The sequence below is a fragment of the Carassius gibelio genome, chromosome B8 (assembly GCF_023724105.1).
Source record: "Carassius gibelio isolate Cgi1373 ecotype wild population from Czech Republic chromosome B8, carGib1.2-hapl.c, whole genome shotgun sequence".
Taxonomy (NCBI): domain Eukaryota; kingdom Metazoa; phylum Chordata; class Actinopteri; order Cypriniformes; family Cyprinidae; genus Carassius; species Carassius gibelio.
Window position 1 is genome coordinate 3,017,850 of NC_068403.1, and position 103,741 is coordinate 3,121,590.

A 103,741-nucleotide genomic window follows, 5' to 3' on the forward strand; every position below is an offset into this window, starting at 1 on the left:
TAACCTATATAAAATGATTTTTACAGTGTATGTGCACTTGAGGAGCACCAAAAAAACTTCATTCAGTAAACAAAAATAATTTAGCCTACTTAAAAGTTGTTTCTGATAATTGCACAAGGCTTTAATCACAGAAAACAAGAAAATATTCCTGCTTCCTATTTTTTACTATTGTTTCAGCGAATGATTCAACGACTCACTCGGTTGTTTCGCTGATGCATGAAAATGTGTTTTTTGATTTAATCGATTCTGTAAATTATTTAGTGACTCGCTCACTTGTTTCGTTCATGAATGCATCAACGTTATTAAACGAATCGAGTGAATGATTCAACACAGTCAACTGCAGAAATAAGCATTCACCACTCATACACAGACTGACTGGTCTTTAAGACTGAATTTAACTTAATTTGCATAATGCAATGCTCTTTTAATGCAGATTTATTATTTTTTATTATTATTTTTTTTGTCATTAAGCCAACTATTTTAGTAGACATGCCAAATTTATTCTGAACAAGAGAAAGATATCTTCTTATGTCATACATGTCGTGCTCTTCGTGACAGTCTGTGCAGTGTTACGTGACTCAAGCATGTTTATTATGAATGTGATGTATACTAGGATTGATTTGTTTCATCAAGCATCGTGTACAAAAACAGGAAACTTGAGTGTAAACATGATGAGAGCAGCTTGGGCGTTCAGGACATCACATACGCCATCTTCATCACTTCAACATCAGCGAGTGATCTCTAGAACTTTTTAGATGTGGCAACATGTGCTTTTTCAGAGCATCTGATTAAGAAGATTTATTAATTGTTTACCTTGCTGCCATTTATTTACTATGGGACGACATGTTTCCACAGGCCACATCTGAGAGTTTCTGTATTACTCATAGCCAAAAGATCCATTAGATTCACTTTCATTCATTCATAATGACGCAGGACAGCAGGCCTATCAGTGTACTGTGGCTATTTAGGAACACAGCAGCTCTTATAAAACAAAAATGGACATTTCCGAGGAACAAATCCATTAAAGGTATTTTTATTTGGACATTTAAAAAAAAGGGTCTGTGATGTGGTGATGTTGTCTCCGGAGAGCTCTGAGACACAGTAAAATAATATTATTCCATGAATAAAAGTGTTTAACTCTCATCGTTTTCTGTTGAAGAAATGAATGCAAAGGCATTGGATCAAACACAAATACTTGACATTTTGATAAAAGTGCATTGCTCACCTTTAACTTTAAAGGCTGAGAGAGGTTATGTCTGTAAACTGTTCTTGTGGAGGGTGGCACAACGGGAAATCACTGACAACTCACTGTTTTAAGGGAAATGATCAATGCCAACAGGATGCTCAGTGATTCAGAGTGTGATCTGGAGGAGGAAATGAAAGCTATGAGCATTTATACAATGCATAACATATCTGTAGGTAATTCTAATTTACATATAGCTATCTTGCATAAAAATAGAGTAATTTAATTTTAGTGGTATTTCTCACTATTTTAATGCACATTTACTCCTTAAAGCTGCAGTCGGTAACTTTTGACGCTCTAGCGGTTAATAAACAGAACTGCTTGCGTATTGCGGAAGAACATCGTAGCCGGAACTACTTCTCTCTGTTTATGTCTATGAAGAATCACAAAGGTACTGGGTTACTCCGCCGCGGTATCCCCGAAGCAATCTAAAATAGTCAGAATATAAACACTTATTATAGGTGTACCCTAGTGATTCAGGACAAGCTAAAAACACGGTTTGGAAAATGGATTCATGGTGTACTCGCTTATTAGGCTATATACATTTTTCCAGATTTTGAACACAAACAAAGTTACGGACCGCAGCTCTGATTGGTTGTTTTTTACCGGGAGCGATGGATTTCTGCAAATGGCAATAGGACACTGGGAGGAGCCACAGGAGCTTGATTTATACACAGATTATCTGTCTCATATTCTACTGTCAGGACATAATGACAGGTTTAACAAATATGTAAAAAATATATAGTCACAAAAGTTACCTACTGCAGCTTTAAAACTAGAACATTATCATTACAAACTTTGAGAAACTGGTGTCATATTTGGAAATGATTTTAAAATCCTGAAATTAAATGATGATGTACCGTATTGTGTGTAGTATTGTGAGGACGGATATTTGTTTGCGCATCCCGCGCTTTTGTGATATTTACGGGAAAGGAAAGTTTCAGGAAGTAGAGAAACACAGAGCTCTTCTGCTTTCAAAACGCAAATCATAAAACATTCACTTAGAGATTTACCGAAGAAATCCGCGTGTGTGTAAAGATCACAGGAATAATCTGCTCGAAGACAAGTGTTTTGGTGTAAATCAGATCAAATCTGACAGGTAAAATCACATTAATGACGCTGCAATGTGTCAAACTCTGATATACTCCGAACAAACAGCGTTAAATAGCTAAACTTTGCTAGCTTTAGCTTTCTTATGATATTGCATGTTTCTGAAAGTTTGTTGAAGTGATCTGATCTTATGTAGAAGGATACCCCGATTATAAATGTGTCATAACAAAGTCATACAACATAGTCAACCCCGTTAAAAACAGAAAGTAGATCACGTTCTTGTTTTGAAGTCTCACATATACAACATATAGATAGTGTTTTTACATATGCGTGTTTGTGATCAAAATGTGTCAGATGTAGCAAAGGTTATTAAATATAATTCTGTGCATTTGCATACACATGTCCCAGTCTAAATATATATATATATATATGTGTGTGTGTGTGTGTGCTCTTGTTTTTGTGTCATATCAGGACACAACTCTGTATAATGACATGGGTATGACACAGGTATTACAAGGAGAGAGTGACTCATGAGGACATAACCCATGTCCCCATTTTTCAAAACACTTATAAATCATACAGAATGAGTTTTTTTGAGAAAGTAAAAATGCACAAAGTTTCCTGTGAGGGTTAGGGTTAGGTGTAGGGTTGGTGAAGGGCCATAGAATATAAAGTTTGTACAGAATAAAAACCATTACACCTATGGGATGAACACACTTTACACAAAAACAAGTGTGTGAGTGTGTGTTTACATTAGTTCTACAGACAGTCATCGTTCTGTTATTGTCGTCCTCTGCAGGGTTTGTATGTGAGTGATTGCGAGGGCCCCATTATGAGCCGTCCACCTTCAATGCAGCCGCAGATGTGTGGCCCCTGGGAGCTGAAGGAGCGGTTGGGTACCGGAGGATTCGGGAATGTCACTCTCTGGCAAAATAAGGTACAACACGGTTCCTTTTTTCATTGAAACTAAGATGCAGACAAGCATTTCACATTCATAAATGCTCTGCTGTGAATGGGTGCCGTCAGAATGAGAGCTGATACAAGCATCACAATAATCCACAAGCAATCCTGTCCATCAGTTAATATCTGGAGAAGACAAAAGATGTGTGTTTGGGAGAAACAAATCCATCACTGAGGCATTTTTTTATTTTAAAGTGTTGCTTCGAACTAAAATATGAATGAAAAAGGGATAAAGTCTGGTCTGAATCAGGAGAGAAATCTGCACAGATCAGTTTGCAAGCCAAGAAAGAGACTGATATTTTAGAAAGAAGCAAGGGTTAAAAGTTAAAAAACGTCTTAATGATGGATTTGTTTCAGCTTTTCACTTCTCAGGACATTAACTGATGTTTATTATTGGGATGTTTTTATCAGCTGTTTGGACTCTCATTCTGACGGCACCCATTCACTGCAGAGCATCCATTGATGAACAAATTCCTACGTTTACATGGACATCAGTGATCTAATTAAATACCAGTTTTATATGTCATAGTACATAGATCGATTAATGGCACACGTATGACTTTAGTCAGATTAAGGTAAAAATTGTCTGTTTCCATTATTGAAAGCATTGTCTTAATAGTGTTAAAAGCAGAATATTGTTGTCCATGTAAACGTACTCAGTGATGTAATGCTACATTTCTCCAAATCTGATTCATCTACATCATCGATGGCCTGGAGTTAAGGACATTTTCAGCTATTGTTTTTTATTTTCGGGATGGGTGAACTATTCCTTTAAACTAGAATATTATCCAGGATCAACATCCGTGTGGGTGCAGACGCTGGAATAATATTCATATCAGGCAGCCGGGACAGATTTATGGTTTTAACAACATTCTTATCATCTTTTCTTTTTTTAGTTATGGCATGATAAAGTTGGGAATCTTGTGTAAACAGGACTTAAGCGTTGAATTCTAGGTAAATCAGGCTCACTGGACAAACAGTAGTAGATGACCGTAAAGCCGTTCTCATGACACTCAGCATGCATCATTGTGCATTTACTTACCGCTGTGCATTAGGATAACACGGAGCAGCAGATGCATAAGCTCATTTATTGATTCCTGTTCAAATACATTTGAAAACACATGTTATTATAGTATAAATGTGGCTTCAGATGCTCAGTTTGAGTGTGGAGAAATGCACACTATTATATTAATTTATGCTAAATGATTCATGCTTCAGGAAATTGAAAATATGTTACCTGTAATCTGAAAATGAAACAAATTTTTAGCATCTTTAATTTAAAGTATAAAACATTTTATGAAAATGTAACATCCTGCTCTATTTCTATGCAAGTTTACGACTTATCGTTAATAAACATGTCCAGGTTTCGACTGAAATTTGCGAATTGCTCAGTTAAACTTTCATAAATGATGATTATAAAATGTATTTATGCATGCATTTATGTAACTATACGTGTATGCATATATATTTAAAAAAATCAAGTTTGTAGTCAGGGTTATTATTAACATAAAAAAACATAAAAATGTGATTACTTGAAACTAAATAAAATCTTAAAACAATAATACATTTAGTTCAAAACTAATTATGTTGTAGTGCTAAAACACGATGTTATAAAAAAACATGAATCTAAAATAAAATGTAAAACTGAAATCTAATTTAAAAAATTAACAAAAACTCTAATACTATATCAATGAGGTTGTAGTATATCACAGGGTTTAACTAGGATTAATAAAATGCATTTCATGAGAAAACAGGTCATCGAATCCTGGTTTAGGACAATGATACTTCAATATGAATGCAGCTATTCCAGGATCAAGAAAGGATGTTGATCTAATAGCATGTTCTGTGTAACTAAGTCACATATCATGTTCATTTGTAACTCAGTTTGGGTTCACAGTTCTTTTTTTGGTGGTCTGCCGATAAATGTCCCACCCCATCCTGGATAAAGGTATGCAAATGTCTTAAAATAAAGGCACTTCAGATTCCCATTCTTCCATTTCCACAGCACTGGGACTGTGACCATGAAAAGTTCTTCAGTAAAAGGAAATGCATGTACCTGCTGTGTCCCACTTTTCCTGTGACGGGTGACCTCATGGTCACTCACTGCCTGAAACTGGCATATATTCACACACACACACACACACACACACTCACACACACACTCTTAAAGTGGTTTACTGAACATGATGGTTGTGCCATCTTTAAGGAATGCCCGAATACATTAAACATTAACAGCTTTAATTAGTTGCGGTTTGTTTGCTAGATAAATCATCAGTGGTAGAGATACATGTCCTGGTACTTTACTAAATGAACACATGCACCATCTTCACCTGCTGGACCATAAAACAGGTGAAAAAATTCACCTGATCCAAATCTGCTGATAAGAAGAGCAGGTTTTATTGTCTGTACATCCTGTCCAGTACAGACGGAGTTGAGTCTCACACCCTTTTATGGTCAGTAGTATGACATCATGTGTTAATAATCAGGGTGTTGGTGAAGCGGATGCTGGTGGCCACTCACTGATACCAGTGTGGAAGCTCTGTGGCTTGGTGCAACCATCTGAGACCAGCTTTAATAATCAAATAATCATGATAAATGAATTGTTTTCAGATGTTTGGAGTTGTCATCGCAGTTGAAGACTCTTGATGTGATGTCATTGAGTTTATTAAATGCAGTGCATCATGTTCTCTTACTCACCTGATTGCACTGGTTGCTCTCTTTCTCCCATTTCCGCATGATGTCACCGGACGTCACAGTTCCTGGCATGAGAAATCAAGTTAAACTAAAGGAAGCGAAATAGGAAATGGGCGAGATAGGAGTCTTTTTGGTCTCCTCTCTGAATTTCACTTTTATGCGACGTAATTCTTTATATGTCACAGAGACACTCATGCATTCATCTGAGGGTCTCTTAGAGTTTAACTTTATATTGTTATGCTGTTTTGTTCATCTGCTTCTCCCATTAGCTCTTTTTACATTGACTATCATCACTCTAGATAATACGATCAGATTCAATAATAACTTTTCAAATATTTATGTCAATATACACTGATAATTATTCACTTTAATGACATGAGGGGACTGGATGCTTTCAACTGATTTCCTATTGAACTGTCTCTGACTGAACTGCAGAAATCAGACTATTTCAAATATAGTGAATTAAGCTACAAACTCGATTATAATGCAGTGTGTTTCCACCGAACATGTACTTTGAGGTGCAGCTTGTCATATTAATATGGTTTTCCCTGGAATGGAAATATGGGTATTTTATTTGTAAACATCATACTTTTCTTTACTTATTTTAGTTAATGTCATGAAACTAGCGAGCTAAGCTAGTAGCGCTATTGACAGTGTTGTCTAAACATGACTGAAAACATGAAAAGCAGAGGAACAGACAAACCAATTCATTTGAATTGAGTCATTTATGCTCGAACCGCTCCGATTGATTCAAACTCGTGACTCGTGATGAATTCATTTAGATGCTCTGAGATGTTTTGGTAAACAGGTGCAGTGACTTTGGTTTTCAATTGGACAATGGCCCAACACCAGCAGATGACATTGCACCCCAAATCATCACAGACTGTGGAAACTTAACACTGGACTTCAAACAACTTGGGCTATGAGCTTCTCCACCCTTCCTCCAGACTCTAGGACCTTGGTTCCTAAATGAAATACAAATCTTGCTCTCATCTGAAAAGAGGACTTTGGACCACTGGGCTACAGTCCAGTTCTTCGTCTCTTCTTCTTCTCCTCTGGCGTTGTCTGTGGTTCAGTAAATCTCTTGACTCGTCTGTGTGTGGTGCTCTTGATGCCTTGACCTCAGTCCATTCCTTGTGTAGTTCACTCAAATTCTTGAATTGATTTTGCTTGACAATCCTCATAAGGCTGCGGTTCTCTCGGTTGGTTGTGCATCTTTTTCTTCCACACTTTTTCCTTCTACTCAACTTTCTGTTAGCATGCTTAGATACAGCACTCTGTGAACAGCCAGTGTCTTTGGCAATGAATGTTTGCATCTTCTGGACAACTGTCAGATCAGCAGTCCTCCCCATGATTGTGTAGCCCAGTGAACCAAACTGAGAGACCATTTTAAAGGCTCAGGAAACCTTTGCAGGTGTTTTGAGTTGATTAGCTGATTGGCATGTCACCATATACTAATTTGTTTAGATCATGATTTGGTGGTTTTTGTTAAATGTGAGCCGAAATCATCACAATTAAAAGAACCAAAGACTTAAACTACTTCAGTCTGTGTGCACTGAATTTATTTAATACATGAGTTTAACAATCTGAGTTACTGAAATGAACTTTTTCAAGACATTCTGATTTATTGAAGCGCACCGGTAATTGTTCGCAAATCATTATTCAGATCAAAACTATGTTTCAGATTTCAGATTTGGACTTCGTTGCGGCTTCATGAATCTTTTATTTTTCTGATTTGTTTTATTTTTTATTAACCAGTACAAATTACATTATTAAAAACATAACAGAAAAAAAGAGAGAAAGAATACACAAATACAAATCCCTTAAGAAAGTTAACTGATTTTACTATAGTAAGTGTGTAGTAACCACAAATAACATGGTTAAACTATAGTTAGTGTAGAAAAACCATGGTTAATTTGTGGTTACCACAGTTTAACAAGTACTTGTCTAGATCAAGTTTAAATAAAGAAGAGAGAGATTTAGAGCCACTACATTTATGTTTGTGATATTTAGCCACCAGGAAACACAAATAACATTATTTAATCACCATTTCTGTGTGTACACATTGCCATCAAGTGAAACAATCTTTTTAGAAGCGTGACAAAACGGACTTAATCTGTTGTTTAAGGAGAGAGCTATAGTTTCCAAAGGCGGACCTCGCTTGTTATGATTTTCAAGGATGTAGAATGCTATGCATGTCCCTACCAATATCCAGCGTCTACTAAACTGTCCCTAGCAATAATTTTGATCAAACAGTTCAGTGCCTTTTTTCTGCCACTATCCCCTCACCAATGAAAAATTTAACCTACGCCCTTGGATCATTTCCGCTTTTCCATTTTTTTGTGGCCGCATCAGAATACCATGGAATTATTTAGTGTTGAATGTTCTATGGTGCTGTTATTGTTAACTCTGAATTAGCTTTTTGTCTGTAATGTTTTACTAACGTGTGTTGGTATATCTGTGTGTGTAGGAAAGTGCCATCCAGATCGCCATCAAACAGTGCAGACAGGAGCTCAGCGCCAAGAATAAGGACAGATGGAGTTTAGAGATCCAGATCATGAAGAGGTGTGTATATCCTGTCCGGAATCCATTTCCTGTTTTTTATGACACCTGTAGGTCACTACAGTTCACACACAGATCCGAAGAGGCATTTACATGGAAGTCTGATCAGCGTCAGAGAGGCTGGAACATGTACATTTAAAACGAACTATTACTGTTTTTGGTTTAAAAACTCGACACACTGTCGCATTAGTCTTTCCGGTGATGACACAATGAAAATAGAGTATGCTATGACCCTTAAACAGCAATTCTAGTAATAAAAACATCATTTGTTTTATTTTTGTTGACTGAATCATGTTGGTTTTCACGTCACAGCTAATGCATCTTTAAAGAGAAAGCACTATTTTCGTAGTATTTTTCCTTTTTCACCCACTGAATCTCTTCTGTTTTCCATGTTTTAATGTGCAGGCCATTAAGCAACCACGCAGTGCCTTCCGATGTTATTCGGCTATTTATATATGCTTTTATGAACAAAAGCTCTGAGCAAAACAAAAGAGGGATGAATTTATGAAGCTACAGTAGTAAAAAGTGACCGTGTCTTTCAGCAGCAGCATTGGTTTGCACCAGTTTTCCAGAACAATCTGAGTTTCATCCATACTGAAACAGTGTGTAAGTGTTAAATGGTGCACACAAACCCTCCCTAGAGCGGTTTAATATGTATTTGGATAGTTAAAGAGTGTCAGAGCGTGAGTGTTTCCGTGACGTTCTGGTGTGGTTGGCTGGATTGTGATCGTTATGTGATGAGCACGAGGGGTTCGGGACATGTTGGTTTTCTCAGATTTATAGCAGGCTGTCTCCAGACTTGGTCTGAACCACAAACCTGGACTCTAGTAGAGCTCAGTGTATAAAGCCAAACCACAACGATCACAAACACACACAGGGATGTTTGGGGGGAACACCCAGGGCAACTGTTTCTATTGTTTTTTTACACATTCAGTGATCATCAAACCTTAGTTATGATGTTGTCAGAGTTCAGTCTCAGAAATGACCTTCCGTTGAACCATTTTTTCCTGGATGGACAGGAATCCCATCATGTTTTCCAGAGTATTTGACTGGATTGGCAAAGGCTCAGAAATAAACTGACGTCAAAACAACACGCAGTCTGATTAAAGTCACCCGTTATGATCAATGAGCAGTGATTCCCCGACCGTGTTCGACTCTGACGTGTCGACTGTAACCCTGTGAGCGCTCATGTAATGATAACATACGATTTGTGATGAATCCTTGCTGTCTGTGTCATAACTCAGATTAAGATTCTTGTGATGTTTGGTCATCCTGAACACTTTGGGGAACCACACTGAAACTCTAGATGCACTGCAAAAAACGACTTCTAAGTCCATTTTTATTGACTAGTTGAAGAATCTGTAAATCTTTCAAACAAAAAGCAACGCTACATAAGAAATTGTAACAGTTTTTAAATAATGCATCTTTAATATGAGGGTATTTTGACTTACTGCAATGGAAAAGGTCACTTATTTTTAGTTTAAACAGCAAAAACATAACCAGTGCAGATGCCAAGGCAAAATACCATCTTATTGAAGATACAATAGCAGTGCTACTTTTTAAGCAAACTTATCTTGTTTTAAAGAATGTTAGATATTTTAACTGGAAAGCAAGATGAAAATAGTCATAAAGAATGATGTTTTGCAGTGTAACGCAGTTAGCTACTTTAGAGGTTTACAATACACAAACAGCTTATATTGACGCTGATAATACAGCAATATTGGGACATTCTGCCAGGATTAAAATAATCATAATTCAGAATCAGAATTATGTCTTGAATGTACAATTTGTGTTTAAAGAAATGGGTTTTAAAGTCACAATGTAACGGAGGATTTGGTTGTGTTGATCGTATAGAGGCAGATCTGAAAAGGGTGGAGTTTTAGACAACAAAATTAGAGAAAATTGTCATTTCATTGGAAGATTGAGATTCTTGATTAAAAAATAAATGCTCAAATAAAATAGCTCTATAAAATGCATTTATAAAATGGTTAGAATTCCCATTTAAACCAACTATAAAATTCATTATTACTTTTCAGAATAGGCATTAAATTTGGACTCAAGGCATCCGTGACATGCTTGATTTGTGATGCACTAATCACAGTTTTGCATTCTATAACGTTTGTGAATTGTATTTCAGTTATTGAATTGACGCAACTGGTGAACTTTCTTTTTTTCCTTTTTGAACAGTAAGAGTTAGTGTTTCGAAAGAGTTTTACTGCTGAGGATCTCAAGCACAGTAAGAGGTTTGCTCTCCAAAGCATTGGCTTATAACTGAAGGGAATTTGTTTGGATGTTTGGATGCTGAATCTTTTTACGAGATAAAGAAAAGCCAAAAAGATGCAGTATAACACCTCTTATGCAAGTCACCCGTCTTTACTCAAGACCTAATATTTGTTATCACAGCACTTATGTCAGAATGTGTGCCTGTGAAGGTTAAAACCAGCTCTTCATGTTCTCAGATGATAGTTTTAGTTGCGGTTATCCTGTTATGGTGCATGGAGTCCATCTGGTTTTACTCTTCTTTGTCCTGAGCGAGTGTTTTATAGGAGGTTCGTGCAGGGCCGGGCCGGCCAGCCGTCTGATTATTACAAGCACATTTTTAATAATGATATTATGTAACCCAGATTATGAGAGGGTTGCATGTACATTGAGTTCTGTTCTTTGCATGTTATGATGAAACGCCTCTCTTCTGGCAGGTTGAATCACATGAATGTTGTGGCAGCGAGAGATGTTCCAGAAGAGCTCCAGAAACTGGCCACAAATGACCTGCCATTGCTGGCCATGGAGTACTGCCAGGGAGGAGACCTACGCAAGGTGTGCCACTTACTGAAATGTTTTTGGGCATGTACTATGGTGAAAGCATGGGTTTTTGGGCATGTAGCGTATTAATACCATAGTATATGAATATTTGAATAATTTAGTTCAATAATCGAAATTAAACCAAATGCATTTAAATAAATATATGCACTGAATGTTTCAGAGTGAAGCATGGCACTGTGTTTATTTACACACCAGCAGCTCATTATCCACAGGTCTCTCTGTAAAATTTAGCCTTAAAATAAATTCCTTGTCTGGCTGAAATAAATTCCACCAACCGTCTTCCCAAATTTGTCATAAGAACTGCTTCTGGACAAGAAATGCTTTGAAGGTTCCCAGTGGTTTATAATCAAAATAAAAGTTTGATTGGTTTAATGTTTGAATTTGAAGAAATTAAGACAAGCATAAATAAGTATTGTAATTTTGCAGTTGTCATCTAAAATAATATAATATTATATTATTTTGTAAAATTCGATTATTGTAGTAAAATATGACAATTCTTATTTAGTTTTTATTTAACATTTGTTATATTTTTATGTAATAATGATAATAATTATGCTTTTTATTATTATTTTCAGCCATATTGATATAAACAATTCTGTTCAAAAGTTTTCACACCCCTTGCAGAATCTTAGTTTTTTAAATAATTTTAACAAAAAAAAAAAGTTTTATTTAGTATCAGGATACCCAATATTATCAAAAAGTAATTGAGATAATTTGTGAAGTGAACTTTTGCTTGAATGGTGATCAGATTCACTGTTTTGAATTGAATAAAAATCACAAACATGGCACTTGTAAATTAAATCTTTTAGATATAGATTTATTCATTACTCTGTAATATTTCTTTCAAATGGATTATTATAATTTAAATACAGGGTTTAAAGAAACAGCATCTGTCTGAAGAAAAAACAGCAGTGATTTTATTATAGTTATTTACAAAGCTTTCAACGTACTCTCATTAAAACAATTACTTTAATAATGTTTATTTCGTTCCAACTAAGATTTTGTTCCAAACTCACCGAAATGTTAAATAATCTGTTTAAAATCCCTGACTTGGCGTCGTTTCCAAGCAAATATTTATTGGCATTGGCATCAGCTGTCAGCCAAAATAAGTAAAAAAATATTGGCATATCAGCAAAAATCTTATATTGTGCATCAGTAATTAGGTACAATCCTGAATAAGTTATTTCAGCTATTAGATGTTAAAAAATACCTCTTATTTTGTTAACATTTCTATCATTTTGGGAGTTTCTGCAAGGGGTGTGTAAACTTTTGACCAAAGCTTTTTTCACTAACAAGCACAGCAAACCTGGATTTTCTTGCATTTTAAATTGCACTCGCAATAAGACAAATCACTTAAATATGCAGCTCTATTCAGTTGCATGTTTTTTTATCACAATAATCTCTGTTTTCAGTATCTGAACCTGCTTGAGAACTGCTGTGGCATGAGAGAAGCTGCTGTACTGACACTGATTCAAGATATATGTGAGTGCGCAGACACCAGCCGATGGAAATCCAATGTTATTCCCATCAGTCGCAACACAATAACACATGCAGCTGTTAAACTCAGGTTTTCCAGCACATTTTGAGTTGGCCAGCCAGACTAGATGGCCTTGTTCATGTGAGCAGGTGAACATCTATGCTAAAGCTGAGTTTGTGTAAGATCTGGTTTTTTTAAATGTCAGAATATAAACCGAGTCAAATATATGACCCACATTTGCAGCTGAAAGTGCTGGAGAGTATGAATCAGACCAATCGGATGTCTACACACCCAAACTCACAGTATTCAAGAAAAACAGTTTGACGTTATAAAGTGCAAGACGTTTTTTTAGCAAGAAAAGGAGAAACCAAACACATCAGAAATGGCGTGGGAGCCCTATTAAAACTTATAGACTTAAAATAGATATTTAATCCAGAAATGGCAATTCTGTCAACATTTATTCCCTGTCACGTCATCCCAAAACTGTATGACTTGATTTTCTATGGAGATGTTAACCAAGTTTAACCATGATTCATTTAACCATCAACTTTGCTTAAGAAATTTTCCCAGAACCCCCCAGTAGAAATAAAAACAGCCCCAAATGAGTCAATAGTTGTCATATAGTAAGAGTATAGAGATATTAAGATCATCTGATGAGCTCATATTAAGACTTTTGATTGCAGACATTGATGTTTTGGCAAATCTGAGCACAGTTTGAGATTGCCAAAAAAGTAATATATCGAAAATACTTAGTATAGTTCACCATATTTACCGACATTGCTTAAGATTTTTTAACTTTATTTGGAGTACTGCTTGTGCATAATGCTTAATATTATCTTAATATTAAGCCTAAAATGTGTTTTAATGTCACTATTGATGAGGATTGAATGCTCTTTGAGTAATATCAGTCTTGAAATGCAAGTGTATCTCTTGAGCACAATCAAATATACTTCAGTATGTTTTAAGTTGGACCTCAGCACTATGTCTGTCCAATTAAAGTACAAAATTAGAAAAGAATCAAAGATACACCTTCTTTCTTTGCGTGAACATCTGGGCGTCGTTATACAAATCCTCCCACACAGTGACATAGACATGTGGGGGCGTGTTTAAACGAGGTTGACTCTTAACTTTTATAAAGAGTATCTCTTTGGATTCGAGACTTTTGTCTTCGCAACTTTACAGATCTTCTTTATGCACCAAGAGCTTGAAACACTCCAAATAGAAAACAAAACTTTAAATTGCATCACATGACCCCTTTAACAAACCATGTGACGTTATTAGTGTTATTATGGTAACATGAGTGGCGTTTATTCTCCAATGTGAGTGGATTCACTTTGTTTACATTCAGTCCAGGACGATCAAGCTCAAAGTGGATCTGAAGAAAGGTCTTACATGCTTGTTGCACAACTCTATGTTAACATCACTCAGTGGTCCGCGGGTGATTTCACTGGTAAATCCCAATCATATGAAAACCTGGGTTTAGTCACTGGCCTCATCCTGTTTGATTTCCGCTCTTCAGCCAAAACATTGCGGTTCTGAATGATTTCTGTGAACATACTGCTTGTCTGTCAGTCGATGTGTAAGTCATGGTTCCAGTAATATTGACTGATTTTGCTATGTGACCTTATCATCTCATTTACTTGTAATTTCACTTTGGCAGTCTGTAATAGCGCTGGCTTTGGTTTAATGAACGAACAGTCCGGCCAAAATACCACTTTTGTCAATGTTTACTCCCCCTTATGTTGATCCAAACATGTATGGTTTTATTTCTTCTGTAAAACACTAAATTAATGGGAATAAAAACTAAAATCATTGTCCACAGAAGAACTAAAGTTTGACCAAATGATACAAGAATGCTCATTTCTGGGTGGATATTTTATAATTTAAAGTGAAGTGTGTTACACATCTGAATTTAAATGCAGTTACTGGTTTAACCCATTGAGCACTTTGGGGTGAAGCTGTCAGTTTGTCTTATTTTTGCACAATCCTTATCTTTTGACAAGAGTTTTGTTGACATTTTACATCAACACAGACATTTGAAGGAAACACTTTAACACACACTGTACAATCAGGACCTGCACGAGTTGAATAAGCGTTTCATGATCTCATTAAAATGCAAATCTAACTAATACATGAGCATCCGATAAGACCGTATCTGAGTTGTTAATTAAAAATCTCTCTTTAGCCTCGGCGCTGACGTACCTCCACGGGATGAGGATTATTCACAGAGACCTCAAACCAGAAAACATCGTCCTTCAACAGGGAGAGAAACGGGTGAGTGCCGAGAGAAGCCTGATTCACCAAACAATGTTTAATTACAAATGATCCTTTATTCTGCAGTAACTGTTTTTTAGATGGTTTTTTAAATGCTGAATTAAAGATACATTTCTGCATTTCTGTCTGCAGTTGGTTCATAAGATCATAGATCTGGGTTACGCTAAAGAGCTGGACCAGAGCAGCCTGTGCACATCGTTTGTTGGGACGCTGCAGTATCTGGTGGGTACTGCATTACATAGACTTCTCATCGTTCCCACTGTCATCTTTACTGATGTAAAGTCATTTGTGTGTCTCTCTCAGGCCCCTGAGCTGTTAGAACAGCAGAAGTACACTGTGGCAGTGGATTACTGGAGTTTTGGGACGCTGGTGTTCGAGTGCATCACAGGATTCAGGCCTTTTCTTCCAACCTGGCAACCCGTGCAATGGTATTTATGTCCTGTGGCTGATTAGATGTTTCTCTGTTAGATCGGTGGTTCTCACTCTCTCCATTGTCCACAACAGTCACACCATGTAGGCTAATAATAGTTTGAAATGATGTATCTGCTGTCATGTAGGTTTCAGTTTCAGTATTAAACTTTTTATTTATTATCATTACTATTTTTTCTAAATAATCGGAAACTGTAGTTTCTATGCATTAAATTCCAGTTTTCCAAAATTCTTATAAATAAGCCGAATGTTCTTCATGGTTCCCGCTCTTCTAAACCGAGGAAAAAATATTAAACATGACTTCTACATGATAAAATATTTAGAGTTTGAGCTTGAACAAAAAATTACATTCTTTATAAAATATTCGCATTTTAATAAATTCCATGACTTTTCCAAGTCTAAAAATCACACTTTTGAAATAAAGCTTCCTCATATATCCCAGTTTTTTTTTTTTTTTACTTCCATGAAATACTTGTTGAGAGGATTAATTAAGAGAAATATTTAATGCAAATGTACTGAGGCGTGAGAAGCACTGTTCTATTTTTAATAAATAAAACAGACTGGGAAAGGAAGGTTAACTAACATGCAGATATGTGGAAATTACACGATTTATAAAATAATTAATAATAATTTTATTAAATATATGCGTCCCTGGAGCACAAACGCAGTCTGAAGTCTCTGGGGTATATTTGTAGAAATAGACAACAACACATTGAATGGGTCAAAATTATAGATTTTTCTTTTATGCCAAAAATCATTAGGATATTAAGTGAAGATCATGTTCCATGAAGATATTTTGTATATTTCCTAACGTAAATACATCAAAATGTAATTTTCGATTAGTAATATGCATTGCAAAGAACTTAATTTGAACAACTTTAAAGATGATTTTCTCAATATTTTGACTTTTTTGCACCCTCAGATTCCAGATTTTCAAATAGTTGCATCTCAGACAAATATTGTCCATCAATGGAAAACGTATTTATTCAGCTTCAGATGATGTATAAATCTCAAAAAACACATACACACACACACACACACACAATAAATCAGCCTTTGCGTGATCGGTTCAATTCTGTATCTACATGAATTCATCAGCAAGACTCAAAACAAAACCCAAGCTTTCATAATTCATGCCTTCACAGCTTGAGCCAGAGTTCAGAAAGAAAGAAACCTTTCATAAATCTCCACGAAGCACAATTGTTCAAATATTGTGTTTGAGGAGAGATAATATTTCTGCTTCAACGGCTTGTTTTTCCAGAGATTTCTGTACTGTGATTGGCCGTGCTCCAGTATTGTCACCACATGGACTGTTTTTAAAACATCAAGACTGACGCCGGCGCTAAAGGATGTGTTGCTAAATAAACCCAGCTTCACGTGAACTCCCATCGCTCTCTTTCTTCTCAGGCACAACAAGCTGTTGCAGAAACAAGTGGATGATATCGTGGTGTACGAGGATCTGACGGGAGAAGTTCGATTCTCCAAACACCTCCCGAACCCTCACAACCTCAACAAGTGCGTTTTTGTATGATGCATTCGAGGGTCTGTAATGTGAGACTGAATAAACGATGGTGACATTACGTAGAATGGGATCCATCAGTATTTGTGGTTATCATAATAAAAGCGTAGTTAATCAGACTGTATCTATGTGTTTCAGACTGTTATCTGGTGAACTGGAGAGCTGGCTACAAATGATGCTGAGATGGTCACCCAAAGAGCGAGGCAAAGATTTAAGAAAGCGGAGCCAGGAGAGTCAGGACGGGGTTAAAGACTCGGAGGAGGACAGTAAAGAAAGCAGTTCAGAGGCCGGCAAAGACTCTCCGAAAGCCTCCTGTTTCTGCTTCGACGAATTGAGCCGGATTCTGAATCTAAAGGTGTGTGAATCTGTCTCTGGTCGATGTCGAGCGATCACGGTGTCGCGTGTGAAGATGTCTGATGCGATGCTCTCTGTCTCCTCAGCTGGTCCACGTGCTCAACATGAGCTCGGCTGAGATATTCAGCTACTCGGTGCAGCCGCAGGAGGACGTGGCGTCCCTGCAGGAGCGAATCGCGCAGGACGCTCGCATTCCTCCGGCCAATCAGGAGCTACTGCTGGAGGCGGGGCTTGCGCTCGAGCCAAACAACAGCGTCATGCAGTGTGCGATCGATTATAGCGTAGGTTTGGTGGAACTAGAGAAGCCAAAATGCATAAAAATTAGAATTCTGCATTTAAATAGTATCAGTATTTGAATTATATTTAAATTTAAAAGGCATGATCTCACATTAGGCCACAAGAGGGCGCATCAAGCATAATATTACTAATGCACATTTATTAAAGCAATAAAATAACATGACTATTTGTGAAAAAGTGTTCATAAACCAAATATAATTAATTAAGTTGCTTAAACAAATGCAACATTTTTTTGCATTCAAATGTGGATTTTTATTTTAAATCCGAAGCAGTTTCCTCAATTCAAGCTGATTTGATTGAGTGTTGATTCCATCCTGATGGTTTGGTGTTGTTTAGATGATGGACACCCGGCGGGCGGACGAGCCGCTGGTTTTCCTGTTTGACCGCTCCTGCTACAGCTACGAGCCTAAGTTCACGCCGCGAGTCCTTCCTGAGAACATCCGATTCGTCCGTGAGTAACTGTCTGAAGTCAGAACTGTGAGACAGAGAGTCAGTCAGAATTCCAAGTCAGAGTTTATATCTTACGATTTCAGCGTTTTCCTCAGAATTGCTTATTACTCACAATTCAAAAAAAAAAAAAAAAAAAAAAACAGAATTGTGAGATATAAACTTGTTCTTTAATGTGTGTATATATATATATATATATATATATTATATATAATTATAATTATATATTTATACAATACAATATTAAAAAAAAAAAATTCTGTGTCACAAAAAGGCTCCCATTAAAAAAATAAATAATTAAAATAAATAAATAAAAAACTATATATATATATATATATATATATATATATATATATATATATAGTTTTTTATTTATTTATTTTAATTATTTATTTTTTTAATGGGAGCCTTTTTGTGACACAGAATTTTTTTTTTTTAATATTGTATTGTATAAATATATAATTTATTAATATACATTGGATATATACTTTATAACCAATGTATAAAATAACATAGAATATAACACACAATTCTATATATATATATATATATATATATATATATATATATATATATATATATATATATATATATATATATATATATATATTATGTGGAAGAAATAAGCTTCCATTAGAAAAATGATATAAATATGAAATTATAAAACAAAAATAAAAGGTACACAATAAAATATAAAAGTACAGAATAATAGAAAAAGTTTTTAAAGGATCAAAAAAAATTCACACGTCTTACTGCTGTTTTATTCCGGATTAAAGTGTAAAAATATGTATGTAGTTAAAAAGTAGTTAAATATCTGACTTTGTTTCATAAACACCATAGTGAACACAAAAAATGTAATGGCTGTTTGAAAACATTAATATGGTCTGACTTCCTCTCTTTTCCATGACATGCGTGTCTGAAACAGAATGAAGCACAGTGTGTTTCGTTTAAAGGAGGAAGCGCATTATTTCTGCTTTTTTTCATTCAGCTGTTTTCCTACACACTCGTTCTCCTCATTGTTTACTTGACTCAGCACAACCTGATTGGTGGAAAACAAGCTTCTAATAGATCAGCAGAGTTATTATAAAGTGCCTACAATAACAATACTGTTCATTACTGCAGTATATAAGAAGAAGCAGCCTAAACTGATGTGTGTTTTGTGGTGTAGAGAACGAGCCCAAGCGCTTGCTGGCCTACAGCTCTCAGAGACGCACCTGGGGTCAAGCGTGGCACACCATCCGCTCGCTGAAGGAGGACTGGCAGAGACTGCAGCAAGGACAGAAAGTGGCCATGTAAGAGGAGAAGCGCTCTGTGAGAGCGGACGCTGATGCCAGAGGCTGTGAGTGACCCGTTCTCTCTCTCTGTTCCAGCATGAGTCTCCTCAGACACAACGGCACGCTGTCCAAGCAGAAGAACGAGATGGTGTCCATGCACCAGAGGTTAAAAGCCACGCTGGAGTTCTTCAGCACCAGTCTGCACATCGACATCGACAAATACCAGGAGCAGAGAGCGACGGGCATCGGTATCAGAGTCAAACACTAGTGTACTGACACTGTAAATGCTTACTGTTGTTTAAAAATGTGAAAGAGTATTATAAAAGTTTTGCATGACGTTGCATGTTTAATTCAGTGAGGGGCGTCGAGTTATCATCTTAGAAATGTTTTTTTTTGTTGTTGAATGTAATTTAACGTAAAAATATATTAACTTATAATTAAATAATTAGCTGGGAAGATAGACAACAGCAATTGATTAACAGTTATTAATACATTTATATCTGTTTATTTTATTATTGGTTTAAAAATCACTTTATATCCTTTTTTTCTATTAATTAATTAATTACAAAACCATTACATTATACTAGATATCCTTTAATTTTTTAAATAAGCACTTGACATTATTTCCAAATAATTATTATCATTCTTAAAAGATAAGCACTTGATATCCTTTCCAAATAATTAGTTTATTATTATTATTTTAAAATTAGCACTTGATAGCCTTTCAAATATTTAATTATTTATTTTATTTATTTTTTTGAAGTTTTTTTTTTTATTAGCACTTGACATTATCTCCAATTAATGATTAGTGATTATTATTTAAAATAAAATATTATTAGTTATTATTACTTTTAAAAAGCATGTGATGTCCTTTCCAATTAATTCATTTTAAGTATTTTATTTTTATTTTTTACAATTAGCACTTGACATTCTCCAAATAATGTATTATTATTATATAAAAAAAAAAGCATGTGATATCCTTTCCAAATAATTAATCAACACACTTCTCATAGTGTGCAAAAAGCATTATTGGCAATGTCTTCTTAAAAGGGGAACATCTCGACAAATCTGCTCATGCTGTGGATGTTTCCATGTTTTCCAGCCTCTGAAAAATTATTGAGTGTCTGGAGAGAGATGGAGCAGACCGCCCTGGACTGTGGACAGGTCAGAAGAGTGTGTGTGTGATGTCATACGGTCAGCCGTGCCAGTGAACATAGCTAATGTGATTGTAATGTGTGTGTGTGTGTGTGTGTGTGTGTCAGACAGAAGACGTGAATAAGCTGGAGGAGGAGATGATGACCCTTCAGACTGATATCGTGGACCTGCAGAGACAGCCGTGGAGGAGCGGAGAGGCTTTAGAGACGCTGTAATCAACACACACACACACACACACACAACTCAAGGTTGGTTGTGATGATGAGTGACTCACCTGTGTTGTGTTTTGCAGCGAGGTGAAGGCCATGGAGCTCTTCCGTAAACTGAGAGAGAAGCCCAGAGGTAAGACACACGTTCCTCTTCCTCTTCCTCAGGACGAGCCGATCATCACCTCGTCTCAATCTCTCTGTGTGTGTCTCCAGAGCAGCGCAGTACGGGCGACTGTCAGGAAGTGATCAAACTGGTGGTCCAGGCCGTGCAGTTCTACGAGAGGAAGCTACGGGACTTCTACACACACCTCAGGTCAGCTTCTGGGGGACTTCTCATCAGATTTCACTAAAAACATCCGCGTGTGTGTGATATATACACTGTTTCAAGCCTTGCTGTGGACAGAGGAAGCTTCTTTAATTTAATTTATTATTAATTTTCTTACAAATCCCCCGTTAAGACCACAGAATATCAGATTATATAAGCTCACAGAGTACACTTTCTTAAAAGTAAAAAAGCCTCTAACTCTAGCTTGCTCCATTCTTTTTGTGTTTTCTTTTTATTTATTATATAACAAAAAAAAACCTTTGCAATGAATTAATGAATTAATGAATGCTTTGGATAAAAGCATCTGCTAAATGACTAAATGTAAATTCTTTTATATCTGTAATATCTATTTGGTCATATGTATATCTTTTTTTTTAATAAGTATTCATTTTGTATTGAAATGCATTGAATTGCATGGTATTAATTTGCATTGAAAATAAACTAATTAGGATTAAATTTGTACCTTTAACTTGATAATTTCAACATGTTTTTGTATTTTCTTTGCTCTATCCTTTATACTGTCAAAGAATGATCAGCTCAGTGATCATGATCATTATTTTAAATGTTTAAGATGAAGTTGTGCATGTGTGTGTGTGTGTGTGTGTGTGTGTGTGTGCAGTAAGACGATGGTGTGTCGTCAGAGGGTTCTGGAGCTGCTGCCGCGTGTGGAGGGGATGGTGAGTGCGATGGCTCGCAGCGAGCAACAGCTTCAGCATCTGCAGGAGAAGAGACAGAAGGAGCTGTGGAACCTGCTCAAAGTGGCCTGTGTATGCATACTATCCATACTCCTCCTACAGCATGCGTGTGAGCACATGCACGATGCCGTGTGCTTGACTTGAGCGTGTGTGTGTTTTAGAGTAAGGTTCGTAGTCCAGTGAGCGGCAGTCCAGACGGAGGACGGACTCCACCGGCCCCTGCACACCCGCTGATGTCCCACAGAGCGTCCGACGTACCGCAGGCGTGAGTCTAGTGCATCAGACACTTTGCATTCATTTGCATGCATGTTTCCATCATGAGCGTTTCTCTCTCGTGTGTGTGTGTGTGTGTGTTTAGAGACGAGTCTCTGCTTGTGATCGAGGAGAGCAAGATGTTTGAGAGCCGCCTGCAGAGTTTAGTGCAGGACACCATTCAGGAAACAGAGAGCAGCATGCAGGTAACTCGTTTGAGAAATAGAAACGTTTGACTCGTATTTGGAGAGAGATGTAGTGAACTTCAAATTCAGCAAAAATTGATGTGCTCACTCTCAACCCATCCAAGATTAGGATGAGTTTGTGTCTTCGTCAGATTTGGAGAAATGCAGCGGTGCATCACTTTGCAATCACGTTGATCCTCTGCAGTGAATGGGTGCCGTCAGAATGACAGTCAAAACAGCTGATAAAAACATCACAATAATCCACACCACTCCTGTTCATCAGTTAATGCCTTGAGAAGCTGCGTTTGTAAGAAACAAATCTGTCCTCAATACGTTTTTAGCTTTAACCCATTGTTTTCAACAAAAACACGAGTTCATAATCCATAATAATGCTTCCTTTGGTGAAAAAGTGGTCTGGTCAGGAGAGAAATCTGCACAGATCAAGCACAGTTTACAAGCCAAAACAGCTCTATTTTAATCATTTGACTTTTAAAACGCCTTAATGATCGATTTGTCTTCTAAAGACATTAACTGATGGACTGGAGTGCTGTGGATTATTGTGATGTTTTTATCAGCTGCTTTGACTGTCATTCTGACGGCACCCATTCACTGCAGAGCATCCATTGATTAGACAGATGCAATGCTACATATCTTAAAATCTTCATCTGATGAAGAAACTAACTCATCTATATCTTGAATGACCCGAGGGTGAGCACATTGAGCAAATATACATTTTTTGAGTTTCCTAAATCCATCTACAGGAAGCATATCCATATCCAAAAAACACACAGGTCAGAGATTATACTGATCACTGACGTTTATCTCTTTTTCTGAAAGATACTGAGAGAGTGGAAGTGGCTGAACGGGGGACAGGATCTGGCTTGATCCTGAGGATACACAGGTTACCTGCACTGGAGTGTTTTGTCAGAGAATCAGACTGTTACCTCAAAATCAATCAATGTTATACTGCCCCCAACTGGAGGAACTTGATACTGCAGGCCGCCTGTGCTGACGATTCATTCCTGTCAACTCACACTTGACTCATTTACTCTATGCATTTCTTACATTTAAGCGGTTATAAAGCCTTAAATATATTTTTTTAGTCCTTTAGGTTAATTTGAAGAATTCTTGCATCAGAACACTTGACAATTTTCCCGCCTTTCTGATGTTTTCTATGCAAATTTCTCTTCACGTATTAATGTAGTGTAAATATTGTTGGCTCCATGACAAATGGCTTGTGCTGTACCTCATTTGTAAGTCACTCTGGATAAAAACATCTGCTTATTGAATTAATGAAAACATAAATCCATCCTAGTTCATTACCTCACTGAGACTAGACACTTCAGGTCTGATCTCTCAGTAGGTGTCTATGAATAAATGTGGACTTTTATTTTTGTTTTCATCCTTTATGATGCTGTTAAGATTTCATGACCAAAAGTAAAACAAAAGTTATGGAGATTATTTTTACATGCAAAAAAAAAAAAAAAAAAATAGCATCTGTGGTACACAGAAAAAAATGTGTAATAAAATGTAATATCCAAGTATTTTGTGTGTTCATGTTTTCTTTTAATGAAAACATTTCCAGTACTTAAACTTCTGAAGTATATCTAAAGTTGTGACAATTATGCAGAGAAAAATAACTTATTTTTTTGACATACAGCAGCATATTGGAAATGTTTTTTTAATATTTTGAATTGTTTATTTTTATATCCATCTTAATTTAGTTTTGTCATTTAGCAACATATTTTTTATTCTTTCTTTTTTTTCAGTTTTAGTTATTTTGGTACTTTATTTCATGTTTTTTCGATGGTTTTAGTTGACCATAATAGCACACACACACACACACACACACACACACACAAATATAAATTGTATAAAAGTATGGTTTATGTTTTTGTTTTCAAGTGTGATTTAATTTAACTTTAAACATGCATTTTTTTAAATACATGTAGTGTTTGCTTTCTAAGAGTAATAAAACCAAAATAAACTAGGTTTTATTCAGTTAACATTCCACTTTATTGAGTTCCACAACATCAGTTTCTTTTTCTAGTCCTCCACTTTTAACATAAATCACTTTTTTATGGGGATAAAGACAAAAAACAAAACTCCAGCCCACAAACACAGACAACAAACCTGTGATAAAATATTATGCATCGGGCGATGAACGTGAGGGGCTTGACATTCATCGATCATTAAACCCATGAACACATCAGATCATGTGTGACGGTTCAGAAACACAATATTTATCCAGTAAAGAAATGATATGGTGCCACGTGTGTAACATTAAAGAGGAAGCTGTTGTTGAATAGTGAGCTGGTGATGGAGGATTGGTGTGGCCAGGAATCATGTGACTGCTGATCCGGTTTCTTATTGGTTCTACAAGGGTTTTAAGGCCAGATTAGACGTGTGTTTCTGCAGGGGCTGAAGTGGTGCCGTCAGCTCCCTGTGTTTCTTTACTTCCCATCAGTGTGTGTCTGCGTCATCACACCTCCAGCTCGAAGCCCATGCCCACCTTATGTCCTCCAGCATTGAAGTTCTTGGCATCGATCAGAGCGGACAGAGTGAGTTTCACACCTGCGGAAGATACTGCATTTATTATGCTTCACTAGTACTTCTTATATTGTCTTCTGTATCTCCTTCTAGAGAGATGGAGCTACAGCCACCAGACTCCACTCAGACCTAAAGGCTGTTCAGTCTTCAAGAACCAGATGATCAAAACTGTTAAAAATCCCACAAGCTTTCACTGAGCGGGTTAAAACCGCTGTATCACACGTTAAAGTATGCTAGCAATGTGTTAAAACAGGTTAGCAACATCTTCAATCATATTGCAATATAACATAATATCAACATGTTAAAATATACTAACATGCTATCATGTTAAATTGTGCTAACAATATGCTAAAACATACTGGCAACATGCTAAACCAGGTTATCGACATGTTAAAACAAAATATTGCTAGTAACATTTTAAAACATGCTAAAACAAAAAATATTGCTAAAAACAAGTTAAAACATAAAATATTGCTAAAAACATGTTAAAACATTCACTAGCCACATGGTAAAACGTGCTACAGTGTGTTCAATATTGTTAGCAGATTCCTAAAACATACTAAGTAACATGCTTTCAACATGTCAAATATTGATTAAAACATGCTAGCAACATGGTAAAACAGGTAACCAACGTAAAAAAAAAAAAAAAAAAAAAGTTAAAACATGTTAAATAATGCTAGCGACATGTTAAAAAAGTTTAGCAACATGCTAAAACATAGTAAGCAACATGCCAAGATGCTATCAACGTTAAATATTGCTAACATGCTAAAACATGCTTGCAGGTTAACATGTTAAAACATGCTGAAAATTTCAGAAACGTGTTAAAACATGCTACATTATGCTTGCAACAAGTTAGCATTGTGCTACATGCAAACAATGTGCTAGGTTGTACTAGCAACATGTTAAAATGTACTAGAAACATGTTAAAACAAGTTACCAACATGTTAAATATTGCTAATAACATGATAAAACATGTTAACAACATGCTTAAACAAGTTAACATGTTAAAACATACTGATAACATGTAAAAACATGCTGAACATTTTAGAAACATGTTCAATTATGCTTGCTACAAGTTAGCAATGTGCTAAAACATGCCAATTATGTGCTAGATTGTACTAGCAACATGCTAAATCATGTTAACAACTTGCTTTTTATCAATAAGAACATGTTAATGATATTTTGCTTTGAGTGAAATCTTGAAACATTAAGATTTTTTTAAGCCAGCAAACTTTAACTCCTCTCGCTAAAGAAAGCATGTCTGATTTTTAATGAGATGAAGGTGTTTGTTCACCTGGACGGAGGCTCTGTGTGTATCCCACTCCGACCAGACTAGCGTTGTTGACTTTGGCCTGAAGAGAGACACAGGGTTATTCATCATCCTCAGTCAGTGACAGCGGTCAGCTGTTATATGTGGATGTATGGTCTGTGCTCACAGAGATGGAGGAGTCTTTATCTAGCAGGTATTTAGCAGCGATGCCAAAGCGTGTGTTGTTACTCCCTGCGGTCCAGGCCAGATTCACCGCCGTCTCCAGCTGACCGTTCACCTTCTGATAGATGGAGCCGCCGAACTCTGTGCCATCATTACTGCAGCACACAACACCATCGACTTCACAACACTACACTAACAGTCAAAGGAACTGTAGCTGTTTATTTAAAGTCACCAAACATGCATTTATGTGATCCAAAGTACAACAGTAAAAATAATTGTTTAGGTTGAAATGTAATTTATTTCTGTGTATTCAGTCTTCAGTGTCACATGATCTTCAGAAATCATTCTAATATGATGATTTACTGCTCAAGAAACATTTCTGATTATTAGCAATGTTGACACTAAGTCACTACAATTTATTTTTTTTGGGGGGAGGGTGGGGGGGGGTGAATTCAGCTGATTTCAACATAATAATTATAATAAATGTTTTTGAGCAGCAAATCAGATTATTAGAATGATTTCTGTAGGATCATGTGACTGCAGTTTTGATGCCAAAAATTCAGCTTTGAAATCACAGGAATAAATGACATTTTAAAATGCATTCAAATAGATTTGAATAGACAACATCTTTCTGAATTTGACTGTACTCTGAGTCAAATAAACGCAGGTTTGGTGAGCAGAACTGAACTGAAATGAAAATCTAAATGTATATATGAGTGGTATTATTAGTGTGAATGTTGCCGGAGTGTTTCCTCACACATTGGTGTGTAGCTGGAAGTCTCCTGCCTTGTAGCCCAAAGCGAAGTTGTTCTGGGCCAGTTTGGACTTGGCCACGTCGAAGGCCATCTGATACCCGGCCAGCCAGCCTTCATAACCCAGAACGGCTGCGGCGTGAACCGTCGGTCCGGACAGATCGAAGGCTATATCACAGCCCACATTCATGTAATCACGCTTATAACCCGTCTTCAGCTTCCCGCTCTTCTTCCTGAAGAGAGCAGAGAGAGGAAGTGACAATAACTGACAATAAAAAATTATTGATGTTTTAAAATTGATTTTCATATATATTATACACACACACACACACACTTTAATTATATTTTAGTAATATTGTTTTTTAAATTTTATTAATATCTTATTTTTATTGTAAAAAAAAAAATAATTAATTAAAAATAATCATTCATATTTTATCCTAATTTAATATTCAATACAGAAAACATGGTGACAAGTCACATTTAAAAAAAAACAATACAAATCAACAAAATAAAACTTTTATTAAAAGATAGTTACTTATTTTTAGTAAGACATTTATTTTATTATTTCTTTATTTATTTGTAAGATTATAATTTTTTTCATCAATGCATTTTATTACTTATTATTTTTTTAATATTAATTTCAATTAAATAATAATATCCATGTTCATTATGTTATTTCTTTATTAATAATTGTATAGTTTTATTTCTATTAATATTTAAATATTACTTTTTATTTAAACTAATAATTTAATATTCAATAGAGCAAAACATAGCAACAACTCACAATGGTCACATTTCAAAATACATAATCCTGGATTAACAAAATATTACTTCATAACGAAAAAAGTAACTTTATCATTAAGATGTATTTTATTGTTTTTCAGTTTTATTAAGATTTTTATTATTTTATTTGTATTAATATATTTTATTCTTTTTTTTTATTAAAGAATAATATCATCCATGTTCATAATCTTAATTTAATATTCAATATATCAAAACATGGCGACAATTCATAACTATCACATTTCAAAATGCAAAGAAGTGATTTTTTTTATTTCAATAACAAAACTGAATCTTTTGTCCAGTTCAAGTGTTGACATACCCAGTGTTGGGCACGACTGAAGTGTCCAGTCCCAGCTTCAGACCTTTGGCCAGCTACACAGAAACAAGACAATACAGTGCATTATTTATCCATTTAAACACTTTCTGCATTAGGTTAGGATTGGTGACCTGGACTCACCTGATCTTCCAGAGTCACTTCAGTGGTCAGAACATTATCTGTGTTCCACTTCTGGTTCAAAGTCAAGCCCAGATCCTTCACCTTGTACTTGGTCTCCAGGTTTCCAGACGCTTTTCCGGTGTCTGTGTTACTGGAGCCGCCGGCGGTGAAATCCTGAGAAACGAGAGAGAAACAGAGTGATTAATTGTATATATTAATTAAATTAATTATATATATTTAATTGAATAACATTTTTAATGAAATACATCTGCATATAATCCAGAAGGGGTAAAAAAAACACACTGAAACCAGAACATAACCTATAAACCAGATAGCTATATTGAGGCCAGTGTGTATTTGGGTTTAAGCTGAATTATGGGAACATCATTCTCACGCAGCGACGCCAGACATGAAACCTCAATGTCACTGCTAAAACTCACATTCTCATGTAAAACATTTCAGTCTTACCATCTGACATCCACGTCCAATAAAGAACGCAAGAAAGGCAGAAAGAAACGAGTTAGAAAAGAGATACACAATACAGACATTCAGATTCATTCTGAACCGGGGTACTATCATTACCTTCAACTAAAACCAAAATCATGGAGAAATTCTATACTTGAAATGAAGAAGTTATCTAAAATAAAAAGAATCAGTTTGCACTAAGTTTAATATTAAGTATTAAAATAAATAAAACTAAACATGAAATAAAAACATTAAAATGACAAAACCATGCAACAAAATTACTTAAACTTTCAAATTAAAGTGGGAGTTATAAAATTTGTAACGTAAAATTATTCTAAAAACAAAATACAGAAATTATAAAAAATTATTACATTTAATACATTAAAAAAAAATCTAAATATTAATATAAATTACAATTGTATATTAATAATACTTAAATAACACCGTCTGGAACAGGACTGTTCTGACCCAGATACAGACGAGAGCAGCACTGGAGAACATCAATCACAAACACACACACACACGACACAAAAAATGAGACACACACACACACATGGACACACACACAAGACACCGACACACATACACACACACACACAGAGACAGACAGACACACAAATGAGACACCGACACACACACAGAGACACAGACACACACACACACACACACACACACACACACGACACAGATATTACTATGGTACTGGCTGATAAGTATTGTGGTACTTGTTGGCACTCGGTGAAGAAACAGAGAGCAAAAGATCAACTCACAACTCCGCTCTGAGACTTGGTCTTCAGGTCCAACTTAACAGCTCCGAAGCCTGAGAAAACAGAAAGAGCTTGTCATAAATGTTGAATTAACATGATAACTTTCATTTTGTGAGGCTCTGGGAAGAAAAACAAATGCCTTTTTCTTCTAGAACTCTTCTCTGTCATGTAACCTTTGACCTGAACCCATAATCCATCTGTCAGAAGGTCAGTGTTGATTCTCTTGAAATGAAATGACACTGAATAGATCATGTTTGTAACAGTTTTACAGTAATGTGAAGTCACTCACCGTATCCTTTGCTGAAGATATCTTTGGCAGATTTGCCGAGGTCAGCGTACGCAGGAGGGACGGCCATGTTTGCTGGATAAAAAAGACACAAGGAGACATGTTAGAGACGCTTGATGCTCATCGGTCGTACATGTAAAGATTTGCAGCATGTTTACAACAGTCTACAAATATCCGCAGCACACGCCTTGTGACAGTCCAGTGGCAGCTAAAGCCAGCCAGCTATCTATCCATCCATCCATCCATCCATCCATCCATCTATCCATCTATCTATCTGTGTGAGGTTGTTGTTGGTCCGTTTCTCTCTGTCTGTCACTCACCGCATGTCTTTGGCGTGCAGTGATGGCAGCTCGCACTGCTTCCTTTCTGCTTCTGTCCTTTCTCAGACATGATCTGGGGTCAGAGATCACAATCAAACACACACCATCAGTCTACCTGTATAACACAGTGATGTCGATGAGCATCACCAGGTGTGTGAGATCAGACGGAGGCGGTCGCCATGGCAACCTCTGCCCTCGTTCCCAGGTGATGATGGGAGCGCATCCGCCTCCCTCCGATCCACAGACACACACAAGCTAAAAATAGATTTAACTGACACTGTGAGGCGTTACGAAATAGGACATGTTTTCCTAGACACTGAACACTTTGACACCGGCATGCATCCACATGTAGCTTCATTCTTAAGAAATGCATTGTGCATGCATGCATGAGATGAGGACTCTATCGGTCTTCTAAAAAAAAGCTACGTTTTATTCTAGATCGCCATATTGAGATCATGTGACCAGCTCTACATTACCAGCTTTAAAAGCCTATATAAAATCAACCTGCTCTTTATCACCATTTACTGCAGCACGGCTCTCACAGACTCAGTCTGGTGCCAGATGCTCATCCATCGTGAACAAATCACTGCACTTTAGTGAACGTCTGTGTTAGACACGAGGGCCATTAGTGAGTGGAGCTCGTGGGAAGAACACACAATCACAAAACATTTGTGGTAAGAGCTTACTGCCTTTATAATGCAACCTCATCCTGACTATATTGTGGATTTTAAGTTATCTATAAGTTATGCTTTTTTTGGTTGTTATGCTCTAGAGGCCCACCAGATGGTGCCATTTATTAGTAGAATCTAAAAAGATATATATATTATCACCTTTCCAATAATTCCGTAATAAACCTCCCAATCACAAATGCATGCATAATACACTGTTATACATCACTGCATATGGCATTATGACTCTTTATGAATGTAAAAAAATTAAATAAAGCTGCTTCAGTTTCAGTTATGGCTTCACATTCAGTTCTGCTTGAGTTTCAGCTTTTTTTTTTTCAAACCAAAGAAGAAACTAATTAGCTAATGGTTTAGTAAGCTACTGTGACTTAATTGTTTAATTCAACAATTGATTACTGATATATTACATATTTGAAACAAATCGCTAAAAACGTTACCAACTCCTAACAATGTAACAAAATAACATGTTTATAATGTACAGGAAAACAATGAGAGATCAGAGAACAATGGCAGACGTCACAATGAGCTCCATATGCGCCTGATATAACAAACACCACATACATGGACAAACATGAACATTCAGATCATGTTTTAGCGGATTTTATCATGTTTTTGGATCATTCCCAACACGGACCCACACAAAGAGAGAAATAAAGTCGCTCAAGGCTCACAGCATCGCGTGTGGCTGACGTGACGTTACGCACGCACAACGCCCAGATAGCGTCTAACGGTCAGTTTGATCCCTTCAAGATCAATTATCAGTATCAATTAGAGTGACGTTATTAGCTTCATTTGCGCGGGTTTATGGGTTTATTTCGCGCCGTTAACAGTTACCTCAGAGACGGGACGCAGTCCGTTATTCTGCTAATAATATAACGATCACAGAAACCGTGTTACATTGTAACAAGCAGATCAGTGAAACTCTAATCTTATCAAGTTTCACATTCAACCCGTTGAAATCAAAGTTACACGAGCATACGGAGAGAGAATCAGTGTCCTTGATGAAACACTGACATGTTGTGTGTCAAAACACAGATTAGCCGCATAACGCACTAGCATGAGAATCAAAACGCGTGGTCTTCTGAATAAAATGTAATTGTGTGTGATAGTGATTTAATAATCAATCGGTTTGATGCCGTTATAACGACTCTGCGGCCCTGAATGTGAACTGTCGGAATAACTAACGTTAACGTTACCGCTCCAGCATAACAGCAGCGCTCATTATCTCTCAGCAAAATGCAGCTGAATCTTTGTACGCTTGTGTATTTCTGGTGTATTTAGTCATGTTTCGGTGCAGCATGCTTTGAGGATGAATCTCTAAAGGCTTACCGTGTTTGCCGTGTGTCAATGTTCCTGACAGGATTTCTGTGCAGCGCGAAAGGACAGACTGAAGGGGAACGGACGCGCACCGCGCACGCGCAATCTGCAGATTTTTCTAACGGACGCGCACCGCGCACGCGCAATCTGCAGACTTTTCTAACGGATGCGAACCGCGCATGCGCAATCTGCAGCCTTCTCCTTTATTATATTATATTATATTATATTATATTATATTATATTATATTATATTATATTATATTATATTATATTATATTATATTATATTATATTATATTAATGCTGAATATTGAGAGCGATTTGGTCTGAATATAAAGTATATAGATATATACTATAAAACAAATAAAATATAATAATTATATTAACTTCTGAAATATTAAATTATAGTAAATTACATTAACTCTGAATATTAACAGCATTATGATCTGAATGTAAAATAATTAATATTGACCTTATAAATATATATAATAAAATACAACTATATTTACTCATAAATAAAACGTAGTAATTCTTTTAACTTTTAAAATATTCAATTATATTAACCCCAAAAATGACACATTATTATTATTTAAAATAACTGATTGCTTTGTGAATACATGGTAAATGATCATTTATTTCTGTGATGCGTAGCTGAATTTTCTGCATAATTCCTCCAGTTTTCAGTGTCACATGATCTTCAGAAATCATTCTAATATACTGATTTGCCGCTCCAGAAACATTTCTGATTATTATCAATGTTGAAATCTGTTTTGCTGTATCATATATTTTTTTTGTGGAAACTGTGAAAAGATGTTGAAAAGAACAGCATTTATTTCAAATAGAACTCTAACATTACAAATGTCTCTGTATTTAAATTGAATACATGCTTTCTGAATAAAATAATATATTTTTTTCTTTCTTAAGGACTTTTGAGTGTTATATGTAATATTAAAGTTTGTTTGTGTTTTATTAATTACTCTCATTACTCTAATGATGCACTTTGAATCTTTGTTTATTAAAATAAGCATAAATTAAAGACAGCCAGACATTCAGATTAGTTCTGTTTTAGACACGTGTTCCCCATATATTCATACTTTGCATCATTGCATCATTTTGGATTAAACTGAGCTGCTGTCTCTCCCCGTCAAAACCAACACCATGAGCATTTGCTCTCGAGGAGGCCATCAGAAACATCTCAAGGGATAAAGTCAACTCTTGAGAAAACATACTCATATCAAGATGTTTCTTTTATATTTATCTGTTTATTAGTTATAGGAGCAGGTGCTTTTTCATTTCCTGAGTTCACTGCATTTGAACGCTTCACACTATAAAGAGATTTGTGACTAAATATGACACATATTAGTGGCAGAAATCATACATTTAATTTTTGCTAATCGTATGCTTTGGTTAGATCATTATTAGATTCAACAGCCATAATTATGACTAAAAAAGTCATAATTATGAGATGAAAAGTCAAATATTATGAGAAAACGTCAACATGATTACATGCTAAATCATAATTATGTTAGAAATGTTTAAATCATGACAAAGAAGTTGACATTTTTGTTAAAATTTTGACTGTTTGTCAAAAGTTTTTTTTTTTCACAATGAGTGTGTAATGATTCTGACTTAATCTCATAATTATTTATTTATTTCATAAATTACTTTTGTCTCACCATTATGGCTTAGTATGTGAACATTTTGACTTTATCTCATTATTATGACCTTTTATTTCCTAATTGTGAAATGTTATGTCATTTTCTCTTTTGTAGCTGAAATTGGTTTCCATATAGGATTTTTTGGATTTGTTTAAAAGTTCAGAACCGTCTGTAAATGATGGAATATTTAATTCTAGATTTTGTAATCAAAAGTATTTCTGCTGCCATGTAGTAACAACTGTTGAGTATCTAGCCTACTATAACAAGGTGCTGATCATAATGCTGTCATTGAGATATTAGCAAACCTTTATATTTAATAGTTTTGATGTGTAGTTGCAGTACTAAGAAGTGGTGCTTTTACATCTTACACGGCTGTTCTGCTTTGATCAGATCTACATCAACCACAAAAACGAAAAAAAGAGTGTTTGTTTTATCATGTCAGTTAAATTCTATAAAGTACCCCAAAATATCCGCATCACACCTACTAGCTGAATGCTACTGCTTTATTACGATACATAAAAGTAAAAACAGTTTTGTCATTTGTTGTCATTTAATCAACTGGTGTCATATATATCAACAAAACATTCATAAAACTCCAAACGTACTTTTTGTAGCGGCTTATTTATCAGTGACGGGGCGTGTTCGTAAATATAAATATTAAATAGATGCCTCTCATTGGTCGGCGGAAGCGTAGTAGGCGTGGTCTTCAAGCCCCGCCCCCGCCGTATTGCGTGGCTACAGTGCTAATGCTAAGGCTTTGTCCTGTAGCTTTGGGCAGTGGTCTCGAATGACAGAAAGTACAAATAAACCCATTTATCCACACATATTTTAAATAACTCCCAACTATGAGTAAAAGAAAAGCGCCGCAGGAAACTCTGAACGAAGGAATCACAGATTTTCTCATCGGTGAGTTTTGCTGATGACGTTAGCATGCGGCTAAGCTAACCGGACCTTTAAACGCCGAATGAATAGAAATAGATCGCTTTTGCAATCAAAACATCTGTTTCAAACAAGAAACTTCACTATAGTGGGATATTAGAGCTATCTCTACACACGATTGGAAATTATACAGCAACGATGAGCAGTTTTAATGCATGCTTTCAGAGTACAGTTTCAATATTAGTTCTCCGTCTACAAAATAAAAGTTCGCAGTTTTAATTTATAAACAAATCATTAATATTTAACAATTATTTCCTACTAAATATTTGTATTTATTTGTAAATGTTTTGCAGCCCAGCTTGTTTGGCAGCATTTTATAGTAATATTTTTCAGCTAAGCATATGTAAACTATTAGTCTTAATGGTCTTTCTCGTTTCAGAATTGGCAAATTATGAAAGAAATGTCAACAGAGCAATCCATAAATACAATGCTTACAGGTAAGCCTTATCTAATGTTTAATAATACAAGATATAATATCATAACTAGATTTACGTACTCATGTTTATACACTCTCTGGTGTTTTCTGTGCAGAAAAGCAGCGTCTGTGATCGCCAAATACCCCCAGAAGATCAAAAGTGGGGCAGAAGCAAAGAAACTGGTACAGATTTTTAGCTTTTACTCGTATTCATGTCCTTAAATGTGAGTAATACTTGCTTGTTGATTTATTTAAGTACTACTTTATTAATAAAGAATGACTTTTTCCTCTCAGGATGGAGTTGGTGCAAAGATAGCGGAGAAAATCGACGAGTTTTTAACAACAGGAAAACTGCGCAAGCTGGAAAAGGTCTTTGAGTGTGTTAGAAATGCATGCTTTATATCTGATTTTACCTTTGACAAGCAAATGAAAGGATTAACTTATGCACATGCATATGAGAAACTAGATTGGGACATGTTTGTGGTCTGTAGATTCGCAATGACGACACAAGCTCCTCCATCAACTTCTTAACCCGAGTGACTGGGATCGGGTACGACGCTCTTGATTTCAAGACAACAATAACAATAGTGTTGTGAAACTCATTTCACATCCATTCTCTTGTTTTTTAGTCCTGCTGCAGCCAGGAAGTTTTATGATGAAGGTGTCAGGAACTTAGAAGGTGTGTACAGTTATTATTATTTATTATTTGTTGTCACATGCATGTGTTTTAATTTTGACCTGATGTTTTAGATCTGAAGAAGATCGAGCACAAACTCAACCATCATCAGCAGATCGGGTTAAAGTAAGTCTGGATTCGAACAGATGAATTAGTGAATTGTTTTACGGCAACAGTTATGATCATTTCATTATTAATATTTAATCTAGAGCAATCTTTTAGATTTTACAGGTCCCCAAATATGATTATCCTCCTGTGAGGGACCTCCATAATTAAATTTAAAAGGCAGATATATATTTTAATGTATTAAAACATTAATATTATAAATATGTTTCAGCTGGGTTCTGCTATATGATTCTGTTAAATTAAAGTTTTATAAATATGTGTAAAATAATATTTAAAACATGTTTAGCTTGTATTTTTAGCGGTTCTATTGTTAAAAAAAATTCTGTTTATATATTATCTAATATTTAAATATTTGTTAATTATTTATTTCAATTAATTTTTTATTTATTTAATATATTTTAGTCGTTTTAAAAATAAATTTGAAATTGATTGCAGTTTAATTATTTATTTAGTATTTATTAAACTAAAAAAAATACATATATATATATATATATATATATATATATATATATATATATATATATATATATATATATATATATATATATATATATATATACATATATAATTTTTATTTATTTTTTGGTTTATTTTTATGTTTTTCTCTAAACATTTTCCATGCATTAGCACTCTCAGTAAAAAAAAAAAAAAAAAACTGGTCTATTGGACATCTATTTGATTTGTGAATTATATGTATTTCTAAAGAATGCATTCTGCTCTTTATAGATGATGTTGTTCATTTTTATGCTCCTGTCTTCCTCTATTAAAGGTACTTTGAAGAGTTTGAGAAGAGAATCCCTCGTGCAGAAATGCAGAAGATGGAGGTTGGAGTTTCGTTCAGAGATCTTAATGAATGAATTCTACAGATTTGTGAAGTCTCACTGTGTTTTCCTGATGTTTGCAGGCTCTGATACTGAAGGAGCTGGATGTGGTGGACCCCGAGTACATCGGCACCATCTGCGGCAGCTACAGACGAGGTTATCGATCCTTCTGATCCAGATATTTGACGTCAGTTATCACTCGTATGATCTAACCGTGCTGTGATTGCATGTGTTAATGTTCAGGAGCAGAGTCGAGTGGTGATATTGATATACTCCTGACCCATCCGGACTTCACCTCTCAGTCTGAGAAACAGGTGGATGTTCAGTTTTAAAGGCTGGATGATTTAATGCATGCATGTTTTTTTTCCTCTCATAACTCCTTCTGTGATTCCTGTCCTACAGCCCAAACTCCTTCATGCCGTCGTGGATCATCTGGAGTCCGTCGGCTTCATTACCGACACGCTTTCTAAAGGAGACACTAAGTTTATGGTGGGTCTCTGTCCGTGTGACTGTCAAATAATAATAAATGTAGTAACGAGTAATAAATAAGGCATGTTTTTCCTCAGGGTGTGTGTCAGCTGCAGAAAGAAGAGGAAGATGAAGAAGAGTGTTTTCACCGCCGTATTGACATCAGGTTCAACTGATTATTTCTTTTCTAGTGATCATCGTTGATATACTATTATAGGTTTTATGAAAACTTTAAATTAGTTTTAGTTTTTATATTTTATTTTAATTTTGTATATAGTTTTTTTATATATAATTTTTAGTTTTTATATTTTTATATAGGTTTCATCAGTTTGTTTGGATATTTTAATACTTCAATTTAAACTAAACATAAATGAGAAAAGTTGGCAAATAAAATAAGTTTGAACTATTATTTTATTTAACATGGGTATTTCAAATAACACTTTTTTAGTGGTTTTAGTAAACAATAATAACCCTGTTTTATCTTCTAAACAGATTAGGGATATTCTGATGTGACTATTTTGATATTTTTTTTATTAAATCGGTTATTATGCATACAGTTTTTTCCCATGACAGTCCCATATCTCAGCTCTATTTTTAGTTTCTCGACATGTTTTATCCTGTATTTCCATATTTCTTGGTGATCAGAGCGAGTAGCAGTCATGCTCTGTCACACAAAAACAGCTTTATCAGAGGTAACCCAGTCCGTCATTGTACAAAATTACCATCTAATCACAATTCGTTATCAATTAACTGCACCTGAATTGTCAAATACACACACAGCAGTCAAAATATCCACTGTGTGGAGTATCTCACATAAAACAGTCGGTAATGGCTTAAGTGAACTTAAACAGGTGTGTGAAAACTGGATATGTGTCAGTATATTATATTCATTCGGTCTTAAAGTGACAGCAGCCTAATAATCACTACTAAATAGATGTATTTTATGCCAAAAATCATTAGGATATTAAATAAAGATCATGTTCCATTCATATATTTTGTAAAATTCCTACAGTTAATATATTAAAACTTATTTTTTGATTAGTAATATGCATTGCTAAGAACTTCATTTGAACAACTTTAAAGATGATTTTCTCAATATTTAGTTTTTGTTGCACCCTCAGATTCCAGATTTTCAAATAGTTCATCTCTGCCAAATAATGTCCTCCTAATAAACCATACATCAATAGAAAGTGTATTTATTCATCTTTCAGATGATGTATAAATCTCAGTTTTGACAAATTTAACCATATGAGCGGTTTTGTGCTCCAGGACCACATTAGTGGTATTTCCAGCATATTGCTCATGTATTTCTCTCTCTCTGGATCTCCAGGCTCATCCCGAAGGATCAGTATTACTGCGGTGTGCTGTACTTCACCGGCAGTGACATATTTAACAAGAACATGAGGACTCATGCGCTGGAGAAGGGCTTCACGCTCAACGAATACACCATCCGTCCACTCGGTGTCACTGGTGAGACTCACGGTTATACATCACAGCACAGAAGAAGTGCTGGACATCTGTGTTTGTCAGCGTAATTTTCAGTAATAACTGTTTTTGCATTATTTTAGGGGTGTGTTTAGGGTAGGGGTAGGTGTAATTTATTGTTCGCTTCCAGTTTAGCTGTATCCCCTCTAGCCACAACCGGAAAATGTACTTTCTGTCCTTGCTAAAGTCTAGTTTCATGTGTGATTACTGTGTCTGGTCCAGGTGTAGCCGGAGAGCCTCTGCTGGTGGACAGTGAGAAGGACATCTTCGACTACATCCAGTGGAAATACAGAGAACCAAAGGAGCGCAGCGAGTGAAAACAATTCAACCTCAAACTGATGCTCATTTAGCTCATATTAGTGCATTCTAATAGTAGAAGAGACATTTAGGGAGAGATGTGTTTGTGTTTAAAGTTTTAAAGCAGCTACATAATGTAGCTGTTGGTGCTTTTTTAATAATTGTAATAATAGTATCCATGCATAAGTGAGAAATGATGTCACAGGCACGCAGTGTGACAATAGATGTTACATGTTTGTGAGGAAGTAAGTAAGATGAAAAAATGTAATGGATGGTGATGTTTATGATTATGTTACGATTATGTTATGAAACACTGTTACTTTAAAAGCCATGACATTTTTGTGAAGATGCTTGAAGCTTTAAAACAATTTGTATTTTCAGGGGTTTTTTTGTTTTGTTTTTACCCCCCCCCCCCAAGTTAATGTCCATTGGATTAATGTGTTTGAAGGAATTACATTGTTAAATCATTTCTTTCTATTTTGTGACGAAAGATTAAACAAACACTGAATCAATCAAAACTCAAACACAAAATGTGCTTCGTGTCTGAGATGATTAAAATCACAGATTCCCTGGAACTGCACTGTATTCACACAGACAGCATATTTTCAGTGACTCATTCTGTGTGTATGAGATCTTCTCATTCACCAGGTGTTGATGTGAGGGTTCAGAAATCTAGTCCTGCTTGTCCTACAAACCACAAAAATGGTTTTAGTTTCATGTATGCAGAAATGTTGTCAAGTGAGAGGGTGGAAGGAGGTTGGTTTGTGATGTATAGGTAAGAACAGGCGGTCACCTTTACACATTTACAGACACTGAGTGAATAATCACTTCATCATTCTGTTCAGAGACTGAATAAGGTCAGACAATATGAAAGTTTACATATATATATATATATATATATATATATATATATATATATATATATATATACACACACACACATACACATACACACGTGTGAATTGAATTATTTTATTCAATAGGGGTACATTTAATTTACTGAAAGTAACAGGAAAGACATTTTTGATGTTACAAAATATTTTTATTGCAAATAATTGCTGTTCTTTTGAACTTTCAATTCATCAAAGAATCATAAAAAAATTAAATCTATAAAAATATTGGGTTTTCAACATAATCAGAAATTAACACAGCAATCAAATACATTTTACTCTGTATTCAAATAGAAAACAGTTATTTTAAATTGAAATAATATTTGGTTGCACTTTATTTTAAAGTACGTGTACTTACATGTACTTATAGTGTACTTACAGTGTATTTATCTAAGAAAGTTCTGGTAACACAAGGTAACTACATGGGGTAGGGTTAGGTTTAGGGGTAGGTTCAGGGGTAGTACCTAGTTATTACATAGTTATTGTAATTATTATAATAAGTACATAGTATGTACATAAGGAACAGGACTGTAAATAATATTACTGTTACTGATTTATTATTTTTTACCAGATGAATACAACCTCAATGAGCAGAAAAGGCTCAAAAACTAAATACTGATTTCCTGTTTGACTACTTTTTTCAATTCAAGTTTATTTGTATAGCGCTTTTTTTACAATACGATTCGTTACAAAACAACTTGGTAAAGTTTGTTTGCTGCATTTTGGCCAACATTTCCTGGTCATTGGCAGCAGGTTATTCTCAGTGCTGAGTAATATCTGAGGTTATTTCCGTTGTTAGATCATTACAAAACTAAAAAAGTGGTAATCTCCAGATTTGGAGATTTAATTAATTTCATACTTGTTCATTTATATAAAATCTGTGTTTGTGACTGCAGATTCACCATGGCGAAAACATCAATTAATATAAGAAAAGCAGATATGAGTGATGAGATGCAGCGGGATGCTCTTCAGTGTGCTCTTCTGGCTGTGAATATGTATGGAAAGGGAATTGGCATTGCGAAATACATGAAGAAGGTTAATACTAGACTTCCTTGATTTACTGAGAGAATGGAATTTCTTGATGATTGATGACGTGAAAATGTGCTGTGGTTTCTGTCAGGATCTGATGGTGGAGGTTGAGAGTTTTTGTTAATGTAAGTTCAGAGAAATATTAATATTAATATTGTGTCTTTCTTTACAGGAATTTGACAGAAAGCATCAGCCCTACTGGAATTGCATTGTGGGGAGCTTTGGTTACTACGTGTCGTATCACAACAACTGTTATATATACTTCAAAGTTGGCAACAAAAATATTTTGCTTTTCAAGGGACGCTGAGTGACAGTAACAGATAAAAACATATTTTATGAAAAGATGCTAGGGTGTAAGAGACTCAGGGTCTGCTATTTTGTGCTGGCATAGATATGGTTGTTTAATTAAACATTTTTATGACTTTATCATTCGCTGTGTGATTATTTGAGTCAAAGCAGGGTTCTAACCACTGATCTATTCTATATAAAGATAAGTGGTTTTAACTGACTGTTGTCAGACATTAAATATTAACCTGTATCATAATTTATAGGCCTCTAAACATGATCAAATCTTTGTTTAAAAAAAACTTTTGCACAACCTGCCTTCTGTCGTCTAAATGATAGTATTCGAGTCCAGTATCAGACTTGGTCATTGGACTAACAATATTAATACATGAAATGTAAATTAATAAATTAATAAGCACTAAGAAGAAAGAAGAAAAAACAAACAATCAAACCAAAAAAACCTAATTAAAAATAAATAAAAAATTCCCTGACAGCAATTCAGTAAACTACATACTGACACATTATCTGCATGGTTTAAACATTAATATATAAGAGCGATTTCCTTCAATCAAATATGTTTCAATAAGAGCCCACTTCTGTTGAAAAAAGTTATTTTAACTGCAAGTCTGCGATAATTTTCTCAAATATATATATCTGTTTTAGTCATTGTTTCCATTCTGTCACAGTAGGTTCGTGCTCATTCATCCAGTAATAATATATGTAATACAAATAAGTGAGATTTACTGAACTGATCCGAGGGGGAACCATCTAGCAAAAATAAATACTGGGTGCAAGTATATAGATGCTGGGCATATAATTAGAATATCATAAAAAAGTTGATTTATTTCACTAATTCCATTCAAAAAGTTAAACTTTTTTTATTATATTCATTCATTACACACAGACTGATATATTTCAAATGTTTATTTCTTTAATTTTGATGATTATAAATAACAACTAAGGAAAATCCCAAATTCATTATCTCAGAGAATTTGAATATAACTTAAGACCAATACAAAGAAAATGATTTTTAGAAATCTTGGCCAACTGAAAAGTATGAGCATGTACAGCACTCAATACTTAGTTGTGGCTCCTTTTGACTGAATGACTGCAGCAATGCGGCGTGGCATGGAGTGGATCAGTCTGTGGCACTGCTCCGGTGTTATGAGAGACCAGGTTACTCTGATAGTGGCCTTCAGCTCTTCTGCATTCTTGGGTCTGGTATATCCCATCTTCCTCTTCACAATACCAAATAAGAACAGGGATACCATTGTCCTTAAACCAGGTACTGGTAGCTTTGGGACTGTGTGCAGGTGCCAAGTCCTGTTGGAAAATGAAATCTTCCTGGTATGCGGCTGTGTTGAACTTGGACCTCAGAAAACACAGTGGACCAACAGCAGCAGATGACATGGCACCACAAACCATCACTGACTGTGGAAACTTTACACTGGACCTCAAGCAAAGAGGATTGTGTGCCTCTCCTCTCTTCCTCCAGACTCTGGGACCCTGATTTCCAAAGGAAATGCATAATTTTCTTTCATCAGAGAACATAACTGTGGTCCACTCAGCAGCAGTCCAGTCCTTTTTGAAGCGAGACGCTTCTGACGCTGTCTGTTGTTCAAGAGTGGCTTGACACAAGGAGTGCGAAGCTGAAACCCATGTCTTGCAGACGTCTGTGTGTAGTGATTCTTGAAGCACTGACTCCAGCTGCAGTCCACTCTTTGTGAATCTCCCCCACATTTTTGAATGGGTTGTGTTTCAAAATCCTCTCCAGGGTGCAGTTATCCCTATTGCTTGTACACTTTTTTTCTATCACATCTTTCCCTTCCCTTCGCCTCTCTATCAATGTGCTTGGACACAGAGGTCTGTGAACAGCCAGCCTCTTTTACAGTGACCTTTTGAGTCTTGCCCTCCTTGTGTTAGAGGTCAATGGTCGTCTTTCGGACAACTGTCAAGTCAGCAGTCTTCCCCATGATTGTGTAGCCTACAGAACTAAACTGAGAGACCATTGAAAGGCTTTGCAGGTGTTTTGAGTTAATTATCTGATTAAGTGTGGCACCAGGTGTCTTCAATATTGAACCTTTTCACACATTTTTCTGAGATACTGAATTTGGGATTATAATCACCAAAATGCAAAAAAAATAAACATTTGAAATATATCAGTCTGTGTGTAATGGATGAATATAATATACAAGTTTCACTTTTTCAATGGCATTATTGAAATAAATCAACTTTTTGATGATATTCTAATTATTTGACCAGCACCTTCACAGCTTTTTGCTTTGTAAACTGTATCATTTTTACATTGATACATTTATCATTGTACCATTGATATATGCAATAAATCCTACAAAACATGCTGTTTTGTTTGTGTTTAGGTGCTTCTCAATAAATTTTAATGTCGTAGAAAAGTTTATTTCAGTAATTCAACTCAAATTGTGAACCTCGTGTATTAAATAAATTCAGTGCACACAGACTGAAGTAGTTTAAGTCTTTGTTTCTTTTAACTGTGATGATTTTGGCTCACATTTAACAAAAACCCACCAATTCATGATCTCAACAAATTAGAGTACTTCATAAGACCAATAGAAAATGTGTGAATTGTTGTCCTTCTGGAAAGTATGTTCATTTACTGTACATGTTCTCAATACTTGTTAGGGTTCCTTTTGCTTTAATTACTGCCTCAATTCAGCGTGGCATGGAGGTGATCAGCACTGCTGAGGTGGTCTGGAAGCCCAGGTTTCTTTGACAGTGACCTTCAGCTCATCTGCATTGTTTGGTCTCGTTTCTCATCTTCTTCTTGACAATAGCCCATAGATTCTCTCTAAGGTTTGGTGAGTTTGCTGGCCAATCAAGCTCACGAACACCATGCTCATTTAACCAACTTTTGGTGCTTTTGGCAGCGTGGGCAGGTCAAGGTCAAGATTTCATATTACAAATCTAAATGCTAAAATTAACAATCAATCTTGTCTGTAGAATGAAGCTTCCGGTTTAATTGTTCTGCTGGTGGACAGTGAGAAGGACATCTTTGACTACATTCAGAGGAAATACAGAGAACCAAAGGAGCGCAGCGAGTGAAATAAAGGCAGAATTCAACCTCAAACTGCCTGTGTTTCTCATTAAGCTCATATTAGTGTATTTTCCGTCCTTCGGATGAGACGTTAAACCGAGGTCCTGACTCTCTGTGGTCATTAAAAATCCCAGGATGTCTTTCGAAAAGAGTAGAGGTGTGACCTCGGCATCCTGGCTAAATTCGCCCATTGGCCTCCGACCATCATGGCCTCCTAACAATCCCCATGTCTACTGATCGGCTTCATCACTCTGTCTCCTCTCCACCAGTAAGCTGGTGTGTGGTGGGCGTTCTGGCGCAATATGGCTGCCGTCGCATCATCCAGGTGGATGCTGCACACTGGTGGTGGATGAGGAGATACCCCCTGACAATGTAAGCACTTTGAGTGTCTAGAAAAGCGCTATATAAATGTAAAGAATTATTAATTATTATTATTATTATTTTCATAGCAGAAGAGACATTTAATGAGAGGTGCATATGTATAAAAGTTTTAAAGTTGTGAACGCTGCAATGTAATTGTTGTTGATGGTGACTTTTAATAATAGATGAAGTGTAATCAAGTCCCCGGGCAACAAAATGTCTTTCCTAATATTTCCATTAAGTTATAAAAATGCTATTTAGGAAAGTTTTGAAAATATATTTTCTCTTGGTTATGTAGGGAACATTTAATTTTATAATTTTGCTGATGTTGTGGGAATGTAACTCTTGAATCTTATCGCAATGTTCTGAAGCAAATTATAAGTTAATTAGTCCAGTTTGTAAAAATAAATGGATATATATATATATCTTTGTTTTGTTTTTCAAGATTGCATCACATTTTGTTCACCTGTGTCTTGTTAGTTTACTTGTTAGTCCCTCCTTTTTATTTTACTAGTTTACTTGTTAGTCCCCCCCCCACCCCAAGTTAATGTCCATTGGATTAATGTGTTTGAAGGAATTACATTGTTAAATCATTTCTTTCTATTTTGTGACGAAAGATTAAACAAACACTGAATCAATCAAAACTCAAACACAAAATGTGCTTCGTGTCTGAGATGATTAAAATCACAGATTCCCTGGAACTGCACTGTATTCACACAGACAGCATATTTTCAGTGACTCATTCTGTGTGTATGAGATCTTCTCATTCACCAGGTGTTGATGTGAGGGTTCAAAAATCTAGTCCTGCTTGTCCTACAAACCACAAAAATGGTTTTAGTTTCATGTATGCAGAAATGTTGTCAAGTGAGAGAGTGGAAGGAGGTTGGTTTGTGATGTAGGTAAGAACAGGCGGTCACCTTTACACATTTACAGACACTGAGTGAATAATCACTTCATCATTCTGTTCAGAGACTGAATAAGGTCAGACAATATTAAAAGTTTCCATATATATATATATATATATATATATATATATATATATAGACACACACACACACGTGTGAATTGAATTATTTTATTCAACAGGGATACATTTAATTTACTGAAAGTGACAGCAAAGACATTTTTGATAATTGCTGTTCTTTTTAACTTTCAATTCATCAAAGAATCATAAAAAAATAAAATCTATAAAAATATTGGGTTTTCAACATAGTCAGAAATTAACACCGCAATCAAATACATTTTACTATGTATTCAAATAGAAAACAGTTATTTTAAATTGAAATAATATTTGGTTGCATTTTATTTTACAGTACGTGTACTAGAATGTACTTATAGTGTACTTGCAGTGTATTTATCTAAGAAAGTTCTGGTGATACAAGGTAATGAGCAGAAAAGGCTCAAAAACTAAATACTGATTTCCTGTTTGACTACTTGGTAAAGTTTGTTTGCTGCATTTTGGCCAACATTTCCTGGTCATTGGCAGCAGGTTATTCTCAGTGCTGAGTAATATCTGAGGTTATTTCAGTTGTTAGATCATTACAAAACTAAAAAAGTGGTAATCTCCAGATTTGGAGATTTAATTAATTTCATACTTGTTCATTTATATAAAATCTGTGTTTGTGACTGCAGATTAACCATGCCGAAAACATCAATTAATATAAAAAAAGCAGTCATGAGTGATGGGATGCAGCGGGATGCTCTTCAGTGTGCTCTTCTGGCTGTGAATATGTATGGAAAGGAAATTGACATCGCGAAGTACATCCGAACGGTTAATACTAGACTTCCTTGACTTACTGAGAGAATGGAATTTCTTGATGATTGATGAAGTGTGAAAATGTGCTGTGGTTTCTGTCAGGATCTGATGGTGGAGATTGAGAGTTTTTGTTAATGTAAGTTCAAAGAAATATTAATATTAATATTGTGTCTTTCTTTACAGGAATTTGACAGAAAGCATCAGCCCTACTGGAATTGCATTGTGGGGAGCTTTGGTTACTCTGTGTCGTATCACAACAACTGTTATATATATTTCAATGTTGGCAAAAAATATATTCTGCTTTTCAAGGGACGCTGAGTGACAGTAACAGATAAAAACATATTTTATGAAAAGATGCTGGGGTGTAAGAGACTCAGGGTCTGCTATTTTGTGCTGGCATAGATCTGGTTGTTTAATTAAACATTTTTCTGACTTTATCATTTGCTGTGTGATTATTTGAGTCAAAGCAGGGTTCTAACCACTGATCTATTCTATATTATAGATCAGTGCTTCTAACTGACTGTTTTCAGACATTAAATATTAACCTGTATCATTATTTATAGGCCTCTAAACATGATCAAATCTTTGTTTAAAAAAATTTTTTGCACAACCTGCCTTCTGTCGTCTGATTGATAATATTCGAGTCAGGTATCAGGTATGGTATGGTCATTGGACTAACAATATTAATACATGAAATGTAAATTAATAAATGAATAAGCACTAAGAAAAAAGAAGAAAAAATAAACAATCAAACCAAAAAAACCTAATTAAAAATAAATAAAAAAATTCCCTGACAGCAATTCAGTAAACTACATACCGACACATTATCTGCATGGTTTAAACATTAATATATAAGAGCGATTTCCTTCAATCAAATATGTTTCAATAAGAGCCCACTTCTGTTGAAAAAAGTTATTTTAACTGCAAGTCTGCGATCATTTTCTCAAATATATATATCTGTTTTAGTCATTGTTTCCATTCTGTCACAGTAGGTTCGTGCTCATTCATCCAGTAATAATATATGTAATACAAATAAGTGAGATTTACTGAACTGATCCGAGGGGAAACCATCTAGCAAAAATAAATACTGGGTGCAAGTATATAGATGCTGGTCATATAATTAGAATATCATAAAAAAAAGTTGATTTATTTCACTAATTCCATTCAAAAAGTTAAACTTGTATATTATATTCATTCATTACACACAGACTGATATATTTCAAATGTTTATTTCTTTAATTTTGATGATTTTAAATAACAACTAAGGAAAATCCCAAAGTCAATATCTCAGAAAATTAGAATATAACTTAAGACCAATACAAAGAAAAGGATTTTTAGAAATCTTGGCCAACTGAAAAGTCTAAAAATGAAAAGTCAATACTGAGTTGTGGCTCCTTTTGCCTGAATTACTGCAGCAATGTGGCGTGGCATGGAGTGGATCAGTCTGTGGCACTGCTCAGGTGTTATGAGAGACCAGGTGTCTCTGATAGTGGCCTTCAGCTCTTCTGCATTCTTGGGTCTGGCATATCACATCTTCCTCTTCACAATACCGATTAAGAACAGGGATACTGTGGTCCTTAAACCAGGTACTGGTAGCTTTGGGACTGTGTGCAGGTGCCAAGTCCTGTTGGAAAATGAAATCTTTAGTTTTAGATGACATGGCACCACAAACTATCACTGACTGTGGAAACTTTACACTGGACCTCAAGCAACGTGGATTGTGTGCCTCCTCCAGACTCTGGGACCCTGATTTACAAAGGAAATGCTCAATTTACTTTCATCAGAGAACATAACTTCGAACCACTCAGCAGCAGTCCAGTCCTTTCTGAAGCGAGACGCTTCTGACGCTGTCTGTTGTTCAAGAGTGGCTTGACGGAATGCGAAGCTGAAACCCATGTCTTGCATACGTCTGTGTGTAGTGGTTCTTGAAGCACTGGCTCCAGCTGCAGTCCACTCTTTGTGAATCTCCCCCACATTTTTGAATGGGTTTTGTTTCACAATCCTCTCCAGGGTGCGGTTATCCCTATTGTTTGTACACTTTTTTCTACCACATCTTTTCCTTCCCTTGCCTCTCTATTAATGTGCTTGGAGACAGAGCTCTGTGAACAGCCAGCCTCTTCTGCAGTGACCTTTTGTGTCTTGCTCTCCTTGTGCAAGGTGTCAGTGGTCGTCTTTTGGACAACTGTCAAGTCAGCAGTCTTCCCCATGATTGTGTAGCCTACAGAACTAGACTGAGAGAGTTGCAGGTGTTTTGAGTTAATTATCTGATTAAGTGTGGCACCAGGTGTCTTCAATATTGAACCTTTTCACAATATTTTTCTGAGATACTGAATTTGGGATTATAATCACCAAAATGCAAAAAAATAAACATTTGAAATATATCAGTCTGTGTAATGGATGAATATAATATATAAGTTTCACTTTTTCAATGGCATTATTGAAATAAATCAACTTTTTGATGATATTCTAATTATTTGACCAGCACCTTCACAGCTTTTTGCTTTGTAAACTGTATCATTTTTACATTGATACATTTATCATTGTACCATTGATATATCCAACAAATCCTACAAAACACCATTCTTAATCAATGTCCCACATGCTTTTGTTTTGTTTGTGTTCAGGTGCTTCTCAATAAATTTTAATGTCGTAGAAAAGTTAATTTATTTCAGTAATTCAACTCAGATGTGTATTAAATAAATTCAGTGCACACAGACTAAAGTAGTTTAAGTCTTTGTTTCTTTTAACTGTGATGATTTTGGCTCTAATTTAACAAAAACCCACCAATTTATGATCTCAACAAATTAGAGTACTTAATAAGACCAATAAAAAAATAAGTGAATTGTTGTCCTTCTGGAAAGTATGTTCATTTACTGTACATGTACTCAATACTTGGAAGAGGCTTCTTCTGCTTTAATTACTGTCTCATTTCAGCGTGGCATGGAGGGGATCAGTTTGTGGCACTGCTGAGGTGGCGTGGAAGCCCAGGTTTCTTTGACAGTAGCCTTCAGCTCATCTGCAATGTTTGGTCTCTTGTTTCTCATTTTCCTCTTGACAATAACCCATAGATTCTGTCTGGGGTTCAGGTCTGGTGAGTTTGCTGGCCAGTCAAGCACACCAACACCATAGTCATTTAACCAACTTTTGGTGCTTTTGTCAGTGTAAACAAGTGCCAAATCCTCCTTGGACTATGAGCTTCTCCACCCTTCCTCCAGACTCTTGGACCTTGGTTTCAAAAGGAAATACAAAACTTGCTCTCATCTGAAAGAAGTCCAGTTCTTCTTCTCATTATCTCTGGTAAGACACCTCTGACATTGTCTGTTCAAATTCTTTGACACGTCTGTGTGTGGTGGCTCTTGATGCCTTGACCCCAGCCTCAGTCCATTCCTCGTGAAGTTCTCTAAATTTCTTAAATCCAGTTTCTTAGCCTCAGAAGGCTGTGGTTCTCTCAGTTGGTTGTGCATCTTTTCCTTCCGCTCCTAAGCATTTAAAGATCATCTTACCAAGGCACATTATAAGAGAGCGACAGCTGATATCATTTCTAGGTCTCATTGATTTACATTAAAAGCTATCAAAATTGAATCATATTTTTTGAGTACACCAGTATCATCTACAGAAGAGGTTATTGATAAATCTGATTCAGATAATTATCATACATTTTCCCGTGCATTAACAAATTATGGCAAATTTATGCAATATAAGTTGTACTGCATAAATGTGGCATAATTTGTTAATATTCAGGAGCGGACTCAACCCTCTCAGTCTATGAAACAGGTAAAAATTTGAAAGACTTCAAGATTTCATATTACAAATCTAAATGCTAAAATTAACAATCAATCTTGTCTGTAGAATGAAGCTTCCGGTTTAATTGTTCTGCTGGTGGACAGTGAGAAGGACATCTTTGACTACATTCAGAGGAAATACAGAGAACCAAAGTAGCACAGCAAGTGAAATAAAGGCAGAATTCAACCTCAAACTGTCTGTGTTTCTCATTAAGCTCATATTAGTGTATTTTCATAGCAGAAGAGACATTTAGTGAGAGGTGCATATGTATAAAAGTTTTAAAGTTGTGAAAGCTGCAATGTAATTGTTGTTGATGGTGACTTTTAATAATAGATGAAGTGTAATCAAGTCCCCGGGCAACAAAATGTCCTTCCTAATATTTCCATTAAATTATGAAAATGCTATTTAGGAAAGTTTTGAAAATATATTTTCTCTTGGTTATGTAGGGAACATTTAATTTTATAATTTTGCAGATGTTGTGGGAATGTAACTCTTGAATCTTATCGCAATGTTCTGAAGCAAATTATAAGTTAATTAGTCCAGTATGTAAAAATAAATGGATATATATATATATATATATATATCTTTGTTTTGTTTTTCAAGATTGCATCACATTTTGTTCACCTGTGTCTTGTTAGTTTACTTGTTAGTCCCTCCTTAGATAGAGGCTTTTGAATCTGAACTTGTTTTAGAATTCTTCATAACTTATTGAATAGCTTTATTATTCAATGAGGAAGTATCAAATCAATGAAGCAGGTCAGAATCTGGAGATTATCAGCGACTGTGTGATGATTCACTTAAAGTGTCTGTGATGCTCAAGCTGTGTTCAACCCAATTTAAAGTAAATCTGCAACTGACTCCACATGTCCTCATATCGAATGTAGCGGTCTATAATCCACTGATTAATTCTCCTCGTTACAGATTAAAGAAAATAACAGGATCTCATCTTTGATAGTTGTGTGGTCCTTGTGTGTGAGGGTGTCCAGTTCAGACAGGCTACACAATTAATACAAAACCCAGGTCAGTGTAAATGTGCCACATGCCATTTGTTTTGTTTGTGTTTTTGGATGTTTAGGAACCATGAAATAATGCGGAAATGATCATCTCTGCAATGTAAAGCATGTTGCAGGGTATTTCAAACGAAGGAATGCTGTCAGATAAGAGGTGAGAGGGATGTACTGTATAAGAACAGGTGGAGCCAGCTACACGTTACATTACTTTTGGTTTAACAGCTGGTCCGTCACACACACATATAAACAAGGTAAGACAAAGTAAAAGTGTATTTGAGTATGTTTCATATATATTAGTTTGGTTTTTCACCTGATAATACCATTATGGGTCAACAATTCCTGTCATAAATGGGAGCAAGGCAGTCTCCATGCTTAATAGTGAACCATAATCTAGTGCTTTAATTTCATATTTTCTCATTAAAACAGATTATTTTCTTGCAGCTATACAGAGCAACCATGTCGAAAAAATCATACGAGGTTAGTAATGCAAGGATGAGTGATGAGATGCAGCGGGACGCTCTTCAGTGTGTGCTTATGGCTGAGCATATGTACACAAACTACAACGACATTGCTACATACATTGCAAAGGTTGTTATGAGCTCCTTGATTCACTGAGTGATTGAAATGTCTTGATAAGCTTCGGGTCGTTCAGTATTGTGAAAATTGTTGGAATCATGGAATTTTAGACAAGGGTCCCTCTTGAAATGTTACTGTGTGTTTCTATTATAGGAATTTGACAGAAAGCATCAGCCCGCCTGGTCCTGCATTGTGGGGAACTTTGGTTCCTACATTCCATGCGATTCTTATGTCTGCTTCTATGATGGTGACAAATATATCATGCTCTTAAAGCCTTAGCTGAGCGACAGCAATAGTTCAGACAAATTTTATAATAAAGTGCCACTGCAATGTAAGAAACTCAAGGTCAGCTGAATAAATCCGTAGTACTATGGCTGTTTGAATAAACTTTTTATGAACTAATCATTGTCTGTGGGATTATTTGCTTTCTAAATTGAAATCCTACAATGATCTATTTACTGATGGCCCCTTATGCCAGTCTGTGATAGCATTGGTTTCATAGACTTAAAGACTTGTTTTTGCAGTTTCGGTTGTCTTCTGTAAAAGACAAAGACTTTCCACTTTAACGCTGGAAAAACATAAATAATTTCTACTTTGGTTAAACTAAGCATCGCCACCTACCCTGTATCTGTCGTTAGTTTACTTGTTAGTCCCTTGTTTGGTTGAATATTTATAGTCTTTCCACAGTTTCTTTGTCCTGTCTCACATAGTGTCAAGAGGAAGTGTTTGTCTATTTGCCCTTGAGGATTTATTAAAGACTGTGTTTGTTTGAATGCCTCCTATTTACTAATTCGAGCTCCTTTCAAACAGCGACACGTGTTTTACGTGTGCAGTTTACTTTAATAATCTGTGTGCAAACACTTCCAAAAGGAGTTTAACAGATTGTTTTAAGGGATTTGATACAATAAAAATATGTCTTTAATAATTGTCCCACATGCTTTTGTTTCATTTGAATTTCTATAGAAATAGCTGATGAGCAGAAATGATACAAGGCATTAGACATGCAGGAATGTTTTCCAGTGAAGTTATTTCATGCTGAGAGGTGTAAGATTTGGGTTAGAACAGGTGGAGTCAGTTAGTTTCGGTCAAACACAAAAAAATAAGATAATTTTACAAAGATTTCTATTTCAAATAAATGCTGTACTTTTGAACTTTTTCTATTTATGTGTGAATCCTGAAAAAAAAAGGTGTCACAGCTTACACAAAAATAATCACAGATGTTTCTTGAGCAGCAATCATTTACATTTATGAGACGCTTTTATCCAAAGTGACTTGCAGTTCATTTTTCGCTGCTAATGCATTGTTCTACCACTGAGTTCACAGGGAATGATTTCTTAAGGAATGATTTCTGAAGATCATGAGACACTGAAGACTGCAGTAATGATGCTGAAAATACAGCTATGCATCACAGAAATAAGTTACATTTTACAATGCATTCACATAGACAAAAGTTGTTTTAAATTGTAATAATAATGTTTTTACTGTATTCTTTTTTTTTTTTTTTAATAAATGCAGCCTTGGTGAACATAGGAAACAACATTAACACTGCTATTTTCCAGTTAATTAAAGTGAAGCTAATTTTAAACACTCTGTATTGCATAAAGCAGCAGACATATAAATTATTTCTTTTAAAAGCATAAAAAAAAACGTACATTTCATTGATACTTGACCTCTTGGTTCTAGATCTTGGTTGCATTTGTACGATAACAATGTCAACATAACAATAGTTGTTTTATCGGGATCATGACTTTATTTTTGTCGCGATTAGTTTGGTTTCACTTACAATTAGAGATGCACCAATGGTAAATTTCTCAGCCGATACGATAGTCAATTGTTTAGAGTGCTATCAGCCGATACCGATAACCGATAGTTTGGTGGTTCTGCATTTTGTATGTTCTTTTAAATTAATACTAATCCATAATAATTCCATAATTCTGAACACAATGCATATAAAACTTTAATATCTCCATTTGTTTCAAAGTGACTAGTCTCATTAACTGAAAACACAAAGCTCACGTTAACACAACAAACTAAATTTCAACATTTTGACACTTAACCTTCGAAGCTCCGAGTGCTTAAAGTGGCCTACATTCTTTCGGCACATACTGACCAATTCTGTCACACTTAATATGCCTTTGTTGATACCCAGCGGTGTGCACACTTCATCTGAAATTCCATTACTTTCTGAGTAATTTCACAAGCTTTCGTGCTCTCAGATTTGAATTTTCTGGTGCTGTCAAACATTTGCGCAATAGAGGGAGTCATGCTAGCCTTTGTTTGCCATTTAACTTTTATAGCTAAAGCAGCCTCCACTTTTGTTTTGACGAACTTTTCATATTCCTTGGCATGTCAAAGTGTGTAATCAAATTAGTTGTGTTAAAATGTTTAACTGAAGTTCCACCTTGCGAAATTTTGGCTGTTCATAGCTTACAAACAGCAGTTTTGTCATCATTGTTGCCCACTTTTAATTAATTCCACACAAGAGACATCTTTACACACAGCACGTATTCGATGCGCATTCCCACCTATTTTGATCAACAGGATATTGGCACTGATCATCTGATGTTTTTAAACAATCGGCCGATGGCCAGTGGGACGAGAAATTGCTTCTATTGTCTAAAGCATAGAATACTTACAATACCATTATGAGTCAACAATTCCTGAAAAGTGAACCATAATCTACAGATTCAGTGCTGTTTAATTTAATATTTTCTCATTAAAACAGATTATTTACTTGCGGCAAAAGAGCAACCATGCCAAAAAAATCATATGAGGTCAAATATGCAAAGATGAGTGATGAGATGCAGCGGGACGCTCTTCAGTGTGTGCTTATGGCTGAACATATGTACACAAACTACAACGACATTGCTACATACATTGCAAAGGTTGTTATGCGTCCTTGATTTACTGCATGAATGAAATCTCTTGATAAGCTTCAGTTTATTCAGGATTGTGAAAATTGTTGGAATCGTGGAATTTTAGACAAGGGTCCTTCTTGGAAATTTGTGTGTTTTTAAAGGAATTTGACAGAAAGTATCAGCCCACCTGGTTCTGCATTGTGGGGAGTTTTGGCCACCGCACTAGTCTTTAAACTATGTCTATGGTTGTTACATACTTTTCTCAATATTTATGAACGAGACAACACAATCAGAAGTATAAAGGGTGAGTATGGGGGTATTTGATTTCAATTCAACTTCAAAAAAACACATAAAAGACATGCTATGAGAACCTTGGACTTGCGTTGTAGTTCACAATTCATCAACAAAGGATAATCTATTGTTCTTTCTACATATTCAAAACACTTTTAGACCATTTTTTTCCTCAAAAAATAAAATGGATGCTATCTTTTAAACATTATCCCTGAAAATGAATAAAGATTTTTATTGTTTTTTCATGATTTCACTCTCTGACTCTGATGAGAACTATTTTTGTACATTAATAAATTACAGTTGCTCTGTAAAATATTTAAAAAAATCAGTCACCAAATACCATAACTACAGTCTTTAAGCGTTCCAATGATATATAGTTTATCAAGATTACTTTGGGTTCAGACTAAGATATTACAGTTTAAAACATTATCAAATTGGCCCACTCTTTGTTGCTACGGAAACCTGTGAAGCGTCTTAGACGCAAAGCATGCCGGTCTGAAATAAAATGCAGAGATAGAATGCAGCGAGACTCTTGCACAGCCGACCAATCGCAGAGCCTGGTATGGCAGCGACAGCCAATAGGAAGCGAGGGCGGGAGGAGCCAACGGCAGCTGCACAGCAGCTACATTACTTTTGATCAAGCACTCAGCAGCAGTCGCTTTTCTCTCGGTCTCAAGAAATCTACACAGAAATAAGGTAAAAATTGTACTTTCATCGATTTATAACAGTTTACAATGTATATTAGTCTGTTGCACATTATATCAGCTTTTGTTTCTGGCTCAGAGTAAGCGATGTTGTAACTAACGCGAGTTAACCATGCTTCAGCAACTTAAAATCTTAAATACAAATTAAATCAATTATTAATGATAGGATTTTATTTAGAATATAAACAAAAATACACGAAGCCTAATTATTTCATTTAAGTTAACATCTATAAAGGTTATGTAGAGTGTTTCTTGTTTCTAAAAATAACCATGCGTCCATTCACGTAATCAAAACAATCATTTTAAATTCTATTCAGTAAATAAAAACAGTTTTGCTTAGTTAACTGTAATTCATGAATAGTTATATAAGCATAATAAGTATCATAAATTGTTATTAAATGAATAATAGTCTGTGGTGCTGAGGACAGTCTTAAGCTCAGGTGTCCATGGCAACAGTAACCTGGCGAAATAATGCCACGTGATGTTATGCAAGAAAGATGGAATAAAGGCTGTAAAGCATCTCACGTGCTGATGATGTTATATAACACCCATCCGCTTGGCTCTGAGCAGATGCTGTAGGACTTTGGGTTTGGGGTGAGCACTAGATAGGGTGCATCACAGGGTGCTGCTCAGATCGAGTCCTGTTTAACTCGTGAAGTCTCTGTCTCTCTCCAGATCCAGCATGTCGGACAGAAAGGCGGTGATCAAGAACGCAGACATGTCTGAGGAGATGCAGCAGGACTCTGTGGAGTGTGCAACACAGGCCCTCGAGAAGTACAACATCGAGAAGGACATCGCCGCCTACATCAAGAAGGTGAACGCCGCTTTAGTGGGCCACAAAACAGGAATTATTTAAAATATACATTGATTTTATTTAGACGTAGATATGCTGAAAACAAAAAAACTTGTTTATATAATTAGCAGAGGCTTTTATTCTATGCAGCTAAGTAATAGAAACAAATCAAAATCAAACCAAAATATTATTAATTTGAATAAATATTAATATAAATCTATTAACTTATTCATTAAGAACATTTGATTTTATTGCATTGATAAGTTCATTGTAAATTATTGAAATTCATTATGAATAATATTAATATGTGCTTAGCTAAAAAGCCAAAAATCTAAAAATTTATTTTTATTCATCTATTAGATTTTTTTATTTATTGATTGAATTAATTCATCGAAAAACAATTGTAATTTATTATTAAAAATATTTATTTGATGTATTTTGACTTTTCTAATTTATGTTAAAAATATGAATGTTATCATATATATAATTAATGCATTAAAATTGACCCAATTTAAAATTACATTAAATGTATGCATTTAGCAGACGCTTTTATCCGAAGCGACTTACAGTGCATTCAGTTTAAATAGTGAAAGACATTGAAATTATTATTTTAGCTTTTTAATTAAGTTAGATCCTTATCATTTATAAATAATATGTATTATATTAATTAAAATGATTTTTAGTCATCCTCTGAATCTCAGATGACAGTAAATGCTTTTATTGATTAGTTTACATTATTCCAATTTTTTTTACAGTACTATTTTGCTTCCCAATGGGAAAAATACTTCAGCAACCAATGCCACTAAACAAAATATCTGAATAAAATAAAGTCTGCATTTGAAATTCTCTTTAAATGTTTCTTTGTTGCAGGAGTTCGACAAAAAGTACAACCCCACCTGGCATTGCATCGTGGGAAGGAACTTCGGCAGCTACGTGACTCACGAGACCAAACACTTCATCTACTTCTACCTGGGTCAGGTGGCCATCCTGCTCTTCAAATCGGGCTGAGCGACGGCACCCATTCGTTTCAACAGCCCATTATGAACTGACTACCGACGAGACGAACCATTCCTGCTCTGGGACCTGCCTTCTTTCTCTCGGCTGCTTCTACTTTCGTTCTGATTATTGTTAAGAAAAAGCCAGTGTGAGAGGGAAATGCCATCAAGAAACACTTGTATTTATCTTTATTTTCTATACACGGTGTGAGCGTTTTATGTCAGCTGCTGTTTTTTTTTAATTAAAGCAAAATGGTTTGGCTGTCGGCCTGGAGTTTCTTGTCTGAGAAGGTTGATGGTGCGGCGTATAAAGAGTTAAACTTTTTAATTTTTAACACTCCATCGTCCAACACAATTTCCAATTTTCTCAAAGCTAGGAAATAGAAATAGTTTAGAAGAATATGTGATGATATAATAAATATATAATGGTGTGTGTGTGTGTAAAAATGAAATATTAAATAATTTAACAATTAAAACAAAAGAATATTTGTGTTTTTAGCATTTTAATTAGTTAACATTTAAATAATATTAAGGTAATAAAAACAGATTAATATTTTAAAAACAAACATTAGTTTTAATGTACACTAAATTGCTAGAAACACTAAAATTCTAATATTAACACATTCAATAATTTGATTATTTTAACAACTAATATTGGTTTAGTAACCATTTATATTCACTGGAAGTCATCCTTCATTATTTCCTCAGCTTTGTACCTTTAGTTTGCTGTGGATTTCCTCAAGTATTAATACAGTGTACATCTAACAAAGTTGTGCATCTTATTAGACATGATTAAAAAGATTCTTACAAATCAGCCATAGTATTGAGTTGAGGAAAAATAGGCTGCAAGAAACACGTTCAGCACTAATTATTCCATTTATATAAAGAATGATCACAGCTGCACAACAGAATCAAGGTGTGAACACACTGTGATCATTAAACCTAAAAAATACCCTCCATAGATGAAGCTCAAAGCAGACCGAATTACAATATATATATATATATATTTTTTTACCATTCATTTTAAGCAGACTGCAGGGAGACATTAGCAAAGCTGTTTTCACAGAGCTACATTTTTAATAGCTGTCACAAACTAAAATGCAGAGTGATTATTTGCTATGAGACAAATATCTGGGAATTAGTAATAGTTTCATTGACCCAAAGATTATTAGAACTGCCTGTTAAAATGCACTTTAATAGACTTAGAAATTCCACTATTTATGCATTTTAAAAGGATGGATCTTATTGCAGATTTTCTTTTACTTTTTGAAAACATCCAACTTCATTGGTCAATCACATGTGACGTCTCAGAAAATAATCCAATCTGTTTTTTTGCACTTGGTCATGCATTTTAACCAAAAACGATGGACCGTATCAAAAGTGAGTGGCTTTTTGGTTGCACATCATCTTGATAGAGCACCCTTTTCCAAGAAAAAAAACTTTTTATTAGAACCGTTTGATTACTTTTAGTTTTCTTTTATAGAACTACTCTTTATGGCCCATTAAAATATCAAAGTATGCATTTGTAATTTTAATGCTTGATTAAATCCTTATATATTTTTTATATGTTTATAGACGAGCAAATGCTATGCAAGGAATAAGCAAAGAAAATGATCTGGGATGACAGATTTTATTTGCATTTTAGAAAACCAGTTTGTGTGGATAGACTCCGTTAGACAGGCAGAACGTGGAGCGCAGGTATCCTTTGAGATTGGGAACCTTCTTGATCAGAGGAAGCAGCTGAGAATCCACCGCTTTCTGGTCGGCCTTCCGCTGCTCCGTCAACTGGTACTTCTGCAGAAACACACGACAAAAACAATCAGCTTCACAACTCTCAGAGCTCTGCTAAAGCAACCGAAGATCCAGACCGAATCTAACCTCCTTCTCCGTGTCGAAGATCTCTCCCTCCTGGTGCTTGGGTCTCCTCAGCTTCTTCTTCTTGAAGTAGGTGTCGGTCAGTGTTTTGGGGATCTTCACGCTAGAGATGTCCACTTTGGTGGTTGTGGCGATGCAGAACTTCTGGTGAGCTCTCCGCAGAGGCACTCGGTTCAGAGCCAGAGGACCTGAGAGAGACGAGAGATGGTGTTCAGTTATACACTGTGACAGAACCCTCCATGGCTTCAGCAGCAGACGGCGATCACGTACCAGTGACGAGGAGGAGACCAGTGCCCAGCTGCTTGAGGAAGACCACACGCTGCAGAAGGAAACACAGTCACTGTTAGTCCTCACATCAACCTCCGCTGCAGCTCAATAGAGATCAGATCAGTGTTTGTGTGGAGGACAGCGTTCGCTCCAGCCGCTGTTCAAACGCTGCCTCTTACACCAATGTTATCTATTTTTTCATTCAATCTACTTTTTTGTTTTGTGTGTGTGTGTGTGTATATATATATATAACCCTGGAGCACGAAACCAGTCTTAAGTGTCCATTTTTTAAAATTGAGATTTATACATCACTCAAAAATCTGAATTACTAATCTTCCCATTAATGCATGGATTGTTAGGACGACAATATCTGAAAATCTGGAATCGGAGGGTGCAAAAAAGAAACCCAAATATTAAGAAAATCATCTTTAAAGTTGTTCAAATGATGTTTTTAGCAATGCATATATGAAGTTTTGATACATTTATGGTAGGACATTTACTAAATATCTTCATGGAACACGATCTTTACTTAATACCCAAATGATTTTTGGCATAAAATAAATTATAATTTTGACCTATACAATGTATTTTTGTCCATTGCTACAAATATACCCCAGAAACTTCTATGCTCCAGGGTCTCATATATACACACCTTGCTACATGTGTTAAGCTAGTTGATCATTGCTCTAGTTGTTGGTTTTAATTGCTTCTATTGTCTTCATCTCTATGTCTCTTTGGATAAGAGCGTCTGCTAAATGACTAAAATGTAAATGTACTGAATGCCATGCTGGGATCCCAGAAAGACAGATAGATGGAGATGTGCGTGTACCTTCCCGCGGTGGCGTCCGGTCAGCAGGATCAGGACCGTCCCGGGGGTGATGGACTTGCGTAGTTTCCTGCGGTGCTGAGAGAAGGCCTTGATGCCGTGGCTCCGGAGCTTACGGGGCACGTCTTCTGTGGGATAGTAACGCGGCTGGACACAGAACACCACACACAGCAACATGAATACAGTTCAGATCACACAAACCCTTCAAATCTGCAGAGCTGTTTTGTTAACTAAGCTTTGAAAACAGTCATAACTTAATAGTTGTATCTTTAGATCAATAATTTCAATGAACTAATGCACAAAACGTTTTAAAATGTTACACTATTACTGCATTTGCCCACTTTCAAATTTGACGTGAACTACATAAAAATTCTCGATATTAATTTAGATATCAAACTTACAAATATATAATCTGTGAATTACCAGTTTTAACTCCTTTTGAATTCAGTTAAACTCGTTATAATTATTTTTATACTTTCTTGCATCACGTTCTTCAATATTCATTAGTTTTATTTGACCAGCATTATGAAATTTATACCATATTAAATCTGAAAAAGTCCATCCAGTATCAACTCCTTTGAAATCAATGGATGGATTCAACTTAATTCCTTAATTGTTAAATTTATTATTTATTGCTTTTCCAATGTTATGAGCACTAACAAGATAAAATGCAAATCAATGGACTTAAAATCAATTTTTTTATTACTTATAACTTGACTTATGGATGCACAAAAACAGTTATGAAACCTACACACCTAAATATTACTCATATTTTTTAATTTTGCAATATATGTTCATGTTTATCGACAAAACTCAAGTCTCAAAAGTGTGAGGGAAAGAATATACAAGGCTAAAGATGTCTCACAAAAGCATTTTAAGACTAATTATCCTTATAGATCACAGAAATCTGCATTAAATCAAATGCAAAGTTAAAACGGACGAATGCAAAACAGAAGTTCATGGTTCTACATGTCTTTTGCTCACCAGTTTGCGCAGTTTGACCACACGAGTGCCTCCGTTTTTGTCTCCGCCGACAGTCTTGGTGACTGTGGATGGAGCCTTTTCCTTTATTTTCTTCTCGATCTGAAACAAAGACAAAGCGTCAGAAAACCCCGGGTTTGAGCGAGATCTGTGCTCTTGTATTTAAGACACAGGCGCTGACCTTTGTCACGGGAGCTTTAGTCTTCCTCTTGTACATGGCCCGGCGAGCGTACATGGCCGAGCGGGAATACCGGCCGATGCCCCGCACCAGGACAGGGTTACGGCTGCCATGTTTATGGGCCTTCTTCTTCTTATCGCCCTCAGCCATCTGAGAAAACACAACAGGTATTAACACATGCATGGACATAAAAACACACACATCACTGAAGAGCTGAGCTTTGATGAAAACAGGTCCATTATGAAAAGTACTATACATATGAATAAATCAGACTTGACATCTCTTCAATGCTTTTCACAAAAACACAACTGTTCCAATAATTATACACAAATCAATGATTAGTCCTTAATTAGACAGCAATTTACATTCAAAAGATCTGACATGGTGCATAATGACTGTTAATTGTACAACACTTAAATGGACAAGTCTCAAAAATGATACAAATGAACATAGATACATGTATACATCCACATGTATATGTATATATATATATATATATATATATATATATATATATATATATATATATATATATATATATATATATATGACTTTAGCATGGGGCTGCAGTAACTCAACGTGACCTGATGTAGCATTGCTAACATGCTAAAGCACATACGTTAACACTTACATTGATTGATAAACATTATATAACTTATTCGACAGTATATACATGTGACTACCCGAAACGTCATACTTAATCTTTAATGTGAATATAAAGACAGAAAACCCGCTTCGGTTCAGACTCGGAGTCAGGCCTCAACTCGCGCCGAACACTCATAATGTACATAAAACACACATTACATACGCAAATATTCAGTTAGTAACGCTACACGTGTCTTAAAACATTTATATACGATCCAGAGTGAGATTTTAAGATTAGATGAAACCGATTAATGCAGATTGTGTTTGGAGAAAACTGAGATGGAAGTCACAATTACCTTCAGCTAGAAAAAAAGACCGACATCCGGGCATTTGACGTATATATAGTCGTGACGTATGACGCTCGGGGTTCTTCTTCCGTCGTGTTTGCGTCTTAAAGGCGCAGGCGCTTCTAGATGGAATCGAGCGCCGATCATCGGGCGGTTTGGAAATACTTGAAATGTTATTGTAAAGTATTTTAATAAAACTGGAGCTCAATTGATATATTTTAGAAAATAAATCGAAGCAATAAATTTGATTTAGAAACTGAAGGTCAGGCTGCAATTATACAATTGAGTAGATCATTTGATTATTTTACTGCTGTCAATGCTTGCAATTTATATATAATATATATATATATATATATATATATATATATATATATATATATATATATATATATAAATAAATAAATAATTAAGATTTTTTTTATGTTTTTAAAAGACTCTTCTGGTCATCTGGCAGCATTTATTTGATCAAAAATGCATTACATATGCATTAAAAATCGTGAAATAATATTATAAATTAAAACAGCCATTTTCTATGTGAATAGATTTTAAAATGTAATTGATTTCTCTGATCAAACCCATGTTTTCAGCATCATAACTCCAGTCTTCAGTAATCATTATATGTTAGTATACATGCACACTGTATATATACACACATTTTATTAACATTTTTAATCCCAGATACAATATGTAACACTTGTCATTTGTATTTATACACAGCTACACATGAAACATGTAAGTAAAATAATCCTGGATTAACTCAAACTGAATCAGAAGGTTATCCTTAAATAATTTATTTAAGGAATCATGGTGCATTCAAAGCTTTGTTATTGTAATATGAATAAATCTAGTTTTATATAAACACAACTGCAGGCCAAGAGAGAGAAAATGCATTGTTTTTCAGCTCATTGTTTATTGATGAGAAGAACAGTCAGAGCTCAGCTGAGTGAATCTGACAAGAATTCACTCCCAACAATTTATCATCATACAAAACCATTTCCAAGTCCACATCAAGAGTGTCATCAGTGACATGGAGCTGAATCACGATGACGAATATTACATTTCTGGAACACAGCTTATGTTAGATCAGGCACAGAGACAAAAATAAGGCACCAAACATCTAAACATGCCATCATATGTGGGGATATTTAAAGGAACAACAATCATCATGTGCAAAATAAACCGTTATTACTCCACATGTGTGGACGGAATCTTTTGCTTCAGATTTTGGGACGGTGTGAATTAGGTTTTGAATTTGACTTGATTTGTTCGCAGTGAGTCTCCTCAGCATGTGTGTGTTAGTTTCTCTCAGTTTGTGTTTTCCAGGATGATGGCGATGCCCTGACCTCCACCGATGCAGGCAGAGCCGACCGCATACTTTCCACCGCGTCTCCTGCAAACAGAAAACAGAATGACTTCATGTAATATAAACACATCCTAAAAATAAGTCAACATAAAACACAGGACTGCCTCCTGATAGCTGAGCAGTTGCTAGTCGATTGTTTATTTATTTTTATATTACTTTAATGAAAAAGTTTTCATTTATATGATTTATTTATTGGGTTTGCATTCAGATCTCAGAAAAAAACTTTTGAGGCTACCTGTTTTTTGCACAGATATTTCTCATTTTATTTTTGTTTAATTTCTATTCATGCCCTATATTAAAAAAAAGATAACTAAATATTTTAATATTATATTCTATATAATATTCAATGAATATAAATCTCTTGAGAAAAGGCTGTTTTTATTTATAGACGTTTATATCTATATTTATAGATTTTACTTATATTTAATTTATTTCGTTTGTGTTCTGACATCAGATTTTTTTTTACTTTATTAAATTTTAATTTATTATTTTAGTTTATGTTATTGCTTTTGCATGAATATTTCTCAGTTGGCTATATATATATATATATATATATATATATATATATATATATATATATTCATTTATTTAAAACTTTTAACATTTTATTTTCTACATTTTAAAAATAGTTTTAAATTTTTTTTACATTTACTTTTACACAAAAAGGTGTCTTATTTATATAATTTTAAAAGTTATTGTGTTGGCTTTCATTTACTAGAAAAAATTATAATAAAGTAAAATAATTCCTAACACAAACTTATTCTTACATCAAAAACAAAATGTAATTTATTCCCCCTTTTCCTGTGTTTATTTAATACTGTATGAATAGTTTCCAGAAAAATAAATAAAATTTAAGTAAAAGAAAAGGACAAATTACAAACTTAAACATTTCCTTCTTTATAATAAAATACATTAATGAACGATGCACCTGTGCATTAGGAAACTCATTTCATGTTGATGTTGAAGAGCGTCTATATAAATCTGTGTCTTTACCTGAGCTCATGAACGAGGTGCGCAGTGATTCTCGTCCCAGAAGCCCCGAGAGGATGTCCAATGGCGATGGCTCCTCCGTTCACGTTAGTCTTTGCAGGGTCCAAGCCCAAAGCTTTAGCCACAGCCAGATACTGAGGAGCAAACGCTTCATTGACCTGACGGATACATGAAACTCTGGATCAAACCTGCTCGACCAGCTCTGGAAACGTCACATCCTAAATGCATGTATAGTGTAATATAATAACAGAAACCCTGAGTATGTAATCATAATCTACCTCCACCAGATCCATGTCTTTGAGTGAAAGACCAGCCTTCTTCAGGGCTTCTGTGACGGCAGGTACAGGCCCTGTCGCATTCACAAAACATGATGGATGATTAAATCTATTATTCTTTTACACGTAGTGGGAAAATTATATTTGGGGACAGAGCACTCACCAATGCCCATGATGCTGGGATCACAGCCTGAGGTGTGATAGGCCACGATTCTAGCCAATGGGGTGAGTTTGTGAGCCTTCAGTGCATCCTCACTGGCTATGACCACAGCAGCAGCCCCATCAGACACGCCCTGTGGGAGGAGCCAAAAACATCATTCAAAAACATCACTACACAAAATTACACACAATAATTTTTATAACAAATAAACAGGATAAATGAATATATAACAAATAAAATTATAAATAAAGCACATCCTCTCTCTGACTCTTATTTTGTAACTGTTACCCACCGAAGCATTGGCTGCAGTGACGGTGCCTCCTTTCTTGAAGACGGTGGGCAGCTTTGCCATCTGCTCCAGTGTGGTCTGAGGACGAGGATGTTCATCACACGTCATGGACACTTTCCCTTTCTTGGCCTTCACATCAATGGGAGCGATCTCAGCGTTGTAGTATCCAGCCTCATGAGCTAAAGCAGAGACAGATGTGCATGTGAGCATGTGTGTGTGTGTGTGTATTGATGCAGCACTGAACCGCTGTGAGGTCGATCTGTTCACCTGTCTTCCACCTCTGCTGGGTCTGATATGCGTACTGGTCACAGTCCTCGCGGCTGATCTGGTATTTCTCTGCCAGGTTCTCTGCGGTGATGCCCATGGGCAGCTTTATGTTCAGATCCGTCAGTCCTGCCCACAGCGTGTCTTCCAGCTGACTCACACACAGACAACACTTTTATTCAAAGTCCACTTTAAAATCTCACACAGAACATACCTGTCAATCTGAGTGTATCTAAATATGCATGATGTTCTTAGCACTGTTCGAACTAATATTATAAGAAATTATTACATAGAATAATTTATAATAACCTGAATATTATTTTATATTAATAACCTTAATATAATCAATATATTATAAATTTTAATTTAATATTATTTGCCCTTATACTGACACTTCAAACACTGTATTTATTGTCTATTTATTTTGTAAGATTTTTCCCCCAACTCTATCACATTTTCTCGCTTCTCAAATCTCTTTAACTAGTCATTAAAAAGACAGATTCCTGAAGATATAGATACATGTAACAAAGTTATAAAACACAACACTTTTGTTTTTCCACCCATTTTTCATGAGCTGAACTCAAAGATATAAAGACTTTTTCTATGTGCACAGTTTACAATTACAAGAATTGACATGGATTAAAAAAAAGAATATTAAAAAGAATACAAGCAGACTAAATCTTATCAGTAGCATTACCAAAAGGCCTATTCTTCTCAAAATATTGTTCACAAATCTGTCTAAATCTGAGTTAGTGAGCACTTCTCCTTAGACAGATGTGTGAACAATATTTTGAGAGAAATAGGCCTTTTGGTAATGCTATTGATAAGATTTTGTCTGCTTGTATTTTTTTTTTTTTAATCCATGTCAATTCTTGTAATTTAATTTAATAAATTTTTTCTTTTATTCATCCTTTTATCAATTTTGCATACGCATGGGTATTCTTTTTGTTTGTTGCATGTTTTGCGTAGATGCTTTTTAACGTTCTCCTAAAGGTGTTTTTATGTAAATACATTTCTGTTGCTCATTTGTCATCACTAGATAAAACTCATTTAATTGGACTCCCTTTAAATCCAATGAAATATTTCAACCAGAGCACAACTCAAACAATTTTAATTCATTATTGGAAACTTCAAATTCAATTCAGAATCAGTGACTTTAAATGATGTGGACTTAACCTTCAAATCCACTCCAAACTTGGTGCCGAAGCGGATGTTCCTGACGGCGTAAGGCGCTTGGCTCATGCTCTCTGAGCCTCCACATAAAACCACCTCTGACTCTTTAAGACAGATCTCCTACAGACACACAACACACAGCAATCAGAACTTAATCTGAGGAGACTTCTGGGCCGTTTCACATTCGTTTAGACCTTGTACCTGTGCTCCGTTGATTATGGCCTGGAACCCGGAGCCGCAGAGGCGGTTGACGGCCAGCGCTGGCACTGGGATGGGAACGCCGCACCGCAGTCCCACGTGACGTGCGATGTACGGGGCGTCAGCAGAGCTCTGGATCACAGACAGACACAACAAATCAACTTCAGAAAACCAGGGTTAGTGCAAAAAAATATAGTCGTTCAGTGCCATCCGTGTGTCTCTCACCTGCATGACGTTTCCCATGATGACACTGTTGACCAGCTCAGGAGCCACGTTCCCCGCGGCGAGAGCAGCTTTAGCGGCGTGTTCGGCCAGATCCGTGGCGCTGTGCTCCTTCAGAACTCCTCCATACGTGCCGAACGGTGTCCTCTTAGCAGAGACGATGAACACACCTACACAAACACACAAAGAAGAGACAGAGACGCTCAGTTTCCTGCAGCTAACAAAATATATACAAAAAAAGTAGTTTACTGAGACTATACTTCAAAGTGTACAAAGTATTTAATTAGTAAACTATTACTATACCTATAAGTTCACTTTTAGTATAGGTGCAGTACAAACTACAAACATAGAGGTTAACTAGTAGTGTACTAAAAGTTTGCAACTTAAAAGTATACTTTTATATGCTATAAAGTGAGCCAATTTAGTCCCAAGGAGTACTGAAACAGTAAACTTACAAGTATACTAGAACACTGATATTTGTATACTTTATACATAAAGTATACTAAAAATATATACTTGAACTTCACTTAAGTATACTTAATAAAATAAACTTGGATTATACTACTTATAAGTAAGGGTCATGCCAAAGCGTAAACATTACAATAAGTCACTTACCTCAACTTTAACCTAGTTTTAAACCAAAGCTTTGAACCTCTTAATAATTTGCTCAATAAATATGACATCTTAATAAAGAGTAGACTAACTGTTCGCCTATTAATATTTAGAGCGTTTTTACCAGTAACGGAAAAAAAGAAGAAATTAATTCAAATACGAAACGGAGGGAAGGTAATGTTAACGTTATACAGTGACATTGAACTTCAAGCGCGGAAAACAAGCGCAAAACCAGATAAAACAAAACAAATCATTCGACAGGTTCAATATAATGCATGATTTCGAAGAAACAACATATAAAGTTTATTCATTTAGCATTACCTCTCAGGAGAGACATGATTGAGTTCGTGACCGTTTGAGAGATTCACTGCGGACAGAAACACACACTCCTGCGCCGACCTTTCACCCACTTCCCCTCAACATTCACTTCACAACATTCGACAAACCTCTTAAATATTATATTATGTAAAATAATGTCTTACTTATCAGGTGAACATACATTTTAAAATATCCATTTAATAATTATGATATATAACTATACCTGATATCGATGGAAGATAAAAATACATTAATGCGTGTGTGAAAACGAACGTGTTTTTTTTTCACCCTTTTTCCGCATGTGTAAAACACTTCATAAATCTTCAACACTGATGCGTATAAAGTCGATATTTCTAGTAAATTATGGCGGGGATTGAGACTGCATTTATTTGATCACACAAGCAGTAAACAGAAACATTATTATTCTATGTGTATATCTGTAATTGATTGCTGTGATCAAAGCTGAATTTCCAGTCTTCAGAAATCATTTTAATATACTGATTTACTGCTCAAGAAATATTTCTGATTATCATCAATGTTAAAACGGTTGTAAAAGTAGATGTAAAACGGTTTTAAATGTGAAAATGTTAAAATTGTATTTATTCCTGTCATGACAAAACTGTATTTACTGATTCACATAATTAAAAAAAAAAGCATGTTTCCTGAAAGGCATCGACAGAAATATTAATTTATAGGATAATAACTGAGCACCAATAATAATGTAGAAAACAGTGCTTTTGGATTTTAAAAATATTTCATAATATTACTGCATTTTTGTCTTCTTGTTGAGCAGAAGAAACTTCTTTCAATCACATCTTAATTATTCTAAACTTTCCCCAAGTAGTGTAGACACAATTTTATTTCTTACAAAGAAAGGGAAAACAAACTTAATAAGTGTTGAATCTCTTATTATTGTGATTCGGTCCATTTGAACTGAATTAAATCTAATGTTCTCTCCAGGATCCGTGACGTTGGTGCAAATTAATATTTGTCAACACCTGTTACAGTACAGCTTGTGTATCTGGAATACAAATATATATATATATATATATATATATATATATATATATATATATTTAATTCTTGATGTGGTCTTTAAATCATTTGTTTCCTTATTTATACCGTCTGTTAAGCTTTATTTTAAGGTGTCTTTAAAGCACTGAGTAATATTAATTAACTACATGCATTTAGTATATGGTTACTTGCATGTCATTATGCATGATTAATTGTTATTCTAATACTAAGTACATGCGACATGTGTAACAAGAATACCTTAAAATAAAATGTTACCATACCTTTATTAATGTTTCTAGCTTCTGGCCAGTGATTCCAATGACTTTTAGCTGGTTAGTGTCACAGGAACTTAATTACAAATAAATGTAACAATTATCCATTAACTATCTGATTTCTGCAGTCTCCAGTGAAGCAGTAAAGACCAAACTCTTGTTAAAACATCCACAAAAGCTTTTCTCATTGCATGTTTGCTTTCATTAACACATGTACAGAACTGAAATACTACCTTTTGATTAACAACAGATGTGGCTTTGTGATATTTAAAATGGAAAATAAGCAGAAGTAGAAGTTTTTGTGTTATAGTGACCTTAGCAAAAAGTTGTATGTCTAAAATGCATTTATTTCACACTAAGAATAGTTCAAATCTGTAGCTCTCAAGATTTTAAAAATTACAATTTAACTATATTTGAAGAACTACTTGTGCACAATGTCCATTTCTTAATATTAAACCTTTAATGTGTGTCTAATGATGATTGCATGGTCTTTGAATAATTATATAGGTCTTTAAATGCAAGAGATTTAAAGTACTCTTGCAATAGTTCCACTTTAATCACAATCAAATATACTTCAGTATATCTTTAATTGGGCTTCAGTTCTACAATTAAGGTGCATTAAGCACACCATTAGTTCTAGTTTAGCAGACTGTATACCAGTTTATTACACTAAAAGTACAATTGCACTGTATTTTATTAAGCACATAAGTATGTTTATGTATTTGTAGTTTACTTAGCATGAAATAAATGCATCTCCAAAGTATATTTATTTTTCACTAGGGTCGTCAAATGCTTATACTTCAGGTGTTCGCTTTATTAATTCGATATTCAGGTTGATCAGGATTTTTAGGATGCCTTGCACTAAACATCAGGAAAATCAGATCTGCACTGGAACAGAAGTGCATCAGTCCTGGAGAGGTAGTGTGAGGAGATTCCCAGCAACTCAAGTACTTTCTCGTGTCTTAAATAGTCCTTTATGAGTCCTGTGGTTTGCCCTGGTTGAGCGGCATGTGCCAATCAGCCGGAGGCGTCTGTCGAAGCTCCCAGACCGGAGTGAACTTCCTCTGCTCGGCAACTCGCTTCCTCTCGCTCTCCTGGAGGGATTCCTAATGATAGTAGAAGGAAACAAAGTGATTAGTGGCCAGAATAAACAGCAATGTTTATGCATTGCTCTGGACTCACCTTGGCCTGTGTGCTGTGGTTTTTCTCCCACTCTTTGCAGGTGTAATAGTCTTCTTTCCACTGCTGGCAGTCCGGCGCTCTGCCGTAGGTGTAGTATTCATGGAATCTGTTGAATAAACTCTTGCAATGCTTGAATTCACACCAGTAGACGTCACATGAACGTGGTGGCTGTGTGGGCAAACATAAAAATATATTCTTTAAAGGAACAGTTCATCAAATTTAAATGAATCGCATTCAGACCATGCAAGATGTAGAGGAGTTTTTTTCTGTGTCAGATTTGGAGAAATGTAGCAAACCATCACAGTAATCAACACCACTCTAGTTCATCAGTTAATGTCTTGAGAAGCAAGAAGCTGTGTGTTTGTGAGAAGCAAAGACGTTTTTTTTACTCCAGCAAACTAAAATAGTCCATAATCCATAAAAATGCTTCAGAAGTGTTATTACGGATCATGGACTCATATTTCAGCCAGAAGCCACAGTTTGATGTAAAACATCTTGATGGATGTCTCTTACAAACACAGTTTTTGTCTTCTCCAGATGTTAACTGATGGACAGGACTGCTGTGGATTATTGTGATGTTTTTATCAGCTGTTTGAACTCTCATTCTGACGGCACCCATCCACTGCAGAGCAAGTGATGCAATGCTACAATTCTCCAAATCTGATGAAAAAAAAAACTCATATTCATCTCTGATGATAATCATATTTTAATCCATACTGTAGTACTGAAAGATTACACTTACAAAACCTCCTATTACTGTACAATGGTATTGCCAAAATAACTTTTGTTTTTGTGTATTTATACAATATGTATAATGCTAAGAATACCAAGGTTTTACCAAAGTTATTCAGCAAAAACATGGTCAAATCATTTCAAAAGCATTTTTTTTTAATGTGTTGGTCTCGGTTGAAAATGAAATCCGGAGTACAATGACAGTGCTAGGTTAACTACACTTCACTGTAAAAGTACGACACAGTATTATTTGCAATGTAACCGCAAAACGAGTTACTTAATCAACATAAAACGAAAAATACAGAGATAAAAGTAATCAGACTGACCCTCCAGTTTGATTGTGACCCTGCCATAACTGCGCGCGCGCTCTTCTCTGCTGATCTCCAGCGCGTGGCGATCAATGCTTTACTTCTCCACTGCCATCTACTGACAATGTCAAATAAATTACTATTTGAATATTTAATATAAATGTAATATTTTTTTAAAAAGTGGAATATAATTCTGTTAACATTCGATTCACGCGTTTGCGTTAAATATATATATTAATACATAATATGTAGTGTGTAAGAATAATCGATACGCGTCATCCAGACTTTTACTTTGTATACAAGCGGAAACGGAAGCGGAAGTGAGCGCCGGCTTGTTTAGGTGTCTAGTTACGTTAGTTAGTTAAATCGGTGTGAGGTAAAAACACTTTAATGCCTCCAAAATGCCATCCGAAAGTCTACGATTTGAGACTTTAGAAGCCCTGAAAAACTCTCCGAAGGGGAAACTCAAATACAGTCCAGACTGGCTGGAAAAAGGGGAGGTAAATATGCCGAGAAATATAAACGCCTCATTTAGTTCACATTTGATCGTTATGGAGTATTAATCACATTTATTACTAAACAAGCGTACCGTGATGTTTTCGACATGTATTCAGTGTTAGATCTGTTTTTGTATCATTCCAAGGTATAAGAATATACAAAAGCTACATGTATATATCAGAATATCATGGTATTGTAATGTTTTACGATCACTGTAAAGCCACTGGACAAAGATATAGGTCATAAATGCATTATATAATAATAATTATGATGATATAATGGTACATATAACTCAATTTATTAAGCATTTTTCACATAGGTATTAAAAGTATTTTAGAAAGGGTTAAAAACATTCATAAACAAGACAAATGTCATTAAATGTACTTATTTGTCTTGGTCACATTCGCTGGACGTTTGTGCTCTCATTCAACTAAAACCAAAGTGTTCGTTAATACTAAAACTTTAAAGTACTGAATCAAATGATTGAGTCCTGTCTGATTTCTTGTAACCCTGGTCTGTTTTTTAGGATATTCTGGTGGGCTGTGTTGAGGTGTCCAGTCTGTCTCGTCTCTCAGGACAGATTCTGAAGAGACTGAGCCCTCGTCCGCTGCTCAAGACCCGCTCTCTGTCCTCATGTGTTCGAGATACGAGTCCCGAGATTTCACGAGATCTTGCTTCAGCTCCCATCAGTCCCAGACAGATCTCATCTCCCATTCACGCTGAGGAGGATGAGCAGGTGATGTGATTTATTCATACCACAGACAATAACTTGAGTGTTGCAAAACCGAGTTTCAGAATCGCTCATGAGAGTTTGAGCTTTAACAGAGATGTACTGTGGGGCTCGAAAGTTTGGGAACCCCTTGCAGAATCTGTAAAAATGTGAATAATTTTCAAAAAATAAGAGAGATCATACTAAATACATGTTATTTTTTATTTAGTACTGCCCTGAGTAAGACAAGACAAAGAAAATTGCTGAAATTATTCAAATAAGCCCATTCAAAAGTTTGTGAACCCTTGGTTCTTAGTACTGTGTGCTGTTACCTGATGATCCTCGACTGTCTTTCTGTTTTGTGATGGTTGTGCATGAGTCGCTTGTTTGTTCTGAACAGTTAAACTGAGCAGCGTTCTTCAGAAAAATCTTTAAGGTCCTGCAGATTCTTCAGTTTTCCAGCATCTTTCGCATATTTTAACCCTTTCCAGCAGTGACTTTATGATTTTGAGATACATCTCATCACACTGAGGGCAACTGAAGGACTCAAACACAACTATTTAAAAAGATTCAAATGTTCACTGATGCTCCAGAAGAAAACAAGATGCATTAAGAGCTTTTGAGAGACTTTTGAACACGATGAAGATGTCCAAAATTTTCTTATTTTGTTGAAATATAATATTTTTCCATCTAGTTCTGCCCTTCGTAAGCAACTTCTTTGTTTCCTGGAGCACAAATTATGTACAATTTACCTTGATCTTCAAATTCTCTCTTCAAATTCTAGCTCTAAATGCATCTTGTTTTCTTTTGGAGCATCAGTGAACGTTTGAATCTTTTTAAATAGTTGTGTTTGAGCCCCTCAATTGTCTTCAGTGTGATGAGATGTATCTCAAAATCATAAAGTCACTGCTGGAAAGCGTTCAAATATGCAAAGATGCTGGAAAACTGAAGAATCTGCAGGACCTTAAAGATTTTTCTGAAGAACTGTTCTCAGTTTAACTGTTCAGAACAAGCAGGGGTGCCCAAACTTTCAAGCCCCACTGTAAGTGTGCAAATTTCATTGCATAACAGCTTTGGACAACTTAACTGGGAACTTCAAGATAATCTGTGGTTTAAGTTGATTTGTAATCACATCCGATAAACAGCTTGGATGCAGAAAACAAAGACCCCATCCTACTTTTATTTCTCGATAAGATGATATACTCAGAAGAAAGGATCTATTGCTACTTTTCTTTCATCTGGACTTTATTAGTTTAAATCAAAGCTATAATTCATATTCATTTAATTTAGTTAATTGTTTGTGTTTTTTCTGTTTTCATTTATTTTTGATCTCAGAAAGCTGAAGGAATAACGGAGGATTCTGCTGTGAGTCCTGTAGCAAGCTCACCTCCGGCGATTTCCGTCCTGTCTCCCAGAGCCACACAGATGGCCGGCTGCATCCTCATGTGTGAGCACAAACACAAGGCCAGAGCAAAGGTAACACACCTGGAACCTTACGATCAAAATGTTTCTGTGCACTTATTTTGTTTTTTGAAAGAATACCGTTTTCAACAAAGATGCATTAAATTGATGCGTTTATAATGTTTCCGAAGATTCTCTTCTTTTGAACGTTTTGTTCTTCAGAGAATCCTGAAAAATCAAATGCATCCACAAATAATATGAAGCAACTGTTTTTCAACGTTGATGATAATCAGAATGTTTCTTGAGCAGCAAATCAGAATGATTTCTGACAATCACGTGACACTGAAGACTGGAGGAATGATGCTGGAAATACAGCTGTGCATCACAGAAATAAAATCCATTTTACAGTATATCCTAATATTAAAAAGTGGTTTAAATTGTACAAATGTTTTACCAATTTGACTGTATTTTCATGAATTAAATGCATTAAACCTTGGTGAGCAGAAGAGACTTCTATCATTGATGCATGTAATGCACGTGTGTTTCCTCTCCCAGGCGGAGCTGAGTCTCAGACAGGAGCAGCAGGAGCGGCTGGTGGCCAGCGTCTCTATCTGTGAGTCTGAGCAGCTCAAGCGCTACGAGGAACTAATGGAGCTCAAACAGAGACAGGAGCAACAGAGTATGAGAGACATGATGGAGAAAGGGTACGGGGTTTCTGATCTGTTCATTCTCATTTAACAGTTGAGATGATTACATGCCATGTGTCTTGAATCATGTGCTGTATCAGTTAGTTGTTAAAGCCGTGTTTTGTGTTTAAAGGGCACAGGAGAGTCTCGGTCGACAGGAGAAGCTGCGAGAGGAACACAGACACAGATTGAAAGTGAGTCTGAATGGATCTGATGTTTCAGAAATCTTCCAGATTGAGCTCGAGTTGAGCTTTATCAACAGCATCTCTGACATAATGTCCATTAACACAGGAAATCATTTTGGCTTGTTTAAATAATCAATAAATGCTTTAAAACCGGTTCTGGATTCCAGAGAGTTTAAAAGCAGAAATGTGAAGCTTTAATTTTTTTGTTAAAGCAAAAATGTTTGAAATCAACTATAAAAAGTCATGACAATATACAGTAATCTTTTCTATTACCAACTCATCGAATAATGATTTTCATCTTCAGATTCATTCATTAAGTTAAATGAGATTTAAATAGAGAAGATTTTATCAAATGAGTTGAAGTGAAATTTAACTTAAAGTAAATTTCCAGTGAAAAAATCTCGTCAGTAAAGATTATACTAAAGGTGGAACCTTTTTTTAGGTAGCTTAAACTAAAACCGTAACTTAAAAAAATACATAAATATTTTTTCAATTGAAATAAAATTAATGTTATCTGAAAAATCAAAAAATATATATAGTTTTTAAATATAAAGAACTTAATTACAAGTGTTGTATTTCAGCGAGTTGCCAAAGCAACATTTTTTTATTTATTTTTTTACAGACGTATTAAAAAAATTAATAGAAAATTACAAAAGTTTAATTTTTTATTTGATTTCAAATGAAAATAGTTTATATGTGTATATATACATAAATATAAAAACAAAACAAAAAATATTAAAACTAATTTATTAATAAAAACTAAATAACACTTATCTTATATATCTTTACGTATCTTATATTTTACTGTACATTCATTTAATTTTGTAACATTAACACAACTCCGAATCAACATCGGTTAGGTTTGTCTGCAGGTTAGATAATAATACCACAAAAAATACCACTAAATAAATGGCAGTACCTTGAATACCAGACCTATGTTGGGTAAGAGCCTGGTTTTCTGTGTTGCAGATCTCGAACCTGCGTGTGCGGGAGGCGGAGCAACAGCGTCTGCGGGAGGCGGAGCTTGAGCGTCAGCGGCAGGTGGAGGGCAGAGAGCGGCAGAGAGCCATCAACGCCATACAGGAGGAAGTGCTACAGCTCAACCAGCTCCTACAGCCACGCCCCTCCACGCATACAGACCCCGCCCTTGACCACACCCCCTACATCACCCGCGGGAACCAGCTCTGCTCGCAGGTCTCCGAGGTGGTGCCATCATCTGCAGATGTGAGTCCACATCCACCTCTAAATCATTCCTGTGATCAAAGCTGAATTTTCTTAAATGCAACATAAGTGACTTGCATAAATGCGAAATGCATAAATGTATTTGTGCAGGGTCAGTTTCCCAGCGTGGAGGATTTGACCGTGGCGGAGCGAGCGCTACAGGAAATGAGGTCACTAGTCAGAAACCTGCAGGGCGAGGTGGCACAGGCTGCCGAGAGGAAGAGGAAGGAGCAGGAGGAAGAGGAGGAGAAGAAGAAGAGACACGAGGAGCTGAAAGCACAGCAAGAGGAGCAAAAGAAAACTGCAGCGGTGTCCGCCAAAGAGAAACCCAAGAAGGAGGGTGAGGAAGCAAAAAAACATGCACCAAGCTCCAAAGAAGCAGTGTGTGATGTACATATCACTAATGAAATCTGTCATCTGCAGGTCTTCAGACAGGAGCAGATGAGAGCACTCTGAAGTGGTACAGCGTGCTGCAGGAAGCGGCCAATCAGTGCGCTCAGGCGTTTGATGAGATCAGCAGAGCTAAAGACACGCAGGTTAGACGCCTGGCAGCTCTGTGGAGCCTGTATCTGGAGACCGTATGGTGGGGTAGTCTGTAATTACATTGCACTTATGTTGCAGACGAAGAAATTAAAAATGGAGCTGCAGAAGGCAGCGACCACACCTGTGAGCCAGATCGCAAACATCTCAGGTGAGACGAACGTGAGGAAGAGCAGCATGAAGTTATGATGAACTCAAATGATTTCTGACAGAAACACAGAAAGTGAAATTAACATTATCTCTTTAAAAAACTAAAAAAAAATTTTTTTAGTTGTCTGTGCACACAGTCTTTGAAGTGAAGTGACATTCAGCCAAGTATGGTGACCCATACTCAGAATTTGTGCTCTGCATTTAACCCATCCGAAATGCACACACACAGAGCAGTGAACACACACACACACACACACTGTGAGCACACACCCGGAGCAGTGGGCAGCCATTTATGCTTGCGGCGCCCGGGGAGCAGTTGGGGGTTCAGTGCCTTGCTCAAGGGCACCTAAGTCGTGGTATTGAAGGTGGAGAGAGAGCTATTCATGCACTCCCCCCACCCACAATTCCGTCCAGCCCGAGCCTAGAACCCACAACCCTTCGATTGGGAGTCCAACCCTCTAACCATTAGGCCACGACTTCCCCGACTTTGTGTAATTTCAGTATAATTATTGATATACTATTTTAGTTTTTATTAATATTTCGATTTTTTTATATTTCCTAATATTTCATATAGTTAGTTATGTTAGTTAGTTATGTTGTCATGTCTGTACTGTTACATATGTGTGCACATATATATACATATGTAGAAACATTACATATAATTTTTATTTTTTTTAAATTAATTTTTGTTTGTTATTTTGATATTTCAAGTTAATCAATCAAAAATTAGAAAAAAAAGTTCAAATTTTATTTCAAGTAACAAAAATGACTGTTTCACATGTTTATATGTTTTATACAAACAATTAGAATCTATAATAATAATAAATTGATGTTTCTACTCTAATTCATAAGTGTAATCTAAACATTTAAACAGTGTCTATAATAAAAACTTGTTTTCATAACATACATCAAATAATGAAGACATAACTAACAGTGATTAAAAAATTGATTCCACATATTTAATAAAATGCTCCTTTATTGAGTTATTTTGGCTAATTATCAAGCTTTGGATCTCACAAGTTATATTAAAATATGCCAAAATGGCATTAAATTGAAAATTCAGACTTTGTTTCATATCAGAAGCATACGTTTGTTACAAATAAGTTTAGTGACATTTTATTTACACATCAACTGAAAAAGACACTGATATTGATATAAGAATCAATGTCAGTTCATTAAAATGAAGATTAAGATAATATTTTCAGTGCATCACTAACATAAAGTTGACCTCATGTTTGTAGGTGCGCCGCTGAAGGAGGCCTTTGAGAAGATTGATAAACTGTTGTCCAGCCGTCCGGTGACGTCCGCTGGAAAGACCGTCTCTACGTCCCAGCATCCTCAGGGGCTGGAGTTTGTCAGTTATAAACTGGCAGAAAAGTTTGTGGTAAGGCAGATATTTACATAAAGAAACAAGGAGATGTTTGGAGGCAAATAAAGTTGATGTTAAAGTGATTCCACAAGTTGATATGATTCTTTAGGGCAGTCCATTGGTTAAGATTACTCAATGGCAGTGTAAAGCGACACTGTTATTACCCGTCAAAATAAATCAGCTCTTTTCACAGTGACCCGTTTCGGTGCATGTCTCTTTAAATGCTAATGAGCTCTACTAACCCCGCCCCTTCCGTGCAGACCGTTTACTTTAGATGCTGATCTTGCTAATTAAAAAAGACTTTGCTTTGCAAGGATTTATTAAAAACCCTGTATACTCACTTTTTCTGTTGGTGTAACTGGATCAGGAATGATTCACATGAACTTAAATGCATTTAGGTAAATCGGGGGCGCATTCCCTTCAGAAACAAAGCTTATCCACTGCGTCTTCAGCGGCTCAGATGTCTATGTTCATTATTAAATCTGCTCCTGCGTCTAAACAATGGCAGACTGATATCAGCTCACTCAGGGCGGAGCTGTGATCAAACACCAGTGTCAGTCAACAATTGTGGGAGGAGCCTGGGTCTGTGTAACTGGCTTATTATTTTGGGGATTTAAAAAAAAAAAACACTTGGTGGATTTTTATCATTATTACAAGGTGATATACTCCCAATACACATTTATGTTCAAACAACATATAAAAGTGAATTTTTCAGCCGATGACCGCGTTAATAACTCATTCACAGAAACAAGGAGAAGAGGAGGTTGCGTCCAATCATTCGGCTGCGTTCCCCATCGCCGCTGTGGCCTCAGGCATCTGGGAACTGCATCCTAAAATTGGAGAGCTTATACTCGCCCACCTCCACAAGAAGTGCCCATACGCTGTGCCACACTATCCACCGATGGAGCGAGGCACGTCTGTGGAGGATTACCAGAAGTGAGTGTGTCGCTTCACCCAGCAGTCACTTGGCCAGAAGCGTTTTACGATCAAATAAAGGAGCCGTGCACAGAAAGTGTTTTTACATTCTTATCTGCACTGGTTTTTGAGTCATAAGTCTATGTACACATGAACATCTTAGTGTTATTTTAATATCATTGATAATATTTTATACATTTTTCTTTTATATTTTTAACAATTTAATTGTATTTAAATATATTTTCCAATTCATTTATTACATACATTTTTATGCATTGGTTTTACTTTATTTTAGAGTTTTCAGGGTAAACTAAATGTAAAGTAAGTAAAGTTTAAAACTAAATGTAAAGTTTTTTTAGTTTTAATTTAATCTACATGCATGCATTCATACAGACCCTTTAAATTCCTAACTCCCTTTTGAATGCAAATATATAAATGGCTATTCAATCAATGTTTGGTATTATTACTGTTATACTGTATATAGGAAAAACAGATTACACTCTTTAAGTCCAAGAGAGATTTATTTAATGCCTTGAACATATCCAACATTTACTTTAAATGTCAAAGGAAAACATGTTTACTGTGTTTACGGTGCAGTAGCTACAGTTTTACTGTAACGACCTTAAACTCTCAAACCTTTAAAGTTAACATTAAAAGTATGCAAATTCTTACTAAATTAGTTGTTTTGGGTTTAAAAAGATCAGCATATTAATATGCATTCTGTTATAAATCAAAAGCCGGCAACATGAATCGAACAAATTATTAACAACAAGTTGCTGCCATACTTGCACCACATACAATACCAGAGCAGCTCTTTCAGCAGCCAATCCTTCGGCATTTCACCTGTTCAGAGCATGATGAGTGTGTCTTTCCCATCAGGATTCTGGGATACCGTGTGGATGACTCCAAAGTGGAAGGGCAGGACAGCTTTCTGAAGAGAATGTCAGGAATGATTCGTCTCTATGCAGCAATAATCCAGATGAGATGGCCTTATACCGGCAAACAAGGGGTGTGTGATATTCCTGTCCCACAGCATGCTTTAACACAGAGCTTCGTTCCTGATGTGTGAGGCACATGTAAGACGCTGAATCTCTAACACAAGCGTGTCTCTTCATCAGCCTCATCCTCACGGTTTGAATCACGGCTGGCGCTGGCTCGCACAGATCCTCAACATGGAGCCACTCGCTGACATCACAGCTACCATCCTCTTCGACTTCCTGGAGGTACAATCATCTCATCTTCCTTTTGCAAATGATTGGTTTTTGGTTATTCCACACATTCAGTATTTGCTTTATTTTTGTGGCATGTCTCTTATCTCTTTAGGTCTGTGGAAATGCCTTGATGAAACTATATCGAGGGCAGTTCTGGAAACTGATATTGCTTATTTATGAGGAATACTTCCCTAGGTACTTTAAAGACATTTGTTGAATTTATTGTAAATGTTTTGTATTTGAAAAGCAACGAAATAAGCCTCCTTTTTGTCCTTCTGTTTGTTAATTCAGATTAGTGTAGACTCTAATTCCTTCTGATGCACTTTTTCTTGCTGTTTTAAAGGAATAATTGACCTAGTAATTTTTTTTTCTGAAAATGTCCTCATTTTCATGCCATCTGAGATGAGTTTGTTTCTTCCTTAGATTTGTAGAAATGTACCATTGCATCACTTGCTTTGCTGTGAATGGGTGCCGTCAGAATGAGAGTCTAAACAGCTGATAAAAACATCACAATAGTGATGTGGATTATTTGTGATGGTTTTATCAGCTGTTTGGACTCTCATTCTGACGGCACCCATTCACTGCAGAGCATCCATTGATGAGACACTGATGCAATGTTGCATTTCTCGAAATCTGATGAAGAAACAAACTCATTTTCATTAAATGGTAATTTCTGGGTCAACTATTCTTTCATTTTCAGGTGAAACATAAATTTCCCTCAGTGATTAAATCACCAAAACAAATTCAAAACAGCCCTTATTGATTAAACTAAACCTTGTTTGCTCAGGATCGAAGCGGTCACCAGCACCGGTCAGATGGGCTCTGTCACCAGACTTAAACAGTTTCTCGAGGTAAGTGTCTGGTTTTTAGCATTAGATTTGTAATTGCTAACAGTCACTGCATCTGTATTCTCTCTTATCTAGACGTCTTTAAGAACGAAGCAGATTCCTGTTCCCAAGAGCGAGCTTGGCTCCGCCTTCTTCAGCTCCTGATTGGTGGAAATACACCTGACAAATGTGTCAATCCTAGACTGAGATGAAGTAGAAAAAGCCAACACTGTTTAAAGGACGCATGATTGTTGATGTATTTTTTCTCATATATAGGTTTTATTTAATAGAGCATCATGCCATCTTCATTTAAGCATGTAAGAACTCCTTTAATTTGTTTTTAATACATGTTGGTGTCTTAATCTATCCATCCGATCTCGAATATATGAAAATGATTCACATTTTAGACAAATGATTGTTAACGGGAATTAGTTTACCCCAAATATAAGCCTTATTTTCAATATGATGATGGAGTTTGATCTCATGTGCGTACATTAAGATTAAATGTACTGTATGTTGATGCAGATATTTATGATTTTATATGACTTGAGGATTAAATTGAGTACACCAAGTGTATTTTTATTGTTTTTAAATCTGATGAACAAGAAAGTTGCTTTCCTTTTGTTTCCACATGAGAACCATGGGATAAAAGAGGAATGTATTACAAACCTGGTATTATATTTTATTATCCAAGGAATATTTTAGAAAAGGGATTAGCAGACTTAATTAATTATAACAAATATTTAGCTATTTTTAATGATAAAGCACATCACAGAATTCATCAGATGCATTTCAGCTCAGCTTATTACAAAATTAAATATAATTCAGAATACAAATCATTCAGGCAAATTATTACAGATTTAGGTATGATGAGAAATTGCGTTATAATTTCATCACTTCATGACAAAAATGACAACATCATTAAAAGCATCCAGACCAAAGAAATGATTTCAAATGAACCTAATGTTCACTTAATTGTGACTACCTTTTAAAAATAAGTTCAATATTTTATCCAGTACTTCAGAAAATGATTGGGTATATTATCTAATATACTTTTTTTTTAGCAAGTTTCCATCGCAACATTTATAATTTTCATTTATTTTAACTGGATGAACTAAACTAAAACGGAAATAAAAATATTCAGATATTTAAAAAACAAAAACTAATAAAAATTACAAATATAAAAAGACGATTACTAAAATGTTAACTGAAATTAACATGAACCCATAAAATATTAAATTCAAAATATTAACAAAAAACTATAATAGTATCTCATTGATACTAAAATATTGCATTCGTCTAAAATTAAACAAACCAAAAAATCTCACATATGTGTTGTGCCTTGAGTACAAAAGCAGTCTGAAGTCTCTGGGGTATATTGATAGCAATAAACAAAAATACATTGTATGGGTCAAAATTATAGATTTTTCTTTTATGCCAAAAATCATTAGGATATTAAGTAAAGATCATGTTCCATGAAGATGTTTAGTAAAGTTCCTACAAAAATATTTTTTATTAATAATATGCATTGCTAAGAACTTTATTTGAACAACTTTAAAGATGATTTTCTCAATATTTAGAATTCCAGATTTTCAAATAATTGTATCTCAGCCAAATATTGTCCTCCTAACAAACCATACATCAAGGGAAATATATTTTTTCCAGTTGTCGGATGACATAAATCTCAAATGTAAAAAAAAAAAAGAAAAAAAATGTGGTTTTGTGTTCACGTACGTATTTAATAAACGAATACTTCCCGCCTTGGGGGGGCGCTGTCATTTAGTGCTTGCGCAGTGACGGCGCTTTGTGTTGTTTCAGCTGTAGGCGCTTAGAAATGTAGTTCGATTTTAAACAACTGTTTTATAATTCCATTCTATATGAGCGAGTTTTAAACTAGGAGCACTTGTTGTTTTGTGTTGCGCTCGTTACACGCAGCTTCATCAGTCAGTGGCGGAAGTGTTGTTGTTGTTGTCTCTCAGGATGCTTCTGAAGAAGTTTCCCGCGGCGCTGTGTGTCGTGGCGCTGTGGTGCGGCTGGGTTCGGTTCGCTCTGGGCTGTTCTGGGCTGCTGCTGTGTCGCTCCTGCGGACATGAGGTGGCGGAGGACGCGGACCTGAGGTTCGTCCCCAGCCGCCTGGCGCTGTCGCACCGGAACCACACGGTGCTCGGAGGGAAGCGCGTCTCCGTTCAGCTCTTCGAGAATCCGCAGGGCTTCCAGTTCGAAGTCGTGACCTTTGCGCGCGCGGATGTGCTGAAGCACTGGCCCGCAGACTCTCACTTCAGCTGGTATCCGGGTCACGCGTGGACCGTCGCCACCTGCCCGCGCTGCAAAACACACCTAGGTGGGTGTTTGAAGAGCTTGGTATTCACTTAAATGAAATGCACTGAAAATATTGTAGACACTGACTGTATATACATAGCATAAGCGAGCATTTAAAAGTACAACAAGTAAAACAAAGCTCCAAGAACAGTAGAGCATGGCAATTGCGACATGGAGGTGATGAGTTCATTCTAGGTCAAAAGAAAGAATTTGATAGATTTTTTCTTTTATGCATAGAACTTCTCATTTAAATTTTCTGAGATCAAAATAAGTCACCTATGAGATTTGCTTTGAGTCAATGAAAATGTTTTTGGTGGGTTATTATAAGGGCAAATAAATAACTGGTTGTTTAAATACGTTTAGATTAGTTTGTTTCTTCAGATCAGATTTGTAGAAATGCAGCATTGCATCAGTGTCTCATCAATGGATGTCGTCAGAATAACAGTCCAAACCGCTGATAAAAACATCACAATAATCCACACTAGACCATAAATAAAACAGATTTTTTTTTTTTTGCATGTAAACGATGCCTGATCTGTGCAGATTTCTCTCCAGATTCAGATTACTTGTTCATTGGAGGAAGCAATTATTATGAATCTAGGACTTGTATTTTAGACAGAAGTAACTATTTAAAGTCAAAAAACATTTTAATGATGGATTTGTTTCTTAGAAACACACAGCTCTTGTCTTCTCCAGATGTTAACTGATGAACAGGAGTGGTGTGGATTACTGTGATGTTTTTATCAGCTGTTTGGACTTTCATTCTGACGGCACCCATTCACTGTGGTACATCCTTTGATGAGACACTGATGCAAAGCTACATTACTCCAAATCTGATGAAGTACTTCTATATCTTGGTTGGCTTGAGACCATTTTTTCCTTTTAATGTGAACCATTCCTTTAACCCAAAATGTCAGTTTTCGTATAACAATTCTTGTCTTCGATTTAGGTTGGGCGTTCCAGCCCAGTGATTGGCCCAGAACGGTGACCCGAGAAGAGTTTGAAGGTTCAGACCAGACATTTGTGGCGCTCATAATCGACAGACTTCTGCAGGAACACTTTGCGTCCACGCTGCTGATGACACCAAAATCTTTTAGAAGTTGACGATTAGCCAAACCACACTTGAGGCCATTTAATAAAGATATTTCTATGGGTAAATGCCTGGCTTTGTTCTCGACCTGACCCTAGGGTAAAAACATAGCTTCCATTGAGTTTAAAACAAACAATTTAAACCTTTATTCCACTGGATGAATCCCAAACATAGGTTTATTTGAACGAAACCAACTGAACAGTTCAAGTCCATTGAGGCTGTAAGGGGAAAAATTTACAAGCGTGATTTGACTCCTTTTTTTAAATATTTTATTTTATCAAAAATGTAATCCATTTCAAATCTGGTGTATGTCTGTAAAACAAGACAAGATAAAAATCAAAAGACTCAATGATGGTGCCCACATACCCTCTTTTCCTCAGTCCTCCTGAACAGACATGGTTACAAGAGGTATCAGAGATTCACTACTGTTGTCTATCTGCTGATTCAACCATGAAGGGTTTAGACACAAAGAATAAAGTACGAAAACTTGGAGAACGCTAGAGCTAGCAGATCACTGCGCACCATGGCTTCTGTTCAATTAACCACAAAACAGGAAGAAATTATACATATTTGTACATATATATTTAGAATTAAAAAAACTGAAAACACTACTCGCAAGTCTACTCCAGACGACGTGTGGCCGATAACTACAGTGATTTGCTTTTAACCTTGAAATGTATTTGGAAATTGAGATGGTGGATGCCATGTTGGCAAGATTTTGCAGTCAGTTTATTCTGAGTCTGTTTGGGGAACTTCAACACAGCAAGGAAAGATGGAGCTCAAAACCAAAAAAAAAAAAAATATGGAAAAAGCAGCATCTTGCTTTCCAAAAAAAAAAGACAACAAAAAAGCCAAAGAAGCAATTTGGAAACCGGACTGGGGAAATGTGGATAATATTCCTCTATTTCAGCTTCAGTCATCCTCACCGTCATCGTCCTGCAATAAAAATAAAGACAATTAATGGGGGATTTTTTTTTTTTTTTTTTAAATTTAGAAGCACTTTTGATTGACTAGTTTGAGAAACAATAGTTTGCACGTTCTAGAATTCCAAGAACTCATTGGAAAATAAACTGTTGTCACAAATGTATTACAAAAAGAAAAGCCATTCTGGCACTCTTAAATGAGAAAAAGATCAAAAACTAAGATCAATGATGCATGACAGTCTTAAATAAATTGGTGCAAACCTCTCCATCATCATCCTCCTCTTCTTCCCCATCATCTTCTCCCTCTTCATCAATATCATCCAGACCTTCCTCGTCTTCATCCTCATCCTCGCCTTCTCCTTCCTCATCCTCCATGTCTGGAACCTGTTGAGAATTGAAATACAAAACGTCCAATCCGCTGTCTTTTTAATGATTTAAAATGACTGGAAACTTTCTCTCAGATCAAATAATACCAAGTCTGCATAAGCTTAATCTGAACATTTTTTTAAATTCCCATTTCTTTGTGGATGTTGCTCCAGACGGGAGTTCAAGTCTCACCAAGTAGTATTGCAGAGGATTCGGCCAGATGTCGTCTTTAATGACTTCACCCAATTCGTCGGCGCCTGAATCGGTGTGATCAGTAAACCAGGTGAAGAAGCTCTCGGGTTCTTCGTGTTGTCTCTTCTTACCCGCTTTACTCTGTGTCTGACTGGACCTACTCGTGAGGTCCTACGAAAGAAGATTCACAAACTCAGAAGTGTTCAACCGTTTGACAATTCAGAGTAATAATAACGAAAAGACATCATACATACTTTTCCTGGTTTCCATTTGATCTCTGTCGACTTTGAGGTTGGGTCTCCACTTTCATTCAGGTGAATTTCTTTGGAGAGGACTTTGTTCTCAAAATACATGTTTTCATCAAAATACTAAAAGGCAACAGAAAAGCAAGGATGAGTTATCAAAACACAGGAGCTTTAAGTCATGAGAAACCATTTTTACCACTTACAAAATCTATTCTGTAGCCGGATTTGATGTCTTCAAACTCTGTGACCTCGACTCTGGTCAGATAGTGAAGCGCCTCTTCATCCTCCTCCCCAAGAAGAGCGGAGACTAAATCATCAAATAATATCGAACAGAACATTTATTTAACGTTATGATTAAATAGTGCAATAACAGTTCGCAAGGGACCTTACCTTGTGGGTGGTTGACAAATGTGGTGACCCAAAAGTTGGGGATTTTGCCTATGAGTTCTGACCTCTTCTGGAAGAATGGCTGGCGAAGTTTGTTGTATTTCTGTTCTACTTTGAGAATCTCTTCACTCGCCTGCTCGTTCAGTCTGGACAAGATTAGAAACCAAACAAAAAATAATTAATATCTATTCATAAGCATCACAGCATTAACCGCGATAATTAATATTCATACAATAATAAATATACCTGTCGATTTCATTCTGGACTTCATCGATGTGCTCGATGGCTTCTTGCTGCTCTTTTTCTAAACAATAAAACAGTGTTAAAGAACAATAAATGCAAACACTTCATGGCTTTTCTCTCACCAAACATTAACAAACTAGCGCTAAAATACTTATATTCACAATTTACGTACTTTAAACGATTAAAGTATAATTTTTTTTACATCATAATCTAGGCATGATTCCTTCGACTAATCATCATTATTATTATAAACTAAGTGTTCTGTGACGTGAATGTATTGAAGTCAGGGGAGCCGCGCTCATGCCGCGTGGTTTAAATGTGAACGGAATCGCGCTGCACCGGTTTCCGCCGAACGCTTAACCACGTTTAAAGTCGCTTCAGCGTTCATTTCCACCATAATTCACCCGTTAACGTGCGTAAACAAGCATAAGACCGTGCTACATCATGGCGGAGACGTGGCTCAGCTAGGCTAAAGCTATAGCATAACAACAAAGCGAGCGGACGCTTCCGCTCCGCATGTTTCACGCTCTTTAACTGCACGCGTTCCTTCGGAAAAGCCGTTAGCGGTTCGAATAAAACAAACTCCCGCGCTTTGATTTTTGAAATGTAACGGCCTTTCTGTGCGCTCTAACAGGGCTTTGTTGCGCGCTAAGTTCGGCCAGAAATCAAACATGGCCTCCGCCGCCGGCTGCAGCCGTTCCTCCGAAAACATCCAACCGCTAGCCCTGCATCTCGCCACAGTCTACACAAGCGAGCCACACTTGAGTCGCTGCTAATTAACTAGCGATAACAGCGATTAAAACCCCGCTTGAGAGAAAAGAGAAAGTGAAAATGGCCGCCGATTGTTCTCACTTACCCGAGGTCTCGTCCCCTCCGTCGTGGTTCGAGTTCAGTTCCTTTTTACTGACTTTAGCCGCTGAGGCAGACATGATTTCACTGATTCACGACGAGAGGAGTTTCCAGTGAGAATCAAGCGCTGTGGTTTCTAAACTCGCTGAGGTAGAAGATCGTCCTCCTTGAAACCCGGTTTCCTGAAGACTTGTAATATAGGACAAGAAGAGAGAGGCACACAAACTTAACGCGAGGGAAGAAACGCAGATTCTCACGCGCTCTTTCGGACAGAACGCGCCCCACACGAGCTCGAAAATTAGCCCCGCCCCTTACAGAACAACCCGCCGAGAGCGACGTCTGTCCGCAGACCCGCTCTCTGATTGGTCGGCGCCTGTGGGGGGCGGGGCGGGGCTTGGAACCGCTACTAAAAGGGCGGGATTTCAACGAAGCTCTCACAACATGTCACCTGAATGGAGATAAAATGGTTCTGCAAGTGAACACACAGGACTCTGTTTAATCCGGAGTATAAAAGCTTAGTTCACCCGAAAATGAAAGCTCTGTCATTACTTACTCATTCATAACCCGTAAAACATTTCTTTATTTGGAACCCAAATTAACATATTTTTGATGGAAATCTTAGAGAACGCGGCTATTCTATTATTTTCTAACATTAACGAAAATGACGTCTTTGAGCGTAGCGCTCGCGCCCCACGCAGGAAAGACGTCGTAAAAACGCCGAGGTTACGTTAAAAAGGTAAACTTTCAGCGTCTGAAGGCCTGAATGTTTTAAACGCAAAAAAAAATATATATATAAACAAATAATTTTCACTAATTTTACTTAAAAAAAAAAACTTAAATTAAAAAATTCTTCCCAATAAAACAGATTTAATGGAAATATGTGTGTGTGTACAGTATATAAATGCCTACTGAGTTTTGCCTACTAATCAAATATTATTAACTGTACATTATAATTCTTTTAAAATTAGGATCCCCTATATATCCAGGTTTTCCAAAACAGTCTTTGAGGGGGTAAATTAAAATAGTAAATATCTGGATTTGTAGCTCCTTTTAATACTTGTTTTTCTTGTTTTAAATAATTTAAGTCCTTTTCATTAGTGAGTCAGTAAACATTGTGTGCAAAAGTTTATTTAGTCACATATAAAATTAACTTAAACCAATAAAAAAAAGCTAAGTTTAATGAAACTAACAGATATGAAACAAATGCATAGAAAAAAGAATCCTTCTCTTAACACCAAACACCCAGTAATAGTGGCACAGGTTGATTAATGGCCTAATTATTTTATAAAGTAGATACTGTACATATATTTCCTGTTAGTTTTACTACATAAAATGTGACCCTGGACCACAAAACCAGTCATAAGGGTAAATATTTAGAAACTGAGTTTTATGCATAATTGAAAAGCTGAATAAATAAACTTACGACAGTGTTTGGCTGAGATACATCTGAGATACAACTATTTTTCTGAGGGTGCAAAAATCTAAATATTGAGAATATTATCTTTAAAATTGTTCAAATGAAGTTCTTAGCAATTAAAATTACTAGTCAACAATATTATTCTGAACCCAGTTATTCTGAACATCAGTTTTTACAGCATCTTGGTGTTGACTGATAATCGTCTAATCTTGATTGACAGAGGCGAGTGTGTAATGAGGGGAAACTGCAAATCAGCTTAATGAATTGCTCCTGTGGGATTCATTCATTCACATTCATTCTACTCATTTTAAACTTTAAAATAAAATATATTTCATCTATATACACACACATATATATATATATATATATATATATATATATATATATATATATATATATATATATATATATATATATATGCAACTGTGGGAAAAATATTATTTTGTTTCTGTTGCTTAGCATTCTGACTTTTTTCTCCACATTTTAACACTGTTAAATGCATAAATAAATAATTAAATAAAATAATAGTTTAGTCAAATTGTATTATTTATTTTAATCACATATATTTATTTACATAAAATTTATTTTAATCAAAATATATCTGTTTATTAGTTATTTAAATAAATAGTTATTTGAATATTTATTTATTTTAATCATGTCTTCTATCATCTTTTTATTATTGATGTATTTAATTAATGTTTTAAAGTCAAATTGTATTCATTTTAATCAAATGTACTTTAAATTATTATTTGTATCACATTTTGTAAATAACATTTTATTGATTTATTTGTAATACAAATCATTTATTAGTTATTTAAATATAAGAATAAACCTAATTTTTATTTTTATTTACTTATTTTTAATCACATTTGGTTTATTTAATCAGATTTAAATATTTTTATTATATTTATTTGATTATTTATTTGAATTAAATTAAATTAAATTTTATTTTTATTTTATAAATTCAAAAATATTCGAAAATAATGCATATAATATGTGAAACACACAAAAACACAAACTTATAAACAAAAACCTACATTAAAAACACTTAAACATATATATATATATATATATATATATATATATATATATATATATATATATATATATATATATATATATAATGTATATATATAAACATATATATATATATATAAATACATAATTTCTATTCTTTCTATTCAGTGTGTACTCATATAATAAATAATAATACATTAACATAAATTGAACCAGTGTTAGCTCATTTCTGAGACGAAATCGCTGGTCGTGTGTTTTTTATTCCTCTGATTTTGGTTATAGATATTTCTATATAGTAGATATTATAAGATTGGACTTCAAAATAAAAGTCACGTTCCTAGTCAGATTTCAAAATATATTTTTTTCGAAATTAACTGTTCTGGAACTACGTGGTTTATGTGTATTAAATTAAATATTATAAAATTAAAATTAAATGACAATGTACTGTTCATATTTATATTTAAGTTTAAAAAGTAAATCTCCAACGTCGTGTTCAGAATCACCAGCAGGTGGCAGTGTTCAATCTCTGATCAGAACCGAGAGCACTACATGAAATCCTGCACACACTGCAGTTTAATTTAGTTACAGAGATATGATCCATAACTGTTGGAAGTGACACCAGGTCAGATCTAGCTAGGACTGAATCTGGTATAAATTGGTCAGATGGTGAAATATAATATTAGCCATTTCACCTGATTATGCAAGAAAAATATCAGTAGATTTGAAAGTGCAGTATGTATTCATATGTGTGTGTGTGTGTGTATATACATTTAGTTTTTGTAGTTGTATTCCTTTTTCTAGTTTTCTAATTTTGTCCAATTTACAGAATAAATTAAAATGTATTTTAAATATTAAACAATTGTATTTATTTAAAAATGCTTGTGTTATACACATGCATCAACTTGTTAAATACTTTTTTTTTTTTTTTTTTAATATGAAATAAAAACCATTTTCGTGACACGTATTTGTAAATGATATAACATCTGGAAGCATTTCTAAAAAAAACAAAACCACCAGAGATGATAAACAATGAATATTACGTTTTTATTGAAAAAATAAATTACATATGATATTTCTTATTTTTTTTTAATGATCTAAAAAACTAAACTAAAACAACAGCCATTCTGAAACATAAATGCCGTTACATTGAACATGTCGGACACTTGAATCATTTATTCCCAAGAACATCCATCTTTAAAGCAACTTCCTTCAGATACAAACACAAATCTGTGCATTTATATGTTGAAATTAGTGTAAGCATATCATGTGCATTTATTACTCAAACATATGGTCCCCGTAACAAAACACTCACACACACCCTGACAACGTTTACAGTCATTGCATTGCATTCACAACGGACTAAAGCATTAAAGTGCATTCGTCTTCAAATCAACCAGATATTATATTAAGGCAAAATTATGAACAACAACAGTGTGTCGATTTAAAATAAACACAATTAAGATTAAATCAGACAGCAGTTGAACTACTGAAAAACACAAAAACAATGGCTTCCGTAATTCAGAGACCGTGCAACACATTCATTAAAGATGCCACAACATGTATAAATATCTGGTTATCAAGATGTATAAATATATATTACTTCAGTCGATATAAAGCAGCTTTTGTAAGAAACGGGCAATGCAACTTCAGTAGTTTGTAGTGTTGGTTGAATTGCATCATAACAGAACTCGAGTCTTCACATGTACATGACGAACATGGATTCAAAAAAACACTGGTCCCTGATTTTGAGCTTTTTTACCGTTCTAGAACACTAAATAAATAATGAGATGTTGGTTAGCATCATTCACAGAATGAGATGGCCTCCACACCTCGAGTTTCACCGCCTCATCTTGACTGCACGCCTAACGTGCTCTTGATGTGCTCGTACACCACGTAGCTGATGCTGACGGCCGGGATGACCTTCAGGAAGTTTGGGGTCAGGCCCCGATACAGACCCGCGGGGCCCTCGGTCTTCATGATCTGCTTGAAGAGTCCCGTCATTGAGACCGGAGACGCGCCTTCAACCGCAGCTGCAGAAAGAACAGCTATATTCAGTAAATGCATGCATTAAAATGCACCATAAACTAGGGCTGCTTGATTATAGTAAAACCCTAATTATTGGTATTGGTCAATATCAAGAACGTGATTTTATAAACTTTGGAAAAGGTTGTGCATTAATTGAAAAAAAAGAAGATTTTTTTTTTTTTTTAATGGATTTTTAAAATAATTAAACCAATAAATTTAAATGCATTAAAAAAAAAAGATAATTTAAATATGCGTTAAATAGAAAATAGTGTATTAAATAATATATAATATAATATATATAATATAATTAAATAATATTAAATACATAAACATATTTAATATATTTATGCATGTGTAATTTTATATGTATATTGTTTATCTAAACATTTAATTTAATGTATTTTAACACATTTTATTCAATTAATGTGTATAATTATATACTTAACATAAATTGTATTTTATTTTAATACACTATTACATTTAATAACATTCTATTTAATATACTTTTTAATATAATTGCAGCTTATACAAGTTTTCTTATATATTTGATGTACATTTTTACTTAATATATTCATGCATGTGTAATTTTATATGTAAAAGGTACATTAAATAAACAAACATGTATATACTGCAATTATATTAAAAAGTATATATATATATATATATATATATATATAAATGTTATTAAATATAATAGTGTATTAATATAATATACATTTGTTAAACATTACTATACATATCAAATAATATAATCAAATGTATATTAAATAAAATACATGAAATTAAATGTATCAAATATATAAATAAAATGTATATTAGATAATAAATAAAATGAGCTATAGGATTAAATAAGATGTATTATTCACCTTGCGCCTGCATGCGTGTTCGTACGAGAGCTAGCGGGTAGCTAGCGAGTTGGCCGCAGGTGCTGGAAGCCGTTCCGCAGGCTAGCAGCACAAACACACCCGGATCCGTGTTCTCCGTCCCATAGCGCTGGAGCCACGTGTTCTTTAACGTCTATCAAGAGAAAAAGAGGGAACGAGATGAGCTCTTTCTGCTTCAGTGCCAGCAGCAGCAGCAGCAGCGATGGCTTTAGTTTGTGTTCCTCTGCTCACCTCATACACGGCCAGGTCGATGCCAGCGTACGGGATGATGCCCAACATGTTTGGGACGTAGCCTTTGTAGAACGCAGACACTCCCTCGCCCTTCAGGATGTGTTTGGCACAGTCTGAGATGCCCTTGTACTGGCCCGTCTTTCTCAACGCCAGACGGGTTTTGAGAACCTGAACAGAAGAGAGGTTTGATTTTTAACACCATGCCAGCTTCACTTCAACGGCCAAAACCATGTCTGAGATACTGATGGAAATAGCAACCAGACAAGTTTAATGTTATGACACAAACGCACCTCCATGGGGTAGATGGTGCTCTGGGCGATGACTCCTGCCAGGGAACCTGCCACGAAGCGCTCGCTGATCCCCAGAGGAGCTTCCTGACTGCTTCCCATCAGACGCTTGATCTGACAAAGAAGAAACGAGATGGCGTTTATACACAGAGCAAGCATGTGATCAGCTGAGGACAGAAAAGGAAAACCCGTTTTTCTTCCATTCAATTTGACTATTGTCACGGGAGGAGCACAAGACAGACACAGTGGGCGTGGCGTCAGGCCTCGGAGAGGCTTTTATTAACAGAAATCATAAAATAACAGGGAATAAAAGTGGCCAAAGGGGGAAAGTGTCCAAAATAACAGGGAATCTGGTGTCCTCGTCGTGCTGCGGGATTTGTGTAGGTCGGGCAGTGTTCATCAAGGAAGGGTCCAGGCAAGGGGCGGAGTCCGGCGGCCGCACGCGCTCCCCTCCTTGGTCCGGGGCGCGAGGGGCGGCGGCTTCCTCTAGCGGCCGCATCTCTCTCGTCGGCCGCGGCGCTGGTAGGGGATGGACGGCCCGGCATCCTGGCCCGTCGGCCGTGTATACGGGTGCGGTTCCCATCCGGATCGCGGGTCCGGCAGCTCACGTCTTGGTGGCGCGGGAGTCCCTCAACGCACCCTTCCTGGACCCACGAGGACACCAGTGTGCATGCACGGGGAAGAGACCGGTCTCCTGAGGAGAGGCGCGTTGGGCTTTTAAACAGCGGCGGTAATGAGGCTCCACTTCCTTCAGGTGTGCCCCATCACACGCCGCCAGCCCTGACTCGTCCAGCGCCCCTCCTCTCACACACCCACTCCAGTCGGGAGCCTGGTGAAGGGCGGCGATTTAGGACGGGGTGCCGGTGATAATCAGGGAGGAGGCAGCTGACTCGTCACATTCCCCCTCCCAAGCGACATCCCCGTCACCAGGGCGCCACCCACACGGGAGTGCTACCATCCTCAACCAGACTCCAAACGGTCGGAGTGGGCAGGGATTCCTCTCCGGGCGGTCCTCCCTCTCGCAGCGCGCCGGAACAGGGACAGAGAAACCGGGTTTTAGTGACAGCCTCAACCAACCACAGGGCAAAATGACGATAACAGAAGTCACTTACCCTTTTGTGGCTGGGAGGCTGTCCCCGGTTTTCCTCCGTCCCAGTCCGGGTTCTCATGAACGTTTGCACGCGAGAGGGAGTGACGTCACCAGACGTTTCCCAACTGCGCTGTCTAGGCTCCGCCTTGCCCGCATTCTCCACCAGTGTCACGGGAGGAGCACAAGACAGACACAGTGGGCGTGGCGTCAGGCCTCGGAGAGGCTTTTATTAACAGAAATCATAAAATAACAGGGAATAAAAGTGGCCAAAGGGGGAAAGTGTCCAAAATAACAGGGAATCTGGTGTCCTCGTCGTGCTGCGGGATTTGTGTAGGTCGGGCAGTGTTCATCAAGGAAGGGTCCAGGCAAGGGGCGGAGTCCGGCGGCCGCACGCGCTCCCCTCCTTGGTCCGGGGCGCGAGGGGCGGCGGCTTCCTCTAGCGGCCGCATCTCTCTCGTCGGCCGCGGCGCTGGTAGGGGATGGACGGCCCGGCATCCTGGCCCGTCGGCCGTGTATACGGGTGCGGTTCCCATCCGGATCGCGGGTCCGGCAGCTCACGTCTTGGTGGCGCGGGAGTCCCTCAACGCACCCTTCCTGGACCCACGAGGACACCAGTGTGCATGCACGGGGAAGAGACCGGTCTCCTGAGGAGAGGCGCGTTGGGCTTTTAAACAGCGGCGGTAATGAGGCTCCACTTCCTTCAGGTGTGCCCCATCACACGCCGCCAGCCCTGACTCGTCCAGCGCCCCTCCTCTCACACACCCACTCCAGTCGGGAGCCTGGTGAAGGGCGGCGATTTAGGACGGGGTGCCGGTGATAATCAGGGAGGAGGCAGCTGACTCGTCACACTATGCACTAATAATAATAATAATCTATAAAAAACATTATATTGCAATGACACTATATTATAGCAATAATAAAGAGTATAATATATAAATTACTTAAATTTATGTCATGTTCCTTGCCATGCTATTAGGTATTATTGATAAATACTATAGTTTGTGTTAATATTTTGGATTACATTTTATTTTTAGATTTTTTTAATTAATTGTGAATGCATTTCTTTTTAGTTTAATCTATTTTTATTTTTTTTAATGAGTTTATTCTTTTAGGTTTAAGTTTATTATTTATTATAAAGAAATTATTTTAGCATTTAATCTTTGAAATAAATAAAAGCTGCTTTTGGCTAAAGATTTTTATTTTTCTTCAATTATTCAGTTATTAATATTATTTTAAGTAATGAAAATAGTTTTCTGGTTTCAGTGGACAATAATAAACCTGTTTTTTTATTTCCAAACATTAACCATAAAGTGTATTTTTCTAATGGCATTGAACTACAGTCATTTTTCTTCATTATTTCTCTTACCTGCTCATAAGCCATGAATTTAAGGGCCGACTCGGGTGCGATTTTGATGACATTGATACCGTTGCCCCTCCACAAGGAACGCATCCCTCCTTCCTTGATCATCTGAGCGAGTCCACTCACGATACACATGTTGTTTCCATGAGATCCATGCACCTGAAACAGAACGGTGTGTCATTATTAACAGATGATTTCAGACTTGACATATTAAATTAAAACTAGAGCAATGCTGAAGAGCTCAGAAAGATGTAGGTAAAAGGTCTTGGCCCAAATCTCTGAACTCTCAAAGTCCGTTTGAACAAGAGCTGACGTGAGCATGACACAGATCACCACTATCACTCGACCGTGACAACGTCAAACACTATCTCGTATCGGACCAATCAGGAGGGAGTGCTTCACTCCTCGCATTCTGATTGGTCGCCCGGCTGGACTGTAGAACTATTCAGAGTCCAGATCCTTTCACTGGAACATGCATTTATGATACTGATTAACTGCTTTAATGACTCTTGGGTAACCAAACCAATTGTTCAGATGTAACCCGAGCAGCCAACCAGTTTGGACTTCGATTAAAGGGAAATGCTTGAGTAAATAAAACCTTCAGAGATTTAATGAATAAGTCATGGCTTTATTATTTTAATATAACACTGATGTAGTTCTCTTCACCTTGCAGTGACTGACTTTGGGCCGTGATTTTGGTGTTTTGCATCTAATTTGAATTCTGTACCTGCATGAGGACTTTGAGTCGGTCGAGCGGAGCGGTGAAGGTTCGGGAAACGGCTCCAGCTCCTCCTCCGGCCACCAGGTGTCTCCACCACATCCCCGTCAGGTGCTCCTCCGAGGTGAACTCATCTGGGACCATCATGTTCTCTCCCACATCGAAGATCTGCAAACACACAGATCACGGTTAAACACAACTCACAGTAAACACGGGACATTATTATCTCATATGAAGATATCCGTCAAGCACTGTTTTCAGTAAACGACAGCTACACTCAAATTATCTTCAAAGTTAGAAAACATACTCCAATAATCTCGTTTTGCATGAGAAATACAGTCAGTGTAATCTCACCTTTAAATGAATAATTAAAAACTAGTCTATTGTAATCTGTGAAATTTACTAGTGAAAATTCTATAAAAAAAAAGTTAGGTTGTAAAAAATATTATTGGAATAGGTTTTACAAAAAAAAAAAAAATCTAGTTTTTTTTTCTACTTACAAATTCTGCATTTAATCATTGTGCGATTTGCCTTTTCTTTTTAATTAGTTGTGAAACTGACAAGCAATTTCTGAAACTCATTTTAAGTAAAAGATAAAGTGTGTTTTACAAGAAAATACTATTTCAGTCTAATTTGACATTCAAGTCAATGTATTTAGTTTGTAGTAAATTTGAGTGAAAAAAAAGAAAAAAAAAAAGCACATTTGACCAAAAACTAACTAAACTATTTCCATCTTTTAACTTCAAAATTTCACTTTTACTTAACCGCGTTTCTTGCCATTTCTTTGAAATCATTTTTCAAATTTAATATCAATTTCTGAGTCCAAAAAGATTTTTTCTTTGCAGTGTAGTATTTAACATAAGTGCAACGATCATCTGCAAGAGAGCTGAAGTGCAATGGCCTTGGCTGCAACAGCGTGTGCGTCAGAGTCGTCTGATCCGACCAGTGACGTGGTTAAAAACCTGGAACAAGTCTACGTGTTTTTTAGGGCACTATTGTGCCATTTCATCGAAAAAAAAAAAAAAAAAAACCTTGCAAACTCCTGCACATTGCATCAGATTTCCAAGTCAGTCTCGAGTGGGCTGAACTCTGCCTCGTGAGAACAAAGGCTGAGAAAAGTTCATTAAGAATCTAAAGTAGGTCATTGATAATGAACAAGTGTTGCATAAGACGTTGCAGTGGAGGGACGGTTAGTCCTGGTTTAATCTGAGCACGCTGACATTTGATTTGCATTTCTAATGGATGTATTTATGCACAAACTCTGGCGGCTGTATTAATAGAAGGATGCTCTAGAGACAGACTGGTAGCTGCAAGACTATATCTATTAAACTGGACCCCGTCCTAGATCACGGTGTTCCAGTGGGACTATTTTAGGCAGTCACGTTAGGACTACCATCAACCCTGTACCAGGCCAACGCTCTGAACCCATCCCAAACCCCAAACCTGACTAATTCATGCACATTTCAATGAATCCGAGTCATTCCCAGTAGACGTGTTAATCAGATCATTGTAGTAATGCCAGTTTGCAGTCGGCATGAATAAAGCAGCTTTTACTAAATAAGCTTTGTCGGTTGTTTTGAAGGATCTGGACTGAGTTCAGGGTTTGTGGGAGAGAAAATGCTTACCGTCGAGTGCTTCCAGTACAAGATGATTTCGGGAATGTTTTCGGCAGGCTGTAATGTGGGATACTTCTTCCATTCGTTCCAGTCAATAGTCATTGTGCCGTTTTTGTCCATGCTGCGTTAAGAAAATAGGAAACGTGGGAGAAAGAAGATCATTTAGAGCGTTTTATCAAATTCTGTGTTTTACAGTAAATGTAAGATATGATAAAAACCTCCAATAAAGCTGTGACTCAGTCCATTCAGAGATAAAGTGATCAAGGAGGCACTGCATTTATATAGTCATAAACCAAGGGTTTGGTCATTTAATTATGTATTACGGTAATAAATTCCAGCGAACTTATGAGTAAAATTCAAATAAGTAATGCAATAATAAAAACTGTTTTTATAGTATAGCAATAACAAGTAATTAATTGATTAAGCTTTTCATTGAATGTCAGTCAAACACTGAAAATTAAGATTAAATGAAAGCAGTTTTAAGACTTAATTTTCACACTGAATATTATTAGTCAAAGCTCCACAAGAAAAAAAAAAAAAGGACAATGCTGCACCGATGTTATTCACACAATATTTCACCTTTGAAGGACTCTCTCTGCTTGCTGGAGGGAAATATGCACGCCGAGATCTCGCAGTGAGTTCACAATGTCATTGGCATTCACTTGATCTGAAATGCAACAAATAAATGTCAGCGGTTTTAAAATCACCAAGCTGCAAATGTGTAAAGCATTGCATTAAGGTACAATACCGGCGATCTTTCTATCCAGGCTTTTAAAGACAAACTTCAGGTCTTTCTCGTGGTCTTGGAGGTAGTGAACAAACTCTTCAAAGTCCAATTGTCCATCATGCTCTTTCTCTTCAGTTTTCATGGTTTTCTGTGAGGAGAAAAAGATGCAAGCAAAAGTGTGAGAGAATATCCAATGCATTGCAGATGTAAATTATTCCACAATCAGTAAAAGTTCATGTGGGAATGTCAACACCTGGCAAACTAGAACAGACAGAATGAGAGCGTATTTTTAAATGAGAAACCGTGCAGTGCAGATCAGATGAGCTACGATGGTCAATCTGACTACTATTAAAAATATATACATTTAACCACTGACACTGATAGGAACAGTGACTCATTCACTCTCATTTAATTGTCATTACTGAATGCATTCACTAAAACATCGGTTTATGAGATTATAAATCATATTTAGACACTCATCCAGATGATTGCAGCAGCTCAGAGTAATAAAAATCGATCAACTTTCAAACCTATCAATTCCAATAGTGTGTATTATGCAATGAAACTGCACCTCTAGGGGCGCCATACAGCCTTCAGTTCAAGGACAACGACATACAACTTTAATATGTATTTACAGTTACAGTACCATGGTATTGATGTGATTAAACGCGCATCAATACCATGGAAGCGCGCGCGCAAGAAAAGAGGAAGGAGCAGCGGAAACGTCATGCTTCAAAAATGTGTAGTTTCTTTAAAAAAAATGAAAAAAATAAGTGAACTACTTTTTAGGTTTAATCGGTTTCACGACTTGAACAATATACAGATTTGTATATTTTTTTCTCACCTTCCTCCATTTTCGATATGTGGAGAATTCCTGCGAAGGCAGAAGCACACTGAGAGACTTCAGCGATTTCAGCTCGGAGGGTAATCCGTTAGATTCAAAATACTCCACCTCGACCTGATCCGAGTTATGGACGGGCACGTAAAGGCACAGGCACAACATCTTGAAAATTATAAAAGTCTTCGACAATAAATAAATAAATAACACGAGAACACTCTCGCCTGCCGACGGTTAACGCTGAAATGCCGGTAAAGCGCGTGATCACTTCTAGAAATGTCCTTAGACACGCCCCTGAGCGGAAGGGGGCGGACAGCCCATTTTACCAAGAAGTCCGCAATGTGATTTGTACGTTCGTACGGCGTCCGTGACGTCAGAGGTTAATCGTCCAATCAGGGGTGAAATGCACTAGCTGCCAGAACAGAAATGTGACATGCTGGGAAATTTCCAAATAAGTGACTCAATAAAGAATTTCACATTTTCTCCAGTGAAACTCCTTACAAAACAGAGAAACCGGCACAGACCTGCAGCGAACTGTCATACACTAAAAACAAAAAATACAGAATTCTAAAAAAAAAAGTTACTGGCCTACCTAAAAAGCTAGTGAACATGCCTCAGGTTAAAAATATAAAAAAACAATTCAAAATATTAATAGAAATATAATTGGATATCAATACTAGTAAAATAACACATTTTGAGTTGTTTTTCATTGCTGAAAAACCTATGAGTTTAAACTTATTTTGTGCAATTGTACCTGACTTTTAAAAAATACCTGTGTATTTTACTTAGTTTAATTAAAAACTGAACAAAAAATTAATAAATAAGTCCATGTGGTTGCATATGAAATTATAAAAGGCTATAACATTACTATAAATATTTATATGTTTATTGTGATTATGAGAATGCATATCCCAATGCATATCTTTTTTTTTTAATCAAATTGTCTTTAAATAGATTAAATATTTGAAATAACACTGAAGCCTAAATGTAACTATTTGGAGGTAAAAATACCAGCAGGTCACTCACTGCAGCGTTTTTGGCTATCAGCAGCAATTAATGTTAGGCTCAAATATAAACTGCAATGCTGAACTTTGTGGGGGACAATCCTGCAGGAAAGCTGTCTGCTCCGGTTGCAATATTACGTCAGAGTCTGGTGAAGGAGAAGCGTCTGTGCCAAGACCAACTCCAGAGAGATTTATACGGTATCTGTGCAGAGGGGGACACCAACCTTCACCATCTGTAACCTGAATACAGGACATGATTCACACGCAGCGAGGGAAAAGCCCGGTGTATGGAGAGGACTGTTGAGATCTCTTTATGTGCCAGAATTATTAAAGTAATAGTTAATACAACAAATGAATGTCTGATGAAAATGTGCTCATCTTCAGGCTATATCGGATTTAGATTTGTTTTGTTTTTTGTCAAATCAGATTTTGGAGAAATGTAGCATTGGATTACTTGTTCTGCAATGCATGCTCTGTAGTGAATGGGTGCCGTCAGAATGAGAGTCCAAATAGCTGATAAAAACATCACAATAATCCACACAGAACTCCAGTCCATCAGTTACATCTGGAGAAGACAAAAGCTGCATGTTTGTAAGAAACAAGGCATTTTTAACTAAGCGACTGTGTTAAACTAAAATATGAGTTCATAATAATATTTCCTTCCACATATTTGTTTAGAGCTGTTTTGGCTTGTAAATGGTGCTCAATCTGTGCAGATTTCTCCCCTGATTCAGACAAGAGGGCTTTTTGGGAAGCATCATATTTAAGCAATGGTTTGAAGAACTTCTTTCTGTTTTCTGTTTCTTATAAACATATAGCTTTTAATTTGTCAAGATGTTAATTGATAAGACTGGAGTGGTGTGTTTTATTGTGATGTTTTTATCAGATGTTTGGACTCTCATTCTGACGGCACCCATTCACTGCAGAGGATGCATTACTGAACAAGTTATTTTCTCCAAGAAACAAACTCATTAATATCTTAGATGACCTGAAGATTAGTACATTTTAAAGGTATTCTGAGAATTTATGTTATCTTTTTATTCATCAGTACAAATTATGTACATGTACAATTGCATTGCCATATAAGTACAGTGTCATATGATAAAGTAATTAGTGAACTTCAGTGTGAGTATGACGGTTCCTTTACACCAAAGCCAAAATAGGAACTAATCAGCAGCTTTGTAACACAATCCAGTTCAGCGGGAGAGAAGCAGTGCACTCATGTACTGTATGCAACATGAATTTGACTCCTGTGCTCTCTAAAAACTAATTTTAGCCGAGTCACACATTAGGGATCACTAAACACATGAACGGGGACAGACGCAGGCTTTGGGAGTCAGTACAGAGCTCTGATTTCATCCAGCAGGGATGTTCGGTGAACAGAACCCGTGTGAAACGACATCCTGTGATATCTCATTAATTCAAGACCTTTAGTGCATGCATGAAACAGCAAATAAACTTTTTTCTTGTTACAATAAAAACTATTTGGTGTGATTTAGTAACTTTTTTTTCACAGATTGATAGAAAATTTCACAAAGAAATGAAAACTACAAATGAAATCTTGAAGTAGAAAACTATTTGGAAGTAGAAAAAGTATTTTCTTGTAAATTGTGCCAGTAATCTTTGTTTTATTTACAACTTAAAATATGTTTATTTTTCATTTTCCTAGTGTATCTTATAAATTACTGAGAAATTATATTTAAATAAGGACACAGTGTCTAAGTTGCACTTGAGTGAAATATATATATATATATATGGTTATATGTTGTGATGACTGAAGAAGTGTTATTTTAGCATCATTACTAAATTTATTACTATAGTTTTTATTTTTCTCTTTTCTTTTTTAATTTTAGATTGATTTAACATTTTAGAAATGTATTAAAATTGTTTTTGAAAATTGCATTTTAAGGTCTAAATATAATTTACCCTTTAGAAAAAAGATTATGTAAATGCACAAATATTTTGTTCCTCTACAAATTACCCCAAAAGTATAATAAGTACTTTATATGGGGTCATAATGCGGATCTATAGGTAGTTTTTCAGGTAATATTGAGAAATCAGTTTTCTGATCAGTGCATTGCAGTACATTTACAGTATATAATGATAAGGCCCAGGTCTGACCCTTTTATCAGTTTATGTCATGTACAAATAGATCCTGTACATGAAGATAAACGGCCCATTCATAAAGACTCCATTCAGTCAAACTCAAGACTGATCTTTGGTGCAGAAGCTATTAAAGGTGTATATTAACCATGCAGACACAAGGTCCTGTGTTTGTTTGGAGCTTGGTCTGGATTACGTCTGATCCACTGATAAACTTCACCTGGAGGTCAGACTGATGGGTGAAAAACAAAATGTGCTATCTCAGATTTAACATGCCATTAACAGCTTCACAGTAACTGTTTGTCTCTCAGTATAGAGGACACTGATCAAGAATCTGCTGAGATTCTCAAACGCTCTTATCAACA

The 103,741-nt window shown here is 36.0% G+C and overlaps 11 protein-coding genes across 12 annotated transcripts; 5 read left to right on the forward strand and 6 right to left on the reverse strand.

Moving 5' to 3' along the window:
* The first annotated feature begins 2,160 nt into the window (after window positions 1-2,160).
* On the forward strand, window positions 2,161-23,765 carry ikbkb (inhibitor of nuclear factor kappa B kinase subunit beta). Its single transcript, XM_052563435.1, has 22 exons — window positions 2,161-2,342; window positions 3,093-3,230; window positions 8,418-8,512; window positions 11,206-11,323; window positions 12,742-12,811; window positions 14,992-15,080; window positions 15,213-15,302; window positions 15,384-15,508; window positions 16,917-17,024; window positions 17,167-17,383; window positions 17,469-17,663; window positions 18,016-18,130; window positions 19,295-19,418; window positions 19,497-19,648; window positions 20,503-20,564; window positions 20,663-20,766; window positions 20,848-20,897; window positions 20,978-21,077; window positions 21,709-21,856; window positions 21,946-22,049; window positions 22,143-22,242; window positions 23,059-23,765. The coding sequence occupies exons 2-22, from the start codon at window positions 3,126-3,128 to the stop codon at window positions 23,104-23,106; spliced, it is 2,319 nt and encodes a 772-aa protein (XP_052419395.1). The 5' UTR covers window positions 2,161-2,342; window positions 3,093-3,125; the 3' UTR covers window positions 23,107-23,765.
* A 448-nt stretch (window positions 23,766-24,213) lies between these two features.
* Window positions 24,214-32,169, reverse strand: LOC127963499 (voltage-dependent anion-selective channel protein 2). Of its 2 annotated transcripts, XM_052563436.1 has the most exons (10): window positions 32,031-32,169; window positions 30,013-30,085; window positions 29,696-29,767; window positions 29,410-29,459; window positions 28,196-28,348; window positions 28,058-28,110; window positions 26,961-27,188; window positions 26,208-26,358; window positions 26,066-26,123; window positions 24,214-24,795 (listed from the first exon to the last, which is right to left on the reverse strand). In XM_052563436.1, exons 2-10 carry the CDS (start codon window positions 30,080-30,082, stop codon window positions 24,704-24,706), a joined length of 927 nt encoding a protein of 308 aa, XP_052419396.1. In that variant the 5' UTR covers window positions 30,083-30,085; window positions 32,031-32,169; the 3' UTR covers window positions 24,214-24,703. The 2 variants fall into 2 exon arrangements, with proteins under 2 accessions (XP_052419396.1, XP_052419397.1); XM_052563437.1 differs by lacking the exon at window positions 30,013-30,085 and having other exon boundaries at window positions 32,031-32,117.
* Window positions 32,170-34,379: 2,210 nt separating this feature from the next.
* Window positions 34,380-39,410, forward strand: LOC127962955 (DNA polymerase beta). The gene is made up of 14 exons (XM_052562574.1): window positions 34,380-34,581; window positions 34,994-35,051; window positions 35,146-35,212; window positions 35,324-35,398; window positions 35,521-35,579; window positions 35,659-35,708; window positions 35,780-35,831; window positions 36,601-36,655; window positions 36,736-36,808; window positions 36,896-36,966; window positions 37,055-37,141; window positions 37,219-37,286; window positions 38,451-38,590; window positions 38,828-39,410. Exons 1-14 carry the CDS (start codon window positions 34,521-34,523, stop codon window positions 38,920-38,922), a joined length of 1,011 nt encoding a protein of 336 aa, XP_052418534.1. The 5' UTR covers window positions 34,380-34,520; the 3' UTR covers window positions 38,923-39,410.
* Window positions 39,411-55,358: 15,948 nt separating this feature from the next.
* LOC127963702 (dynein light chain 1, cytoplasmic-like) lies at window positions 55,359-57,564 on the forward strand. The gene is made up of 3 exons (XM_052563746.1): window positions 55,359-55,506; window positions 56,190-56,328; window positions 57,178-57,564. The coding sequence occupies exons 2-3, from the start codon at window positions 56,197-56,199 to the stop codon at window positions 57,313-57,315; spliced, it is 270 nt and encodes an 89-aa protein (XP_052419706.1). The 5' UTR covers window positions 55,359-55,506; window positions 56,190-56,196; the 3' UTR covers window positions 57,316-57,564.
* A 1,354-nt stretch (window positions 57,565-58,918) lies between these two features.
* On the reverse strand, window positions 58,919-61,601 carry LOC127963701 (60S ribosomal protein L6). Its single transcript, XM_052563745.1, has 6 exons — window positions 61,433-61,601; window positions 61,255-61,353; window positions 60,274-60,417; window positions 59,448-59,496; window positions 59,181-59,365; window positions 58,919-59,096 (listed from the first exon to the last, which is right to left on the reverse strand). The coding sequence occupies exons 1-6, from the start codon at window positions 61,577-61,579 to the stop codon at window positions 58,944-58,946; spliced, it is 777 nt and encodes a 258-aa protein (XP_052419705.1). The 5' UTR covers window positions 61,580-61,601; the 3' UTR covers window positions 58,919-58,943.
* Window positions 61,602-63,251: 1,650 nt separating this feature from the next.
* acaa2 (acetyl-CoA acyltransferase 2) lies at window positions 63,252-68,334 on the reverse strand. The gene is made up of 10 exons (XM_052564205.1): window positions 68,229-68,334; window positions 67,299-67,465; window positions 67,077-67,205; window positions 66,879-66,995; window positions 65,706-65,853; window positions 65,442-65,617; window positions 65,153-65,282; window positions 64,993-65,063; window positions 64,718-64,872; window positions 63,252-63,751 (listed from the first exon to the last, which is right to left on the reverse strand). The coding sequence occupies exons 1-10, from the start codon at window positions 68,242-68,244 to the stop codon at window positions 63,667-63,669; spliced, it is 1,194 nt and encodes a 397-aa protein (XP_052420165.1). The 5' UTR covers window positions 68,245-68,334; the 3' UTR covers window positions 63,252-63,666.
* A 1,970-nt stretch (window positions 68,335-70,304) lies between these two features.
* Window positions 70,305-71,892, reverse strand: cb8h22orf39 (chromosome B8 C22orf39 homolog). The gene is made up of 3 exons (XM_052563920.1): window positions 71,752-71,892; window positions 70,694-70,861; window positions 70,305-70,617 (listed from the first exon to the last, which is right to left on the reverse strand). The coding sequence occupies exons 1-3, from the start codon at window positions 71,776-71,778 to the stop codon at window positions 70,486-70,488; spliced, it is 327 nt and encodes a 108-aa protein (XP_052419880.1). The 5' UTR covers window positions 71,779-71,892; the 3' UTR covers window positions 70,305-70,485.
* Window positions 71,893-72,030: 138 nt separating this feature from the next.
* Window positions 72,031-82,021, forward strand: LOC127963841 (mRNA export factor GLE1-like). The gene is made up of 16 exons (XM_052563919.1): window positions 72,031-72,233; window positions 72,758-72,967; window positions 74,276-74,416; window positions 74,897-75,045; window positions 75,161-75,221; window positions 76,182-76,436; window positions 76,545-76,773; window positions 76,857-76,969; window positions 77,055-77,124; window positions 78,365-78,507; window positions 79,238-79,428; window positions 80,287-80,416; window positions 80,526-80,630; window positions 80,731-80,813; window positions 81,406-81,469; window positions 81,542-82,021. Exons 1-16 carry the CDS (start codon window positions 72,135-72,137, stop codon window positions 81,608-81,610), a joined length of 2,112 nt encoding a protein of 703 aa, XP_052419879.1. The 5' UTR covers window positions 72,031-72,134; the 3' UTR covers window positions 81,611-82,021.
* A 1,176-nt stretch (window positions 82,022-83,197) lies between these two features.
* On the forward strand, window positions 83,198-84,922 carry si:ch211-51h9.7 (uncharacterized protein LOC558400 homolog). Its single transcript, XM_052563853.1, has 2 exons — window positions 83,198-83,786; window positions 84,714-84,922. Exons 1-2 carry the CDS (start codon window positions 83,426-83,428, stop codon window positions 84,866-84,868), a joined length of 516 nt encoding a protein of 171 aa, XP_052419813.1. The 5' UTR covers window positions 83,198-83,425; the 3' UTR covers window positions 84,869-84,922.
* A 184-nt stretch (window positions 84,923-85,106) lies between these two features.
* On the reverse strand, window positions 85,107-88,367 carry LOC127963775 (protein SET). The gene is made up of 8 exons (XM_052563852.1): window positions 88,067-88,367; window positions 87,214-87,271; window positions 86,971-87,113; window positions 86,784-86,887; window positions 86,590-86,703; window positions 86,336-86,506; window positions 86,039-86,161; window positions 85,107-85,790 (listed from the first exon to the last, which is right to left on the reverse strand). The coding sequence occupies exons 1-8, from the start codon at window positions 88,137-88,139 to the stop codon at window positions 85,767-85,769; spliced, it is 810 nt and encodes a 269-aa protein (XP_052419812.1). The 5' UTR covers window positions 88,140-88,367; the 3' UTR covers window positions 85,107-85,766.
* Window positions 88,368-91,518: 3,151 nt separating this feature from the next.
* LOC127963755 (calcium-binding mitochondrial carrier protein SCaMC-2-A) lies at window positions 91,519-100,559 on the reverse strand. The gene is made up of 10 exons (XM_052563831.1): window positions 100,276-100,559; window positions 99,453-99,579; window positions 99,284-99,371; window positions 98,714-98,825; window positions 97,098-97,256; window positions 96,377-96,529; window positions 93,924-94,034; window positions 93,634-93,801; window positions 93,385-93,535; window positions 91,519-92,523 (listed from the first exon to the last, which is right to left on the reverse strand). The coding sequence occupies exons 1-10, from the start codon at window positions 100,432-100,434 to the stop codon at window positions 92,339-92,341; spliced, it is 1,413 nt and encodes a 470-aa protein (XP_052419791.1). The 5' UTR covers window positions 100,435-100,559; the 3' UTR covers window positions 91,519-92,338.
* Window positions 100,560-103,741: the final 3,182 nt, after the last annotated feature.

Excerpts from the sequence above, each read along its gene's own strand:
- LOC127963702 (XM_052563746.1), top strand. The coding sequence starts at position 56,197 with ATGTCGGACAGAAAGGCGGTGATCAAGAACGCAGACATGTCTGAGGAG. Across the intron at positions 56,329-57,177 it reads TCGCCGCCTACATCAAGAAG|GAGTTCGACAAAAAGTACAA; the intron begins GTGAACGCCGCT and ends TCTTTGTTGCAG.
- LOC127963499 (XM_052563436.1), bottom strand. The coding sequence starts at position 30,082 with ATGTCTGAGAAAGGACAGAAGCAGAAAGGAAGCAGTGCGAGCTGCCAT. Across the intron at positions 29,460-29,695 it reads TATCTTCAGCAAAGGATACG|GCTTCGGAGCTGTTAAGTTG; the intron begins GTGAGTGACTTC and ends CTGTTTTCTCAG. Across the intron at positions 26,124-26,207 it reads ATAAAGACTCCTCCATCTCT|GCCAAAGTCAACAACGCTAG; the intron begins GTGAGCACAGAC and ends GTCTCTCTTCAG.
- LOC127963775 (XM_052563852.1), bottom strand. The coding sequence starts at position 88,139 with ATGTCTGCCTCAGCGGCTAAAGTCAGTAAAAAGGAACTGAACTCGAAC. Across the intron at positions 86,888-86,970 it reads ATTTGTCAACCACCCACAAG|TCTCCGCTCTTCTTGGGGAG; the intron begins GTAAGGTCCCTT and ends TTGATGATTTAG. Across the intron at positions 86,507-86,589 it reads TCAAATGGAAACCAGGAAAA|GACCTCACGAGTAGGTCCAG; the intron begins GTATGTATGATG and ends CTTCTTTCGTAG.
- acaa2 (XM_052564205.1), bottom strand. Across the intron at positions 66,996-67,076 it reads CCATAATCAACGGAGCACAG|GAGATCTGTCTTAAAGAGTC; the intron begins GTACAAGGTCTA and ends GTGTGTCTGTAG. Across the intron at positions 65,283-65,441 it reads TCACTGCAGCCAATGCTTCG|GGCGTGTCTGATGGGGCTGC; the intron begins GTGGGTAACAGT and ends CTCCTCCCACAG.
- LOC127963755 (XM_052563831.1), bottom strand. The coding sequence starts at position 100,434 with ATGTTGTGCCTGTGCCTTTACGTGCCCGTCCATAACTCGGATCAGGTC. Across the intron at positions 99,580-100,275 it reads CATATCGAAAATGGAGGAAG|AAAACCATGAAAACTGAAGA; the intron begins GTGAGAAAAAAA and ends TTCTCCTCACAG. Across the intron at positions 93,802-93,923 it reads GCACCATCTACCCCATGGAG|GTTCTCAAAACCCGTCTGGC; the intron begins GTGCGTTTGTGT and ends TCTTCTGTTCAG.
- cb8h22orf39 (XM_052563920.1), bottom strand. The coding sequence starts at position 71,778 with ATGGCAGGGTCACAATCAAACTGGAGG. Across the intron at positions 70,862-71,751 it reads GGTCACAATCAAACTGGAGG|CCACCACGTTCATGTGACGT; the intron begins GTCAGTCTGATT and ends TTGCCCACACAG. Across the intron at positions 70,618-70,693 it reads ACCACAGCACACAGGCCAAG|GAATCCCTCCAGGAGAGCGA; the intron begins GTGAGTCCAGAG and ends TACTATCATTAG.
- LOC127963701 (XM_052563745.1), bottom strand. The coding sequence starts at position 61,579 with ATGGCTGAGGGCGATAAGAAGAAGAAGGCCCATAAACATGGCAGCCGT. Across the intron at positions 61,354-61,432 it reads CTAAAGCTCCCGTGACAAAG|ATCGAGAAGAAAATAAAGGA; the intron begins GTCAGCGCCTGT and ends TCTTTGTTTCAG. Across the intron at positions 59,497-60,273 it reads CCGGACGCCACCGCGGGAAG|CGTGTGGTCTTCCTCAAGCA; the intron begins GTACACGCACAT and ends TTCCTTCTGCAG.
- LOC127962955 (XM_052562574.1), top strand. The coding sequence starts at position 34,521 with ATGAGTAAAAGAAAAGCGCCGCAGGAAACTCTGAACGAAGGAATCACA. Across the intron at positions 35,213-35,323 it reads GGGCAGAAGCAAAGAAACTG|GATGGAGTTGGTGCAAAGAT; the intron begins GTACAGATTTTT and ends TTTTCCTCTCAG. Across the intron at positions 35,399-35,520 it reads AACTGCGCAAGCTGGAAAAG|ATTCGCAATGACGACACAAG; the intron begins GTCTTTGAGTGT and ends TGTGGTCTGTAG.
- si:ch211-51h9.7 (XM_052563853.1), top strand. The coding sequence starts at position 83,426 with ATGCTTCTGAAGAAGTTTCCCGCGGCGCTGTGTGTCGTGGCGCTGTGG. Across the intron at positions 83,787-84,713 it reads GCGCTGCAAAACACACCTAG|GTTGGGCGTTCCAGCCCAGT; the intron begins GTGGGTGTTTGA and ends TCTTCGATTTAG.
- ikbkb (XM_052563435.1), top strand. The coding sequence starts at position 3,126 with ATGAGCCGTCCACCTTCAATGCAGCCGCAGATGTGTGGCCCCTGGGAG. Across the intron at positions 12,812-14,991 it reads GACACTGATTCAAGATATAT|CCTCGGCGCTGACGTACCTC; the intron begins GTGAGTGCGCAG and ends ATCTCTCTTTAG. Across the intron at positions 19,649-20,502 it reads GCAGAGAGCGACGGGCATCG|CCTCTGAAAAATTATTGAGT; the intron begins GTATCAGAGTCA and ends CATGTTTTCCAG.
- LOC127963841 (XM_052563919.1), top strand. The coding sequence starts at position 72,135 with ATGCCATCCGAAAGTCTACGATTTGAGACTTTAGAAGCCCTGAAAAAC. Across the intron at positions 74,417-74,896 it reads AACACAAGGCCAGAGCAAAG|GCGGAGCTGAGTCTCAGACA; the intron begins GTAACACACCTG and ends TTCCTCTCCCAG. Across the intron at positions 80,631-80,730 it reads TCCTCTTCGACTTCCTGGAG|GTCTGTGGAAATGCCTTGAT; the intron begins GTACAATCATCT and ends TTATCTCTTTAG.